The 127,500-nt window shown below is 48.3% G+C and overlaps 1 protein-coding gene across 2 annotated transcripts; it reads left to right on the plus strand.

Moving 5' to 3' along the window:
* Positions 1-3,217: 3,217 nt before the first annotated feature.
* On the plus strand, positions 3,218-78,150 carry IL17RD (interleukin 17 receptor D; the record flags this gene model as incomplete). 2 transcript variants are annotated; one of them, XM_080715196.1, is made up of 13 exons in its annotated part: positions 3,218-3,343; positions 52,758-52,815; positions 58,226-58,351; positions 62,616-62,734; positions 63,253-63,373; positions 67,918-67,962; positions 68,063-68,214; positions 69,338-69,403; positions 71,356-71,410; positions 71,830-71,940; positions 73,873-74,057; positions 76,147-77,068; positions 78,038-78,150. In XM_080715196.1, the coding sequence occupies 13 exons, from the start codon at positions 3,218-3,220 to the stop codon at positions 78,148-78,150; spliced, it is 2,199 nt and encodes a 732-aa protein (XP_080571322.1). The 2 variants fall into 2 exon arrangements, with proteins under 2 accessions (XP_080571322.1, XP_080571323.1); XM_080715197.1 differs by having other exon boundaries at positions 73,894-74,057.
* Between the last annotated feature and the right edge of the window lie 49,350 nt (positions 78,151-127,500).

The raw sequence follows: 127,500 nt of genomic DNA on the forward strand, positions 1-127,500 counted from the left end.
TGTGGTCTTGTGTCAGATTCTTAAGTACCAGGATCATAGGTGTGCACTACTACCCTCGGTTCTGGCAATTTTAAATGTGCACAATTCAGCAATTACAATTTTAAGAATGTATTCTAAAAAAAGTTGAACAAATGTGTTAATATATATATATATATATATATATATATATATATATATATATATATATGGGTTGTTTTAAAATCACTAATTATAACAGGAATCCCTCATCATAGGACTGGTTAATAGGTTAGAGAGCATATCTAAGTAGAAATACATATAGATTCAGGAGCCAGTGGTCTCATGGTTTCCTAGTCTTTCACCAACACCCAAGTAGCCCTGGCCACATGGCAGCCTGTGGCTCCCAGCTCTGGACATCCTCTGCTGTAGCAAATTCAGAATGACCCAAAGAGGGGTGCCAGGTGTGTGGCCCAGAGTGCTGGACCAACCACTGTGCTTCCTGAGGTCTGTTCAGAGAAGGCTACTCCAGAAACAGGCTTCTGTGGACCCTGGGTCCACATAACCAAAGATATTGCAGTACTCACCTTCACTGAGACTGTCTGAATTCCTGAACACCCTGCTAGAGAGGTGAAAAACGGAACATTTCTGCCCAGCAGTGTGCACAGACAGGAAATCCCAGCACTGTGGTGGTTGCTGTGCTTTGGGGGAACTCAGCCCCCATTCTGCCTTTCCCTGGTAATAATGCCAGTTTTCAAGTGGCATCTGGCCTCTGGGGATCGGATGAGGCTGGCTCTACTCCTTGGAGCCAGATCCCCAGAACCTCTGTCAGTATTACCAAGAGTCCCCTTTCTCCCTAAGGGTCACATGCAAAGCTGGGGCCTCTGTAGAGGGTGGTACAGAAGAGTGGTGTCCCGTGCACAACCCCAGAGGAGGCGCCTGAATTCCATGTTGGCAGTGGCTGAGCCTAGGCCAAGCCACACAAGAAGGAGGGAATTCTGGGGTCCTGTGCAGAGGAGGTTGCCTTGTTGTGTGGACAAAGAGGACAGTGTCCAAACGACCATGACTGGGTCAAGGGGGACATCACTGTAATTGGAGCCAGGTGATGACAGCGGAGGTGAGAAGAGGTGATGTAGAAAGGAGCCCAGTATGCATTTTATTCTGAACAGTCTTCGAATAAAAACCACAAGCCGGAGCCAGGTGTGGTGGCTCACGCTTGTAACCCCAGCATTTGGGAGGCTGAGACCAGAGGATCGTGGTTCTCAGACAGCCTCAGCTACTTAGTGAGGCCCTTCGCAACTCAGTGAGACCCTGTTTCAAAATAAAGAATAAAAAAAAAAAATGGGTGTAGCTCGGAGGTCAAATGCCTCCGGGTTCCATCCCCAGACCTGCAAACAAAAACAAAAACCACAAGCTGGTGGTACACGCCTATAAGCCCAGTACTGGGAGCTGAGACAGGAGGATCACAGGTTTGAGGACAGCGATAGCAATTTATGGATAACCATAGCTTAGGGAGACCCTGTTTCAAAATAAAAATAAAAGGGCTGGGGGTGTAGCTTGGAGGTAGCATGTTCCTGGGTTCAACCCCCAGTATCAAATAAATAAATAAATAAATAAGAAAGAAAAACCACAAGACAAAGAGTTTTTGTTTTGAAACAGGGTCTCACTGCGTTGCTGAGAGCAGCCTCTAAGCTGTGATGCTCAGTCTCAGCCTCTCCAGTGCTGGGACTATATACAGGTGTGCGCCACCGTGCTAAGGCAAGTTTAATCAGGAGAAGTTAGTGGTCTGATTTACTTTCTAGAAGATCTCTCTGGATCCAGCATGGAGAACTGTATTGTATATAGGGATAAAAGTGGGAGCAAAGGAAGCCTTCAGAGAGCTAAGGAGGAGGAGGAGAGGGAGGAGGAGGAGGAGGAGGTCTAGATGAGGGAGAGGACAATGGAGAACAGACCAAGGGGTGGGATTTAGGTGCACAGATAATGAGGAGCTGCGGAGGATCATGGTAAAAAGTTGTGTAATGCCGGGAGAGGTGGCGCACGCTTGTAATCCCTGCGCTTGGGAGGTGGAGACAGGAGGATCGCGCTGGTTCGAAGCCAGCCCCTCTGGCTCAAGAGACCCTGTTTCCAAATAAAAAATATAAAATAGGTCTGGGAGTGTAGCCCGGAGGTAGAAGGGCTTCTAGGAACCCCAGTACCACCAAAAAAAAAAAAAAAAAAAAAAAGTTGTGTACTGTTCTCTGAGCCCCAGCTTCCTTTTCCAGACCCAACTTGCAATGGTAAATTTGACAAGCATAGAGACTGAGAGTACTGTTTATAGTCAAGTCTGGTTGGTACCAACTTTGTGACTTGACTCTGCAAGACTCTCCCTCTCTCTCTGGTACCAGGGATGGAACCCAGAGGCTTTCTACCTCCAGACTACACCCCCAGCCCTATTTTTTATTCCATATTTTAAAATACGGCCTAAGTTGCAGATGGCCTCAGTAAGTAGCTGAGGCTGGCCATGCACCTGCGATCCTTCCCGTCTCAGCTTCCCGTGCACTGGAATTACAAGTATGCGCCACCATGCCCGGCTCTCTGCAAGTCTCTTAATGATAGCTGTAGCATTTAGTGAGCTCTAGCTGTATGTTAACCTACAGAATCCTCCCCAGATGAGTATTCCTACTTATTCCAGTTTACAGGGAAGGGAACAGTACCGTGGAGCGCAAGTCACTTGTCCCAGGTCCAGTAGTAAATATAGAGTCAGGATATCTCTTACAGGGACTTTATGCGAACTTTTTTGCACCTAAAATAAGGAAAATAATACTGACACTTCCATATGCGGTTGGAAGGACACAAGAAGGGATCTGGCACATAGTAGATGCTTATTAAAATAAATATAATAGTCTTTGTGTTTCCCCAATTTTTGCATGAACAAATCAGATTTTAAGAAAAAAGATCTCTTAGGTGAGGGACAAAAACCCTGCAGTTGCCAGAGCCGGAGTGTGGGCGGGACCGGAGGGCGGGACCAAGAACGATGGGCGGGACTGGGGGCGTGGCCAGGGCGCCAGAACGGAAACTGGGGGCGGGGCCAGGACGCCAGAACTTAAGCTGGGGGCGGGGCCAGGGCGCCAGAACCGAGGCTGGGGGCGGGGCCGGGGCGGGGCGCGGCCGGAGGCGCATGCTCGCTGCGGCGCGCTCCGCACAGCCTCTGCCGCCGCCCACTGGGGCTGGTCGGCTGCCGGCCGCGGGGCGCAGAGCAGGGCCGGGCTGGCGAGCGCACGCCATGGCCCCGTGGCTGCAGCTCTGCTCCGTCTTCTTCACTGTCAACGCCTGCCTCAACGGCTCGCAGCTGGCCGTGGCCGCGGGCGGCTCGGGCCGCGCCCGGGGCGCCGACACCTGCGGCTGGAGGGTAAGGCGGGCGGGCGGACGGCGCACAGGTGCGCGGGCGCCGGCCCCGCTCGGCGAGCCCCCCCCCCCCCGTCCTCGCCGCTCCCCTCGGGGGCGGATGAAAGGGGCCGCGCGACCCCGGGCTTTGTCTTGCTAATGAGGCGCGGCCGCTGGCCGGGGTCCGAGTCCAGAGGGCGGGCGTGAGGGCGGCGGGGCGGGGGGAGTGCGCCCCGCCCTTTGTTCGGGGCCCTGCGCCCCGGGGCCGCGCGTCCGGGCGGGGGTCCCCGAACTGTCTGGACCAGGGGGCTTCGGAGCGCGCGCGGGGTTCTGCTCCCAGACCTCCGGTGCACAGCTCCGCAGAGACTCAGGGCAGCCGGGGAGGGGCCGGGGGCGCTGGGGGAAGGATGCAGCCCCCCCCCCCCGCTCGAGGTCGCTTTGTTCAATCTGGCGGGGGGCCGTCTCCTCACTCCCATCCTGTTTCGCACTCCTGACTTACTGAGAAACTTTGTTTCCCCACTCAGCCTTTGTCTCCCAAATGGTCTCACAGATGTTACCCGACCCCCCATGGCTCCCACCTGGAGCGGAGGATGTTTTTAACAGCTAAAGGGCAGCAAGAGTCTGTCACTTTAGTCGGGTGCCCCAGACGAGACTGGAGAGGTGCCCAGGCTCCTGCCGGGGCCGGGAGCCCTCCCCTGACGCTGCCTGGGCGGTGGGGCGCGATGTGCGCGGAGACGCGGTCCTCGCCCCGAGGTCCCCACCTGAGCGTGGGCTTGGGCGGCCCAGGGACTGGAGATTCCTGCTGTGGAGTCAGGGCTGACGCCTCTAAACCCGTGGCGAGAACACAGGCTTTGCGCTCAGACAACCGGGGACATGACCTTGGCCCCGCTCCCGGGTGCCAGAAGCCTCAGTTTCCTCATCTGCATAGTGGGAGGAAATGAAGGATTTCCTGGTTTCTCCAGGGTACAGGGATGGGTGTGGGGCAGTTTGCTTAGACCAGGATTGACCCACCTCTTCTGGGAGGCTCTAAAAAGCCTTAGCACAAACAAGACCTAAAACTGACACCTCCGTAGGGACACGGGGTAGTACTCACTCTACATTCAGAGAAACAGTGCAGAAAACCTGGGAGGAGCCAGTCAGCTGGATGTCCCTAGACCCAAAGGGCTGCTGAGCCTGCCTATGCCACTTTAGTGAATATCTTCACCTTAGACTATCACTTCTTCCCATTGGAGGCAAACACATTTTCTTACTGTTTCATTGTAGTGAAACATCACTGATTCAAAAAAAAAATTTAATACATACTAAGTTTCCTGAAGGCTGTTGATTTTTCGATCCTGCTAAGGTTTTGGATGTAGACAGTTTGGGGCTTTTGACTAGCTGTCAGGGCAGGGCAGGCGTCTTACCCCGGGCTGGCTTGTGTGGTGGGTTAGGGGATCAGTCTGGTTTTCTGTTTTTCTGCAGTTGCCTAGGTGGTTTTGTGTGCACATGCTGTGGGTGCCTTTGTGCTCTGCAGATGCTGGTAGGGTTTTTTCCCCCTGCCTCCCCCCCCCCTATGGGAATGCATTCCCCTCCCCAAACCTACAAGCTTATGGAATTCATGGGGGCCCGTCCTCATCACCTCTCACTCAGGCTGACTCCCTTCCCATACTACAAAGTCTAGTTGGAGGTGATGATCTTCTCAACAGCTTCTGCCTGGCCCCACCAGTCCTTTCCTGGGTCATCTTCATCCCGGTTCTGAATGAACACCGGGGCCTCTGGGCCCTAGCCCAGGTCCCAGGCTCTTCCCTCCTGGAATTGCCTGCGGGTGCCTCCAGTGGACTAAGCTTACCTACCTTCTCTGCATACCCACTTTCCCAGCTCAGCCCCTGCTCCCTAACTCCTGAAGCCCTCTCTGCTGCCAGAGCATGCTTTCCCCTCCTCCTGGGATGCTCTTTTGTCCCCAGAGGACCTTGTGCGTGGCCCAAGATACAGCTCAGTGGAGCCTCTTTGGAGAAGCCCTCCCAGAATGCCTTTGCTTTACTTTCCCACACAGTTCCTTACACTGGTTCTCACCAGACTCTGTGGTTGGTATTTTTTTTTTTTTTGCCCCCTTCGGTATTGGGGATGGAACCCAGGGAAATTCTACCTCTGAGTTACACCCCCAGCCCTATTTTTTATTCTTTATTTTGAAACAGGGTCTCGCTGAGTTGCAAGGGGCCTCACTAAGTAGCTGAGGCTGTCCGCGAACAGCGATCCTCCCGTCTCAGCCTGGGATTACAAGCCTGCGCCACCGTGCCCAGCTCCGTTCTGTGTTTTCAGATAAGTTTTTGGTGGTTCAGAGACTGGAGCTTTGGAAATCGTGTCTGAGCTAATTAGACCCTGAAGCCTGTATTAAGTTACAGATTTTAAGAAGTGGGAGGATATATATCAGCCTTTGCACATGCTCTTCCGCTGTTTATACCTTCTCAGCCCCCTCCCCCAGCTCCAGGGTTGCTTCCTGCAGGAAGCCTTCCCTGCCTTCACCTCCCTGGGTAAAATGTCCCAGAGGTTGCTCTGCTGCCAGGTTCCAGTACCTACTGTGTACATGGACTTTGGTATTTGATTCGTGTCTGAGTCCCTGGCCAGACAGAAGGTACTCAATCTGTAGATGTCAGTCTCACCTCTGAGGCTGCTTACAGTTTAGTTGGGTATGTATGAGCATATAAGAATAACAGTCAATTTTATGTAATCCAAACAAGACAGGGCTTTCTATGGGTCTGAGTTTCACTTAGAACCTAGGAGAGGGACAGTAAGGTGCAGAAGTGAGTCCCAAAGGAGGATCAGGATCTGGGTGCCGGAGAGCAGTTGAGCGAAGGGCCCGAATGTTCTCCAGGGAGCATTTGTTTCAGGAATCTTGCCCCTGTAGAAATGGGTATTTTCCCAGGACTTGCAAGGTGTCTGTAGCCAGCCAGCTCTGGACAGCTCTTCTAACAGACACTCAGAGCTGTTCTTGGAGGAGCCAGGAGCTGGCCTGGTTTAAGTGGTCAGGTTTCATAGCCTTCCCATTATTTGTGGGGCAATTAAGAAGCTGATAGCATCTTGAACACAGCTCAGTGTTCTAGAAATGAGTTGTGGGCACACTTCCTGAACTATGAGACAAAAAAAAGAATCTCTTACAGCGCTTACCAGGCGAAGTTGCTATTTGAGTGAGCGTGTTTTCTCAGAGGAGCAACAACCCATAGCACTCAGCCCCAGTGTGAAGGCACCGGCTCTTAGCTTCTGCTTGGTCTTGTTTATGGTGGGTAATTTTAGTTGTAGCAGTCACTTGTGCTGAGGCTCCTGATCTCCTGTCTTGCTGGTTGAGAAGCCCAGTTATGGAACAAGGAGTTAGGAGTCTACTCCTGCAGACTTTTATGGAATGGCTTTTCCTGCCGCTGGGGAGGAAGAAACATTTTTTGCCTCCTTACCTAAATTGAGTACCCACCTTCTCCTGTCTGTTATGCCTGGAACACAGTTTCTTCCCCAGCCCCCCAAGGGCTGCACCTTTAGCAATTTGGGGAACCAGGATGTTGGCATCATCTTTACAATGAAGTGCAAGTTTTCCCATTTAAGGCAAATACTTCATCTCAAAAGGTAGGAAAGAGTAGGGTGGTACTTGGAAGAAAAAAAGAAAAAAAAAAGAAGTTTCAGCTGGTTAAAATTTAGGTCTCTGATAAAAGTCCAATCCAAGAACTCTCCTTGGCCGCGGGCCCAGGCGTGTTTATTTGATTCTGAATTGGATGTGTTTCCATTCACTTGCAGCCTGTTGCTCCGCAGCCCCTATCTGGCCTGCCTCTCCTGTGGCCGTGTCTTCCACTTTACACACTTTACAGATGCGCTCGTGTCCCTTATAGAATTCTTGGTTAAAAATTACTCAAACATATTTTTCAGAGACCTTTTTTTTTTTTTTTAAAGAAGTACAATTTTTTTCCCAGCCTTTTTTTGCCTGTTTAATTGTGAACCATCCTGGCCAGTGTCCATCCTTCCTCAGCAGCCCTCCCTGCTCCCCATCCATCCATCCATCCATCCATCCATCCATCCATCCATCCATCCATCCCACCCCGAGCCCCTGTGGTTCCTGGGGCATTGTGCAAGTTATTAACACAGAGATGCAGCTGGGTGAATGAGAAGAACCCCTTATTATACCTCTTCCTTCCAAGGTGGTTTCTCAAAGTGATGTCCACGGGCTTCCAGTATAAAAATTACCTTGGGAGCTTGTTAGGATGCAGAATGAAGGCTTCTGGGGCCAGAATGTGAGTTAGATTGAGTGCAGGGATTGGCATTTTAGCAAGTTTTTTTGAGGATTCAGATGCTGCCTCAGTGATGGGACTTACTGCCTGAGGAGACGGGCTTCTGCAGTTAGGAGGAGAGAGAAGACACATTCTGAGCATTTAACATTCATCAGAAGGGCTGGAGGTAGAGCTCAGAGATAGAGTACTTACCTAGTATCCTGGAGGCCCTGGGTTTGATTCCCAGATTAAAGAAAACAAAAACAAACAAAAAAACCCCAACAACCCAGTGTTTGGTTTTAAATTATTTTATTGAAATTAGAGAGGATTTTTGGAGACTCAGAGTTCAGACCAGTAAAAGGGGTGAGGCTGGTTGGGGGCCTGAGGGACCCCAGGCTTGGTGGGGGCCTCTGGCGTGAGGCCGTGAAGGGGACTTGACACTTCACTGGTTCCTCCCCAGAACAGCTGGCTTGTCTGGAAAACTGTCTCCGGAAGGAGGAGAGTGGGATCCAGAGCAGAGCCTTGCAGCTGAAGCCTTATACAGCTTCCCTGCAAAGGAAAGAACTACTAATACTTTAAGTCTTTATTTTAAGTTGAGCATATTTTATCCTTCATTTGGTCTAAAATGTACTGGTTTCTTTCTTTAAAAAAAAAAAAAATACCACCTTCAACGCCCCCTTTGCTCCTTTCTCCAACCCCTTATTCCCTGAACTTTTCGCACACTGTGCCCCAGCAGACGTCTGCTGCTGCTGGGGCCATTCCATCAACAATTTTATTGTCCTCTTTCATTCCCCACTGCCTCTTGTGCTGGCCTGTGATGGATGGGTTTTCAGGCTTCTGCGAGCTGGGACCCCCACTCGCCATTTGTAAGTGTGTGAGATGAGGTGGGCTCTGGTCTGTGCAGAAGCTTGACAGGCTGGGTCAGTGCAGTACCCTGGGAACACCCCTCTCTCCCCACCCTGGCAGGCCGACTTCTTCCGTTCAGGGTTTCTCCCACATTGGGAGGGTCTCCTGTCCCTAGCAAGCCTGGGGGTCGGCTGTACTAGTGCAGTGGACCTGTCTCCAGCTGACCAGACTTGCCCAGCCAGTGGGAGGCATTGTGCTCCCGGGCAGTGTTTGTCTTGGCTTCTGGGAAGTTCTGAATGGGCCTGACACACGATTAGGTGACTGATGGCCCCGCAACACATTGTCTCCTCGGGGCCCAGGGCCTTTGAAGCTCTTCCCGGTGGGAAGTAAAGAGACTATTTGCTCTGTTAAAATGCCTTGGTATTTCCTCTGTTTAACCACAGGCCACTTCCCCTCTGCCACTCCAAACCCGGCAGGGCCACCAGCTGATTGAAAAGACACAAGCCCTGGAGTGATCACATCCTATTGAAACAGATAGTCTTACTACAGATTAAAGCCAGGGCAAGTCTCCCAAAGGGACAAATCCAAAGGGGGAAATCTTTGAGGTGGCTTTTTTTTTCTTGCTCAAAAGTTGGCCTGTTGACATAACTCACAATTGAAGTCCTTATTGAGCAAATGGGTACATTTAAACATTTTTTGTGTGAAGAAGGGAAGCCTAAATAATAAATTAAGTTAGTGTGTTTTATCTCCATATGGCAGGTGGAAACAGTTTGATCAGTGGAATTTCTCATTGTATCTCTTGGACACTCTTTGGTGCCTGGGGAAGGCATGGTGTTTGTAGAAAACATACTGGGCTTGTTTATGTCCTTATGCCCACATTTTTTTGTGCTTGGTCTTATGCTTAGAAGTCCATGCAGAAAGTTTGTAGCTTGAATAATATCTCTAGGGAGACTCCCTCATCCTTTCCCAACCAATATATCAAAAGAATGTTTAATTAATAACACCAGACCAGCCAGAAACTAAAACGTGAACGATTAAAAAAAAATTACCTATTAGCAAAGATTGAAAATCAAAACTCTCCAGGCGTGGTGGCGCACGCTTGTAATCCCCGCGCTTGGGAGGCAGAGACAGGAGGATCGCGCAGGTTCGAAGCCAGCTGCGCGCACTGGCTTAAGAGACCCTGTTTCCAAATAAAAATGTAAAAACAGGTCTGGGAGTGTAGTTAAAGTAATAATCTCTACTAGAGAATAACCAAAATTATTCCTTTTGGGGGCCTCTGTACAAAAACAAGGGACAGCCAGAGTTTTGATTTTTTTTTTTTTTTTTTGTGCTACTGGGGTTCCTGGAAGCCCTGCTACCTCTGGGCTACACTCCCAGACCTGTTTTTACATTTTTATTTGGAAACAGGGTCTCTTAAGCCAGTGCGCGCAGCTGGCTTCGAACCTGCGCGATCCTCCTGTCTCTGCCTCCCAAGCGCGGGGATTACAAGCGTGCGCCACCACGCCTGGAGAGTTTTGATTTTCAATCTTTGCTAATAGGTAATTTTTTTTTAATCGTTCACGTTTTAGTTTCTGGCTGGTCTGGTGTTATTAATTAAACATTCTTTTGATATATTGGTTGGGAAAGGATGAGGGAGTCTCCCTAGAGATATTATTCAAGCTACAAACTTTAACCTTTACAACTCTATTGTTCAAAGTATCCATTGATAAAAACAGCTTCTCCTTTCTTTGGTTCTTTGTTTGGAAATGTTGGGGGAAGGTGGATGTAGCTAATTAAAGCTACAACATTTAAAGGGGGGACTTAATAGGTACCAGCTGCCCTCAGCAAATCATGGGGTGGATGACAAAAGAGAGATGTGATGTGAACACACATGTAATTCTCTTCTAAAACGGAAGTTAGCCTATAAATGTTTTGATTTAATAGCGTCTGTGAAAACTACCTCTACTGTGCATATTTACAAAGTGTTTTATAGTGACCCTAATGGTGAAGTGTTCTGTTTATATATGGCGGGCATCCTAAGAGTTGAAGGGACAATAGATGGCAAGAATTGGTGGAAGCTGGATACAGTGTAATTTTATTGTACCTTTATTCCAAATCTGATCTAATAGACATTAATCATGAGATTTTTCATTGAAATTACTACTTTGTATTGAAGCTTGCTTGAATTTACCAGAAAAGCCATAATAACGTTGAAGCATCAGCTTTGAAAAGGGAATGAAAACCTAGGCATGGCAGCACACACTTGTAATCTCAGCACTTGGGAGGCCGAGACTGGAGGATCCTGGTTCGAGGACCGTCTCAGATACTTAGTGAGGCCCTTTGCAACTCAGTGAGACCCTGTTTCAAAATAAAGAATAAGCCGGGCGTGGTGCCGCACGCTTGTAATCCCCGCACTTGGGAGGCGGAGACAGGAGGATCGTGCAGGTTTGAAGCCAGCCGCGCTGGCTTAAGAGACCCTGTTTCCAAATAAAAATATAAAAAATAGGTGTCTGGGAGTGTAGCCTGGAGGTAGAAGGGTTTCCAGGAACCTCAGTACCAAGAAAAGAAAGAAAGAAAGAAAGAAAGAAAGAAAGGAAGGAAGGAAGGAGGAAGGAGAGAGAGAGAGAGAAAGCAAGCAAGCAAGAAAGAAAGAATAAAAAATAGGGCTGGCAGTGTAGCTCGGAGGTAGGATGTCCCTGGGTTTCAGTACCGCAAAATAAATAAATTAATTAATTTAAAAGAAAAAAGAAAAGGGAATGAAAATTGATAGTATGAATTAAAATGTTTAGGTAAATTTTTTCACACATTAAATATTTCAAACAAATCCTTTTGAAATCATGAGGGGTTAAGTTTTAAATTTAACTTTTTTTTCCCAGATTTTAAATGTAGGAGCTGGGTGTGGTGGCATACACTTGTAATCCCAGTACTTGGGAGGCTGAGACAGGAGGATTGCAAGTTCACAGCCAGCCTCAGCTACTTAGTGAGACCCTTTACAACTTAGTAAGACCCTGTTTCAAAATAAAGAATAAAAAAATAGGGCTGAGGGTGTAGGTCAGAGGTAGAATGCCCCTGGGATCAATCCCTAGTACAGCAAGAAAGAAAAAAACAATAGGAAAAAAACATCTAGGTGCAGTAGTTTGCACCTGTAATCCCAGTACTTGGGAGGTTGAGACAGGAAGATCATAAGTTTGAGGCCAGCCTGGGCAACTTAGCAAGACTGTGTCTCAAAATAAAAATAAAAAATAAGTTGAATGTGGTGGTGCACACATGTAACCCCAGTACTTGGGAGGCCGAGACAGGAGGATCAAAGGTTCAAGACCAGCCTCAGCAACTTCATGAGACCTTATTTCAACATAAAAAATAAAAATAAAAAGGTCTGAGGATGTAGCCTGGAGGTACCAGTATCACAAACTAATTAAATAAATAATAAGTAAAATAAAAAGGGGTGAGGGTATAACTCAGAGGTAAAGCACTTCTGGGCTCAATCTCCAGTATCACTACCAAAAATAGAAAAAAATATTTTTTTCCAACTGTTCCGTTTTGTCTGTTTTTATCGATTCCTCCACCCCTAGTGATTAGTGATCCTTGAAAAATTCCGGCTGTGGCCCCAGACTTCTGCTCTGCGATGGACCAGACTCTTCATGCTGGGGAGTGGGGATGGGTGGGATAGGGGGGCTTTCCTTGGAATGAAGAGGTGTATTTTCCCCAGATGGGCCATATGGTTTAGAAACCCTTTTCCTGGGATTTTATTCTGTCCAGGTGATTTCTGGTTTCTTCTTTCCTGAGAAGGCCTCCCTTTTATCTGAGGAAATGCAGTGCAGTGCAGACCAAACGTAGACGCAGTCGGCCTGAGCGCGGTCCTGGTGGAGCGAGGGTATATGGCCTCCTGCCTCTGCAGCGTGCACATTTGCACTGGGTGGGGCGTTGGTTCTCACCTACTTAGGATTTAGTGTAACTGCTCAGTGTCCCCAGCTCGACAGCAAGACTTCTTTGGAGCAAGGAGGCAGGAGGTTTTTTTTTTTTTTTTTTTTTTTTAGCAGCTCTTTGGTGTCAAGTCATAGTAACTTGATCTGGGGACAATCAGTTGGGCCAGGCTCCCGTCCATGTGGCTCCCCATCCAGGTGAAAGAACAGGCTCAGACGCAGGAAGATGCAGGGGGATCCCACACCCCACACCCCAAGCTACAGAGGTCACCTCGTCCTCTCCAGCGTCCTTACCGATCCCAGAGAATCCATGCTTCCTGTCTTCCTCAGGGAATTGCCCCTGGGGAAAGCACTGGGGATCTCTGGCTCAGACCTTTTAGCCCAGATGTGTTTGGTCCCTAGGAGCGCTGGCTGCTGACTGCCTCAGATCCCCTGCCTCCAAGGCCCACCTTTCTCTTTGAGGCATCTCTCTCTGCATGTGAGTTTTACCCATGTCCCAAACACCTGCGTGTAATAAAGTCAGATCAACCCCACCGTCCCTCCACATTTAATGAGAATGGATCCAGCCGGGTTTGCAGTGAGGCAGCGAAGAAGAAACAGATTTGTTTATGGAGGAAAAGTTGAGTTTGAATGGTTCAGGGGCGCCTGGGAGCACGGGGATGGCAGGAAGAAGGCAGGGCTCTCCTGTGTCACCATGCCAGTTCCAGGAAGATGGGGCCTTTTAGTTCCGTTCCCTTCTCCATCACCAAAACTGCCCGTCATATGGGTTCTCCATATGTATTTCTTGAATGACTAAGTGCTCTGCAGGAAATTAAAATAGGTCAGTAAGGGGGGGGGGCTCCTTGCAAGTGGATGATCTCCAAAGGCCTCTTTGAGGAGGTGAATGTAAGCTGAGCCATTGTAATAAAAATTTCCTCTGTGCTGGGTGCAGTGGTGCATGTCTATAATCTCAGCTGTTGGGGAGGCTGAGGGAGGAGGATTGCAAGTTTGAGGCCAGCCTGAGCAATTTAGCGAGAGACCCTTTCTCAAAAAGTCTGAGATGTAGCTCAGTGCTAAAGTACCCTTGGGTTCAGTCCCCTTTATGTGTGCATACACACACACAAATATTTTTGCTCTGAAATTCCTCCCTCTCCCTCCCTCCCTCCCTCTCTTTTTTTCTTTCTTTCTCTTTCTTTTTCAGACAGGGTCTTGCTAACTTGCGCCGGCTTGTCTCAAACTTACCACCCTCCTGCCTCAGCCTCCCAAGTACCTGAGATTACAGGTATGCGACAAGCTTACTTATGTTTTCTTAATGTTGGCGAATGATTTGGCATTAGATACCGAGAGTACCATAAAAATCTCCTCAATTTATTCATTCACGCCTCAGGTTCTCAGGGCTCCTGCTGGTTGCTGGTACTGGCCTGCAGCTGGCTGCAGGCCCAGCCCCCCTCAAGGTCCAGGCCTGTGTGGGGCTGGTACGTAGGAGTGGCACCTTGCAGGGTGTCTGTTGCTTCGGAGAGGGAGCATTTGGATACGTCTCTGTTTCCTTGTACACAGTGGATGAGAAAAATGCAGACGTTATTGCTAAGAGTGTACTGAGCATCCTGGTTTGGGGCTCTCCCTCCTTGGCAGCAGCCCTCACTTTGTATGAAAGCTTCCTTTTTATAAGAGGTACGGGGCTCATTTTTGCCCATCCTCCCCGCATTGTGAAGGCGTTTCATTTTCTGAAGTCCCGTGAAGGTCCACGCAGAATTGGAGGTGCTCGCCGCCGTCTTTCCGGGGCTGTGGATTTGCTGGCCAGCTGTGGTAATGAGTTTTTGCTGGGCTTTGATTTTCCTGCCTTGCCTCCCTGTGGGAGGAACTGGATATTTCTGATCTTACCTCTGCTCATATTCAGGTCCAGCCAAGCAGTCAGTGACTTCCCGGGCTTTTTTGTGGGGGACTGTGGGAAAAGTCCTGGTTGGCTGGCTATGAATTAGTGAAATCCTTAGAAGGCTTCACTAAAGATAGCTCCTGTGGTTTACAAAAAATGGCCATTGCCTTTTTAATTTGAGAAAGAAGTCATGGAGTTTTACCAAAATTAAGCAGAGAAAATGCAACATCTGGTTGTACTGACTGCAGACGCTTGGGGCCTAGGGAGCTGCGGGTTCCCAGTGTTGGAGGTGCCCAAGGTGACTGTCACCCAGAGCCTTCTAAGGCTGCTCTGGACCAGCCCCTCTCGCGCTCATTGTTCCTCTCCCTGGGTTTTGAAGCCTCCCACCTCCTTTTCACTAAAGCACATTTCCAATCTACTGAGCCTTTCCCTTTTACTTAAAGGATCAAACTTTATTTAAAGTACATAGTTTTTAAGTTGGTCAAGACAAGTGTAACTGTTGCTTTTATCTCATTAAAAAGGAGTGGGGCTGGATCATGGGGGAGTGTCTGTGTAGACAGTGGGGGTTTAAAGAGTTCTGAGTTTTTAAATGAGTAGAGATCTGATAAGAGAAGAGGGAGAATGGTGAGTTGCTGGAGAAGAATCTTAGGGGAAGACACACGATTTTAAAGGGCTCCGTGACTCATAGACAGAAGCATGAATGTCTTTATTTTTGTGGTGCCAGGAATTTTTTTTGTGTGTATATGTGTGAATGATATATATATATATATACATATATATATATATATATATGTCTCACACACATCATATATATATATATACACACATATATATGTATGTATATATATATGTGTATATATATATATGTGTATACACACACATACACACAAGATGGAATCCAGAGGCATTCTACCTCTGGGCTACACCCCCAGCCCTATTTTATTTTTTTTATTATTTATTTATTTATTTATTTATTTGTTTATTTTGGTGGTACTGGTGTTCCTGGAAACCCTTCTACCTCTGGGCTACACTCCCAGACCTATTTTATATTTTTATTTGGAAACAGAGTCTCTTAAGCCGGCAAGGCTGGCTTTGAGCCTTTGCGATCCTCCTGTCTCCGCCTCCCAAGCACAGGGATTACAAACGTGCACCTCTGCCACTACTCCCGGCTTTTTATTTTGAAACAAGGTCTCACTAAGTTGCCAACAACCTCACTAAGCTGCAGAGGGTGGCTTCGAAACTGGGATCCTTCTGTCTCAGCCTCCCAAGTACTGAGATTTCAAGCCTGGGCCACCACATCCAGTATGTAATCTTCAGGCCCCAGGGGCCCACGCCCTGGGGATTGAACTCAGGGGCATTATACCTCTAAAGTACATCCCCCAGCCCTATTTTATTTTTTGTTTTGAAACTGTCTCACTAGATTACTAGGAGTCTAAGTTGCTGAGAGTGGCCTCGAACCTGTAATCTTCTGGTCTCAGCCTCCCAAGTACTGGAATTACAGGCTTGTGCCACGATGCCTGGTTGCATGAGTTTTTTTGTTTGTTTATTTATTTATTTAGATACTGGGAATGGAACCCAGGGTCATTCTACCTCTGAGCCACACCCCAGCTCTGTTTTTTATTCTTTATTTTGATACAAGTCTCACTGAGTTGCGTAGGGTCTCACTAAGTAGTAGCTGAGGCTATTTGCAAACTGTGTATAACTGTCTTAAATGCATACTGTGTGCACATCTTTCCCCAGCTAAGTGAATGATCATAACATAGTAAATCATGTTACTGTGTTTTTATTTTATTTCATTTTATTTCACAGTACTGAGGTGGTCTATTACTAAGCTGCATCCCCAGACCTTTGTACTTTGTAATTACTTTTTGGTGGTACTGGGGATGGAACCCAGGGGCATTCTTCTTCCCGGTTACACCCCCCAGCATTATTTTGTATTTTATTTTTGAAGCAGGGTCTCACTGGGTTGCAAAGGGTCTCACTAAGTAGCCGAGGCTGTCTGGGAACCCCGATCCTCCTGTCTCAGCCTCCCAGATGCTAAGATAACAAGCATGCACCACCACGCCCGGCTGTACTTTTTAATTTTGAGTCAGGGTGTTGCCGAGTTGCTCAGGCTGGCCTTGAATCTGCAATCCTCTTGTCTCTGCCTCCTAATCACTGGTATTATAGGTTTGTGCCACCACACCCTGCTAAAATTTAGTTTTAAAAATTATGGATCTGGTCTGTACTAAGGCTACATAATTTTCCTTTTTAACTCTTTGTAATAATATTGCATGTCCATTTTTTCCCCCTATTTTTTGTGGTACTGGGGATAGAACCCAGAGGCATTCTACCTCCAAGACACACCCCCTCAGCTCTATTTTTTATTTTTATTTTTAAAATTTGAAACAGGGTCTCACTGAGTTGTGGAGGGCCTCACTAAGTAGCTGAGGCTGGCCACGAACCTGTGGCCCTCCTGTCTCAGCCTCCCAAGTGCTGGGATTACACGTGTGCTATACCATGCCTAGCTTGGGTGTACATTTTCTGCAACTAAATGGGAAGGTGAAGTTGCCAGCCTTCTCTCCACCAGCCAGGTAGCTAGTCACCAATACCTCCCAGTTGCTGTACTCTTTCTTTCATACTATGCAAAGTCCAAAGCACAGTAAAATAAACACCCATCCTCCTTGGCTAGAGTCACGGGTTTCTTACCATCTTACCACACTCCCTGCAGTTGTTCTTTTCTTGGCCTTGGTGATTTCCTTCTGAATCACATTCCAGGATGCAGACAGGTACCACTCATTCTTTCAGGTGCTCTGCCTCGTCTGTCTGTCTGTCTGTCTGTCTGTCTGTCTGTCTGTCTGTCTCTTTCTCTTTTTGCAGTATTGGGGATGAAACCCAAGGGCATTCTACCTCTGAGCTATACCCCCAGCCTTATTTTTTATTCTTCATTTTGAAATAGGGTCTCACTGAGTTGCAAAGGGCCTCACTAAGTAGCTGAGGCTGGCCACGAACCACGATCCTCCAGTCTCAGCCTCCTTTCTCTCTCTTTTGATGCTGGGGATTGAACCCAGGGGCATTCTACCTCTGAGTTGTACCCCAAGCCCCTTTTTATTTTTTGAGAGTCTCACTAGGTTGCTGAAAGTCTCAGTGCATCGCCGAGCTTGTTCTTGACCCTGTAATCCTCCTGTCTCAAGCTCCCAGGCACTGGGGTTGTAGGTGTGCACCGCTACATCCAGTTCCCTTAGTCTCTTAATCTAGAACAATTTCTCCACCTATTTTTTGGTTCCTTATAACATATACATTTTGAAGAGCCCATGTCACTGTATAGACAGCTCCACAGTTGGTATTTCTAATTGTTCCTTCACATTTCTAACATTTCATTGTTAAATATTTTGGCAAGATGCTCTAAAGGTGATACTGTGGCGACACTGCCTTTGTGTGAGGGGGATACAGGAGGGGATTGCACCTAGGAGCATCCTACCTCCAAGCTACACCCCCAACCCTTTTAAAATTTTTTTTGTTTTGAAACAGGGTCTGAGGTTGCTGCGAGCATTTAAGTTGCTGAGGCTGTCCTCAGACCTGCACTCCTCCTGTCTCCGCCCCTGCAAATCACCGAGTGATAATTAGGGATGCAGTTTTAGCCATAAGCAAAATTGATTTTCTCCTGCTTTCTATTGTTGCACATAGAGACCTTCCTACTGGGGAATGCGGTTTAATCTTACATTTTTGTCTTTAAAAGAAAAATGCAGTGTTTCATGTTAAGGCTTCTCTTTTGCCTTATTAAGGGTGTAAAGAGAGTGCAGGGTGTCATTTGTGCTATCCTGTAATAAACTCCCTAAAGACTATTTGAAATCAACTTGCCCTCTGAAAATTAGAAGTGCTGTTTCTCAAGAACGCTTCGGGCTTTTGCTAATCACACGGGCTTGTTGCAAATAGACGTTGCCCTCAGCGCCTGGGAATGAGTTCCTATTAAAAACCTCTATTTTGGTGGGGGGCAGGTTTACGGTTGAGTGCTTCCTCACACCCAAATTCAGCCATTTCTTTCCTTTGTGCTGAGAAAACATTGAACTTTATTTCCAGCAGAGGCCACTTCACTCAAAACATGTCCTCAAAGTCAGTTTCCAGCCTTTTAGTTCTGTGATTGCATGTTGCTTAAATTATTTTATTAGAGTCCCTTACAGACAGTTTCATTAGTGCAACTTGAATTACTATCTTCTCCCTAATTACATGGCTTTTCTTACTTTTATTTGTCTCCCCCCATCCTCAATTTAAGGGCCAAGACATGTAAAGTTAATATTGGTCATTTTTCAAAGTAAGTTAAAATGTCAAAAAGCAACAAGTTGTTATTCTTATAGGATACCAGGGAAACGACAGAGACAAAACCTCCATCTTTTATTCATAAGTCCAGGGAGACTGGGAGGGCGCAGGCGGGCCTGTGTGCCTGGGGTTTGTTCAGCTTCCAGACCTGGGCCTCCTCCCCTGCTGGCCGTGAAATGTCATGCCGAGATGCAATAGTGGGACATTCAGTACCCAGAGAATGGACTGCAGAGGTTCACCCTCACTTTTCATTTTCTTTTCTGGCACTGAGTCCCAGGTCTCCTCTGTGGCCTGACAGTGAAAGGCCAGAAAGCAGCCGTTTGGATGCTGGCAGGGATGGGGTGCAAGCCAGCCCAGTGGGCTGGGGCTCCCATGCTGGCATGGCCCCCTGCACAAGGGCCAGCGAGGGGCGCCCCAGGGAGGGGGGGGCCCGCTCGCCTTTGCTGAATCTAGTTTGCTGTGGTCACAGGAGAGAGAGTTCTTGTTTCCATGGCTACATTACCCTCACTTTGGGTGGAAGAGGGAGTGAAAGGGTGCTTTTAATTTCAGAAATCACTCAGGAGATAACTGTTCCTCTATAGAGGGAGGCATTGAGGACAGCAGGCGGAGGCTTCCCGATGCCTCTGGGCTCCACATTTTCTTTGGATGAAGAAAAATCAAGCAGCATTTGCTAAACAAGCCTAGAGTTTGATTTAGAACAATGTTCTCTCTCCCTCTCTCTCTCTCCCTCTCTCTCTCTCCCTCCCTCCCTCCCTCTGTACTGGGAATTGAACCCAGGGACATTCTATCTCTTGAGCTACCTCTAGCCCTTTTAATTTTTTATTTTGAAACAGAGTCTTGCTAAGTTGTTAAAGGCTGATCTCAAACCTGTGATCCTCCTGTCTCAGCCTCCCAAGTAATGGAATTGCAGGCGTGTACCACCACGCCCAGCTGAGCAGTGGTTTTTGTTTTTTGTTTTTGCAGTACTGGGGATGGAACCCTGCAGCATTCTACCCCTAAGGTATACCTTCAGCCTATTTTTTATTCTTTATTTGGAAACAGGGTCTCACTGTGTTGCAAAGGGCTTCATTAAGTAGCTGAGGTTGTCCTCGAAGCTTGTGATCCTCTTGTCTCAGCCTCCCAAATGCTGGGATTACAAGCGTGGGCCACTACACCCGGCCGAGCAGTGATTTCTGATTGGTAGAGATTCAGGAACTTCCTGGAGAAATCTTTGGTTATCACTACTGTGACAAGGTGTGACTGCCATTTAGTAGATAGGGCCTAGAGATGCGGCTAAATCCTGAAAATGCACAAGAATTATCTGTCCCAAAATATTAATAACGGCAAGATTGGTTTAGAAGTCCCATCTTACTATCTGAGTGTTTCAGTCGCTGAACCTCGTAGCACTTCCCCACTTCCTTTCTGTTTAGCAGCTGCTAGTCCTTTCAGTCTACACTCAAGATGAATTGCCATGAAACTCTCTAAGGCATAGGATCAGACTGTTGTGGTGTTTTTTAAAGATAGACCCTGAATGCAAGTACTATTTTAAATGCAAAAGACGATTTTTTTTTTGCCATAATTTGATCAAAGTAGTCTAACCTGCACCTTTGTTTTTGTTACTCACGGATGGTCTGTGGATAACATTACATTTTTTCAGCATGAAACCCAACACTTCAAATCCCTAAAGCAGTCTCAAATTTATGGTTAATAAAAGCATTTATTGTACTGGATGTCATCTGTTATATCACTCTGGGGCTAGAAACTGGCAAGCAGTGGACAGGAAATATTTTCATTTCAAATCGCTTCAATCTTATGGTCTAGGGGCAAAAGTGTCTGATTTCAGGAAAGCCGCGGGTGAATAGCATAGTAATGAATGCATTTTAGTTGATTAAGCAGCATTCTCTCCCTTTCAAACAGTCTTCCCTCTTCAGCTTGGTGGGGCTAAATAAACATTCGATATTAAATGATAGCATTTTTTTTTCTGTTGGCCATGTCTTTCGTTTGACCATCTTTAACTTTTCAGTGTTTTCCAGGAATTTTCAACAGAGCAGGCGCAAGCTGAGGGAAGGTAGCTGGGTTCAAGTTTGGTCCCTCTTTGTCCTTGTTTTTTTCAGAGCAGAGATTTCTCTGAGATGATGCCGACTCCTCTGAACACCCCTTTAAAAGTAGAATGTGCTACCTTGCCCTTGGGATCAGGAGTTTAGGAGGAAACGTTTTTCTGTATTTTGATTGTTATTTTTTTTTTCTTCTTTGTGGTACTGAGGATTGAACCCAGGGGCATTCTACCTCTGAGCTACACTCCTAGCCCTATTTTTTTCTTTTTATTTTGAAACAGGGTTTCACTAAGCTGGGGAGAATCTCACTAAGTTTGCCTAGGCTGGCCATGAACCTGCAATCCTCTTGTCTCAGCCTCCCGAGCACTGGGACTATAAGCGGGTACCACCATGCCCAGCTTGTTTCTGTTGTTTTTAATAAGTCTGCGGTTTTATTGTGGTTTGGGTCCTGATCTCCCACGTCCACCAGGTGTTCAGCTGGGGTAAGGAGAGTTGTGCACAGAGAAGTCTGTGTTGGTGATGTGTCTAAGTCGCCCTCCTTTCCTCCTGCCTGCCCAGTGCCTTTGAATGGCGTTATCTTCCATCTCTTCCCAGCAAGCCTCAGAGCTGTGAGATTATTTCTGATGTGGTTTCCTTTCTTTCTTTCTTTCTTTTTTTCCAGATGAAGATTCCATGGCACATAGATCCAGGAAGGGATTAAGATGGGAGGCCATGTGACTTGGGGAGGCCTCTCTGTGCCAGAAACCAGAGCTGTAGAGTTCTTACCCCGCCTGTGCCCCGAGCAGACGGGCTTGCTCTGCCTTCCCAGCACCCAGCCCATGCCACAGAGCAGCAGATGGGGGTGGACATAGAGACAGACAGAGACCAGAGAGCACTTTGCAGATAATTAAATTAAACTCAGACTAGGCATTTACCCCAAAGGATCCCAAACCTGGCAGAGCATCAGCATCACCTGAGGAGCATTCTTGGGGTGGAGGGGAGGTTCCGGGCCTTACCCCAGACCTGCTTAAGTGAGATTTCCAGGGGAAGGCCAGGAATGATTTTTTTTTTTTTTTTTAAAAGCTGCTAGATCAGTGGCTGCCAGGGTTTGAGTGGAATAGAGCAAGAGTTTGACTGCAAAAGGGCAGAACAAGGGAATTTTTCAAAGTGATGGAACTATTGCATAGGCTGATAGTGATGATGAATAAGCAAATTTATATAAGCATATAAACTCATGGAACTGCACATAAAACAATGTCAGTTTTACTGTGTATAAATTAAAAAAAAAAAAGCTACCCAGTTGAAACTGACTGATGTGTCAGGTGAGGTGGCTGTGGTGCCTGGTGGTGACAGGGGGGAGTTGTCCAGCTATGAGAGAATGTCACCTGCAGTTACAGAGGTGCCGAGCTCTAGCCCAGCAGTGTCTACTCTCTGTGATGGTGGACATGATCTTTCTTGCACTCTCCAGTTCAGTCACTTGGGGCTACTGAGAACTGGAGACATGGCTAGTGCGGCTGAGGATCTGAATTTTTAATTCAACTTACATTTAAATTTAAGCAGCCGCATATGGCTTGAGGCCACTTGCCCTTGGAAGCCGCTGTTGTGATGATCTGGAGCTTCCTGTCTAAGCCAGATGCACTCTAAGCCCAGTGGTACTCGATACTTAAGGGACTATACAGTAAGTCGTCCCAAACAGAGGGCGAAATAGGGGCAAAGACAGGACTTGCCAGCATGGGTTGGTAACTACAGAGTAACAGGATCCTTGGAATGAACACTGAGCTGGGCCTGCTTAGGCAGAGCTTAGTCCTGCCAAGTGGAGACACCCGTCTCTTCCCCAGGTAGCACTGTCTTTGGCTTAGCTCTTTTCTCAATTTTCCAGCCTCACTCATCTTAAAAGATGGGGTGGTTTAGTTGGGGTGCTAATTAATTGTGCTTTGTTTTCTCTGAAGTGACAAGATATTCAGGAAGCCACTGTATGGTCCAGGAGAGCCCTTTACAGAGAAGTCCAGGAACTGTGTGGCCTAGCTGGGCTGCACAGGGCCCGCTTCCCCCGGACACACAGTGTGATAGAGAACCGCACCGGCATATCCTGTTCCTTGTTTTGGAGAATGAAGTCATATGACAATGGCAATTGGGCATAACCACTCCCGGCCTAGGTGTTTAGCACGTGATTTCCATCTTGGCTCCTGCTCAACCACCATTATACTCCTTCCCCCGTGGGTTTATGTTATCTTCAGTAGAGTTTTTCCAAATGTGCCATAAAAGAATAAGATACAGTGTAAACTTATTAGTATAAACTGAATTTTGGCAAAAGCAGTGTTGTTATTTGTAAGGTATTCATAAATAAATTTGCTTCATGGCTAACAAGAAATTTCTCAAGCTTGTAGCTAAGGAGGTAGCTAATTTCTGGGCTTGTAGCTAAGGAGATTTTGTTAATCTGATTTAATAATAAGACTTTGTGTGTGGAGAGGTGGGGTTAGTAGGGATTGATCTCAGGGACATTCTACATCTGAATTACACTCCTAGCTCCCCCCCATTTTTAAAAAAAAAATTTTGAAACCGGGTCTTGCTAAGTTTCTGAGGGCCTCACTAATTGCTGAGGCTGGCCTCAAACCTGTGTGATCTTTCTGTCTCAGCCCCCCAAGTACTGGGATTGTGGGGATGTGCCATCCCACCCAACATAGAAAAACTTATTTAAAAGCCCAAAAAGAAGGCTTAAAAATTAGTGGAGTTATTTCTTTACTTTTATTTCCTTATTTAATTTATTTTGTTTTGCGGTGCTGGATGGAACCCAGGCTCTGACATGAATTAGGCTAGTGCTCTGCTGAATTTCACTCCCAGTCTGAGAAAGACAAGTAAATCATAGCATCTTTAAGGAAGTTTCCTTATGCCACTTTTATAAATTAGTAACTTCATCCTAATAAGAAAAAAAGGAGCTTAAATATAAATATGTGTGTGTGTTTGTTACTGAGAATTGAACCCAGAGGCATTCTGTCTCTGAGTTACATCCTCAGCCCCCTTTTACCTTTTGTTTTGAAATAGGATGTCACTGGGTTGCTGAGAGTCTCATAAGTTATTGAAGGCTGGCTTCAAACCTGTGCTCTTCCTGCCTCAGCCTCCCAAGTATTGGGATTACAGAAATGTGCCACCATGCCTGGTTTCTTCCACTCTCGAACACACAAACACAGGCCATTGCAGAGTTACAATCATTGTATCTATTTTATTTATTTATGGCTTTTTAACTTGTTTGTTTTCAAAGATAATTTCCATGTGTTAATGTAATTCACAAACATGCCCCTGTCGGTGGCCATTTGGTATTTTCATGCTGTATGCCTGTACCCCGCTGCCAGCTCGCTCTCCCTCCCATTCATGAGCCATTTATTTGGACTGATCCCAAGTCACCACTGCTGTACTGTTGTTGTGAATAACTTCATACAGATTGGTCTCCTGTACATTCCCCTCACCTTTTTGGTTTATTTCCTAGGCATGTATTTCCTAAAGTGGAATTACTGAGTCATAGGATTTGTAGCCCTTCTTACCTATTTACCAGCTTGCCGCGTATAATGACTGGGCCAGTTCACTGGGAAGAGTTGTGTTTTGAGATGAGGATGGGTTTGACCCACAAATACCATTTCTCCCATTTGCTACCATTTATTGTGACCTTGGGAAAATATTTCTCTGAGGTGTGTGTGTGTGTGTGTGTGTGTGTGTGTGTGTGAGAGAGAGAGAGAGAGAGAGAGAGAGAGAGAGAGAGAGAGAGACATGCACACAAAAAAGAATATAGAGAATTTATTATGTGGGAATATTGGCCTCTGTGAGCCCATTTCATTTGTAAATAACAGTACATCTCCCTGAGTTGTGTTGATGCTAACGCTAGATGCTGTCATTAAAACATTCAGCTTTGCATCTGGCCACATAGCAACAGAGCGGTTTGTGGCCGTCCCTCTTGTCAGCAGAATGTGTGTGCCATTTTTCTACATCCTAAAAATATTGACCTTTATGGTTATTCACTTTTTTGTTATTTTAGGTGTTCCTTGATTTTAGACTTATTAGATAAGGACTGAATCTTTCCACATGACAGTTTACCTTCTGAGTATATTTTACTGCTGTTAAGTCTAATAGTAGTAAGCTTAGATGTGGGTGAAATATTACTTAGTAGAGACTATTAGGGAGGTTAACAGTGAATGAGTAAGGGAGTGTGTGTGTGTGTGTGTGTGTGTGTGTGTGTGTGTACTGGGCATTGAACTCAGGGGCTTTCTACCTCCGAGCTATACCCCCAGCCCTATTTTATTTTTTATTTTGAAAGAGTCTCAATTAAGTTGCTGAGGCTGGCTGCTAACCTGTGATCCACTTGTTTAAGCTTCTCAAGTATTGAGATTACAAATGTGTGCCACCACGCCAATAAGAGCTTTAATTTAATTTGTTGTGAGGGGGCAGTACTGAGGATTGAACCCACAGGTGGGTACTCTACCACTGAGCTATATCCTTGGCCTTTTTCATTTATTATTTTGAGACTGGGCCTTGCTGAATCGTCAAGGCGGGCCTCTAACTTGAAGTCTTTCTACATCAGTCTCCTGAAATACTGGGATTACAGGTATGTGCCCCTGTGCCCAGCTAAAAGAAGAATTGTTAATTGAGCGAATATTCTGACTTAACAGCAAATTATGAAAATAGTTGAATCTAAGTATTATCATTGGGAATTCTATTTGTACCACTCATTTGGCTTCTGCATCTCCCAGTTTTTATCACCTGCACTTTGGTTAAGGACTAATTTAAACCCATTTAGTTTTCCGGGCTAGGAGCTAGTAGGGCTCAATCCATCAATCACTGAATCCAGAAACAAGGATACTGCCTCAGGCTCCCTTGGAGTGCTGGATCACAAGGGGTGTTGACAGTCCTGGAGGCCTGGACCTTTCTGTCAGCAACTGTCAGGGTTGGAGAGGTTTGGAATCTTGTGTAGGTGGTGGAGGGGCAGGGGAAAGGCAACTGTGGATAAAAATTGATCAGAGATAAGTAGTTTGGGGGCAGGGGTATAGCTCAGTGGTAGAGTGGATTTTAGCATCCAGGAGACCCTGGGCTTCATCCCAGCTGTCCTAAAGAGAAATAGTTTGGCAGATAATCAGCTTGTGGTAATTGCAAAACTGGGTAGTTAATTTTTTGTGCTTCTCCTTCCAATTTGTACTAAGCCGTTTTCTTACTGGGAAAGCTACAGAGGTCAGAAGAGTGACACAGACATACAGAGGCACACTACCCCCTCCTTACTGTAAAGAGGGAGTCCTTCTTTGGAGCCTCATATGAAGCAGGTAGAGGACCGCAGCTCAGATGACGGGGTGGGAAGACCCCGGCTGAGCCTTCTCTGTCACTCCTGGCTTCTTGCTCTTGCCCCCCCCCCTTCTTCAGAGATGGCTGTCCAGTGGGTTTCTCTGTGTCACAAACCCTCTTCCTAGTGATTGCCCTGGTTGAACTGGCGTGGTTTTCCCGGTCCTTTGGGAAGGCCCTGGCTATGATATCCTGTCTAGAAGAACCCTGTAACAGCAGCTACTCCCCTACCCCAATAGACTGAGTCTGAGGCTGCCCTTACCAGGGTGAAGATCCTGGACTTACCTACACAGCAAGGTGCCCTTGAAGAGGCCAGGCATCGAGAGACCATACAGTGGAGATGTGCTTGAAGATAAGGCCAAGGCTTGTGCTGGCCTCCTGGGGCAGGAAAGAAGGCCCGATAGACTGTCAGGAAGATGGACACCTCCAGAGGTGTCTGTGTTAGAGGCCAGAAGAGGAAGTGGTGGTGAGTGGCTGGGGAAGAGGTCACCCAGTCCGGAACCAGGAGGGCAGCTGGGCGAGATAACAGGACCAGGAGCTGGGAGGCGCCACCAAGGCTGATTTGAAGAAGAGCCTTATCTCCTGGGGTCATGACCTGTGGGAGCTCTGAGCCTCCAGGAGTGATGACAGGTTGCTCTGGGAAGGAACTAGGTTTTCAGCCAGCACCTCCACCTGCAACAGCAGAGCTAACAGTGTCTTAACCTTTGTGAAAAGGACAGGATGTGTGTGGCCCTGCAGCCTGTACCTCTGAGCACCCTCACCCCAAATGACGCCATCCCTGGCGTTATCATGACCACCGTTCCTGGATTTTTACCCAGCACCCCATGACTTGCTAATCCCTCTTCTGTGGCTATGGTTGTAGTCCTCTGCCAGCAGAGGGCTGGACACACTGCCAGTCATTTATTCTTGCAGGAACTTTGAAGGTCTCCTCAGTGCCAGCGTTGGTCGCTCACTGAATGGACACTCATGTGCGACAGTGGTAAGGGCCACATTGCTGTGAGACTTAGAGGGGTAAAGGGAAGAGGTGGCGGCCTCCTCGGAGCCCACTCTTGTGGGGCCTGCTCCCCGCCCTGCCTGGGAGCTCTGGGCTCTGGGTGAGAACCTCCTGGAAGGGGCATTATATCTGTGAAAATCGGAAAAGGAGATAAATGTTAGCAACCATTTCTCCTGTTCTGATGTGACTTTGCCCCTTTAAGGTACAGGTACAGAAATACTTAACTCCAACCAAGGAGCTTGGGTTTTAAGTCTGGGTTCTAACTTAGAAATGTGAAGCTGGCCACTTCTAGAAGGTGCCCCATTGCCCAGGCATCTCTCTAACACAGGCATGTCTCTTTTTTTTTTTTTTTTTTTTTTTTTTTGCCGTACTGGGGATTGAACCCAGGGGCATTCTACCTCTGAGCTACACCCCCAGCCCTACTTTTTCTTCTTTATTTTGAAACAAGGTCTCACTAAGTTGCAGAGGGCCTCAGTAAGTAGCTGAGGCTGGCCTTGAACCTGTGATCTTCCTCGGCCGAGCGTGTCACTTCTACCTGGATGTCTCTGTTCTGGGCCCATTGTCCCCATCTTAGTCACTCTTAGACTCTTCACTAGGTCCAGCTGTGGACTCTGCACATCCCAGACACTCGATGAACATGAGCTTGGTTACTCCTGAGCACAGATACCCAGCTTACACACTGTTAGGGCTTCTGGTTAAAGAGGATTATGATGAGGTCAGCATTTGGGGGAACTAGTGAAGTCTGGGGGTTATTAGTGACCGCAGATCTGTGCGTAAGTAAAGCCTGCCAGTGCCTCCCCTGCCTCCTCCCGCCCCCCCTTCCTCCTCTTTCTCTTTGTTTTCCCTCCCTCTTCTTCCCCCTCTTCTGGTACTGGGGATTGAACCCAGGGGCATTCTACCTCCGAGCACCCCCAGCCCTGTTTTTATATTCTTTTACTTTTATTTACTTTTTTTCCCCCTGTGGTACTGGGAGTGGAACCCAGGGACATTCTACCTCGAGCGACACCCCCAGACCTAAATTTTTATTCTTTTATTTTTTGGAACAGGGTCTCACTGAGTTGCAGAAGGCCTCACTGAGTAGCCGCAATCCTCCTGTCTCAGCCTCCCAAGTACTGGGATTACAAGTGTGCGACACTACGCCCGGCTTTATAAATTTTATTTTGAAATAGGGTCTCACTAAGTTTCAGAGGGCCTCCCTAAGTAGCTGAGGCTATCCTCGAACCTGTGTCGGCCTCCCAAATACTAGGATTAGGGGTGTGCACCACACATCTGGCTCACTGCCTTCTCATAGGGACTGACCTTGGTCCTGAGCTGTCCTGGGCCTCCTAAAAGGCAGGAGCAGAGCACCCCAGGGCTGACCCTCTGATGGGGCCGGCCATCTTTCTTGCCCCCAGGAGCCTAGTGAGGATGCCTTAGCCTTTATAAAGAGCATCTAGGTGGGTGGAGATAAAGTCCTTCCAATACTCAGTTCCTAAACTTTGCAAACAAATCACTTCAGAAAGGATACCGTCTCTGCCCCTGGAAGGTGGCGGGAGGAAGCAGTGGCTGACAGGGGAGTTAAACAATCGGGAAGGTAGGGCACATTTCTGACATACCATTTCCCTCTGCCTACCAGCAGCTGCTCTTTACTTTGAAAGGGGGCTTAGCTGCTCATATAAACTTTGGTTTGTGATAATGTAAACTATTATTAGGATTATCTTTTTTATTCATAATACATGCCTGACTCTCTGTCTACTTTATTTATACTCTGTTTAAAACACTCATTTACCTTCAGTACTGGAGCCAGCACTAACCCCTCTGAAGAGAAAGGGGAACTTTATAGCAGGCATCTCTCTGTGGTTGAAAGGGACTCTGGGAACATCATTGGCCCGAGGAAGCTTCAAATCTCAGCAAAGCTTCCAGGCTAAAAGGGGTCTTGGTGTTGACAAAACCTTGGTTTATCCCGAGGTAGTTGTTTGAATGCGGAGCTGCCTCCTCTTTCCCACTTCTTTAGCGGCTGGTGGAACCCTTTGCCACTAAGGCCATCCTGGCAGGGGGAGAGGTTCTGAGGTGGTGGCACAGCAGTGGCTGAGCCCTGCCTTTCTGCAGGGGCGGGGAGTGGGTTGGTGTGCTGTGCAAGCCAAGAAAATCTAATAACCTTTTCAATTTTTAATAAAATGTCTCTCCCCACCCTTTGTTTCTCCCTCTACCCCTCCCCAAAAGAAAGAACAGACTGAATTTTTAAGCACATCTGGACACTGTTTTTATAAAACTCTTACCCTGAATTCCCAAAAGGAATGTATTGGCTCCCATTTTTCCAAGCAAAGGCTTGAAGCGATTCCTTTGTTTATAAGTACTGTGCTTGCGTATTTTAATAAAACAGCAAGGAAAGGAACTGCGCTGGTTTGAGAAGCCTTGGCTTGCCCAAGCATCATCCTCGCTGTCTTTCTCCCAGTCTCTGAGCGGTGTGAAGCATTTATGCCTGGTTTCTTCTGTGGGGGGGGACAGGGATTCCATGTGTCCTTCTTCAAAGTACTTTTTTCTGTTTTCTGGCTATGAGAGCGCTCAGTCTGCAGAGTAGGGAAGTCTAAAGTCTTGGCCCATCTGTTCTGCTTTTTCTCCCATGTACTACCCTCTTGAATACCATGTAGATACAATCAGATGATAATGTTCCAGATCTCAAACCCTAGAGGCTTGCAGTAGAAGAGGGAGTCCATTTTTCCTTTATCAGATAGCCTTTGTGTTCTTAGGGGACTCATCTAGAAGCCTGTATTTGATCTCAGACAGTGCCAAGCAAATGAGGTTGCCCTCTCATTAATATCAGTCACCTAGGATGCTGGCTGGGGTCCTGCTACTGTGGGGATAATTGCAAAAAGGATTATCAAGCTTTTGAAGATGAGAATTTAAGACAACATCAAACTGGTGGTTATGGAAGTAGTTTTTTATATTCTCACATTATGTTTATGAATTAAAGTTATACTTTCAGGAAAACATCGGGTAGTGTGGTTATTTTGCTATTACCCAATAAATGCTCACTAGTACTAGTGGACAGTGTGGTAATTACCGCTTCCTATACTGTTATTCCCCCTGGACCACTTCTGGGTGTCTGACAGTAAACCCCAGAGGTATAATATTCCTGTAGGCTCATTTCAGATATGAGTCGAATTTTAGGGATGATCACCCTTCAGCTTCCTCCTCTCTCCTTGGGGGAAGAAGGTTGTTGGTCATGACACCAAGATGGATCCAGTAAGCTTGTCATTGCTGTCCAGGGGCATCTGTCAACATGGTGACAGGTGTAATAGAATAATGTTCCAAACAGGATGATCTGAAAACTAGTACTTGTAGTAGTGCTTGCTTGTAAAAACTCATCATATTCATGAGCTCTGGACATAAGTATTCACCTAAGCTGATATATTTTAATGTCCTTTTATTGGTGTGTTGTAATTATATATCACAGTGAGGTTCAGAGATAGTGATGTGCATGCACACAGCCTTTGGTGTGTTTCTCTCTGGATCCCCCTGACTGACCCCTCCCACTGCACATGTTATTGACATTAGTGTTGATACTAAACTCATATTTAATGTTATAACTTTGAGTCATATTGATAATGTCCCAGGTAATTGTTTTATCTCCCCCCCCCCCAGTACCAGGAATTAAACCCATGGAGAATTTATCACTGAGCTACAATTCCAGTCTATTTTATTTTTTATTTTGAGGTAGGGTCTCACTAAGTTGCAGAGACTGGCCTCAAACTTGCCATCCTCGGCCTCCTGAGTATTTGGGATTACGGGTGTGAGCTACCATGCCCAGCCCATTCTATCTAATCTTTTGAACTAATATTTGTCTTTGGGTTCTGAGAAACAGTAATATTTGTCTTTGGGTTCTGATAAAAAGTTATTTTTTGGTTCAGTTTTTCTGAATGCTAGCTTAAACCAGTTGGTTAGGAATATTGGAATGAAAAGATAACTTTATTTAAACCAGGCATGGTGGTACATACATGTATTTCAAATACTTGGAAAGCTAAGACAGGAGGATCTCAGGCATGAGGTCAGTGTGTGGTAACTTAGCAAGACCCTGTTTCAAAATTGGCACATGCTTGTAACCCCAGTACTTGGGAAGCGGAGACTGGAGGGTCACAGGTTCTCAGCCAGCCTCACTACTTAGTGAGGCCCTCTGCAACTCAGTGAGACCCTGTTTCAAAATAAAGAATAAAAAATAGGGCTGGGGGTATAGCTCGGAGGTAGAATGCCCCTGGGTTCAAACCGCAATAAATAAATAAATAAATAAATAAATAAGTAAGTAAATAAGTAAATAGTGAAAGAGAATATGCCAGCCTCAGCTTTTCAATCTGGTAGAATACCCCTGGGTTCAATTCGTAGTAATACATACACACACACACACACACACAAACACACACACACACATATATGTATATGCTTGTTTTGTGAATATATATTTAATATATATTTCATGAAAATATATGTGCATGTATGTGTGTGTTACTTAGGGACTCTGTCTTCTCCCCAACATGGGAGATGCGAGTGCAGTCCCAGTGGATCGCATGCCCTGCACACAGCTACACGCCAAGCCGCACGGCAGACCAGCCTCTCTGCAGTCCCTTGTCCAGTGGCAGTGGCAGTGGCACCTGTTTGTTTTTTAAAAATTTTTAGACATACAGAAAATGGTACTTAGGTAGTCTTTATAACATTCTTTTCCTTTAAAACTAGGGTGTGAGTCCAAATAGCAACAAAACTTGGGAGCTATTTTTTTTCCTTTGTGTTACTAGGGATTGAACTCAGGGGCATTCTACTGAGAGCTACACCCTTAGCCCTATTATATTTCTTATTTTGAAATAGGGCCTCTTGGTAAGTTGGTGAGGCTGGTCTCAAACTTGTGGTCCTCTTGTCTCAGCCTCCCAAGTACTAGGATTATAGGTGTACGCCACCATGCCCAGCCACTTAGGAGCTCTTTTATTTTATTTATTTTTATTTTATTATTTTTTTATTTTTGGTGGTACTGGGGTTCTTGGAAGCCCTTCTACCTCTGGGCTACACTCCCAGACCTATATTTTTATATGTTTTATTTGGAAACAGGGTCTCTTAAGCCAGGGCAGCTAGCTTCGAACCTGCGCGATCTTCCTGTCTTCGCCTCCCAAGTGTGGGGATTCCAAGCGTGCGCCACCACGCCTGGCAGGAGCTATTTGCTCAGTTTATATAATCACAAATGTGGTTTTCAGGTTGAAATTATCCATCTTCAGAGAAGGGGAAAAGAGGAAGAGGGGAGAAAGTAAAGAAGAGAATACTCATCTTTCCCTTCTTTTATTTGCAGTCTATTTATTATTCTTTTAGTTTTACTTCTACTTTGCCAGCCTCAGCTTTTCAATCTTCTTTTCCTTGTTGCCTGTCCTAACTATGGGTAGTACATAAGTCCCAAGACCTGTTTATGTTTTTTTTGTTTTTTTGTTTTTGTTTTTTACCTGCTGTGAATTAACCCATCTGCAAGGTTCTGTAGCATTGAAACGGGGGTTTCTTGAGAGGAAACCCGGCGTTTCCTCGAGATGAAACGGAGTTACCTCTTGAAGGAACGCGATGTTTCCTTACCGGGTTCTTGTCTACGGTGAGCGAAGAATGACACCCGCAGACCTCAGGAAGGGGAGTAAAAGGTTTATTGGAAGCAGCGGGGAATGGGGGGAAGGGTGGCTGAACACCCCCAAAGGGGCTGGAACTCTGGGTCCAGCAGCTGCCTTCAGGACAATACTTGAGAGTAGCCCAAGCCGAATTGCCTTCAGGTGCAGGCTGCTTTCTTCCGGAGTCCACGTGATCTGCCAGAAGGGAATAGAGAAAAGTGGCCGAACACCCCAAAGGGGTGGTCGGAACTCCGGGGTCCAGTAGCTGCCTTCAGGGTCACTACCCGAGTGTTGCCCGCAAGTGTCAGTTGCAAACTACTTTCTCTCAGAGTCCACGTGATCTGCCAGAAAAGAGGTGCAGGTCACTACTCGAGAGTCGCCTGAGCCACGTGCCCTCAGATGCACTCTGCCTTCTCTCAGGGCCAACACGACCTGTGAGAGAGAGAACAGCTCCCCAAGAGGGGAGGGGATCCCGAGAGGGAAAGCCCCATTTGCGTCTGACTAAGGCAAAGGCCTGACCGTTTTCGACCTCTTTTGGTTAGGGTGACTTTGGGAATTCTGGGAAGCAGCTCTCAGGATTTGCATAGGGTATTTGCGAGTCCTTGAAGAATCTCCTTTCAGCAGTGCCAGACTTGCTCCTGGTGGGTTTGTTGATTAGTAAACAGATGGCTTTGTGAAGCTCTGGCCTTCATATCTCTGAGCCTTTGGAATTTCAGGTATTTGTCGCCCTCAGGAAACTCAGAAAATTAACTTTTTTCTACCGAGGCCTTTTCCCTATCTGCCTATTTCCTTTCTACCTCCTCTGCATGACTTCCTGCTGTGCATGTACATGCACATGCGAATGTGATATGTCCTACTGTCATTTCACTTTCACAAAGGTTTCACAAAAGTTTTCAACATCCTCCTTTAAAAAGATCCTCTGGGCTGGGCTTGGCGGTGTATGCTTGTAATCCCAGCATTTGGGAGGCTGAGAGAGGAGGATTGTGGTTCCAGGACAGCCTCAGCTACTTAAACCCTTTTTCAAAATAAAGAATAAAAAAAAATAAGGGCTGGGAGTATGGCTCAGAGGTAGAATACCCCTGGGTTCAATCCCAGTACTGCTAAAATAAAATAAAATAAAAAGACCCTCTAAACTTGAGTGTGGTGCATGCCTGTAATCCCAGTACTTTGGAGGCTGAGACAGGAGGATTGCGGGTTTGAGGCCAGCCAAAGCAACTTAGCGAGACTCCTCAGTAACTTAGACCCTGTTCCAAAATAAAAAACAAAAAAAGCTGAGGGTATAGCTCGGAAGTAGAATGCCCCTGGGTTCAATCTCCAGTACCACCCCCACAAAGGCCCTCCATTCCCAGCGTTCTCTTTATTGCCGTAAAATCAGTATCTGATTGCTATAAAATCACTATCTTTGGCTCCCACAAATGGCGCCCGTAAGTCACCTTTGACTGTTTTATCACCTCCGGATTGCACGCGGCCCACATCCTGTCATTTGTTTCTCATAGAAGTGCTTCTCAGGTGGCCTCCCATCGGCCCACCACGTCCTTACTCTCCTCTCACCTGAGGCTCCAGGGTGAGGGCGCCTCCTCTCTGGTCGGCCTGGCTCTGACTTCCACCTTCCAAATTTTTCCTGCAAATGCACGACGCTGTTTTGTTATTATTATGTTCCTGCTCTGCTACCCCGCTTCTTTCAATTTTTTTCCTGTCTAAAAAAATTACATAACATAAAATTTACCATTTTTATAAGCATATAGTCCGGTGCCATTAAGTAAATTCACAATGTTGTATAATCCTCACCACCATCCAGCTCTAGAACTTTCTTATCTTCCTAAACCAAATCTCCAAACCCATCAAACAGTAACTCCCCAGTCTCTTCTGCCTCTAGCCACCGGCAGCCACTATTCTAAGTCTGTATGACTTTGACTATGCCAAATACCTCATACACATGGAATCCTACAGTCTGTCCTTTTGTGCCAATGTCAATTTTTTAAAGATTAGACAGAGAGATTCTGAACTTTGGGAATGTGATGAAGGGTTGGTAGAAGCCAACAAAGGGCTTGTGCTTCCAAGTCTTCAACTCCTTAGACGCCGAGTTCTACCTGGGAGCATGATGCTGGTTTACCTGCATAGCACGGGGAAGGCCCAGGTGTGCAGGGGCAAAAGAGGAGGATGAGTGAGATGCCAAGGAGGGCTCCTGCCTTGGGCCTCCATGATACCTACCTCATGCCAAAATGAGTGATGATTTTTGCCATGGATGGAAGATCAGGTGAAAATTAGAAGCAGATGCTGACGAGGACTCTTCTTTCTTCTTAAACACCTTCTGTCTGTGTTAAGTAAGGGCAGAGCATCAGGTCCCTCTTGAAAACACAAGGACATGCGTGAGAAGCCCCGGCTGCATTCTGTGTGCTGTGTCGTGGTCCTCCAGTCTATAGGCCTGGGGTTTCATCCTTTATCCTTTGGGTGCATCCTTTGAGTGGCTACTCCATTGCCTTTTCTCTCCTCGCCATCATTACCCCAGCCCCTTTCCGCCTTGGCTCGCATCAGAGACCCTTCCCTGAGCTCTGTCAAATCCAGGCTAGTGCTCACTTCTGCAATTCTACTTTGTTTGGGTCTTGCCTGACTTCAAGGTGCGCCACCTGCAAAGGTGCACCTGGCTGTCCATCCTAGCCCTATGGTGTCAGCTTCTCAGGCCAGTTGGGGGCATGTTACAAGCAACAGATGAGGATCTGGGTTGGCAGAGGTATCCATTCTGGGTGATGAAAAGTTGTGACATTGACTAAGGGCTTACTGTGTGCTGGGCCCGGGGCTGTGCACTGGTTTAGATATTCATGTGTCTGTATCCTTTTGAAATGGTCTTCCTTCCTATCTATCCACCAAAGCTCCACATGCTTCTAGATACTGCTAGACACCTGCCTCCTCATGAAGATACTTCCCTGGCCAGCTTCTGTTTAAGTTCCCTTCTCTGAACTCTGTGTGTGTCTGTGTGTATGCATGGGGGGTTACTGGGGATTGAACTCAGGGGTATTCTATACCCCCAGCCCTTTTTATGTTTTTGTTTTGAAACAGGGTCTCACTAGGCTGCTAAGAATCTCCTTACATTGTCGAGGCTATCTTTGAACCTGCAATCCTTATATCTCAGCCTCCCAAGTACTGGGGTTGCACACATGCACCGCCATGCCTGGCTTCTTCAAAGTCTATTGCACTGGAGCTTAGCTTCCTAGAATGTGCATAGCTTAGCACATTCTAGAAAGTAACATCATCGACTGTGGTTTCCGTCTTTTAGCTTTGTTTTCCAAAATGCATTGTAAATTCTTGTAAGCTTTGGAGGCAGGGGTCATGTTTACCTTATTTTCACACTTGCTCAGCATGATCTTCCCAGACCAAAGCATAGGTCAAGCTCCTGAGGCTTCTGGCTGATGAAGTCTAGGGCCTCTGCTGGGTTCCCTGGTATACAAGTGAGAAAGGAGGGGAGGACCCAAGGGTTGCCTTTTAGACTGGGCTCCTGTTTTGTGGCACAGGCAGCATGGGCTGACTCCCATCATAATGGAATTCACAGTTTTCACTAGCAGATTGTCTTGTCTCCTTGGCTCGTTCTGCAGAATCCACCCGGCTGGCATTTTCCCAGCCACCTTGACCCTCTGGAAGGAGTGGGAGTGCTCGGCCTCCTCCACAGGGCTGGGCTGTAATGTGATTACCGTGCAGAAGGGAGGATGCTGTCAGTCAGCTTCCTGGATTTGCCAGTTTCCCTTTTAATTTTCCGCAGTTCTGTTATTCACATGAGACCTGCCAGCTAATCATAAAATCCCCTAAATTTATGTAATTTTAAAGAAACATACAGGATAAATTATAGTAATTTGGTTAGCCTTCAGAACAGCGTTTAGGAAACCCACATTTGCAGGCAGCCTACAGAAGTTTCTCAGCGTGTGCACTGCACGCTAAGTAGCACCGTCCCGTCCATCCATCTGCCCCTTGCCTTTTATCACACGTCCAGCCAGGTAAAGCAGGAGAAAGGCCAGCTTTGCTACTTCTTAACATTTCTTTTCATAGAAAATGATGATGCACCCCCATAATCCCCGTACTTGGGGGGCAGAAGCAGGTTCGAGGCTAGTCGCAGCACCTTAGTGAGACACTGTTTCAGACTGAAGAATAAAAGAGAAGCCTGGTGTGGTGGCGCACGCTTGTAACACCAGTACTTGGGAGGCTGATACAGAAGGGTCTGGGTTCACGGCCAGGCTCAGCTACAAGTTAGACCCTGTTTCAAAATAAAGAATAAAAAATAGGGTGGGGGGTGTAGCTTGGAGGTAGAATGCCTCTGGGTTCAACCCCAGTTTGGCAAAAATAATAAATAAATAAATAAATAAATAAATAAATAAAATGGAGCTGAGAGTGTAGTTTGAAGAACTCCTGGCCTCAATTCCTAGTACCGAAAAGAAAAAGAAACGAATCTAATGAATGATTAGGGCTGACTTGGCCCAAGTGGTCCTCTTACCTTGTTAGGCCGTTAGTTATTTTCCTCCTAGGTCCCATATGTCTGTCCCAGAAGGAGCAGCATTTACTGTTCGCAGGTAGAGGTTTACCAGGACAGATGCTCTGGGTATGAGAATCTAGCCTGTGTCGAGCCACAGCCTGTGTGATGTGCCACTGACAGACAGCTGGAGGGGGGTCTTCAGAATGACAAGTTGGGGTTCTGGAGAGGGTTCAGATGCTTCTTTGTGTTTAAATTGCTTCTTTCTTGAATTGGTTATATTTACAGAAGTAATGTTACATTTGAAAAAGGCTTCTGTTTTCCTAGGAACCTACTCTGGTAACCACTGAGCATCTTCTCTCTTCTCGGGCAGTCGGGGAATAGCAGATAGGAGTTGTTCCTGGGAATGCGCCAGCTGTGTGTCTTGAAGAGCTGGCATGCTCACTGGACAGCATGCGCTCACACTGACCCAGCCCCCCTTCTTAGTTTGAGACCATTTCTCCCCAAACCTTTAGACCTTTTTTAAGGGAAGGAAAAAAAAAATCACGTTTTTCAATCTTTTTTGGCAGGCCTCTTTTTCCCACTAACTTTTTGACAAAAATGTCACAGGTTTCTAATTTATTTCCACCATACGCCTTGATTTTGTTAACATTTCTCTGTAGGAGGCCTAATGTATGGGACAAGACACACTGGCTTTTTCTGGAAGGAAGAAGTTTGTGAGTGCCATTTGCCTGCCTTGGCCCTCCAGGAGAGGAACAGGCTGCACCGCCCTTCCTGGGGCTTCTTCACTGGGAGGAATGCACCGACATGCAGCTCTGCGGGCCTGCCTCACTCACAGAGAAATTAGCCTTGCAGTTCACCCCTCTGGACCAATTCATGCCTGAAGTCTTTGGAGCCGGATCACAGGGAGACCTTTGTTCCTAGGAAGGCTGCACTGCCTCCTCCACCCCCAAGGGACATTTATCTAAATCTAACATCTCCATTGGTCTTCACCCTTCTTCTCAGAATGACACTTTAGCTGTTCAGGAGAATTAAAACAAAGCTGATTACTCCTGGGCAAACAGTTATTTCCTGGCCTAGCTCTCACATATAAGTTCACCGGTGTGTCATCGCATGCTTGTGTGTGTGTGTGTGTGTGTGTGTGTGTGTGTGTGTGTGTGTGGCTGCATATGTGTGCTTTAATGGAAATACCGTGTGGTAACATTGGGAAATTAGAAAAGAAGGTCTTCGAGATTGATTGCTTATAGTTTACGGGCCGGCTGCTGGCCTCCATCCAAGAAGTGGGGAGACGTAAAATTAGAAGTTAGAGGGATCATTAGTGTTTGAGTATATATCCTTCCGATTGCCTACTATTTTGAAATTAGTTTTGGCAAAAGGTAAAGAGCAGAACACCCTTTGAAATGTATGACACTAAAATAAACTTGTGGGAGACTTGGTCTCTTGGAAGGGACGGTGGCCTTTGCTGTGTCCCAGAATCTGACCTTTGAGGCAAGAATGAGTTTTGCCATGGCTGAAGTAGAAGCCAAAAATCATACATTGCTCCTTATTTTGGAAAAGTAGAGTTTTAGGGTTTTAGGTTACCTCATTGTGGCTCTGGGGTAATTTTTGGTGGTGGTGGTGCTGGGATTGAACCCAGAGGCATTCTACCTCTGAGCTACACTCTCTGCCAGATTTTATTTCTTATTTGGAAACAGGGTTTTACTAGGTTGCTGAGAACCTCACTAAATTGCTGAGGCTGGCTTTGAACCTGCAATCCTCCTATCTCAACCTCCCAAGTACTATGATTGCCACACCCAGCTTTGGCAAATATTTTAAAATATATCCCAAACCTACAGCCACTTGTAATATCCCAGCATTCGGGAGGCTGAGACTGGAGGACCGCGGTTTGCAGACAGCCTCAGCTACTTAGGCCCTCTGCAACTCAGTGAGACCCTGTTTCAAAGTAAAGAATAAAAATAGGGCAGGGGGTGTAGCTCGGAGGTCGAATGCCCCTGGGTTTGGTTCCATCCCTAGATCATCAGAAAACCCACATATATATCCCAAACCCAAATCAGTTTTATGTGCAGGCAGTGAGCCCATTCTGCAGAGGCTGATAAGCAAGAGTGGGGAAATTGGCTGTTTTCTTCATCTTCTAGATACCATAGTATTTCCCTTCACATCCAGGAATTAAAAAAAAATAAAAAGGAATTAGACACATCATGTCCCCCCCCCGCCCCGCCCCCAACTTGGCTCTGTGAAACTGTTTTGACTGCAGACTGGCTGGCTGGCATCTGAGATGTGGAAGGGGATGAGACACCTAGGGCTCACTATGCTAAACACTGTAAATGTTTGTTGCCTCTGATGCGGCTACTTTGTAAAACTCTTCAGCCCCAATATCTTTGACAGGGCATTTCATTACTGAATTGTAACAAGTACTGTTTACAAAGGCGAACAGTTGGATGGCATTAATCCAAAGTTATTTATTTTTGTGGCACTGTGGATGGAAGTCAGGGGTGTTCTACCTATGAGCCACACCCCAGCACTATATATATATATATATATTTTTTTTTAAACAAGGTCTCACTAAATTGCTGAGGGAAGCCCTGGATAAACTGCTAAGGTTGGACTGCAACCTGCAGTCCTGTCCCAGTCTCCCAAGTACTGGAATTACAGGCATGTACCACCACACCTGACGGCGACGACTTCTTCTTCCTCCTCCTCCTCCTCCTCCTCCTCCTCTTCCTCCTCCTCCTCCTCCTCTTCTTCTTCTTCTTATAATAATAATAACAATAATAAAATAATAATAATCATTATTATTATAGTACTGGTGATTGAGCCCAGGGGAATTCTACCTCCAAGCTATACCTCCAGCCCTTTTTTATTTTTGTTTTGAAGCAAGGTCTCTCTAGGTTGCTGAGAGTCTCACTAAGTAGCTGAGGCTGGTCTTGAACCCAGATTCTCCTGTCTCAGCCTCCTAAGTATTGGCATTACAGGCATATTCACCACTACACCTGTCATGGAGTTCTAGTTAAACTGAGATTTTATCTCCACCCACTTCCCTCCTCCATTTGAATTTTGATTTTTGGTACCGAGGTAAAAAGCCACTCTGTTTCATTCAGCAGACATGGTCAGTGTTGGGCTACAGAGCTACTGAGGACGAGCAGGACTCTTGGAAGTCGGGTGAAGGGCTGGGTGGGTTTTGGGAATCTAGGAGCCTCCAGAAATGCTCTGCAAACGTGCACCACAGGTCTCATCAATTCTCACAGTAAAAGTAAAAAGCTGCAACTCTGTGGGAAGAGTTGTAGTGATTTTTGGTTCTGGTGGGTAGTTACTTAGAGAGGAATGGGTATGATAGGGTTACTGCTAAATAGCAACTCACGTGCACCCCATTTTCAGATCTGACCAGTGTTTGTCTGGAAGCTATCGGGTATTAGCCAAACCTTCAGAGCCCTGACATCTTGAGACCCTCCTGTGGCTGGAGTGTCCCTGTGTGGAGGGGGGGCTCTGGACTGGGTGTGAATGACCTAGGACGCCGTGGCTGAATGCCTTCACCCCTCGTGTCCACTTGTTAATGCAGGGCAAGTGGTACAGCGCTAGCAATCGGGTGCTCAACAAATGAGCTGCGTGCTCTCAGCAGGACGGCTCTGGGAAATCAGGCCCGACACCCGTCCTGCTGGAGGCTTCGCTCCCTCCCCATCGAGACCTGGGATTTCTGTCCAGTAACTCAGAACCCCCAGCTGGAGAAGAACCTAGATTTTCATGAATTGCCCTGAGAGTGGTGGGCTGCGGGGGCCGGAGAGGGGGGGGCGAGGAGAAGCTTGTTCACATGCTTGTTAACATTTGAGGGTCTTTGACAAAGGAAGTCTAATGCCCTGCCCGGGTCAGCCCACGATTGCCCCCCAGGAGGCCCTGTTGTGCACAGGAAGTCAGACACTAATGATGTTAGCCAGGGGACAAAGGCGCCCGGCCCGGGAAGGGCCTAATTGCTGTGTCGGGCTCCCAGGCGGCCAGCTTCCAGCTGGAGGGGGCTGGGCAGGATGCGCTAAGTGTTAACACCTGGACCCCGGCTGCTGGCTTCCTGGTGCTTTTTTCCCCCATGTGGCTGGGTGTGCACTGGCAGGCGTGCTCATATTCTCTCTCTCTCTCTCTCTCTCTCTCTCTCTCTCTCTCTCTCTCTCTCTCTCTCTCTCTCTCTCTCTATCACACACACACACACACACACACACACACACACACACACACACACACACACACACACACACTCCTGAACCCTGGCTGAAGCTCAGACACACATTCCAGGATGTAGCACCCAGAGATAGAAACAGTCTGATTAGGAAGTCCGGCTGTGGTTAAGTATCTTACCCCAGAGCTGGGCAAGGAGGCAAGCCTGGAGGCCTGAGACATTCCCCCTTCTGCCCACTGGGGCCTTGTGACTGTTGCTTCACCCCTGGGCTGGCACAGTTCCTCCCTATCCCCTAGGAAACTGTCTGGGAAAGGCCAGACCTCAAAGAGGCAGATACATATTAGAAGGGTCATTCTGGCTTTAGATGGGAAATGCTAGATAGAAATTGTGGGAGAATGCTCCTGGGGGGAGGAGAGGCGAGGTTTTGAGGCAGCTGGGGTTCTGGGGAGGTGAGAATGTGGCAGGATGAGGAGTGATAGGACACCCAAGGAGGAATCGTGCTATCTGTGTGGATACCGTGTATGTGTGCATAGGGGGTGGTGTCTGATACACACCTGGGGGCTTTTAGAGGGTTTGCATCTCATTCCAAGGAGAGTCTCTGGATTTCTGTTGTCTAATATGGCGTTAGACCTGGGGCCTACGAACTCCTTAGAGGCTCTTGGGTGGCCTTATATGCAGTGCTGAGACCCTTCTGAAATTTTAGTGTTCCTGTGCAAAATTAGGTCAAGAATGGTTTTCACAGTATTTTCCCAAGGTGTTCCAGAATTCCTTCCATCTTAATAACAGTAGGAGCATCAATAATTAAAAGTGAAGACCCAGTCGGGCGTGGTGATGCATGCTTGAATCCCCGCACTTGGGAGGCTGAGACAGGAGGATTGCGCAGGTTCGAAGCCAGCCTCAGCTATTTAGTGAGGCTCTCAGCAACTTATTGAGACCATGTTTCCAAATAAAACAAAATAGGTCTTGGAGTGTAGCCCAGAGGTAGAAAGCCCCTGGGTTCTGCCCCAGGTACTGTGCATGCATGCATGCTTGCACGTGCACGTGCACGTGCGCGCGCGCGCGCACACACACACACACACACACACACACAGTGAAGACCCCTTTGACCAGTGGCCCTGCAGAGGTAGGATTAGAGACTCAGCTCCCCCAAGGCCAGAGCAAGGGGAGTTGGGCCTTCGCCTGGGGTCCTCCCGTGAGTCCGGTGGTGGGCAGCGTGAGCACAGGTGGACTCACTCGTATTTGTGTAGCTCCAGAACAAGAGAGATTGAAAAGGGAGCCTGTCTCCCTCCTAGAAAAAAGGAAGGGGAGCCACACATTTTGGAAAAGGGTCTAATGTTGACTTGCTCCTTCCCAATTTTTTTTTTCTGTCCAAGACCACCATGTGGACAGACTTAATCGTCTGACAGAACGTGTCATCTTGTTTTCTAACACATCCTGTAATATTTCAATTCACACCAACACCTAAAAAAGGGGCAGCCTTCCAGAGTTTCCAAATGTAAGAAGTCCACCTTGGAGGAGCACACGTGCGGGGCATGCTGGGGACCTGCGGGATGCAGAGGGCTGGGTCCCCATGGCAACGTCACAGCCCCCCATTTCTGCAAGCATTTGTGCTGTAGAAGCAGAATTCCAGATGTGACACGCATTTGGAGACTCCGGCCTTCAGAGACGATATTTGAAGTGGGCACGATCCCGTGGCACCACTCCCTGTGTGGTCCCAGGGCTTTTTCTTAGTAGTTGTGTTCCGAGCAGAACGCTTCCTCTCAGCTTAGGCATAACAATCATGTGGATAGCTTTAAGTTTTCCTCTATTGTCTAATCACTGTTTTGCCCTGTAGGAAGAGACTTCCTGGGCCTTCTGGAGGGAGGCCTTTGTTGCTTTCACAGTGAGAGTGAGCCAGTAGCTGATTTGGGAGGGTATTTGGGTGGTTGGTTGTTTTGCTGCTTCTTTGTACCAGTGTTTACAGAAAACCAGTTAATCTCTGTCTGTGTATGTTCTTTAAACTACAGTGAGGCTGTTACCTTAAAGATGCTGGTTCTCCAACATGCGGTTCTCATTTGAGTGGAGGGGTGGTGTGAACAGAGGGAAAGGTCTGGCCCTCCATTCAGATGCATGTTTTATAGCTTGCCTTGAACGTTTTCAGAACTGGAAAAATGGAACAATCCTGTCTATTTGTGAGTATCAGAGCCACGGGAGAACACAATTATTAAAGGAGATACTTGGGCTTTTGCTTTGTGAAAACCAAGGTGGCTGTGAGGTGTGTGTGTGTGTGTGTGTGTGTGTGTGTGTGTGTGTGTGTGTGTTGCTGGAGATTAAACCCAGGGGCATTCTGCCTCTGAGTTACATGGAACAGAGCCTCACTAAATTGCTGAGGTTGGCCTCAAACCTGAATCCTCTAGTCTCAACCTCCCAAGTGCTGGAATTACAGGGGTGCACACCAAGCCTGGAGAGGTTGTAAGCTTTGTTTTGCTTTGCTTTTAAAAACTGGAAGAGAGTCAGCTTGTGTGTGTTTGTGTGCAAATGTGTATGTTGGGCTTTAACTGCACAGGTATGTTCCTGTACAAACAATCCTAAAGTTAGGACATAGTAAGGACACTCTTATTTATTATTTATTTATTTGGTGGTACTGGGGATGGAACCCTTCTACCTCCGGGCTACACTCCCAGACCTATTTTATATTTTTATTTGGAAACAGGGTCTCTTAAGCCAGCAAGGCTGGCTTCGAACCTGCACAATCCTCCTGTCTTCACCTCCCAAGAGCGGGGATTACAAGCGCGCGCCACCACGCCTGGCTGACATTTTTATTTTTTATTTATTCATTTATTTATTTATTTAATTTTTTGTGATACTGGGGATGGAACTCAGAGGCCTTCTGCCACCAAGCCCTATTTTTTAATTTTTTATTTGGAAACAGAGCCTAAGTTGTATCGGGCCTCAATAATTAGTTGAAGCTGTCCATGAACCTGCGGTCCTCCTGTCTCAGTCTCCCAAGTACTGGTATTACAAGCATGGGATACCATGCCCAGCTAGGCAGGACACTTTAAAACACATTAAGCTCCAGATCAGGCATCATCATTTAGAGAAATTGTTATCTGAGAATCATCTCGTATAAATGTCTCTGCACATTTTTATCTTGGGTGGATGGATTGAGAGAGGGGGTGGGCTGAGGAAAAAAAGCCTGGGTGAAAGCTGGAGGCTTCGATTTGATAAGGAGGACACATGGTAACTTGGCATGGGTAGCTCCATGTTAGAGCTCAGAAACAATTGTCCCCCTTCGGCTCCCCTTTGGGGAGCATGAAATTAGGAACATGTGTGTGCTGATTAGCAACATGTCAGAGATGAATCATGATTACGGCTTTGGTCTGGTGCACAGACCACTCTTTGGACTAGTGATTTCCTACCTCCCCAAGCAAATCTCTTTAATTAGCGTAAGATCCCCGGGGGCCTTTGGGGGCCGACGGGGTGATTGCGGGTGGAAACCCTGTGGCACTCCCCCAGAGCTCATGCTCCAGCTAGCCGCCCAGGACCCTCCTCCCCCGCCTGACTGCTGGCATCCTGTTTCTGAGGTGGGTTGCATCTAGAGGGAGGGCCAGAGAGAACAGCTCCCAGGAATGCGGAGGGAATAGATCTTGAATAGATCCAGGCGCGGGCTGGCTTTGTGATTTATTTTCCTTGTGTTTTGGATTCGCCAGCATTCTCCTCGGCTTACATCACCTGGGGCTTCTTTGCCTTTGCTGACTCTTTTTTTTTTTCTTGCTTATTTATTTATTTATTTATTTTTTGTAGTTAAAGGTTTGAACTGAAGTGAGTGGGATCTATTTTTGTTTATGAAACCATCTCAGCCAGCACAGAGTCACATGACCGTGTATTCGGCCTCCTCTTGCCCATCCCAGCTCCACTGGTCAGAGGCAGAGGTGCTGTCCTGCTGCCCATTTTAAGTCCCACAGTGGAAACCTGAGACGGAGGAAGTGTTATGGACAACAAAGAGTACGAGTTGGCTTCAGTTTTAAGCGTAACTATATGTACCTTGTGTGTCTGGATCATGGGGTGGGATACTGGGGATTAAACCCAGGGGCATTCTGCCTCTGAGCCACACCCCAGCCCTATTTTAGTTTCTATTTTGAAACAGTCTCACTAAGTTGTGAAGGGTCTTGCTAAGGGGCTGGGGCTGGCTGTGAACCCGCTGTCCTCCGGTTGGTCCTGGGATCACAGGTGTGCACCATCACACCTGGCTGTGGGTGGATGCCGTTCCTCTAGACCTCACCACTTGGTCTGCCTTCCATTGGGAAAGGGAGCGCCAGGTGTACAGCGTAGACCTTTTCAGAGTACATTTTTCCAGTGTGGCAGTTAAACTGGGATGGAGCTGGGTTGGAAATGTTGCCCTGGGAAGCTGGTGTCTTCAGGGGGCTCGGACTCCTCGGGAGCTGGTGTGCAGCCGCCCCTCCCCTCCATGGCTGCTCTTGGCCTCTCTGTGGGACACTCTGCCCCAGTCCAAGCCTGCCATAGCTTCTCACCATATGGCTGAAGCATGGTATGGGTTTTTACCTTTTGAATTTTAATCCTTTAGAGCACTTAAGAGCTATCCTCCCCCCACCCTTCCTGAGTGAAAGATGTTTTCTCCATTATGTTCCCATTGGCTGCCTCTGTCTCTGCTTACCATACAGCACCGACCAAAGGAATTTCCTAGCGAGTTCCAGCTTCTTAGTTCCCTTTGGAACAAATTAAAAGGTACCGTTAGCAGAGCAAATGGGGGCGGTTAATTAACTAAGAATGTGGCACCCTGAGGCCACGGCACTGGCATTTATAGGTTTCAAGTAACAGGCAACAAACAAGTATTTCTAATTGTCAGCTCATTAAATATCAAAACCGGTGTGGTAGCTAACAGCTGGGGATTGTTTCCTGAAGAACAGAGCTGTTGGCGCTTTGTAACTGGCCTTATCTATTTTCTCTTGGTGTGGGCCCTGATTCCAAGCCCATAAACCACCGAGGAATACCAAAAGGGATACCAAGCACACCGGTCCTTGTGTGTCTTACCTGGCTTAATCATGCGCCCCCCTCCCCCCATACTGGGGATTGAACCCAGGGCCATTCTACCTCTGAGCTATACCCTAGCCCTATTTTATATTCTTTATTTTGAAACAAGATCTCATTAAGTTGTGCAGGGCCTCACTAAGTAGCTGAGGCTGGTCATGGACCTGTAGTCCTCCCTCCTGTCTCAGTCTCCTAAGTCGGATTACACGCGTGTGCCACCATGCCCAGCTATGCATTCACTTACTTAGGCAGAAAACAATTACTTATCAGAGGCTGACCATGCACCAGGACCAAGATGGTGAGGCAGGGGTCTTAGGGGTCTGCTCTTCAGTCCACTGTGTCTTCAACCTCTCCTCCCCACTCCAACCTGCCCATTTTCAAAGGTGTAGTTACTGTACCACCCAGTCCCCCTCACCACCGACAGCCAGACACATTGCTTAGCCTGGTGGTCAGTTCTGCCGCCTTGCAGACTTGCTGCCACCTTCCCTGACCTGTCTGTCACAAGCTGGAGACAGATGCCACTTATTACCTGCCCTGCAGCTCAGCTCTAACCTGTTGACAAGGCAAGAACCTTGTTGGGAAGGATGGCATAAACGTTTTTGAGTCATTACGAGTCAGATGCTATGCTGAGCACTTGATGTCTATCATCTCGTGTAGTCCCCACAGACTCTGTGTAGCTCAAGGAGGTTGATAGATTTGCCCAAGGTCACCCAGTGGGTGATTTAAACATGTGTTGTTTTAACCCTCCAATCAGAATCAGTCAATCAATCCCGCACCCGTTGGGGATTGAGCCCAGGGGCATTCTACCTCTGAGCCACACCTTCTAGACCTTAAATTTTTTTTTTTTTTTTTTTTTTTTTTTTTGTGGTACTGGGGTTCCTGGAAGCCCTTCTAACCTCCGGGATACACTCCCATGGGCTACACTCCCAGACCTATTTTTTAACTTTTTTATGTGAAAACAGGGTCTCTTAAGCCAGCGAGATCCTCCTGTCTCTGCCTCCCAAGCACAGGGATTACAAGCGTGTGCCACCACGCCCGGCTAAAATTTTTTATTTTGAAACAAGGTCTCACTAAGTTGCTGAGGGCCTCATTAGTTTGCAGAGGCTGGTCTCAAACCTGCCATCCCGTCTCAGCCTACCAAGTCCTGGGGTTATGATATATACCACCACACCTGGCCCAGCCTTTCTAACAGATAAATTCCAGGTCAGCTGGTGGAAGCCTGGTTAGGACGGCAGAACCACAAGCAGCAGCTCTGACCTGTGTCTGCCTGAAGCCAGGGCACAGTGGCAAGAGCTCTGTTCTAAGTGTGGGATGGGAATGAAGACCATGTGCCATGGTATAACAGTGGGGGCCCATTCATCAATACTGCAGCTGCAAGATAAGTGTATATAAACTTTCAGTTGCTACTGTAAAAAATTACCATAAGCCTAATGGCTCAAAGTGACAAAGACTTTGTCATCCTTATTTTGGGTCTTGAGCTACTGAAATCAAAGTATCAGCAGGGCTGGTTCCTCTGGACACTACGCAGGAGAATCCTTACGTGCCTTTCCCATCCTCCAGAGGCGTTTGTTACACGCTTTGACTCCAGCTTCTTCCTCTCCTATCTTCAAAATCAGAAGTTTAGTATATTCCAGAAGTATAGTAGATTCCAATCTGGCCGCCTTGCCCAAATCAATCTCTCTTTCTCTCTCCTTTCCCTCTCCTCCTATTCCCCTCTTCCCTTCTCCCTCTCCTCTCCTGTTTCTACTATCAAATCTCCTTCTTTGTCACTGACCCTTCAGTGTGATTCTGTCGGACCCAACTAACTGTAGGTAACCTGGCTCATCCAGAATATTCTCCCATTTCAATATCCTTAAACTTCATCACATTTGTGCAGTCCTGTTGGCTATGCAAAATAACATGGTCATAAGTTCCAGGAATAGGACATGGGCATGTTTGGAAGACTGTCATTTCTCTTGATCGCAAAATCTAAAGGAGGCGGAAGGGTTCTGAGGACCAGCCTGGCATATTGCTTCTGAGATGGCTTCTGGAGGCTCTGCAGCAGCTGAAGCATTATTTAGCAGGAGCTGAGGTCAGCCCTGCCCAGGCCCTGTGATGCACACGCTGAACAGCTGTGCACTGCAGGACTTTGGGAGCAGAGGGCTTTAAAGTGCAGGCGAGAACTGGTACCTGGAATGGCATCTCTTGCTTTTCAGCTCATGACCAGGCTTGGGTGGTCACAGGGTCTTACAGTCTCTGATTTTCTATGGAATTAGAATCACCATTTTGAAACGGGGGTTTCTTGAGAGGAAACCTGGCGTTTCCTCGAGATGAAATGGAGTTCCCTCTTGAAGGAACTCAATGTTTCCTTACCGGGTTCTTGTCTACGGTGAGTGAAGAATGACACCCGCAGACCTCAGGAAGGGGAGTAAAAGGTTTATTGGAAGCAGCGGGGAATGGGGGGAAGGGTGGCTGAACACCCCCAAAGGGGCTGGAACTCTGGGTCCAGCAGCTGCCTTCAGGACAATACTTGAGAGTAGCCCAAGCCGAATTGCCTTCAGGTGCAGGCTGCTTTCTTCCAGAGTCCACGCGATCTGCCAGAAGGGAATAGAGAAAAGTGGCCGAACACCCCATAGGGGCGGTTGGAACTCCGGGGTCCAGTAGCTGCCTTCAGGGTCACTACCCGAGTGTCGCCCGAGCCAAGTGCCCATCAGTTGCAAACTACTTTCTCCCAGAGTCCACGTGATCTGCCAGAAAAGAGGTGCAGGTCACCCTAGGGGCCTGGTCAGCCTTGATGTCCAGCAGAGGCCTTTAGGTCACTACTTGAGAGTCACCCAAGCCACGTGCCTTCAGATGCACTCTGCCTTCTCTCAGGGCCAACACGACCTGCGAGAGAGAGAGAGAGAGAGAGAGAGAGAGAGAGAGAACAGTTCCCCAAACCAAAAGGGGAGGGGGTCCCGAGAGGGAAAGCCCCATTGCTGATCCCTAAAGGTCATTGTCCACCGCTTGCAAGACCGCTTTGGTTAGGGTGACTTTTGGGAATTCTGGGAAGCAGCTCTCAGGATTTGCATAGGGTATTTGCAAGTCCTTTGAAGGGTCTCCTTTCAGGAATGTCAAATTTGCTGGGTGGGTTTGTTGATTAGTAAACAGATGGCTTTGTGAAGCTCTGGCCTTCTTATCTCTGAGCCTTTGGAATTTCAGGTATTTGTCGCCCCTCAGGAAACTCAGGAAATTGGCTTTTCCTACGGAGGCCTTTTCCCTATCTGCCTATTTCCTTTCTATCTCCTCAATTTCACATTTATATCCAAAGAAGTGCCATGCTAGGAATCATGGGATGAATTACTCTGTTCCCCTGAAGCAAATGCAGGTGGACTCAAGTGTCAGGAACACAGTGTGATGGGGGCTAGATGGAGACCAGCAGCCCCCCAGGGGGCAGGACCTGGGTGATGGGAAGGGGTTCCTGGGGAGGTGAGTAGAAGAGCAGGGGCTTCTGGGAATGCAGGAGACCTGAAGATGTGTGCTGAATGGAGCTGCAGGACTTGAGTTTTGAGGATGGGGAAGGCAGTAGCTGGGAAGACAGGCAGGGGCCACATCAGGGATGGTCTAGAGGGCACGGAGCCAGCATGGAGCTGGGAGCAGGGGGTGAGGGTAGACACACATGTTTAGAGCTCACTTTGATGGTCAAAAGCTCCTCGAGGTCACGACCTGGGTCTGATTTGTACTGAATGCCCTGCCCTTGTAGGACTTGGGAGAAGCTGGAATGTGCAGGGAGAAGTGAATGTACGCTACATGCAAGCCTGCTGTCTAAGGTGAGCTCCCTGGGCCTCCACTAACCCACGAGCTCTACATATACCACAGGGACATTATTCAGAGAGATTAAGGTGTTTGCATGCACTTATAGCCCATACCGCTGTGTGGGGCTCCTTCCCACAATGCATTAGCCATCGCAAGTGCCCAGTAAATATCTGTTAAAAACATGCCACCACCAGGTGCAGTAATGCATACCTGTAAGCTACTCAGGAGCCTGAGGCAGGAGGGTTACAGGTTCAAGGCCAGCCTGGGAACTTAGCATGATGAAAAGGGCTAGGGTATAGCTCAGTGGCAGAGCACTTGCCTAGTGTTTGGGAGGCCCTGGGTTCAATTTCCATGAACAAACAGTAGGAAACCATGCTGTAAAAGAAATAGAGGGGAAGCTGGGCGTGGTGGCGCACACTTGCAATCCCAGTGCTTCGGAGGCTGAGACAGGAGGATCGCACAGGTTCAAAGCCAGCCTCAGCTACTTAGGCTCTCAGTAACATAGTGAGACCCTGTTTCCAAATAAAGTATAAAATAGGTCTGGGAGGATAGCCTGGACATAGAAAAGCCCCTGGGTTCCTTCCCAGTATCACACACACACACACACACACACACACACACACACACACAAAAAAAAAAAAAAAAAAAAGAAACAGAGGGGAAGCAGAACAAAAGGAAGAGCGGACTGTGTCCTACTAGAAGGCGACTGGTCACCAGAGTTGCTTTGTACCTTAAAACGCGCTATTTAATAGAATGTGATTTTTGAGATTTGACTCCTCTGTGGCTTCAAATGGTCCTCCTCAAACCCCCTCCCAGAGAAAGCCACATGCATTCTAGAAAGGAAGGAAGGCTGGCCAGACAGTGAGGAGACTCGGACTAAGAAAGTGATTTTTCCTTGTCTCCATCTTAGGGTTAGAGGATTGAGGATTACATTTTTCTTTCTCTCGCATGATGTTGCTGTTTTCCTCGTCATTCTCACGGTTTTCCTTCTGCCTTTTAAGCCTCCAGCACTTATCGTCCTTACGCTTCACTCATGTTTATTCAAGGGCCGCCTTGTGGCATTCCGTGTGTTATTTATTTCTCTATCGCTATTTTTTTTCCCAATATTGGGGCACTCGACCCTTGAGCTACATCCCCACCCCTTTTTATGTTTTGTTTTGAGACAAGTTCTCCCTAAATTGCCCAGGCTGGTCTGGAAATTGCCATCTCCCTGCCTCAGCCTCCTGAGTAGCTGGTGTGTGCCACCATGCCTGGCTGTGGCTGGCTCGTGTACCTCAGCTCTGTACACCTCCTTGCTGTAAGAGGGCCACTGTGTGCTTTGAGGTTTGTCTGCATCCAGTTTCTCTTTTCCTGCTGTTTTGCTTCAAGGAGCAGAGGTGGTGGCCCGTTTTGCTTATCACTACACCTAGCATGTCTGACAGCTTGAAGAGAGTCAGTTTATGTCCTGGGGCTTTGTAGGGAAAAGAAGGCTATGGTTTGGTGGCCTTGAGGCTGGCATTCCCAAAGGGTGGAAGGGATTGGATTATCTCCTGTCTGGTCTGTTGTCTGGTTGTCACACAGGCCCCTGCTGTCTGGCGTTTTGTTTGTTTGTTTTTGTTTTTAACGGCATTTTTCAAAGTTTCAATTTAAGGTGAGGAGTTCTGGAGTATTATATATGTGGGGAAGAAAAGGCGGGAGGAGGAAGCTGGGGAAGAAAGAGATCAGGAAGAAGGGGAGCCTCCAGATTGGGGGCTAGGGCTCCGTGTCCAGTGATGTTCTGTGGTGTTAGCGCTTGTTTCTCGCTTTAGAGGTGCGCGCGCGTGTGTGCGCGCGTGTGTGTGTGTCCCTCCCTCTCTACACAGCTGTGCTTTCTTTCCCAAGGTCTGTGTATATCTGAGCTCGGGGATACAGTTTCAGTGGGCGTGCCTGGCTTCAGGATAAGCAGCGTGAACATGCCTGTCGCATATGCGATGGGCTGTGGCCTGAGAGCCTGGGCCCCTCAGAAGTGTTCTCCACTTTGTGTCTTAGTGTAACAGTTGCCTGTTAAATATCAGGCTGCCAGCATATGGTTTTCCCCCACGTCCTCCTTGTTAAGTGGAAACTTTAGCTGTGTGGTTAGAATATTTTCCCATCGTTTAGCACTTGAGAATTAACGTGTTTTGGAGAATTCTGCCATTAATGCTGAACGGCACATTTGCAGATTATTAGAGAAACAGTTAGACCAGTCGGGAGATCTGTGGCTGCCCTTTCCCATGATGGGCGAACGGTGGGCTGGGAAAAGGCAGGGTCGGCGGGAGGATTCCCGTGCTCCCTCTGCGGCTGCTGTAATTAAAGTGGGAACTCTGGTGGAGTTGTTAGCCCTGCTATTAAGAGTGCAGATGGCTAATGGCCACATCGCCCAGAGTTAAGAGTTAGACCTTTTAAGGTCTTTTTTCTTTTATGACCCACCCTGTGTATTCCAAGCATAGGTATAGATGCAGTGAAGAATTTCCTCATTAAAAGTAACAGCCTATTCCCCTACTTATTCCTGGTTTTGGAATGAGAAGCTGGTTTCCTTAGACTTGAGGAATTGCCTATCTGTCTTGGCTTAATAGAGCTTTCAGATGAGGGTGTCTGGTAGGCGAATTTTACAACCAGTCAGTGCTCAAAGTGGATCCAACTGGAAGAACTCCAGCTGGCAGCCCTGGTCTGTCTCCCAATTTTACTATTAATAAATTATTTAGCCCCTAAAATAGAACAACCTGCTTCTATTGTCTTGAGGGAAATGAGTGCCATGATCCCTGTGGCCCGGCAGTTGGGAATCTCTTGAGCTGGAGTGTGTCTGGCAGCTGGGGTGTCATGGGGCGGGTGGAAAGAGCGGGGCGATGCTTGGGGACTGGCAGGACCCCGAGTCTCTGCAGCGCTGCCTGCGTGTAGACTCCGCGGGGCTCTGTGCTGGGAAAGCACATTGGCTTCACTCTGCTTCATATTCTCTTGTTTACCCACAGGGAGTGGGGCCAGCAAGCAGAAACAGCGGCCTGCACAACATCACCTTCAGATACGACAGTAAGTAAGGGGCTTGACCACCCTTCGGGAGCCCCTCCCTCTGTCATCCACGGGGCATATAGTTGTATTCAGTCTAGGACACTGCAGGTCCTAGGGCTGAGGAAGTCCTGAACCCGGTTAAGTTTGTCAACAGCAAAAACAACTCAGTCCCCATTAGACCACCAAAGCATTTGGGAACATGAACAGGTCGTGTCAAGTTGTGTGTGAAGACCTTCCCCAGTTCCTCCAAGACATAGCCATGCTTTTGAGAACAAGTGCAGATGCCGACAGGACTTAGTAGGGGACAAAGGAGCGAAGCTACCAGGGAAAGGTTGGGACGATGGCAAACAGGGTAGCTGTAACTGGTCCAGAGGGGGCACTGACTTCTTTTTTTGGTAGTGGGGACTGAACCCAGGGGGATTCTACCTCTGAGCTACACTCCTGGTCCTATTTCCTTTTGTATTTTTATTTTGAAACAGGGCCTCACTAAGTTGTGGAGGTCCTTGTTAGGTTGCTGAGACTTGCTATGAACCTGTGATTCTACTGTCTCGACTTCCCAAGTACTGGGATTGCAAGTGTGTACCACCACGCCTGGCTGACACTGACTCTTAATTCCAGTTCATTGTGGTCTTGAGGAATTCCCACTGAGTGTAGCCAGATGTGGTTTGCAAGGATAGTGCGACATCTTTTTTCTTCTTCTTTTTTTTTTTTTTTTTTTTTGGTGAACATGTTTAAATATTGGCATTTATTTTGAAAATGCACAAACATGAAATGGCCGGTCTCAGACTGGCCAGCGGCCTCTAGTTGGCCACCTCTGACCCAGACCTATGGATCAACCTTAGTTTCTTACCTGTCAGCTGTTTGAAGAAGACTTGACTTCACCCACGCTTCAGTGTGCTCATATAAAATAAAGATTAGTGGGCTGGGGATGTAACTCAGAGGCACAGCTTTTGCCTGGCATATGTGAGGCTCTGTTTAGTCTCAATAAAATAAAATAAGATAAAATAAGAGTTTTCTTCTCGGTAAATGCTGTCTGTTAATATTAGAAGTCTGTTCAACAGAGAGTAAATGAAAGCACCATTTCCCTCTTGTTCCTAACAAGGGTGGCTTTTTTTTTCTGGCTAAATTGTTTTCTAAGGGCAGAGTGAGGGCGCCTTTTCTGACTAAGCACATAAGAGCCCCTATATGCAACTGCTTTCATTTATAAGAAGGTGGTTATATATAATTGTGAACTTTATATCCTTATGAACCACAATTCGTGCATAAAAATGAGAGAGCTTGACTCATAATTGGTGACTCTTGACATCTGACTCATCCCTTGGAAGAGGCTGTGAATCAGTGTGTCAGAAAGGAGTTTGGTTCACACAGAGGCCTCTGGAATAATCAGCGCGAAAGCAGAGGATTTGAGGTCATGGATACAATCTAGAAATTTTAAGATATAAATATGTGTGTCAAATTCATGCCCACAGTTACTGGCGTGGGTAATTCGAAGCTAACCCATGAGGACTTTGACTTGGAAGTCAGGCATTTTGTGTTAGTGGTGTGTGCTGCTCTGGTTAAATGTTGTGATGGTAACAAAAGATGTGCAAGTCCAAACTAAGATTTACTTAGTTCAGCTAATTAAAGACATGTGCAACAGATCTTTCTTTGAGTTAGAAAGTTAATTTCTGATATATGCTCTTGGTCCTAGCGGATCTTGTATTACATTCAAAAGTTCAAAATTTTCCGGTCAGCTGCAAACAAGCATTTGCCTCTTTAATTTAATACGGGTTTTGTGAAAAAGGATCTGTACCTGTAAAACTTGAAAGTATCTTATTGTTTTCTTCACTGTACCAAATTTTTGGCCCACATGCATATATGCCTCTTTGTCATTATTTTTTTTTCTTAATTCTTCAGCATTTAATTAGAATTTAATTCACAGCTCACATTGCGTTCTGAGATGTTTGGGGCTTGGTTGCATTTTGGCAAAATGTTATAAATGGCCATAAAGTTTTTTTGTAACCAGAATCCAAAACTTTAGACTTACTAATAATTAGATGCAGGCCATGTTTAAGAAAAACCAAGCAAACCAAAACCAAACAAAAAACAAAACTCAGTGTTTTCTATTAAAAAAGGTACTTTTCTCTTCCATAAGGAAGTTTCTGCTAGCGCTCAGCAGATTGGTTACGAGTTTATGTTTGAAAGAGCCAAGAACCAGTTACCAAGTTTTCACCAAAACTACTACTTTACATAATCTTATTTTTCTAATTTTTTGGGTCAGTGTTACAAAGAATAAAGATATCTATTAAGTCATAACAGGATTTCACCAGTCTCGTTGCCTCTCCTTTATTTCTGCATTCCATGCTTCTTTAGGCTCTGAGATGGTATGCTTGAGTAGGTTGTAATAAGTTTTCTTAATTCTTGGGCTTTCAGCTTGCATAATTGAATTTACAGAAACCCATAGTGTTAATTTCAGCACTAGGAACAAACAAAGAGAAAACCACTATTGGCTCTCGTTTGTGCATCTTTTCAGAGCTGAAGTTCCTGATAGACCTCAGCAAATGAAAATACTGGGAGTGTGATAGGATCTTTTTTTCCTTCTCTATTGGGAAGCTGGTCTCAGTCAAGATGTTTGCAGATTGAACTCCTCAGAGTCAGAGTTTACACCAGTAACCATAGATGGTAGAGTGCCCAGAGCCACGGGGAGTCCTTGGTGGCTGCTTCTCTTGGTCCTGCTCCTGGGCTGGTCTTAAAGTCACCTAGCTGATCTCTCCTGGCTACAGTTTTATCATTTGTATAATGTAGGTATTAAACCAGATGCTCAGAGGTTGAATGCCCCTGGGTTCAATCCCCAGTACCAAAAAAATAAAAACAAAAACCAGGTGATATTTTTTTAGGCTGATGGAGTTTTGAGAAGGAAGTTCACCTAATATAGTTAGAGAAGGAAGGGTTTCCAATGTGTGAGGTGCAGTTCAGTGTATGGGTGTTATACTTCAGTGAAATTTGAGTACTGTCATCTCAGTACTTGGGAGGCTGAAACAGGACTTGAAGCCAGCCTCAGCAATTTAACAAGATCCCCAGCAACACGAGAGCCTGTTTCCAAGTTAAAAAAGCTGAGGGTATGTATAGCTTAGAAGTAGAATGCCCCTGAATTCAATCCTCAGAACAACAACAAAAAAAACAAAACATAAAATTTTGAAAAAGGAAAAGTATTATGTGCATGCTAAAAGGCTTGTGAGGGTATCCATTAGATGAACAAGCAATTCAGCTGGGCACAGTGGTGCAGGCCTGCAATCCCGGTACCTCAGAAGCTGCGACAGGCGGATGACAGGCTTGAGGCCAATCTTGGCAACTTAGACCATGTTTAGATAGATAGATGGATGGATGGATGGATGGATGGATGGATGGATGGATGGATGGATGGATGATAGATAATAGGGCTGGGAATGTAGCTCAGAGGTAGAATGGTCCTAGATTCAATCCCTAGTGTCTGTCTGTCTGTCTGTCTGTCTCTCTCTCTCTCTCTCTCTCTTTCTCTCTCTCTCTCTCTCTTTCTCAAACACACACACACACACACACACACACACACACACACACAACACACACACACTAGCAGTTACCTCCTAGTGGTAAGAATATGGATGACTTGTTCATTCTTCATATTATATTCCTTCATGGCTTTCATGTGTCTCCAGTGAACATTTTTAGTTAAAAATGGGAATGTATAATGCAGTTTACAGAGGGAAAAGGGCAGAGCCTCACTGAGTTTCTTAGAAAATGCTTCAGAATATTTCACTCCAAAGAGAAGCCCCCTGGCTTCAGCAGAGTAACAGGCAGGTTTAGACTTTTGATGAAGCAAAGACCTTTGCAGCAGATACTAAAAATAAGTATCCAAAAGTTGGGTGTGGTGGTCGTGCCTGTAATCCCAGAACTTGGGAGGCTAAGGCAAGAACATTGCAGATTCGAAGCCAGCCTCAGCAACCGAGCAAGACCTTGTTTAAAAAGGAAAAATAAGCCAGGCGTGGAGGCACACGCTTGTAATCCCTGCGCTTGGGAGGCGGAGACGGGAGGATTGCGCAGGTTCAAGGCCAGCCTCGCTGACTTAAGAGACCCTGTTTCCAAATTTAAAAATATAAAATAGGTCTGGGAGTGTAGTCCAGAGGTAGAAGGGTTTCCAGGAACCCCAGTACCACCAAAATAAGCAAATAAATAAATAAATAACAAATAAAAATAAGAAGGGCTGGGAGTATAGTTCAGAGGTAGGTAGAATGCCCCTGGGCTCAAGTCTTACTATAGAAACATAAAAGGTATTCAAGAAGAGTTGGATTGCCGAGAAAGAAAGAGACGGGGCAGCATGAATATGAAGTTTTTCTCTTCTGTTATGGCCAGGGGTTCTCCTGGCAAGAGTGGCCAGAATAGCCCACAGCCACTCTCTGAAGTCCCACCCCAATTTTGCCTGGGAGCTTCTGGCAGCTTTTTCGGAAACTTGCAGACTTCCAAGGTGTGTTTAGCAGTACCCGGCGGCAGCTGCTCGCAGGTTGTGGCAGCCTTGGCAGGCGGCAGTGAGCAGTGTCCTCACACTGAGGTCGGCGATGGAGGTGGGCTTCACCTCAGGGACAGTGTGGGCCTTTTGGACTTAGAGGGGTGTGTGCATTTGATGAAATGTAGCATTTAGAACAAGTTTTGCTTGTGAAGATGCTGGTCACACACTGTGACTTAGCGATGAGTGGTACCTCGGGTGGTTTTGAGGTGTGTGGCATTCTGGCTGTGAATCACTCCCCTAGGGATTCATGGCCGAATGTTAGCTCCTTCCTGCCACTCACTCGGCTTCTAGGTTTTTTTCCTAAAAGCAAACAAGTCCCCAAATTATTTAGCATGCTTTCTTCCCAGTCACATTTTTTTTTTTTTTTTTTTTTTTGCGGGTCTGGGGATGGAACCCAGGGGCATTTGACCTCCAAGCTACACCCCCTACCCTAGTTTTTTTTTTTTTATTCTTTATTTTGAAACTGGGTCTCACTGAGTTGCAGAGGGCCTCACTGAGTAGCTGAGGCTGTCCGCGAACCGCGATCCTCCAGGTCTCAGCCTCCCGAATGCTGGGATTACAAGCGTGTGCCACCACGCCCGGCTCCCAGTCACATTTTAATGCTGAAAATTGGTTGGACCTGATATAAATAATTACTGATTTAGGTAAGATGTTATTATAGTTAGTGCCACATACCACTCTGACCCTCCTAGCACTTCCCAGGAATTTAACTCAGGGCATGTAGCGTTAGTGATGTTATAAATATATCCCTCTACAACATCTTCTAGTTTCCCAAACGAGAGTCAGCCTTGTCATATTTGGGCTTAAAAAATGGATTTGGCCACCTTCTGACATGATCTGTGTAATTCGCTGAGATGAACTTGAAAATAAAAATTTAAAGGTAACTGTTCTCACCTTCCCACTGTCTAGACTGTACCACCTACTTGAATCCTGTGGGGAAGCACGTCATTGCTGATGCCCAGAACATCACGATCAGCCAGTACGCGTGTCACGACCAAGTGGCAGTCACCATTCTTTGGTCCCCAGGTGCCCTTGGTAAGTGTTCAAACACCAAGTCCATAGGGTGAGCTGGGGTGTGGGGCCCTGGGGCAAGGTCCCACATGTGATGTTGCCTACACTTGCTGGCTACACACAGCTCTTCATTTTCTTCCTTGACTTTTTTTTTTTTTTGAGGGGGGGGGGTCTGGGGATGGAACCCAGGGGCATTCGACCTCTGAGCTACAACTCCTGCCCTATTTTTTATTCTTTACTTTGAGGCAGGGTCTCACAAAGTTGCGGAGGACCTCACTAAGTGGCTGAGGCTGTCCGTGAACCTCCATCCTCCAGTCTCAGCCTCCCGAATGCTGGGATTACAAGCGTGCGCCACCACGCCCGGTTCCTTGACTGTTACCGACAGCCATGTGAGTTGAGGAACGGCCCCGTGTGAGTGGTAACTGGCGCCCAGGCCTCAGCCTCTCCGTGGCTCAGCACCAGCTGGAGGGTGGCAGTGCCAGGAGAGCCCGAGGCCCATACAAAGGCATAATGGCTTTGGCATCTAGCACTAGTGGTCTCTGTGGCCACAGGCATGTGGGTCTGCCTTGGCACATTTTGTGACTTTTCAGGAAAAGTCTAGTTTTTCTGAGAAACTATGAGATCATTTATCTCCATAGGCTAGGTTTGAACACAGAATCAAGAGGAATTTAAACCTCAAGGACTCCAGCTTCCCTATCACGTGGAGATGAGAACTGCCTGGAGGTTAGAGGACACAGGGTCAATGCCCAGAGGGAGCTCTCAGGGAAGACCAGTAGCTATTGCCATCAGGACCTAGGCGCAGGCCTCCCCTCTGCGACTGCCACTGGCACCAGACATTCTCTAAAACCTGGCCAGGGAGAAGTAAAATAAAGTGTGGCTTTTTTTTGGGGGGGTGGTACTGGGGTTCCTGGAAACCCTTCTAACTCCGGGCTACACTCCTAGACACCTATTTTTTATATTTTTATTTTGGAAATGGGTCTCTTAAGCCAGCAAGGCTGGCTTTGAACCTGCGTGATCCTCCTGTCTCCACCTCCCAAGCATGGGGATTACAAGCGTGTGCCACCATGCCCGGCTAAGTGTGGCTTTCTTACTCTGAGTGAATCATTTTCAGAAGTATTGGGCTGTAGGAGGGGTGAGTGCAGGGAGAGGAAGTTGGGGCAGACCGTGGGCCTTACCCACCTGTCCACTTAAGTGATTATGAGTTTGAACCCCATGGGTTTTCCAAAAACATTGATTCTGTGTGTGTGTTGTGGGGGGAGAGATATGCGGTGCTTGGAATTGAATCCAGGGGCATTCTACCTCTAAGCTACATCCCCAGCCCTATTTTACTTTTACCTTGAAAGAGGGTCTCACTAGGTTGATGAGAGTCTCACTACTCGCTGAGGCTGTCATCGAACCTGGGATCCTCCTGTTTCAGACTCCCAAGTACTAGGATTATAGCCATGTGCCACCATACCCAGCTTTGCCTTAACATTTAAAGATCAAAGCATTCTCTGTGGATAAAAGGGAAGGGGTCTATCCATGTTCCCAATTGCAGGCTCCCTCATTAGAATGGAAGTAAGAGATGTGAGCTGGTGGTCGGAAACTAATATAGGAACAGACGAGAAAGGGCAGAAGGCCATGGTTTTTTTGAACACTGATATATGGGTGAGGTGAATAGACAGGTTCTATCTAAGACGCTTCTTGGGAAGCCGGAGAGAGAACATGTGGGTAAGAGCACTGGCTGAGAGTCTGACAGTCCCTCAGTTCAAATTCTCCCTCTGCCATTTCATTCACATGTGATCCTTGCAAGGCAGTCAGGTCTTTAAACCTCAGTTTCCCTTACTTGTAAAGAGGGATAACAGTACCTTCTTCCTGTTTTTGTTAGGAGGAGTTAATGAATTTAAATGATATGAAAGAGAGCAGTAAGTTTCTCTGAGAGAAATTACTCTATTCACCTATCATTATATAACTACAAGGTGTTATTAGTATTATGATAAATGTGTTTCTATGATAGAGGAATTGTGTTTGCAGCCTCTGCCCCTAGCCCCAGATTTGCCATAAAGATTTTCAGGCCGTGCGCGCGCGCGCGCGCGCGTGTGTGTGTGTGTGTGTGACTGAAGATTGAACCCAGGGTGCTCTACTGTTGAGCTACACCCAGCCCTTTTTATTTTTTATTTTGAGACAAGATCTTACTAAATTGCTAAGGCTGGTCTTGAATTTGCAATACTCTTGTCTCAGCCTCTCAAATCCTGGTATTATAGGCAAGGGCCATTCAGCCCAGCTTATTGTGAGATGCATGGCCTTTAATCACATCAGTCTCCTGGCTTTTGTTAAGCAATAGTTTTGAGAAACATTACATAAATTAAATTTTTGTATAAATACTAAAGATTTGGTTAAAAATTTTTTTCCCCTTAATCACGAAAGGCAAGTTCTTAGCCAGGCATGGTGGCACACGCTTATAATCCCAGTACTTGGGAGGGTGAGAGAGGAGGATTGCAGATGTGCAGCAAGTCTCAGCTACTTAGTGAGGCACTCTACTTAGTGAGCCCCACTTCAAAAGAAAGAATAAAATATAAAGCGGGGTGTGGTGGCGCACACTTGTAATGTCAGCGCCTGGGAGGCTGAGACAGGAGGATCGCACAGGTTCAAAGCCAGCCTCAGATACTGAGTGAGGCACTCAGCAACTTAGTGAGACCTTGTTTCCAAATAAAGTATAAAAAAAATAGGTATGGGAGTATAGCCCAGAGGTAGAAAAGTCCCTGGGTTCCACCCCCAGTAACACACACACACACACACACACACACAGAGAGAATAAAATATAGGGCTGGAGATGTAGAATACCCCTCAGTTTAATCCTCAGTACTGCAGAAACAAAACAAACAAAAAGCAAGTTCTTGTGAGATCCACTAACAAGTCTTTGGTCCAGAGACCTTGTATCTTGTCATCACGGCTAAATCTGGCTGTGGGACAGCTGACTGCCACCCCACAGGATGCTTTGTGATTAAAACACAAACCACCAGAGTCCTGTGCCCTGAGCACTGTGAACCCCTGAAATGTGAGGCTATAATTGTGGTGTCTCTGGTCTACCCACCATGAAAAATGTGCTCTTCATCAAATAATTACAGGACTGGAGAACCTGTTCGAAAGAGAAAGATTTCCCTGCCCTTTGCCATCAATAATTTTCCCACCTGGTTAATTGCATCCTGTGTAATTACTTTTGCCCTGGGAGGGGAAGGGTGGAAAAATGTCTCCTTGTCTAGTGTTCCAAAAGAATGTGAAATCGATATCTGGCCAATTGAGGCCGGCTTTGGGGACCTCCAGCTGCAGTTGGACCACTCCAGTCTCCATGGGATACGGAGCCCCAGCGCTGGCTCTTGCGGCCCTCAGAGCTTAATCCTTTTGAAAGCATCTAGTGGGACGTGCAGTGGGGGAAGCTCAGGTGTCGGGAGGCTGGGCCGGCGCCTTTCAGCAGCACCGTGGGCGACTCTGGGCCTCAGAGGGCTGTGTGAAGAGCGCACACTGGGCAGCCCTTGGGTGTCTGCTTTACAGGCCTGATTAGAGCAAGGGCTGCTTTGTAAAGCACATCGGCATTCTCCTAAGCTCTTTAATCTCAAATCCAGGAACCCCTGGCGTGCAGACGCACACTTTGTCGGGATTCTGTATGTTGCTTAGTGAAACAAGCCAAAAAATAGAGAGCTAAAACTTAAAGTGGAAACGTGGCTTAGGGCATTCCCTAGTCATTATTGGGAATTATCAACCAAATGCACCTTGTTTAATGATTTAGAAGTTATATATTCTGCTGCAAGCTTATTATTAGTATTACTAATATTATTATTTGGTACTGGGGATTGAGCCCAGGTGCATTCTACCTCTGAGCTATATCACCTGCCCTTTTTTTTATTTTGAAACAGTCTTGCTAAATTGCTGAGGTTGGTCTTGACCCTTCCGTCTTCCTGTATCAGCCTTCCAAGTGTTGGGATTACAGGTGTGTACCACTGAGCGCAGCTAGGCTTTCATGATCAGCGGTGACTTGGGTGATCCCTCATGTGACAGAGGCAATGGATATTTGTGAAATGGCAGGGTGGAATAGAAATTAATCATATTAGTAGTGGTGGGACAGAGATTACCCGGGCTGTGTTAGAGGAATGCAGGGTACCCAGTTTGTCCCTGGTGGACTCAGATTCCTGGGCAGAGTAAGAAGTGCCTTAGGCCCAGTGTGGAGGTGGAGAGGATGGGAGTTTGGAGGAAGGCAGGTGCTCAGGAGCGATTCGGCCAGCTTCTCATGCATGCATCCTGCTTTGCTTAGGCATCGAATTCCTGAAAGGATTTCGGGTAGTACTGGAAGAGCTGAAGTCAGAGGGAAGACAGTGCCAACAACTGATTCTAAAGGACCCAAAGCAGCTCAACAGTAGCTTCAAAAGAACTGTAAGTCACACTTGTGGAATGTGCTCCTGGAGACACGCCATTGTTCTGGGGTTTGAATGGTCTATTCAGAGTCTGAAATTGGAGAAGCGGGAGGGCTGGGGTCCACCCCACCCACCAGCAAGGTGGGCAAGGATCGGGAGGGAACACGCAGCCTGCTCCACCTCGCAGGGAAGCTCCTCAGCACCTCTCCACGGTAAACCACCTCTCAGGTGACACCCGGCAGCCATCCAGAGGATGTCTGTGCTCTGAAGGGGTGTGTGGGCTCCTTCTCCTCTCCCCCAACGCTGAGGCTCAGCAGAAAGGGGCCACAGCATCCTTGCCAAACATTGTCTATTTTCAGAGTCAGAGATGCAGACCAAGACTTGTTCCAGGAAACAGAACGCCTTTCTGCTTCCCTGGGATGTGTCCCCAGCTCTGAATTGCCTCTGACAGTCGAGCGGGTCTCACGCGCGGGTGGAAGGAAGGATGGGTAATTTCTCCACGGTGCCACATGTGGGGTTTCTTCTGTTCCCTTTTAGGGAATGGAATCTCAACCTTTCCTGAATATGAAATTTGAGACGGATTACTTTGTAAAGATCATCCCTTTTCCGTCCATTAAGAATGAAAGCAATTACCACCCTTTCTTCTTCAGGACTCGGGGTGAGTATGGTTTTCCTGTCTCATTCCCCTGAGACATTTCTCCCACTTTTAATGACTTCCCTACAGAGCTGTGTTTCAGACTACTCCAGATCCTGGTGTTAAACAAGCAGCGTGAGGAGAAAAGCTCCCCAAAATGTGCTTTCAAAAACTAAGGTTAGGTGCTGAGCATGGTGGCACATGCTTGTAATCCCAGTACTTGGGAGGCTGAGACGGGAGGAGCCCAGGTTTGAAGCCAGCCTTAGCAACTTCACAAGGCTCTCAGCAACTTAGCGAGACGCTGTTTCAAATAAAAAAATAAATCAGGGAGTATAGTCTAAAAGTAGAATGCCCTGGGTTCTGTCCCAAGTACCATTAAAAAAAAAAAAAAAAAGCCGAGTGTGGTGGCACATGCTTATAATCCCAGTACTTGGGAGGCTGAGGCAGAATCACAGGTTCTTGGCCAGTCTCAGCAACTTAGTGAGACCCTGTTTTTAAATAAATAAAATAGGGCTAGGGGTGTAACCCCAAGGTAAAAGGCCCCTGAGTTCTGTCCCCCCCCACACACAAAAGATTAGGCACAGGCTCTGTCCCCTTTACCAAAGACACCTGCTCCTGGTTTGTTCTACAAGAGGCCTGATGTTTGCTGATGTTTGGCTGTTTTGGAGGATATTTTACCTACCACACACATACACACACGTGCCAAAGTGATTTTTAAAAACTCAGAAATAAAAATTATAAGTTGCTTTTGGGGTGAAGGATAAGACCGTGAAATAATTCCATCTCATACCTGTCATCAGAGGGTGGTCAGGTTTGGGTTAAGAAAATTAAATTTTATCCCTGAAGGCAACTCTTTGGAAAGTTTTATTAACCTATTAGTGTGCCAGGCCCTGTTCTGAATGCTTTCCATCTGTTACTACTATTTATCTCTGTAACAACCATACAAGGAATCCATTCCCCCTTACTAAATGTTTAATCTCCTTCTCTCTCTCTCTCTCTCTCTCTCTCTCTCTCTCTCTCTCTCTCTCTCTCTCTCTCACACACACACACACACACACACACACACACACACTAAAGGACTTGCCTGGAGCTGGGATCTGAACCCCCAAAACTCAGCTCTTGAGTCCATACCCTCAACTAGGAGCCATGACGGGTTCCCGGTTACTCACCTATTCCTATATGGGGTGTCTCTCTAATTATCTCTAACTTGGTGGCTAGTCACCCTAAATTCTACAGTGGCGGCTTCTTCTTCTTCTTCTTCTTCTTCTTCTTCTTCTTCTTCTTCTTCTTCTTCTTCTTCTTCTTCTTTTTCCTTTTTTCTTCTTTCTTCTTTCTTCTTTTTTTTTTTTTTTTTTTGGCAGTCAGTCCTGAGAATTGAACCCAGGTGGATTCTACCTCCAAGCTATACTCCCTGCCCTATTTTATTCTTTATTTTGAAACAGGGTCTCACTAAATTGGGGAGGGCATAAGTAGCTGAGGCTGGCCTCGAACCTGCGATCCGTCTGTCTCAGCCTTCCAAGTACTGGGAATTACAAGCATGCACCTGCTTCTTGATCAGTCTTCCTGTCTGGTGTTCTAGATCTTGGACAGTCACCTGCCAGTCCAGTTCAGTGTCCTCTCCTTTGTGGTCTGCCATCCTCATCCTCTGTGAGATTGTGATCTCAACTCTAGTCTGCATCCATGTTTCCCTGTATAGAATTCCTACTGTGGGTTTCTTCTTTGCTGCACAATTATAACTGTGGGTTTTATTTTCTTAATTAAAATAGGACTCCATAGGGCAATGATCATGTACATATTATATCTCTTGACCTCTAAGCTATAACCCCTGACACATAGTAACCATAGAGTGGATTCAGGGAATTCATTTATAAAACCCTTACCCCAGTAAAAACTAGCACAATTTAAGATGCAGTTCTCCATTGGAATTAACGTGTCTGTCTGGGGGTTAGGCAGAAGCAGGGTATATATTACTGGAATTCAGACATTTATCACCACTTTGGTACATTGTAGCTTTGAGGCTGCCTTCGATTTTCTGGGCATTATGTGGGTGCCTTCAGAAGGCTCTCCTTGGGTTACAGCATGGTATGTTGGGCTAGGTGTTTGGCCTCATTTAAATGTGTTGTTATCATTGAGAGGAAAAATAAAGTAGGCATTCAACAAATATTTTCTAATCTAAATTATGCATTTCATTCATTAAAAAACAAACAGAACTTTGTAATCCCAGTACTTGGTAAGCTGAGATAGGACAATTGCAAGTTCAAGGCCAGCCTGAGCTGTTTATTGAGGCCTTCTGCAACTTAGTGAGACCTGTTTCAAAATAAAGAAAAAAAAAAATATGTTGGGCATGGTGGCTCACGCTTGTAATCCCAGCATTCGGGAGGCTGAGACTGGAGGGTTGTGGTTCGCAGACAGCCTCAGCTACTAAGTGAGGCCCATTGCAACTCAGTGAGATCTGGTTTCAAAATGAATAAAAAATAGGGCAGGGGGTGTAGCTTGGAGGTCAAATGCCCCTGGGTTTCATCTCTCCCCCCAAAATGTCCTATGTCTACATATAAAAACAGCTTGGAGGTAGATGCTCCTGGATTCAATCCCTAATACTACAAACAAACAAACAGATTTGGGGGAGAGTATTTGGAGAGCCTTGATAAGTTATTTGTATGATTATCATCACATGTTGGTGATAATGAAAATAATCTCAGCCAGGAATGGTGGCACTCAGTTGTAATCCTAAATTCTAGGAGGCTGAGACAGGAGAATTGGAGGTTTGAGACCAGTCTCAGCAACTTGAGGCCCTCTGCAATTTAGACCCTGTTTCAAAGTGAAAAGTAATATTGGGCCAGAGATATAGCTTGGAGGTAGAATGTCCTTGGGTTCAATTCCCAGTAGCCCTCCCAGACTATTCATAGGAAATGAAAAACAAATTATGACACATCTAAGCAAAGATATGTAGCCATTAAAAATTGCAATGTAAACAATATAGTTTAATACTTATATATACCTAATGTATTTCTTATATAGAAAGAATAACAATGTTAGATTGTTTTGTTTTGTTTTTTGCAGGTCTGGGGATGAAACCCAGGGGCATTCGACCTCTGAGCTACACCCCCTGCCCAATTTTTTATTCTTTATTCTGAAACAGGGTCTCACTGAGTTGTGGAGGGCCTCACTAAGTAGCTGAGGCTGTCTGCGAACCGCGATCCTCCAGTCTCACTCTCCCAAATGCTGGGATTACAAGCCTGCGCCACCATGCCCAGCTCTGTTACATTGTTAAGTGAAAAATTGTTAAAAGATTTGTGTCGCCGGGCGTGGTGGCGCACGCTTGTAATCCCGGCGCTTGGGAGGCAGAGACAGGAGGATCACGCAGGTTCGAAGCCAGCCGCGCGTGCTGGCTTAGGAGACCCTGTTTCCAAAATGAAAATGTAAAAATAGGTCTGGGAGTGTAGCCCAGAGGTAGAAGGGCTTCCAGGAACCCCAGTACCACAAAAAAAAAAAAAAAAAAAAAAAGATTTGTGTCATTCTACTTTGAAAAATATAAATAAAATGCATGAATGATAATGATTACATTAAAATAAATAAATGTGTTATCACATTTAAATCCTGTTTCAAAGCTACTAGCTTCAGTTCCTGATTTTCAGCACTAATGCTACTACCGAGTAAATGCTTGCATATCATTTTTAGAGTCTATCAAAGGTATCTAAAGGATTTTTTTGTGTGTGTGATACTAGGGGTTGAATCCAGGGCATTCTACCTCCAGGCTACACTCCCAGCCGTATTTAATTTCCTTATTTGGAAACAGGGTCTCCCTAAATTGCTGAAAGCCTCACTAAGTTGCAGGAGCTGGCTTTGAACCTGTAATCCTCCTGTCTGAACCTCCCAAGTACTGAGATTACAAGTGTGTGCCACCACACCCGGCTCTATCAAAAGGATTCTAAGTTAGAACATGGATGAAGGTTAAAAATGCCCTCAATGGTTATCAGAGCCAAGCCAAAGCTCTGTGTTTTGGCACTTCCGCAGTGGGGCAGGGCTGCCATTTCTGTCTACGGCTGAAGCAGAGCTTCCAGGTGAGGCAGCATGCCTAGAGCTCCCTGGATCTTGGCTGCCAGCCTCGGAACTGTGCCATGTTGACTCTACACTGTTTTCAGTTATGTGGAGTACAGCGAACTGCATTAATATTTTTTTTTTGTAGTGCTGGGGATTGAACCCAGGATTATTTTACCTCCGAGCTACACCTCCAATCCGATTTTTTATTCTTTATTTTGAAACAGGGTCTCACTGAGTTGCAAAGGGCCTCACTAAGTAGCTGAGGCTGTCCTTGAACCGTGATCTTCCTGTCTCAGCCTCCCAAGTACTGGGATAACAAGCGTGCTCCACCATGCCCGGCTTTGCATTAATATTTTTATATTGTGCTATTTACATTTTCAGAAGCTAGAACTGCGTTGTAGTGAAAATCATTGTCGATGTATTTTATTCCCTTCCCAGCAGCACCATACACAATATACTTTTTTTGAACCATTGGATAAGGAAAATGTCAAACTGTCCTAAAGATAAAAATGTTTCTCTCTTAATAGCCTGTGACCTGCTGTTACAACCAGACAACCTTGCCTGTAAACCCTGTAAGTAGAGCTGTTCTTATCTGTCAAGCCTCAGAGTGTTGCCACTGTGAGAGTTTGGGGGCAGCCTCTGGATGCTCACGGTGGTGTTTCCTCCTCCCAGTCTGGAAGCCCCGGAACATGAACATCACCCAGCACGGTTCGGACATGCAGGTGTCCTTCGACCACGCGCCACACAACTTTGGCTTCCGTTTTTTCTACCTGCATTATAAGCTCAAGCACGAAGGACCCTTCAAGCGAAAGACCTGTAAGCAGGTGAGCTGCTGGGTGTGCGTGAGGAGCACTGCCTGGTTGAAAGTGACTTGGGTCCCGGCATTGGGGTGGCTCAGCCTGAGCGTTCGGCTTTGTTGGCTTTCAGTGGTCAGTGGCCCTTACTCCTTGCTTATTTATCCCTTGGCTAGAACGTCGTCAGGTGCTCACTGTGGGGGAGGCGCTGAGCTTTCCACTTCTTGAATCCTGACCACTCCACGAAATAGAGGCTGCTGCCACCTTCCCTTTGCACAAGGGGACTCTAGCGCTCAGGGAGGTCACTGGTCTTGCTCAAGGTCACACTGCTAGTATGGAGAAAACCAGGTGGGGCGGCAAGCCATTAGCCAGGCAGCAGCCACTGGTGTTACCCCCAGGCCAAGGTTAAGTAGAAACCCAGTGACCGAGATCTTAAACTAAGGGTGACCGGAGAGGTGGGGGACACCTTGTGGGAGCTCGCAGGCCTGCTGGACCGCCGCCCTCCGAGCACTACACACGAAGGTACTGTGTGTGGGAGGATCTTCTGTCCTGCTGATTGTCACCCCTGACCTTTCACTTCCTGTCCAGGGTAAAACTATGGTGAATAAAATACATAAAAACATAGACTAGTAATGTCTTTTCCACTCTTTTTAAAGTAAAGGGTATTCCAACTAGTTTCTCTGTCTTCAAATGAGATATTCCTGCTGAGGGTGCCACCAGCTAGGTGCAGAATATGACAGCGGTCCTAGGCTCTGGCAGGCCTTTTATCAAGGTGAAGTTTAGCCAGCACATGGCAAGTTAAACTCTGGCCTTTTAAGCTCCTCATCTGGAAACGTGATCGAGGCTGGCAGCAAGTCTTCAGTTCTGGGGGTAAAAGAGACCCCGGTAACCTTTCCCAAGAAGTGAGCTTTTAAAATGTTGGCTGCTGCCGGGTGTGGTGGCACGCACTTGTAATCCCAGTACTTGGGAGGCTGAGACAGGAGGATTGCGGTTGGTGGCCAGCCTCAGCTACTTAGTGAGGTTCTCCACAACTAAGTGAGAATCTGTTTCAAAACAAAAATAAAAAATAAGGCTGGGGGTATAGCTCGGAGGTAGAATACCTTTAGGCTCAATCCTCAGTACTAGGAAAAAAATGTGGGTTGTTTCTTTGCAGGAGCAAAATACAGAGACAACCAGCTGCATCCTTCAAAATGTTTCTCCAGGGGATTATATAATTGAGGTACGTATAACTGCAGAAAGCCCTATTATTAACCCTACAAAATGCAGTTCATATACAATTCTAACTTTATGGCACTAATATTTCAAGCCATTGAAGGTATGCACAGTTACAGTTTTACATGGTTCTTATGCTTTTTAAAAAGTTTATGCATAATTGATATTTGATCTTTTTATTAAAAAGTGCAAATAAATATTTTTATGTAACCACATAGTCCATATAACCAGGATTTTAAATTTCTATATAGTGTTATTTTATACCACAAAGATATGTTCTTAACATTTTTAGCCTTAAAAAAGTTTTGGTTTGAGCTGGGGCTCCATCCAGCTCAATGTAGAGCACTTGCCCAGCCCGTTCAGGCTGTGCATTTGAGGTCCAGCACTAAAAAGGAAAAGAAGAAAAAAAAGGAAAAAGTTTTATGTTATTTGTTTTAGTATTAAAATAGCAAAACAAGCTGGGTACAGTGGCACACACCTCCCCAGTACTTGGGAGGCTGAGATAGGAGAATCACAGGTTTGAGACTGTAACTTAGTAAGACTCTGTTTTAAATAATAAAAAGTGCTGGGGGCATAGCTCAGTGGTAGAACACCCTCGGTTCAATCCCAGCACCCCCCCCCAAAAAAAAGACAAGAAAAACCCAGCAAAGCAAAGTTAAGTTCATTATGTCTTCCTATACTTCTTTTTCTTTCTTTTCTCAACAGACACCACTCACTTCAAAGAGCATGTAAATGACATGTTTCTTTTCTTTAAGATTCCTTTTCTAGTATGAAATTGGTACAATAAAAACAGGAGTAAAAGTAAATTATTTGTTCATCGCCCACTATTCAAAGACAGCCGGCATGTCTTAACATTTTGGTAGAAACACCTAGTTACTGCATTCCTCGGTAGTAGTCTGTGGCTCCGGCCAGACACACCTTCTTAAAGCATCCATGGAGGCCCCGTAAAATCAGTGGTAGGCTGCCAGTTTCATCGGGCATTGTTAGGATATGGGATTCACTAGCTGGATTCCTCCGCCAATAATCAGGCGTTTGATTTGTGAGAGGGAACATGGAGGTTAGAGGTGATAAAGTGGAAATGAACCCAGTGCACCCAATGCCTGGTCGCAGCTGCCCCACCCCCACTGCCCACTGATGGGAAAATGAGTGAAATCACTATTTTTTCACTTACCTGGTAGACACAATTTATTGAGGTGCTATATATATCATTTATTTATTTTTCTAATTTTTTTTGCGGATCTGGGGATGAAACCAAGGGGCATTCGACCTCCAAGCTACACCCCCTGCCCTACTTTCCTTCCTTCCTTCCTTCCTTCCTTCTTTCTTTCTTTCTTTCTTTCTTTCTTTCTTTCTTTCTTTCTTTCTTTCTTTCTTTCTTTCTTTCTTTCTTTCTTGGTACTGGAGTTCCTGGAAGCCCTTTTACCTCTGGGCTACACTCCCAGACCTATTTTTAATTTTTTTTTTTTTTTTTGGAAACAGGGTCTCTCAAGCCAGCAAGCCTGGCTTCGAACCTGCGCTATCCTCCCGTCTCCACCTCCCAAGCGCGGGGATTACAAGCATGCGCCACCATGCCCGGCTTATTCTTTATTTTGAAACAGGGTCTCACTAAGTTGCAGAGGGCCTTAGTAAGTAGTTGAGGTTGTCCATGAACTGCAATCCTCCAGTTTCAGCCTCCCAAATGCTGGGATTACAAATGTGCACCACCATGCCCGGTTGGTGCTATCATTTAAAAAAAAAAAAAGCTGAGCTTGGTGTCACATGCTTATAATCTCAATACTTGGCTGAGGCAGGAAGATCGCATGCTGAGGCCAGCCTCAGGAACGCAAGGCCCTCTGCAACTTAGTGTGACCCTGTTTCAAAATAAAATAGGACTGGAGTTGTAGTTCAGAGGTAGAATGCCCCTGTGTTCCACCCCCAGCACCACAAAAATAAATAAATACTGCATTCTCTGTTTTGCAGCTGGTAGATGATGCTAACACAACAAGAAAAGTAATGCACTATGCTTTAAAGCCAGGTAAGAAATTTTGTTAAAATTCAAACAAAATCCAGTCCTTCTCTCGTAAATGGCCTTCCATCCAATCTGCGTTTCCTTCTGCCTTCCTGTAGATGCTTGGAAGATCAAAGCCCTGTGGTATCTAGGCTGGGACTAAATAGTCAATTGTCTTCAGAAGAAAAGTAGTGGGAGGAGAGGTTTCCTTAGGCAAAACTCTCACTCAGAGGTATTTACTGTCTCAGCAGACTCTGAACTGTTGAATTATTTTCTACAACCCTTCAATCTTCTTATACTCACCATACCTGAGCCAGAGAAAGGTGATTTTGGGGTCTTAGAACCCGTTGAGCAGCTTATGTTTCCAAAGGAAAAAACCAAGTGATTTCTCTTTGAACCTGTCATGCCGCTCAAGTTTGAACAGTCTCCCTTTGCCAACCCTCCAGTGCACTCCCCGTGGGCCGGGCCCATCCGAGCCGTGGCCATCACCGTGCCGCTGGTGGTCATCTCCGCCTTCGCCACGCTCTTCACTGTGATGTGCCGCAAGAAGCAACAAGGTACCGCTTTGTGTTCTGCCTCCCCCACCCCCGCCACACAGAGGGCAGGCAGGGTCACTGCCGGCAGAGGGAGACAGGGACACCGGGGCCCGCTAAGGCATGTATCTGGGGAGTCTCAGAGTTCCCTGTCAGTCGCCGGCTGCCACCGTTCTCACAATTAAGATATCGGACTGTCATCTCAGGAGCTACTCAAAGGACAGACACAATTCACTTCTCAAACTCAGGTTGATAAATTCAAAGGCATGATGGAAGTCTAAAACATGAATAAGGATACAGGGAGGGACTGGTCGTCATAGTACCAAGTATCTGTGAGACCCTCTGGGGAGCCAGACATACTTATCTGGGGCTGGCTGGGGGTTACACAGGTGTATACTTACACAGAAATTTATGGAGATGCACACTTAAGAATCGTGCACTGTTATCTGGGTATGGTGGTATGCACCTGTAGCTCCAGCTGCTTGAGAGGCTGAGGCAGAAGGATCACTCGAGCCCGGGAATTAGAGGCCAACGTGAGCAACATAGCAAGACCTCATCTCAAAATAAAATAAAAATAAAAAGATTTGCATACTTTCTCTCTTTGTAAATTATACCTAGTAAGCATTTTTATTTTTTTAAAGGGTAAGCTTTGCCAGTTGTTAATTTGTCTAGGAGGATTGCATAGGTTCGAAGCCAGCCTCAGCTACTGAGTAAGGCTCTCAGCAACTTAGACCCTGTTTCCAAATAAAATATAAAAAAATAGGTCTGGCTGGGCATGGTGGCACACGCTTGTAAGCCCCACGCTTGGGAGGCAGACAGGAGGATCGCGCAGGTTCGAAGCCAGCCACGCTGTCTTAAGAGACCCTGTTTCTAAATAAAAAAGTATAAAATAGGTCTGGGAGTGTAGCCCAGAGGTAGAAGGGCTTCCAGGAACCCCAGTACCACCAAAAAAAAAAAAAAAAAAAAGGTCTGGAAATATAGCCCGGAAGTAGAAAGCCCCTGGGTTTCACCCCCAGTACTACCCCCCCAAAAAAAAAAAGAAGAAAAAGAAGGTAGATGTCCAGAACACCTCTGAGTAAATTTTTTTCTGACAAGAGTGTGATAAGCCAAATAAGTCTGGGAATCTATGGTCTAGAAAGTACAGGTTGTTACAAGAGTCGGTTTTGGGAACTTCTGACCACAGGTGGCCCCTGTAGCATTTCTTGACTTATCCAAGGTCATTTTCAGATTCAAAGCAGTTTTTTTACTCTTTTTTTTTTTTTCCCATTACTGAGGATTGAATCAAGGGGCATTCTACGTCTGAGATACACCCGCAGCCCTACTTTTTGTTATTTATTTTGAAACGGTCTCACTGAGTTGTGGAGGGCCTCACTAGGCGGCCGAGGTTGGCTTCTAACCTGGGATCCTCTTGTCTCAGCCTCCCAAGTGCTGGGATTAAAAGCGTGTGCCACCACGCCGGGCTTAGTTTTTTGCCTTTTGGTGCTCCAGTTTCCCATTTACAATGATGCTGAGGAGCTAAGAGTCGGAGGACTGGGACTCTCTAGGTGGACATATCAGCCTGTGTGTGTGTGTGTGTGTGTGTGTGTGTGTGTGTGTGTGTAATACTGGAGATCGACTCCAGGGGGCATTCTACCTCTGAGCTACATCCCCAGCCCTATTTTATTATTTTTATTTGATTTGATTTGATACTGGGAAATGAACCCAGGGGCTTTCCACCTCTGAGCTATACCCCCAACCCTATTTTATTATTTTTATTTTGAAACAAGGTCCATGAGATTGCGGAAAGCCTCACTAAATTGCTGAGGCTGGCCTTGGACCTGCAGTCCTGTCTCAGCCTCCCAGGTAGTGGGATTACAGTTGTGATTCTTTCTTGATGATATCATTGAGTTCCAAGTCATATGGAACAAGGTGAAGCTTTGTTGATAGGTATCTACCCTGTCTTCTCTCCCAATTTAGAAAACATATATTCACATTTAGATGAAGAGAGTTCCGAGTCCTCCACACGCACTGCAGCACTCCCCAGGGAGAGGCTCCGGCCCCGGCCAAAGGTCTTCCTGTGCTATTCCAGTAAAGATGGCCAGAACCACATGAACGTCGTCCAGTGTTTTGCCTACTTCCTGCAGGACTTCTGCGGCTGTGAGGTATGAGATCTGAGCCCTTTCTCTTAGGCTTGGCAGGACACAGGCGCTGCACTGCTTCCTCTGCCCTCTCCTCTCCTCTCCTCTCCTCTCCTCTCCTCTCCTCTCCTCTCCTCTCCTCTCCTCTCCTCTCCTCTGGGTCTGCCTCTGTGACACCTGCCTTTGGTTGGCACCACGGTCCCCAAATTGGGGACTGTTTTACACTCATCTTCCAGATCATCTTCCCATCACTGGCACTAGATGTTTTCTAACATTTGGTTCTAACCTCGACACTTATTTTCTAAAAGATCTGAGTGGCACCCACCTGGCAAGAAATTTTGTGAGCAATAAAAAAAACAAACACTACCAAACATTGACTGCCAGGGGAGCAGGCCACCGGGGTGGGGAGGAGGTCACTCGAGGCATCGCACGACGTCTTGCACATGCGCTGGACAGAAGCCCCACTGGAGAGTCAGAGAGAGAGTGGCAAGTAAAGAAACTTCTTTCAGGGAGTTTGGATAATTCATGGAGGAAATTTTGCTAAGAAGGAGAATGGGGTCGCCGTTGGATGGGATCCTGGGGACACAGGAGGAATATTTAACAAAGGGCTCTGTGAGGTTTGACAAACATTTGCTGGTACAGAGTCATGGAAAGAGAGAAACTCCTGATGTAGGAGAGGTCAGTAGCCGAGAGAAGCAGGAGGGAGGAAGGGCAGACTCCGGAAAACAAAAATATGTCGGACACTCGAAGGTCTACTCTAGTTTCTTTGCTGTTCTAGAGTTAACTATGAGCTTGTACCTTTTTTTATAAAGTCATAATGTAAATTTTTGGAGGAAAGTCTAAAGCTGTTGAAGAGACACGCCTTGTTTCTTAAAAATGTAGTCCGCTGGATGTGGTTGTGCACGCTTGTAATCCCAGCACTTGGGAGGATGGGAGGTTCAGGGACAGCCTCAGGAAGTAGTGAGAGTCTCACCAACCTAGTGAGACCCTGCTTCAAAGTAAATATAAAATAGGACTGGGGGTGTAGTAGCTTGGAGGTAGAATACCCCCGGGTTCAATCTCCAGTACCCCCGTCCACAAACATACTCATTTTACAGTAATTATGTAGCTGGAAATTACTTGTAATATTGAAACAGCCCATTGGCCTTTCTCAGACTCTCTCTCCATGCAGAGGCTGCCCTCTGGTGTCAAAAAAATGTATTTGAAGACTGGTCTACCTTCCTCCTGTGCAAAAGCCTTAAGCTTGGCGCATCAGCCTCTGCTGGGAAGCAACTGCAAAGTCTGGCCACTGGCACACACTGTCTTCTGATAAAGCAAACATGGTGTTTCCTCTCAGTCTTCTTCTGCACAGCTGAATGCACAAGTACAGTTTTGCACTTTGGGAAGACTGAAAGGATTTATTTCTGACTTTTTGTGTGACACATGATTTCCATATCTGAATTAGCCCAAATTGTTAACCTTTTCAGTAGTTTAGTACTATCCCATTTCTGATGATTCCCCCAGGATAAGTGCCTAGAGTTGGAATTACTGAGAAAAGATAGATATTTTATTTTATTTTTTGTGTGTGTGCCAAGACCTAGGATCAGAAACATTAGGGGTGATGGGGGGTGCTGGGGATTGAACTCAGCTGTGTTTGACCTTCAAGCTACACCCCTAGTCCTTTTTTAATTTTTTATTTTGAAACGGCATCTTGCAAAATTGCTGAGGCTGGCCTTGAACTTGAAATCCTCCTGTCACAGCCCTCCAAATACTAGGATTCCAGGCACGTGCCACGAAGCTGGCTCCCTTGTGTTCGATGGTCTCTACCGCACTGCTGGCTCCTCTGTGGGGATGTAGACAAGTGGCCTCCTGTCTCCTCACTTGCAGGGAGGCAGTGGTCATGACCTCATGCTGCTAAAATGAGTTGACCGGCCGAGCCCTTGTGGAGGGAGGGCCTTTGTGTATGGCTCTCCCCTCAGATGTTTCTCTGCCCCTGCTGGGTAACCGAAGCCTGTGCAGCTGTGCCGGTAGTGGTTGAGGGGCCCGGCGTGACCTCTGCTGATATGCTCTGGCCTAGTGCTCCATTCCTTTCCGCCTCAGTGTAGAGGAGTGAGCCCCATCGTTGTCTTTCCAGGTGGCTCTGGACCTGTGGGAAGACTTCAATGTCTGCAGAGATGGGCAGAGAGAATGGGTCGCCCAGAAGATCCATGAGTCCCAGTTCATCATCGTGGTGTGCTCCAAAGGCATGAAGTACTTTGTGGACAAGAAGAACTACAAGCACAAGGGGCGCGGCCGAGGCTCCGGGAAAGGGGAGCTCTTCCTGGTGGCCATGGCGGCCATAGCCGAAAAGCTCCGCCAAGCCAAGCAGAGCTCCTCCGCGGCGCTCAGCAAGTTCATCACCGTCTACTTTGATTATTCCTGCGAGGGCGACGTCCCCTGCGTGCTGGACCTGAGCACCAAGTACAAACTCATGGACCACCTGCCCCAGCTGTGTTCCCACCTGCACTCAGGGGACCGTGGCCTCCCGGAGCCCGGGCAGCACCCGGGACACAGCAGCAGGACGAACTACTTTCGGAGCAAGTCGGGCCGGTCCCTGTACGTGGCCATTTGCAACATGCATCAGTTCATCGACGAGGAGCCCGACTGGTTCGAGAAGCAGTTCGTCTCCTGCCACGCTCCCACGCCGCGCTGCCGGGAGCCTGTCCTGCAGAAGTTCGACTCGGGCCTGGTTTTGAACGACGTCATTGGCAGGCCCGGGCCCGAGGGCGAGCTCTGCCTCAAGGCCGAGGCTGCCATTCTCGGGGCCACTGGGCCTGCAGACTCACACCTGTACCCCGAGGGTCAGCTCTCGGGCTTGGACGGAGATGCCGAGGCCCGGCCCGCCCTGCAGCCCCCGCTGCACGCCCTGAAAGCTGGCGACCTGCCTCGGGACTCGGGCATCTATGACTCATCCATGCCCTCATCCGAGCTGTCTCTGCCTCTGATGGAAGGTCTCTCCACGGACCAGACGGAAACGGCCTCGCTGACGGAGAGCGTGTCCTCCTCCTCCGGCCTGGGTAAGGTGTTCTCGTGTCAGCTTCCTGATACCTGCTTTGACCGTGCTGCGGAAATCCGCCAAAGTTTGGTGCTGACTTCTGGGCCAGTTGAAGCCGACAGGAAGCAGTGCAGCGCCTTGGGTGGTCTGCATTTCCCCAGGGAATGGGAATATTTGAGCTGTAGGAATACTGGTGCTAAAGCATGGTGAGCTGCCCAGATGCCACAAGGATGTTATATAATGGACACGATTTGCATTTTGTTGCCTTCCTAAGCTCCCCGAGCACCGGCACACCAAGATACATCAGTCTGTGCTGGATGAGGGTCTGTGTGGCTGAGGCTTTGTTGGGGTCTATGGTGTTCACAGCCATTGTTGCTTTTTTTTCTTTTTTTCTTTTGGTGGTACTGGGGGTAGAACCCAGAGGCTTTCTACCTCCGAGCCATACTCCCAGACGTAGTTTATACTTTATTTGAAAACAGGGTCTCACTAGGTTGCTGAGAGCCTCACTAAGTAGCTGAGGCTGGCTTGGAACCTGTGCGATCCTCCTGTCTCAGCCTCCCAAGCGCTGGGATTACAAGCGTGCACCACCACGCCCAGCCCACAGCCATTGTTTTTAAAGCCCCATACCTGGGGTTCATGGGTGCAATATTCTCTCCATCCTCACCTAGCTCAAGGCCCTAGGTAGGAGGGCTCTGTGGGAGGGTCTGCTCCCCGGGGGTTCCCCAGCAGCAGGCCATCCCAGGCTGCCCCTTACCCCGCTTGCAACCAGTGAGAGTCAAGTACGCAAACCCTTGATCCACAAGGAAGGTGTCTTCCTTCTTCAACTAAGGGAACCAGAACCCATCGAGGGGCTAAGAGCTCCAGTCCAGTCTTGAGCTGCCTCGTGTGTGCAAAGCCCACGGTCCACATACAGATCCAGTCACTTTCTGGCACCACTGCCCAGGGCAGCGCGGGGTGGTGACTGTGGCTCTGTCCGCTCTTCTCTCCACAGGTGAGGAGGATCTTCCTACTCTGCCCTCCAAGCTGCTCGCCTCCGGGGTGTGCAAAGCAGAACTTGGTTGCCGCAGCTACACTGACGAGCTCCACGCGGTCGCCCCTTTGTAATGGAAGGCAGGAGCCTGCGCATCGCCACTTTAGCTGCTGCCGCTCTCTGGGTCTCCGGCTCATCTCTGTGGTCGTGTGGGCTACTTGGAGCTGAGGGTCAAACAATGATATTTGGAGTGAAATTCTGGCCAGTACTTCCCCTCTCCCTGCCTCAGTGTGCTACCAGCTATCTTGGAAAAGTCTCCAATTTCTAGAACCGTCTGGAGCTCTGAAAGGATGTCCATGAGGTCCTTAGATCAGTCCTTAGATCAGAGCCTGTTGTGGAAATTGGGAAGGAAACAGTTAAAGAGAAACAGGGACTACCTGTGCTGCCCATTTGGACTTTATTGTGCTCAACACACTTTGCTATTCTTTACAAAAATCAAATGCCAGCCTGTCTGGAATCCGTGTGGTATTGTAGACCCCAGGCCTGTCCATTTTTGATGTGGAACTTACAATGTCACGGCTATTAAATAATGCTTTGAGTCAAAGATCAAGAAAAGCGAATACCCGCTCACCTCTTAAAAACAAGTCTGTATTTGTTACCAGGTGACCCGGGGGCAAGGTGGGGCGACAGAGCAGGCTGGCACCTTGACCATTCCATCTCAGAGCCCATGGGGAGGCACCTTTGGAGGGGACAGCATGCCTGCCCGCAGGCCTCCCTGGGTTGCAGTTCCTGTGCTGTAGCTAAGATGATGGCACATGGAAATTTAGTTTAAGAGACCGTGTACCCGGCTGGGCCCTATTATTGGAAGGTGCAGTTTGTGCTGTTTGGCTTTTTGATCTAAAGCTATGTCCTGGGTATTAGGGATCAGAATTCCCTGAGGTACAAGAGTGTGTGGAGGTGGTGAACTGGTTTTGACTGATGACAGGCCTCTTTTTAAGAAGGCAGAAAGGAAGGGACTGTCATGAAAAGTAAGTGTTCTGTTTTTAAGAATGACTTCTCCACAGAATTTCTGTTTCCAACGGGAACACACTTGCTCAGGCCATAACTTGCTCAAATCACGCTTGATTAGCACAGACGTAATGATGTCCTGGTCACTGTGGAAACCCTTGTCCTCCCGCGCCTTGGGGCGGTGTGATCTCCTTCCCCTCTTCATGAGCGCTGCTGGATCTCAGCAATTTGTCTTCTCAGCATTCAGCCCAGGGACCATGGTTTCACTAGTTTATCCTATGGAACTGACACAAAGGGGGATGTGGACAAACATCCCAAGTGGAGTGGGAGGTGGGATGGAGCAGGACTTTACCTTCTAAGCATGTGCCGGGCAGGTGGGGACGAGAAGGCTTGCGTTCCTTCTGGAAAGAAGAGGTCGGTGTGTGTGTGGGATGCACACGTCCCGCTTGCTGCTCTGCGAAGGCAGCTGGCAGCGTCTTAGGGGAAGAACGTGCTCATCTGTTCTCTGGCATCAAGTTTCCTGCAGCTGCTCTGAGGGAGAGACAGTGAGCTGCAAGGCTGTCTCCGCATGAAACAGGCATCTCAGCAGCGGGGAGACGCTCCATGTTGTCACGGTGGACTCCAGGAAAAGCACAGAGCTCCCGTGCACACGAGAATGCCTGCTGTTTTCATCCTCGTCACACATTCTCTGGAGGAGATCGATCTGTTCAAACTTGTTAACACAGGAAAACTCACTTGGAAATTACCGGAGAGATTTCTTATTGAGGCCAAGAGATGCTTCCTGCCTCCAGAGCCGCTCTTGGGATAGACATTCAGATTTGCACGTGAAATAAGGCGTCTCTGAGAAAGTGGCCGCAGGGACAGCATGGAGCGCTGGGAGGAGGAGCGTTGACTGGGCTCCAGGGGTGTGGACAGAGAGCTCACCATGCAAACTCACTTGTTATGAAAATGGAAGGCACAGACAATGTGCGTCTAAAAATCAGGGGATGTTTTCGTTTGGATTTAGGATTTAGGTACTTGTTTTGAACTATTAGTGCGTCTGATTCACAGACTCAGACTCTCACATGCCAAAACCATGGCAAGATTGTCTAACCCAGAGTAAGTCTACAAGTCTGACTTCCTAGTTTGTCTCATTCGTTTCACTTTTTGCCTCCATCCTCCCTCTCATGCTGGGAGTGGGGGTAGTTGTCTTGCAGATTAAGACAAGACATCTGTTGTAAGCAGAGCTGCATTTTTTTTTTTTTTTGACTCACAGATTGTCCCAGACGGTGGAAATGATAAGTTGGAATTTTGAAAAAGAAAGTTCTGCCAAGTTACAGGCCTTAGATATTGGGGAAACAAGAGTTAGATTATAATGATGATCTCAGTGAGAGGCCTTGGCCTGAGGGCCAGCGGCTCGCGCGGGTAAGTCAGACAGTGTCCTCTGGGAGGGAGACTGGGCCTGAGCCCAGGATGCCGGCAAACAGGAAGGCAGAGGCGGGAGCGAGGTGGTCACCTTACCTCACCTTGCCTGCAGAAAGGACCCAGCACCTGATCTCGTCAGCTCTGTCAGGAGAGTGGTGGGTGGGGGTTACAGCCCAGACGAAGGTGTGCTCTTCTCTGAGAAGTTGGCTACAAGTAACAGGGACCATCCCGATAGGCCTTGCCCAGCCACACAAGGTGCAGAGCCTCCTCCAGAGGGCTTCGTGCAGGCCTTTGAAGCAAGTGCATATTCAGAAAGAATCAGACGATAGTCCAGTCCGGTCCCGGCGGTGTCGGCGGGGACTCAGCCAGGTTAATGTGGCTGTGAGCCAAAAATGAGATTGGGCCATAAAGTCACGAGATGGGCGTGTGACTTGACTGACGTGCTAGGACTAACTGAAGGCAGTCCCAGACCACAAGTCCAAAACAGCGTCTTTAGCAATGATGACAGCCCTGGAGTCAGTGGGTAGTGAGTTGTGGATATTTACATTCATGTATGTATGTTTGTCAGTATCCACTCTCACCACTCTACAGCCTTAAGATAGTTAATTTTTTTTTTTTTGCCAACCCCTAGTCCAGTCTCAGGTACCCTGACTTAAGTACAGACAGGAAGACTGTTCCTCTATAAATTTAGGGTAACCCGAATTTGAGAGCATTTTTTTTAGAGTTGGACATTTTTTTTTTCCTTTAAAAGAAATAAAACAAGCAGGGCTATTTTACTCCTGGGGAAGAAATAACACATCCTCCACCTAATAGCGAGAACACCTTGCTGTCCCTAGCCACCTCAACACTAATTTGGCTCTTAGAAATCACCCCGTTTTTATTGAAGAGAGATGTGCAGCTCCCTATTTCCTCTTGTTGATAACTGCTGCTCTTAGCAGCCCTGTACCTTCAGGGGGCGCCAGTGTAGCTAGGTATAAACCCCCACGCGCATCTTCTTCTGGGAAGGACAGTAAGGTACGGTGGGGACTGTGGCAAATGGTGAGCTCCCATCCAGTGTACAGGGGCAGCCGCTCCAGTCGCCTGTGCCCATGTAACATTTCCAGATCTTCCCATTTCTCAAGAGGAGCTGAAAAAATTTTTAAATTTTCGTTTGATATTAGCAATTAAATTTCAAAAATGTTTGAAGTGAATTCAGGACCAGCAGAACACAGCAGACCTACTCTGGCCCACTGGCTGCCAGTTTGTGGCCTCTGCTTTACAGTATTTAGAATAAAAGCCATCCACAGGATTTATGAGTGGGATTTATAAGTTGGCACTACTAGGAGATGCTGTTGCATTTGCAACCAGTAACTGGATTGCTACTTCATCTCTCCTACTTAAACATTTTTGTGTGTGTGCGGTACCGAGGATCAAACCCAGGGGCATTCTACCTTCTAGCTGCACCCCCAGCCCTATTTTTTTAATTCTTTATTTTGAAACAGGTTCTCACTGAGTTGCAAAGGGCCTCAATAAGCAGCCGAGAATGTCCACGAACCACGATCCTCCTGTTGCAGCCTCGAAAATGCTGGGATTACAAGCGTGCACCACCACGCCCGGCTCTTCAAAGAAATTTGATGTGATTCTGAATTTATCTGAGATGTTTTGATTGCTTCTTTACATTTCTTAATGTCCTAGAAGAAAAGCAGATCAGCTGTTAATTTCAAATTCAGAGTGATATTCTCCCAATGTAAAAAAAAAAAGAGTACTTGGAATCGTTTCATCTAAACTCCACAACCTTAAGGGCCTTATTTATAGTTTCGCTCTAGGAATAACCATCTTTTAGATGGTGTGCTGTTCTGAGCTTAGGCCAAGACATAATTAGGAAAACAGGCCTTTGTGGGAAATGAGGCAGAGAGAGTCTCCTAGTGTCCTCTGGAGCCAGGTGTTTGCATGGTCCTCTGTTTCCAATGACCTATGAGCTGGCTGTTTTGGCAGTGCAGAACAGAAGACAGAGAAATGCTTTTCCTGATGTTGAGATGGCAGGAGACCCCGCGGGTGCTGGGGCACCCTGGCCGCCTCCTTTGCAGGTGCAGAGTGAAAATAAAAGGAAATCTGACTTTGAGCCAGTGGTCTGACTCTGACTTTGAATCTGGGGGCTCGGAGAAAGTTGAACTGGTCTGGCATGCTCCCTCCGTGGCAGCAGGACAGGGGCTGCACCTGAATTATCCTACACGTGGCTGCAGATGAGATCCTGGATTCTTGTGCTGGAGACTCCACGCCTACCCTGCTGATCCGACACTTCTTTGTATGCCTTCCTTACAGAAATTCAGACCAGCTTTCTTTTGTTCAGAGCATCGCAGGGGAAGAGCAGCTGGTCTCCTTCCGAGCGTTTGAAAACCGTGGTGAAGTCATCCCCCTTGGAGTTTTTATTTCGGCGGTACAAGATCCCCGCCCATTCACACCGCTCTTGACGGCTCTTGTTTTCCAGGAACTTAGTAATTTTCACTGATTTTTGTTTTTCAGCTTCACACTCGGTTTAGTTGTCCAAACCAAACAGTGCCTTGTGACGGCCGAGCTCAGCGTAGGATCACAGGGCTGTCCACGCACGCCCAGTCCGCTCACCATGGAGAAGTGTAAGGGTGCCTTTTAAAAACCGCATACTGCTCATATTCATTCTGAAAACTACTGAGCTGCCAGGCCCTCCGTCACTCTCCCCCTGTGGTGACAGTCCTCTCTCCTATCTTGTAGTTTATTTTCCTTCCAAGGCAAACATTGGTGCTTACTCCCGGCATGTTTATTGCCGTTCTGGAATTTCAGGATGCTCTTGGAGCCCAGCTTTAACCTTCTGAGTGGCTGCTGCCCCTCCCGCCCAGTTTGGGATTCCACTTTTACGTGTCTCAAGTCTTTACCTGTACTGTATGCGGTAACTCACATTATCCGCGGCTAAGCTTTAGTTTGACCATTGGCGAGGTGACAGCAGCCGTTGCCAAGTGGCCACTTCCCCGTTGCTCCTCTGGGGCAGGCTTACAACACATTTGGATTCCCCTGGTGAGGTCCTCTGGGGAATTTTGGCCGATTTTTTTTATGTCTTGCTCTTTGGTTCCTCCTGCAAATTCAGCTGGGGCCACAGACATCTCCAGGGCCTTTTTCTCATTGTGAAAGGCCGGAGCCACAGCTCTCGGTTGACCGGCCACTCTGCTTTGCACAATCAGAAGTCCCACAAAAGCAGACATCCCTGTTGCATATCTGACATTTGTAGCGTATAAAATTTCTGTTGTGAAGGTTCAAAGGAGCAGTCTCCTGTTTTTATGTGATGTAGACAGAAGTGGCTGCTCTGACTTTTAGACAGAAAGCTGCCACTGGAGTAGGTGAACATGCTTATCTCTTATAAAAAGGAAAAAAAAGTTTTGTTTCTCTCTCAAGAAAAAAAGCGTGGTAACTGTGGCTAGCAACAGAGGCATTGGTAATGACTGTATTCATTTAGAGAATAAATAGCTTTGATTTTCACAATTAGTTTACAAAAAATAAAAAGAGACGTTCACTAAGACGTTCACTACGGAAGCTCCCTGTGCCTGGGAGGAAGCCTGGGAACAGTAGTGAATGCTGTCCTTGTTTTGATTGCGTCTCGAGGTTCGTCCTTGGTGGCGTGACCAGCACTGGCAGGCTCTGGCAGTGCACTGCATTTTTACATTGAAGAGGTTAATGATGTGTTCAGTTTGGGCACAAGTCTGTAAATAGGTGAGAACAGACCACAACTGACACTTGTAAAGTGTTTTTGTAACTTAGAATTTCTGTATCAAATAAAATGTTTTGTTTTAAGACTGTCATGGTTCATTATTTAGAATGTCTGCTCTGTTTCCTACCTAGATAAGGCTCCTGGCTGCCTCAGGAGGAGGAGGTGAGGGCCAGGATTTCTTGCACTTTGGGGGAAAGCAGCCCGCTGCCCTGGACCCTCGCCTGCCGTCCAGCAGCAGTGGCCTCTCTCCGTGTGGCATGACACAGGGCCTCCCTGCCACACCTGGTTACTTACTGTACATGCAAGAGAATTCAACTCTCGGAACAAATGACTTTCTTTCCAGAAATCTGAAAAGAGACTGAAATGTGAGAGATATGTAAAAGTTAGAAAAAGAATTACTGCTCCTTTTCCAGGAGACATTCTTATCTCTCATGTTCTCTCTGTGGTCTTTGAGGTAACTTTTTTTTTTCAGTACTGAGAATTGAACCCAGGGGTACTCTACCTCAAAGCTATAGCTCCAGACCTACTGTATTTTATTTATTTCTTATTTATTTATTTTTTGTGTGTGGTACTGGGGATGGAACCCAGGGACTAAGTTGCTGAGAGCCTCATTGAGTTGCAAAGGGCCTCACTAAGTTGCTGAGGTTGACTTTGAACCTGCAATCCTCCAGTCTCAGCCTCCCAACTACTGGGATTACAAGTGTACGTCACCATGACTGGCCTTATTTTTTATTTTGAAACAGGGTTTCACTAGGTTGCTGGGGCTGGCCTCAAACCTGCCATGAATCTGTATCAGCCTCCCAAGTTCTAGGATTACAGTTGTGCCACCTTGCCGGGCTGTGATGTAACATCTTGGTGCCCATCAGCATCAGGGGCGGTTCCCGACTCTGCTGCTGCCACTGCGCCCCTGTGACTATAAAACTCTGGTCCTCAGCTTCCCATCTATAAAATGGCCAAATGCCCTACTTGAGAGGGTGTGAGTTAAACAGTGATGAGTGTAAAGTGTGGCCCGAACAGTACCTGGCACAAGTTAGTGCTCAGAATATGATGGGTCCAGGGAAGGATAGTGGGTGTTAAGAAAGAGTGAAGATAGCTGGGGGTGGTGGCACCTGTCTGTAATTTCAGTACTTGGGAGGCCGAGACAGGAGGCTCGCTGGTTCAAGGACAGCCTCAGCAAGTAGTGAGACTTAAATCAGTCTAGGGAGAGGGTATAGCTCAAAGGTAGAATGCCAGCGGGGCATGGTGGCGCACGCTTGTAATCCCAGCGCTTGGGAGGCTGAGACAGGAGGATCGCACAGGTTCCAAGCCAGCCTCAGCTACTTAGTGAGGCTCTCAGCAACTTAGTGAGACCCTGTTTCCAAATAAAGTACAAAAAAACTCTGGGAGTATATAACCTGGAGGTAGAAAAGCCCCTGGGTTCCACCCCCAGTACCACACACACACACACACAAAGAAAAATAGCGAGGAAACAGAATAATATAAGCCTGAGCTGGGCACTGTAGTACACACCTGTAACCCCAGTACTTGTGAGGCTGAGACAGGAAGATCACAGTTTTGAGACCAGCTTCAGCAATGTAGATTCTCAGCAACCTAGCAAGACCCTGTTTCCAAAGAAAAATAGCTTGGAGGTAGAATGCCCCTGGGTCCAATCCCCAGTACCAAGAAAAAAAAAAAGAAAAAGAAAAGTGATGGAAGCATCCCTGCGCCGTCCTTACTGCGGCTTCTTGAGCTGCCCTTTCCTTTCAAGGGAGAGGAAGCCCTTGAGTAGCAATAAGTGATGTGGCTCCTTAATCCTAGCATTGGGAGTGAATCTAGCTCAGAGCGGAGTGAAAGAACCCCAGTGTGAAGATGCTCACTGAGCAGATGCTGCGTCAAAAGAAAAGTCGCGAGCCGGGCGCGGTGGCACGCGCTTGTGGTCCCAGCACTCGGGAGGCTGAGACAGGAAAAGGATCTTGGTTTGTGGACAGCCTACTACTTAGGCCCTTTGCAACTCAGTGAGACCCTGTTTCAAAATAAAGAATAAGAAATAGGGCTGGGGGTGTCGCTCAGAGGTAGAATGCCCCTGGGTTCCATCCCCAATACTGAAAAGAAAAAAAAAGTTCCAGCTTGTACTTAACTTATCAGTGGGGGAATCCTATTTGGATAGTAGGAGAAACCCTAATTTTTACCAGTGTTAGAAAGTGGAGTTTGCTTTTAAGCTGTTTGGGGTTCTTAGAGCCCCCAACATCTGTGGGGGCTTTCCACTGGCTTGGCTTTGTTTAGAAATGACATCGTTGGCCGGGTGTGGTGGTGCACACTTATAATCCCAGCATTCGAAAGGTGGAGACCAAGGATCGTGGTTCGTGGACAGCCTCAGCTACTTAGTGAGGCCCTTCGCAACTCTGTGAGACCCTATTTCAAAAAATAGCCGGGCGTGGTGGCACACCCTTGTAATCCCCGCGCTTGGGAGGCGGAGACAGGAGGATCGCGCAGGTTCGAAGCCAGCCTCGCTGGCTTAAGAGACCCTGTTTCCAAATAAAAAGTATAAAATAGGTCTGGGAATGTAGCCCGGAGGTAGAAGGGCTTCCAGGAACCCCAGTACCACCAATAAATAAATAAATATTTAAAAAATTGAAAAATGACTGGAGATGACATCTTTGTTTTATTTATACTTTTGTGGTGCTGGGGTTTGAACTCAAGGACTTGTGCAGGCCAAGCACATACTCCACCGCTGAGCTACCTCCCGCCTCAAGAAATGCCAACTTTAGAGGGAGCAAAGACCAGCTTCCCCGCGGGATTTAATTAGGGGGAAAAAAATGTTGCTTTGGTTAAATAAACTCCAGGAGATAAGCTGAGCAGGCGGAGGAGGGATGAGGCGCGTGTCATGTGCTGTCCTGCGCACAATGGCTCCTTCAGAAGCGTCTGGGTCCAACCTCCCTGGACGTACACTGCCCTCACTGCCCACAGGACCGAGGTTGCAAGCTGCCCAGAGGAGCAGGGGCAGAGGATGCCGTTAAGAAGCAGAAGGGCTCCAACAGGGCAAACGGCCTTTGCAATGAGGCTCCATTCAAATGGGGAACCAGACGAGCAGGGAGCGTGGCCCCGCCGCTTTCTGGAGGAGACATTTGCCGCTTTTCACATTTATAGGTGATGGACCTTCATAAGGCCTGAGCCCACAGCGCGTGCTCCGGCTCTGTGTGGGGCTATGGCCAAATTGCCTGGGTGTTCTGGGCCGCAGTTTCATCTGCTGGGTGGAGAATAACTCACCACATGGGTTTATTGTGGGGATTAAATGAAATGGGGCACATAGAGCAGCCCAGGCTGGGCTCGGCAAGGGCTGGGCGCTCGGCGTCTGGAAGCTGTTCATTGTTTTGAGGAAGAGCAGAGCTTGGCCACTTTGGGGGCCACATGGGGCTGGGTTCCATGTCCACACGGAGCTTGAGCCCACGACTGCTAACGCCAAAGGTAGACCCGCTCTACTGCTGCCCGCGGTGCTCCAGGAAGGAGATGAAGGGGACGTGAGGGGAGCAGGGCAGAAGTGCTCTAAAGGAGCGGGAGGGCGCAAACGGGCATATGGCCTTTGCAATGAGGCCATTAGTGAAAGCAAAACATTTGGACAAGAGCTGGGTGTGGTGGCCCATGTCTGTGGGAGGCTGAGATGGGAGGATCGTAGGCGCGAGACCACTCAGCAACGTAGTGAGACCCTGTTTCAAAACAACGACAAAGAAACAAGGGCTGGGGGTGTGCCTTAGAAGTGGAATGCCTCTGGGTTCAATCTCCAATATCACACACACACAAATTTAGACGTGAACTCTGGGTTCTTTATAGTTGACCGCACAGTGCGTGTGACATTCATGCTCCTGGAGACCTTCTACAGTCCTTTTACCAAGTTGCTTTTCTCCTGGTCACCTTTTAGCCCTGGTCACCTTTAGATCCATTATTATTATTATTATTATTATTATTATTATTATCATCATCATTTTTATTATCATTATCATACTGAAGATTGAACCCAGGGACATATTACCTCTGAGCTATATCCCCAGCCAGATTTTATTCTTTATTTTGAAACAGGGTCTCACTAGGCTGCAGAGGGCCTCACTAAGTACCTGAGGCTGTCTGCGAATCCGGATCCTCCTGTCTCAGCCTCCCAAGTACTAGAATTACAAGTGTGCGCCACCATGCCTGGCTAGATCCATTATTATTATTATTATTATTATTATTATTATTATTAATTATTTTCTGGACCTGTTGCTTCAAGGTCCCTGAGCCAGGCAGATGACCACACCCTACTCTGCTTTTGAACAAAGGCAAGGATTGTTTCTCAAACCTACTATTAGTGCTTAGTCAGAGGAACTTTTCACTTCCAAGGGGAGGGAACGTAGTTTTTGTGTGTGCATATGTGTGTTGGGGTGTTACTGGAGATTGAACACAGGGACATTCTACCTCTGAGCTACACCCCCAGCCCTATGTGTTTTTGTTTTTTTGCGGTACTAGGGATGGAACCCAAGGGCATTCTACCTCTGAGCTGTATCCCCCAGTCCTATTTTTGTGTGTGTGTGTGTGGTACTGGAGATGGAACCCTTCTACCTCCGGGCTACACTCCCAGACCTATATTTTATATTTTTATTTGGAAACAGGGTCTCTTAAGCCACCGAGGCTGGCTTCGAACCTGAGCGATCCTCCTGTCTCTGCCTCACAAGTGCAAGGATTACAAGTGTGCGCCACCACGCCCGATCTATTTTTTTATTCTTTATTTTGTTTTGTTTTGTTTTTGCGGGTCTGGGGATGGAGCCCAGGGATATTTGACCTCCGAGCTATGCCCCCTGCCCAATTTTTTTTTTTATTCTTTATTTTGAAACAGGATTTCACTAAGTTGTGGAGGGCCTCACTAAGTAACTGAGGCTGGCCGCGAACTGCAGCCCGAATGCTGGGATTACACGCGTGCGCCACCACGCCCGGCTCGGTCTTTGGTTTATATCACTGCTGTTTGATGCATTTAAAGGCCTTGCACACAAATGTACACTTGTGTACTATTGATAAGAGTTTATTGTTATTAACATTTTTGTATTATGATTAAGACATGGTTTTTGGTGCCCTGATCTCAGGTCTGGGCCACTTTCTGCGAGACCCTGGGCAAGTGGCTTGCCACATTTAGGACTTGAGAGTTTCCTCATCTAGGTAACCTAACAGGGCTGTTGTGGGGTTTGAGTGTGAGGCCTGGCGGCACAGATCCTGGCACACAGTGAGTCCTCATCTCTGGGGTCGTGGTCACCGGGTAGCACTTTAAGGGACACACAGTTCGGTAGGATTTCCTCTGAATGGTGCACCTCTCAGCCCTGAGTAGCCAATGAGCTGCTGTGAAGGGGAGCTCCTGTCTCCCGAGGGTCTCATTCCACCAGGACAGCAAGGACTGGCCTTTGGGGGAGATGCACACCTGCCTAGATAGCTCCCTGCTTGAAACCACCAGTGGCCCTGGAGGAGAGGTCACCCTTGCACAGCTCTCCTCTCTGCCTCCCCTATTCACTCGGACCCTACCACACTGTTTTGAGATTCTGTGCTCCTGAGTCCTGCCCAGGCCCTTTGCATATGCTGTTTCTTCTGCCTGAAGCACCCTCTGTCTCCATCCCCCCTCCCCTTTAAAAAAAAAGAAAACTTTTCCCGACTAGTGTCCACCTCTAGTCTGGGTCTTCAGACCTTGTCTCAGCTGTGTACCTGTGTGATGATTGCCAGAGTGGCCCCTCCCTGAAGGCAGGACGAATTCCTCTCAGGGGCTTCCATCTGGGCCGGACCTGGACTGCTGCTTTAGATGGGACCCCAGCGCTGCCGCTGACAGTCGCTGAGCAAGCCCCGGGCTCTGCCTGGCTTGCGGTGTCCTCATCTTTCTGGTGGGGGTGCCTGACTTGTGTTTGTTGGGGTAGGCCAGGCAGAGGGGAGTCACAGCGCGTGGCAAATGGCAAGTGCTCAAAACCATGGGTATGTGTCTCAGCTGTCGTCATGGTAAGCAATAACACGCTGAATACATGTAATAGTAGAATGCCTCTGGGCTCAATCCCTAGTAGTAAATGCAGAAAAGTTACTGGAGGAGAAAACTTAATCCATGCCGTGTGTGTGTGTGTGTGTGTGTGTGTGTGTGTGTGTGTGTACGTGTGCGTAACTGAGGATTGAACCCAGGAGCATTCTGCCTCTGAGCTACATCCCCAGCCCTTTTTTCTGTTTTGTTTTGTCTTGAAACAGGGTCTCCTGAAGTTGCTGAGAGTCCCACTAAGTTGCTGAGACTGTCCTTGAACCTGTAACCCTCTCTCAGCCTCCCCAATACTGGGATTACAGGGGTGTACCACCACTCCTGGCTGCATTTGTTCCTGACTCTGCACATCAAGATAAACCTCTGGCTGGGTATGGCACATGCTTATAATCCCAGTACTTGGGAGGCTAAGACAGAAGGATCACAGGTTCAAAGCCAGCCTCGGCAACTTCTCGAGGCTCTCAAAAACCTAGTGAAATCCTGTTTCCAGATAATAATAAATTCTGGAGGTATAGCTTGGAAGTAGAATGCCTCTGGGTTCAATCCCTAGTACCAAAAAAAAAAAAAAAAAAGTTCCATCCTCTTGCCAGGATCCCTGGCACTGAGCACCACCGGCTGCCCATGCGCCCGCCCGCATAGCTCCTGCTGTTTCAGGTTTCCCCGCCCATGGTTTGCAGCCTGGACGACAGATGCCTGCAGCGCGGGGTTGGCTGGTGACGAGCGCTGTCCTCATCGCTGCTGCGTGGGGGGGGGGCTGATACTTGCCGCGCCACTGCCCTGCGCACTCACCCTCCTGGGGAGGTTTGGAATTGAGGGTCCGGCCACCTCCAGGATGGGGCTCAGGTTGGGTCTGCACCAGATGTCTCCTCCTCGCGGCCTCTCTGTCCTTCCACGGCCACGCTTCCTGGGGTTTCCTCTGACCTGATGATGGGCACAGAAAAGACTTGTTCTCAGGGAAGCCTTTCAGCGGTGACTTAGGCCTGAATAGTCAAGACAACACCGTGGTCCTTCTCCAGGCATCACTGTCCCCTGGGTGAGGACCACACCAAGCCAGGGTCGCTTCCCTGGGCTGCTCTGCACCTCTCGAAAGCCAAAAGCAAGGGGAGGGCAGCATCGCGCAGGCGCTGCCCCAGGCAGGAGGTCCAGCGCCTCCACCAGGCGTTATCTTTCAAGAAGTAACTAGAAATGTGTGTCAAAGTTTATTGTGCAGCCGGGCGTGGTGGCGCACGCTTGTAATCCCCGCGCTTGGGAGGCGGAGACAGGCCGATCTCGCAGGTTCGAAGCAGCACGCCTGCTTAAGAGACCCTGTTTCCAAAAATAAAAAAGCATAAAATAGGTCTGGGAATGTAGCCCGGAGGTAGAAGGGCTTCCAGGAACCCCAGTACCACCACACACACACACACACAAAAGTTTATTGTGCAAAGATTTTCCTCACCATGCTTTATCTTGATTCTGAGAAATGAGGAAGAAAGCAAGTACCACCGAGGACTGATTATAAGAGGGCACATCCATTCAGTGGCCAAATAGCCTCTAGCGACTGTGCTATAGGGTAGTTTATGGCACAGAAGAGTAGTGTATGTCAGATGAAAAATAAAAGACACAGCTAACGGGCTATCTCTGGGTGGCATGAGCGTGGGTGAGTTTTTATATATTACATATATTTTATATAATATATATTTTGTTTTATATATAACTATACATTTTATATTATATATTATAATATATACATTGTATATATTAGTATTTTCTACAATAAGAGGCATTATATATTCAGAAGGTTTAAAATGTATGGTCAAATAACAACAAATGCTGGCGAGGATGTGGGGAAAGAGGAACTCTTTTACGCTGTTGGTGGGAGTGCAAACTAGGTCAGCCGCTGTGGAGATCAGTGTGGAGATTCCTTAGAAAACTGGGAATAGATCCACCATATGATCCAGCTCTACCACTCCCAGGTATCTTTCCAAAGGGGTTGAAATCAGAGTACTACAGTAACATATGCATACCCATGCTCATAGCAGCACAATTCCTAATAGCCAAAATATGGAACCAACCTAGATCTCCATCAACAGATGAATGGATTGCAAAATTATAGAAAACACACACAATGGGATTATACTCGGCAATAAAGAAGAACAAAATCATGTCATTCGCAAGAAGATGGAAAGACCTGGAGAACATTATGTTAAGTGAGATCAGCCAAGCACAGAAAGAGAAGGGACTTATGTTTTCTCTAATATGCCAAAACTAGGGAGTATTAGGAATACCAGAGGGACTCCAGATGATGGAGGGGAAACCTCAGCAAAGCTGAAATGGAAGGGTAGGGGAGGAAGAAGGCTGAGGTTGATTAATAGAAAAGCTACATTCGAATATGTGTATACATGTGAATATAACATTGTTAACCCGGACACTTTGTTTTTGGGAGGAGGGAAAAGGGGGAAGTGGGGGGGCACCAGGTACTGTGTGAGTATCTGCCATTGTCAACATGATCCACATCATGATGTGAGACGATAGTGCACCAATAAAATAAAACTTAAAAAAATGTACGGACACAGCATGCCCGGCAAGCATTCAATGCTCTACCTCTGAGCTACGCTCCCAGCCCTTTTTATTTTTTATTTTGAGAATGTCTTGCCGAGTTGTCCAGGCTGGCCTTGAACTTGCAATCCTCCTGCCTCCATGTCCTGAGGCACTGGGGTTACAGATGTGCACCAGCTCACCGGCCTGCTGTGCCTTCTCTCACTGGGAGCTTTCCCTAGCTGTGCTGCCCGGCTCCCACGCCCTGGCCCGCCATGCACGGGTCTCCTGCAGATGCCTTGGTTTCCCCAGTTGATGATTTGGTGAAGCAATTGCCCTGTCCCCCCGTCCTGTCTTGCAAAGTGAAGGAAGACAGGTAAATTCAGGAACAGGCCAGCGTGAACTATTTCAAGGAGAAAAGGTGGCTGATTGTTGGCTGTCTTTGGCCTCTTTACCACCTTCCAAACTCTGCGGACACTCACCTGTTTCCTGCCTGTCTATTTCCACATCCCCACCAAGGACCATTTTTCTTCCTCCCACAGACTCCTAACCTGAGTCTAGGGGCCAAGTCCTTGTGTCCTCCCCAGCCAGCTGCAGGACCACCCGTGGCACGTGGGATAAAACCGAGGTGTTGCTGGTCTACGTATCCTACTGGCAGATGTGTTCTGCTTTCTGGAATTAAAACACAGGAAGTCAAGGAGTTTGCCCTTGGTAATAATAAAAAGGTACACTGCCTCTGGCTGTGCACAGGAGACTCACCCACGGCATCCCTTCCTTGCTCAGCAGCCCTGAGATGCCCCGCCTCACATCTCCCCTGCTAACATGCGGGCGAAGCCTGATGTTTCTCCTGGGCCCCTGAGGCCCTTCTGGACTCGTGCACCCCCACCCGCCCCATCTGTGGACTCCCAGCAGGGGGCCTGCGGCTCCTGTCCTTGGGCTTCTGCACACCTGACTTCTGGTGCTTTCCCTGCTGTTGTCTGCCTTATCAGGGCCAGCCCAGGCCCCAGGCCCCAGGAGACCTCTCTCTGCCTGGCCAGCTCTTCTTCAGTCCCCTTGCTACACCCTGCCCTTTAACTGCCCCTCGAAGGACCTGTGTCCCCCGTCAGCTCCATGAGGTCCCAGGCTGTGTCTGCCTTGGGAGCAGTTACCACTGTTCCCCGGCGCCCAGCACAGTGTACAGCATTTACTAGACACTCAAATAAGTGTTAAATGACCTCTTAGGAAGAAAACTCTTCTCTTTGGCAAGGCTGTCTGGGTAGAACCTCAGGTGTCGGCAGGTAGGCCCGCTGAGTTCTGGGTGAAGAAGAGGGGAAGCCCTTTGCTTTGTAATTTTGCAATGACTTAATGAGCAGAGCTGGTTGTGATAGGGATTCCCCACAGCAGGGAGGAGGGAGACTAGCAAAAGTGTCCTTGGGGGAAAGGTCGCAGACTAGAAGACTGGACGCAGACTTTGCCCTGAGAAATGGAGTACTGGGGAGAATGTTTATTCCAACCATCAGGCCACAAGTCTCTGGGCTGCAGCTCTGGAAGCCCCTTGAGGCTGCAGCGGAACGCAGGTGGATTTGCTCAAGATATCAATATCTGGCCCCAAAGATGGCTGAGTCCCAGCTGGTCTGTTCTAGAGCTGCCTCTCAGGCCCTCACTAGCTCCCCTCCTATGCGATGGGGTGCAGGGGTGGCAGCTCACCCCACGAGAGCCAGATCCGCTCAGCCCTGTCCTGCTGCTGGCCTGGGCCTGGGAGGTGCCCGGGCGGCGGCCGGCTGCTGTTCTTTCCTCCCTGGGGAGCAGAGGCGCGCTGCCATCTCAAGGCCTCCTCGGACCCAGGCCTGGCCTCACCCTCCTAAACTTCAGTCTCTTCCTTTGGGGAGTGGCCCACACAGGCCAGCCTGCACCAGGCTGTTGTGAATGTTACGCTTAGTGGACACTTCCCTGCAGAGGAGATGCGTGGAAGGCCAGGCGTGGAAGGCCAGGCGTGGAAGGCCAGGTGTGAGTGCTTGATTTTTAGCAGCAGGGTTTATACTTCTGTGACAGCCCGGTGACTACAGTCTAGAGGTGTGTTTTTTCCCCTCAGTACTAGGGATGTAACCCAGGGGTTTTCTACCTTGGGGCTACACTCCCAGACTTATTTTATATTTTATTTGGAAACAGGGTCTCATTAAGCTGCTGAGAGCCTCACTAAGTAACTGAGGCTTTTTAAAATTTATTTATTTATTTATTTATTTATTTATTGTGGTACTAGAGATTGAACTCAGGAGCATTCTACCTCTGGACTATACCCCCGGAGCTTTTATTTATTTATTTATTTATTTATTTATTTATTTATTTTTGGAACAGGGTTTCGCTAAGTTACTGAGGGCCTCTCTAAGTTGCTGAGGCTGTCAGGAACCTATGATCCTCCTGTCTCAGCCTCCCAAATACTGGAACTGCAAGCATGCATCACTACGCCAAACTTAAGAGCATTTTTTTTTTCTTTTGTGGTACAAGGGATGGAACCTAGAGGCATCCTACCACTGAGCTACAGCCCCAATCCTATTTTATTTTTTAACTCTGAAACAGGGCCTCACTGGTTGCAGAGAGCCTCACTAAGTTGCTGAGGCTGGCCATGAACCTGTGATCCTCCTGATTCAACTACCCAAGTCCTGGGATTACAAGCGCTGCCACCACGTCCACCGTGGAGCATTCTTTCTCTATTCCTGATTTTATGAGCACCTAGGTCGGTGAACGTTTATCTGTTAGGTAAATGAATGCCCCAAATGCCTTTATATAAGTCCTCTTGTTTATTGCTGCGTGGGAGACCCGGGCCGCTCCTAAGCCGCGGTCACAGACCCTGGGCGCCCAGGGTTCACCGAGCTCCTGGCTCATCCTCGTCCTCACCGCCACAGTCCAGGGAAGCGAGCCCTGGGCAGGACTCGGCACGCCCAGGCCCTGCCCAGCGGCGGCCCGGGCTGGGTACCTGAGGCTCCCGCCGCCCCGGGCTTGGCCCTCGCCCCCTGGCGCGGGTGGCGGGGGACGCCCAGGGCCCCCGGGCCCTCCTTAGCCTCCCGGAGGGCCGGGCAGCGCGCGGAGCCGGGTCCAGCTCCAGCCCCGGCCCGGGCCCGCCTCCCGCCCACGTGGCCCCGAGCCCCGCCCGCCGAGCCCCGCCCGGGCCGCCGCTCCCGCCCGACCCGGATCCGCGCAGGTGCCCGCGCCCTGGGCTCGGAGCCCCGCAGCGACCCCGGAGGAGGCGCCGCCTGCCCCGCGCCCCCGGCCCAGGACTTCGGGGGGCGCTGTCGCTGGTGACTCGCCCGGCCGGGGTCCCTGAACCCCCGAGCACCTCGAGATGCGAGGCGAGGGGTTAAGGTGGTCGTCAGAGACGGTGAGCGTTTGCTAAGGGTGGAGAGACGATCGGCTGGGTGGACACGGGCTCCCTGGGGCGCTGCCAGCCTCATCTCCTGGCGGGCTGGAAAGCTGCGGGCCCGGCCGCTCGTTCCTGGAGAACTTGACTGGCGCCGTGTGTAGCCTGGACCCGGCTCGCTGCCAGCAGCGGGCAGGGACGTCAGGACGGCCACACCGCGCTTGTCCTGAATGCTTGGGCAGAAACTTGTCAGTATCTCGGGCACTAGGTAGGGCGTATCTGCTTTCTTGCCTGAATATAAAACCGGGTAAGTTATTTTACATATCTGTGCTTGAGTTTTTTTCTCCGTAAAATGGGCTCGACATGGTGCAGACCTCAAGCTCCTAAAGAAGTGACTGGTACCGAGTAAGTTCTGTGCATGGTCGCTGTTGTGACGGTGACATCTAACAGTCCACGTTCCCAGCGAGGCCGGTCTGGAGGCCCGTCCCCCTTCCCTCGCTCCTGCTGGGGACCCGGGTTAATCCCCAGTCGTGGAATGTCCGCTTCAGCCCTGGGAAGCTTGGGCTTTGCAGGAATACCGCTCACCCTTCACCAGCCGTGTGCAAAGTGTATCTCTGAACGTGGATTCGAGGTGACCTCTGTCAAGGATCCGCTGGGAAACGGGGCTCTTGGACCTTCTGGGAGCTCTGGGGTGTGACTGGATGTCCGCCTCTCAGGAGCAGCAGTGGGGTGGAGTGGATGAGGTTTCACTTAAACCCCTCGGCCCCCTGGCAGGATGACATCCTCTGGTGTTCGAGCGTGGGCGTCTATTTAGGGCCCGGGGGCCTGATCTTGTCTCCAGTGCTTTCATCTCCCACAGATTGTCCCTTGCCACAGTGGAGTCTCCTGGGCTGCACCTGTTTAGTCTCTTCTTGTCAGTTGAGTTCTCAAACTCCACAAACAGGAGTGCTGGACCTGGGGCCCTGGGCTCCTCCTAAAGTTTCCCCGAGGTGCTGGGAGCACAGGCATGTATTTTTCCAGAAGTTCCCCCTTTCATCTCATCCTTCAAGGGACATGGGTGCCACAAGCACAGACTCTGGGGGAGCGGGTGGTGCCGTGTTTATTGAGCTCTACCTCAGAGCACCCCTTCCAGCGAGAAATTCAGATCTGCCTTGGCTTGGGGAAACATGATGGAGGAGAAAGGAGGCCTTGGAATAACGAGGCTGTTGAATGTTTGTGTTCAGGGAGACTTCTCGGGCCTTTGAGCTCGCTGCTCCTCTCCGAGCATACTTCCGCCGCTTCTTATGTCTACGCGCGCTTTCTTACCTTCAGCTCAGCTCAGGTGTCTTCTGGGGAGTTCCCTGGCCTCTCTGTCCAAAGCCGCCCTCCCCATCAGTGTAAGTCATGTTCTCCTACTGCACTTCATCCACGGAGCTTCCCCGAAATGACCTTATTCATGCATTTATTTATGGGTTTCTCGTCCGTATCTACGCAGTAGAATGTACGGCCCGGGAAAGCAGAGGTGCTGCTTTTACCCCTGACCCCTGACCCCTGACCTCTGACCCCTGACACAGAGCAGATGCTCAGCAAGTGCTCCTGAGCGACAGAACAGAGGGCGCGCACTGAGTGAAGTAGAGCGTGCAGCTGGGCACAGCGGCCCAGGCCTATAATCCTAGTACTTGGGAGGCTGAGACACGAGGATGGCAGGTTTGAGGCCAGCTTCAGCAGCTTAACAATACCAACCTCAGCATGTAGTGAGAACCCCACTTCAAAATAAAAGATAAAAGGTGCCAGGAGTATAGCTCAGAGGTAGATCGCTCCTGGGTTCAACCCCTAGTACAAACAACAACAACCAAAGCCAGGCATTGGGGGCACATGCTTGTAATCCCAACATTTGGGAGGCCGAGACAGGAGGATCGTGGTTTGCCAACAGCCTCAGCTACTTTTTTTTCTTAGTGAGGCCCTTTGCAACTCAGTGAGACCTTGTTTCAAAATAAAGAATAAAAGAAGCGAGCCGAGCGTGGTGGCGCACCCTTGTAATCCCAGTACTTGGGAGGCTGAGACAGGAGGATCCTGCAGGTTTGAAGCCAACCTCAGGTACTTAGGCTTTTAGCAACTTAGTGAGACCCTGTTTCCAAACAAAATATAAAATAAATAGGTCTGGGAGTGTAGCACGGAGGTAGAAGCCCCCTGGGTTCCATCCCCAGTCTGTCTGTCTGTCTGTCTCTCTCTCTCTCTCTCTCTCTCTCTCTCTCACACACACACACACACACACACAAACACACATGAATAAAAAAAGCTGGGCATGGTCGCACACGTTTGAAATCCCAGCATTCGGGAGGCTGAGACCTAAGGTTCACAGTTCGCAGACAGCCTCACCTACTTAGCAAGGCCCTTCGCAATTCAGTGAGACCCTGTTTCAAAAATAAAAAAGACTAAAAAAATAGGCCTGGGGGGGTGTAGCTTGGAAGTACAGTGCCCCTGGGTTCCATCCCTATATTAAGGGGGGGGGAGGCAAGCAAGCAAGAAAAAAGAGCAGTGGGTACAAAAGGGAATTGGCCATTAATTGGAGCTCAGGGTTGACAGTTCCCTCTGAGGCCACAGAGCCCCGGCTCAGGTTGTCACCTGCGCAGTCTCCTGGTCACTGCTTGCCATGAGCTTGAAGCCTTCCATAAGCAGAAACTCCTCACCTGCGGGCACAGCTACTCCACTGGAGGAAGGATGGAGGGAGGGACGGCAGAGAACCAGATTTAGCACCATCCCCCTCTGATGAGGACGGGACGTGGCCTCCAGCCTCTGCCCTACACCCTGACTGTCCTGCCCTGAGTGTCCTCCCCCGGCCGCTGGCTCTGCTTCCCTGCTGTCACTCAGGACCCTGGGCCCCTGACCAGAACCCAGGATGGCCCTGAACCCGTGTGGCCTGGGGAGGAAGGAAAAGGCCCTTGCCATACTTCAAGAGACCTTCAAAGCCCGCTTCGGGGTCACTAGAGTCCCAGTAGCTGTGTCAAGGGAGCGCGGTTCCTTCCACTGAATTTTTGTGAGTCATTTCTTAATCAGTTTATTAATTTTGGTCCCCACTATATATTTTGTGTGGTACTGGGGGTGGAACCCAGGGGCTTTCTACCTCCAGGCTACACTCCCAGACCTATTTTTTATATTTTATTTGGAAACAGAGTCTCTCTAAGTTGCTGAGAGCCTCACTTAGTAGCTGAAGCTGGCTTTGAACCTGTATGATCCTTCTGTCTCAGTCTCCAGAAGTACTGGGATTACAAGCGTGCCCTACCATACCTGGCTTGGCCCCCACTATATTTTTAAAAATTAGTTTTGGTCATATATAAAAATATTTTTATACATGTGCGCATGCATGCTCACACACACGTGTGCTGTGCAATGGAAACTGACCCAGCAGTTGATGTGAGCGGCCGCACCTGCGCTGCAGGGCTCTGCGCATGTGTTCTCAGAGTTTCTGTGGCCATCCCGTGGCAAGGGCCTCCGATCGTCCCACCCTCCAGCCTGGACCTCGAGGTGTGGGGCCCTGAATCCCTTCTGCCAGCTCTGCCGGGCCGTGTGAGGAGAGCTGGGGAGCTGGCGCGTTCGCGAAGATGAATTCAGGGCGCAGCGCTGTCGAGAGAGATGGCCGTTTCTAAGCATCTCCGACAGGCCTCCCTCTGGCGCACAGCCCCACGGAATGCAGCTGGGGCGGCCAGGGCTGCTCCTGGTTAAAGATCTGAGCTGGCACAGTGTGGTATAGTGAGGGCCACAGGGTGTTGGTGACTGTCCCGGGGCCTCTGGGTGCTTTGCTCTGGAGGAGGGCACTGCCTTAGGTTCCCAGGTTTCTCCTGACTCTTCCAAGATGGATCCTTAAGTAGAGGCAGAAGTAGACAGCCCAAGTCAAAACCAGAAAGCTCCAGAAAGAGAGGCTGGGCTCTTGGCCAGGGCTGGAGGAGGTCGCAGGGGGCCCATGGGCCCCAGGGGCCACGCACTCTTGCAACCTGGCCGTCTCCGTACATTGTTCTCATTCATCTCCAGCCGTGCCCCACACCTAGTCCCCAGGGGACACTCTCATGGAGCCCAGCGCATGGTCCCCAGGCTCTGCAGGTCCTCTCCCACCTCATGCATCTGCCTCTGGCCTACACTGCAGCCCTTTTGATTTTGAAACAGTCTTGCTAAGTTGCTGAGGCTGACCTTGAACCTGCAGTCCTCCTGTCTCAGCCTCTCAATTACTGGGACTACAGACACCTTTTAGCTCGCCTCTACGTTCACAGCTTCACCTACTGCTCAGCTCCAGAGTTTTCCTCCCTCCTCTGGCTAGAAAACCAAATACCTCTGCACAAAAAAATATTGACCGTGCTTTTATTATACACAAGTAGAAGTTGCAGAATATGAAGTAAAATCTCACCTTTCCTCTCTCAAGCTTGCTGTCAGAAAGAATGTAGATTTTCCTTATTATCCTTTTTTTGGTGTTTTTTTTAAAAAAAAAAACTGGGATTGAACCCAGGAGCATTCTACCTCTGAGCTATAACCCAGCCTTTTTTATTTTTTATTTTTATTTTGAAACAGTCTCGCTAAGTTGCTGAGGGCCTCGTCAATTGCTGATGCCGACCTCAAACTTGTGATTGCCTTTTGCCTCAGCCGCCCAAGTACTGAGACTGCAGTCATACACCACCACTCCCAGCTCATTTTCCTTGTTTTTGTGTGCAGGAGGGTGAACTTATATCTTTAAATAAACAAACAACAATAAAAACCAGGCTCATTTTATATGTATTGGTCACCAACTAACTTTTTCACTCAGCTGTGACTTAAGAACATCTCTCTGTCCATGTATTTCTCCACTCTTTCTACCTGTACCTTAGACAAGGTCATATGGACGTTGTACAGCTTTGTATGAACAACTTCATGTGTTTTAATTTCTCTTTAATTTGTACATAACAGAGGAATTGCAAAATCATATGGTAACTCTATAGTTAACTTTTTTTTGTGGTACTAGGGATGGAACCCAGGGGCACTTTACCTCCGAGCTACACCCCCAGCCCTATTTTTTATTCTTTATTTGAAACAGGGTCTCACCGAGTTGCAAAGGGCCTCACTAAGTAGCTGAGGCTGCCTGCGAACTATGTGCGATCCTCCTGTCTCAGCCTCCCGAATCCCAAATGCTGGGATCCCAAGCGTGTGTCACCATGCCCGGCTTATATTTAACATTTTTTAACTGGCAAACTGTTTTCCAAAATGACTGTACCATTTTACAACCCACCCAGTAGTGTGTGAGGGTTTCAGTCTCTCTATATCTTCAACACTTCTTGTTATCCATCTTTTTGATTATTATTGTCATGCTGGTGAGTATGAGGTAGCATCTCATTTCCTTCCTTCCTTCCTTCCTTCCTTCCTTCCTTCCTTCCTTCCTTCCTCCTTCCTGGGATTGGACACAGGACATTTTCCCCTGGGCTATCTCCCCAGCCCTTTTTATTTTGGCCTCTCTATGTCGCCCAGGCTGGTCTCGAGCCGTGCTTCTCCCTCCTTCGCCTCTTGAGTGTCTGGCTTCCCAGGTGTGCACTGCCGTGTGCAACTCTCATGGTGGTTTTTATTTGTATTTTCCTGATGGCTGAAGATTTTGAGTTTGTGGTGATTATTGATTATTTGTACACTTCCAGAGAAATATGTATTCAGGTCCTTCATTTATTTTAAAACTGGATTATATATATTTATTACTGAGTCTATCAGGGTTATTTTATATTCTGGATTCAGTTCCTTATGATATATGATTTTCAAATGTTTTCTCCCATTTTCTTTCTTGATGATGTTCTTTGAAACATAGGGTTTTAATTTTGGTGAAGTAGTTTGTCGATTTTTCTAGCCTTGCTTGTGCTTTTGGTGTTTGCCTTGCCCAATCCAAGGTCATGGATTTGTCCCTATTTTTTTCTTCTAACAGTTTCCTAGTTTGAGCTCTTCTACTTAGGTCTTCGATCCATTGTTTTAATTTTTGCATGGGGTATGAAGTGGGCATCCGGTTCTGTTCTTTCACATATGAATATCCTGTTGTCTTACACCAGTTGTTGAGAAGACTGTGCTTGCCAGGCACAGTCTCATATACAAGGGTGGTATACACTGTAGCCCCAGATCCTGAGGCAGGAGGGTCACAAATCCCAGGCCGGTGTGAACAACTTAGCAAGATCCTATTTGAGAGGAGAGAGGAGGAGGAGGAGGAGGAGGAGGAGGAGGAGGAGGAGGAGGAGGAGGAGGGACTATCCTTCTTCATTGAGTTATCATTATACCCTTTACGGCATTTCAGTGTTTATGGTCAAATGCTGAAAGCTGTTTGACCCTAAGAACGGGTGTTTCTGCATTCTCAGTTTTACTCCCTTTACTGGTGTCTCTGCTCTGCGCACCTTGTAGCTTTGTAGGACGTTTCAGTTAGGAAGCATTAACTCTGCCCTTGTTTTCCACGGTTCTTTTAGCCATTCTGGGCCCCTATGAACTTAAGGATCAGCTTGTTGATTTCTGCCAAGAGGCAGCTGAGGTACTGATAGGAGTCGTGGCAGCTGTGTCGGTCACTGTGTCGGTCACCGGGGACTTGGGCATCTCAGTGGCATCCAGTCTGGGACCTGGGGTGCTTCGTACTGGGCATCACCCACTCAGCTCCCTTGGCCACTGCGTCCGCAGAGAAGATGGGCCGAGGCCGCACAGACACGATGCAGGATGTAATTGTTTCTTTTTCTTACTGAAGACAGTGACGTAGTTTAGTGTGGGGTCTAATCTAAGTCTGGGGACCTTGGATAAGACACCTGTGCCGTGGGAGGCATCTGGCATCCTGGGCTTGTGGGTGCTCAGGGTCGACTGAAGCTACCGGAGAAACTTCCGTCATCTCTGCCACCACGCCTGGAGGAGGGGGTGAGACCTGGGGCCCCCAGCTGGGGCGTCGAATCTGGCCCCCCTTCTTGAATTTGTTTTGTCTTTTGGGTGAAGAATTCATTGGAGGATTTACCACCAAATCTTTTTGCCCCTCCCCCCAGATCCCTGGCATCAGTTTGAAGAATTAAATACAAACAAGAAAGGAATAAGATCACATATTAAAGGTTTAGTTTACACCCCTGTGTGCGCTTATGTGTTCCAGATGTAATGCTTTGGCACATATCACAGATTTTATTCTCAAGGAAGGAGAAATCAAAAGTGAAGTGACCATGTTTGTGTCATTGCAAACCTTGCTTTCCGAGCTTGAGAAACAGCCCTGGAAAGTAGAGTTGAAACTTCAAAGTCACTTGTACCTCAGCTAGAGGGAGAAGCTGGCCTTTAAAACAAAAACTGAAAAACTGTGTGTGTGTGTGTGTGTGTGTGTGTGTGTGTGTGTGTGTCTGTACGTGTGTTTGTGTTTGGAGTTATCATTGTTTTTGCAAAAAGGTAACAACAACAAAAACAACAACAACAACAAGCTTCAATTGGGTCTGAGTTTTTAGTTTGTTCCTGGAAAGAAAAAAAGTTACATGCACTGGGCGTGGTGGCGCATGCTTGTAATCCCCGCACTTGAGAGGTGGAGACAGGAGGATCGTGCAGGTTTGAAGCTAGCCCCAAGAGACCCTGTTTCCAAATAAAAGTATAAAATAGGTCTGGGAGTGTAGCCCAGAAGTAGAAGGGCTTCCAGGAACCCCAGTACCACACACACACACAAAAGTTACATGCAATAGAAATTGTTCTGAGATCTTCAGCATTTAAGATCCTTTACCTTAGTAGGTTTCTTGACTTACGCTGCTGGAAAAGGCAGGGGTGGGGTTTAATTTCTACCCTTTAGCCACAGTGTGTGTGCACGGAAAGTTAGGGGAAGCACGATGATAACAAGGAAGCCTGGCGTGAGCCGGGGCTGGGCGCTTCCTCCTCCAGTCTCAAGAGGTGCCGCTCAGCCGACCTTGTGTCACCTCTCTCCGTGACACATCTCCCAGGGGGCGGGGTGGGAGGACCATTCCTCTCCCGCATGGCTTTAATTTTACAACAGCCCTGTGTTGTCTTGCAAACTCAAGTGGTTTTCTTCACAAACCATTCACATTTCGTGTGTTCTGGGCTGGGCAGGGCCTCCCTAGATTTTGGCCAACATTGTGAGTCAGAAAATATTGAAATGGCCACCCAAGTCCTTTTGGAGAAGAGAGAGTTGTCATGTTACTGGAAGAAGTGCTGCAATGCTTTTCTTTCTTTCTTTCTTTCTTTCTTTCTTTCCTTCTTTCTTTCTTTCTTTCTTTCTTTTTTTTTTTTTTTTGTAATGGGGGTTGAACCTAGGGGCATTCTATCTCCAAGCTACACCCTCAGTCCTATTTTTTTTTTTTAATTCTTTATTTTGAAACAAGGCCTCACCAAGAAGCTGAGGCTGGCTGCGAACCTGCAATCTTCCTGTCTCAGCCTCCCAAGTACTGGGATTACAGGTGTGCGCTACCACACCTGGCTTGAGGTGCAGCGACCCTTGTGGTGGCGCACGCTTGTAATCCCAGCATTGGGGAGGCTGAGACAGGAGGATCGCAGTTCACGGACAGCCTCAGCTACTTAGTGAGGCCCTTCGCAACTCAGTGAGACCCTGTTTCAAAATAAAGAATAAAAAATAGGAATGGGGGTTGTAGCTCAGAGGTAGAATGCCCCTGGGTTCCATCCCCAGACCCACAAAATAATTAATAATAAAAAAATAATAATATAAAAAACAACCGGGCATGGTGGCACACACTTGTAATCCCCGCACTTGGGAGGCGGAGACAGGAGGATCGCGTAGGTTCGAAGCCAGCTGTGCTGTCTTAAGAGACCCTGTTTCCAAAAAAGAAAAAAAAAAGTATAAAAATAGGTCTGGGCGTGTAGCCCGGAGGTAAAAGGGTTTCCAGGAACCCCAGTATCTATCTATCTATCTATCTCCCTCTCTCTCTCTCTCTCTCTCTCTCTCTCTCTCTCTCTCTCACACACACACACACACACACACACACACACACACACACACACACACAGCACAGTGGTAAGCAAGTGGCCACATTGATGCAACATTAGCAGCCCTCTTCTGTGAGAGTACGGGCTGACAGGGAGGATGAGCATAGTCTCTTTTACAGTGAGATAATGATGATGTTGCTACTAAATTTTATACACATTTATTATGTAGTAGAGTCTGGTGGCTTTCACACATGTTTTTATTGCGACTTGTCATAAGAAATAAATCTAAGCTGTAATTGTGTGTGTGTATGTGTGTGTGTGCATTTGCACACATTTATGAATAAGTAAAAGTTTAGCAGAATAATATTTACTATATGTATATCTAGTGCCTTCTGATAGCTTTTTAACATTTGTCTATTTCTACTTTTTATGGGGGGTAGTTTAAATATTGATTATGCCACCCACTGAATTTATTTTATCAATGGATCCAAACCTACTGTTTAAAAGCCAGTGCGCGAGGCGGTTCACTGCGTGCTTTGTATACCTTATTTCAAGCCTTACAACAGCCTCACGGAGCAGGTATCATCTCCATTTTATGACTGGAGAAACTGAGAGAGAGTTTGCCCCGGGTCACACGGCGGGTAAGCAGCCGAGCTGGGGGTTGAGCCCAGACAGCCCAAGTCCTATGGGGAGTTCATGGTATGAATCCAGGTCACATACCGGACTCCTATAGGAGATCGGGATAGGATATACCTTACTATCCAAAGTGCTGTTACATATTGGAGAAACTAGCCACAAGACCACTACGGCATCAATACCACCTGCTTGCTCTAAGGCTTAAGAACAGATGTATTCACTATGATGGCTTTGCTCAAGAGATATTTGTTATTCTTCCTGGGGTGCTATGTGTGTGGAGTGTGAGGGGATAGTGGGGGTTGAATGCAGGGCATTCTACCTCTGGGCTACATCCCCAGCCCTATTTTATTTTTTAAATTTTGAAACAAGGTCTCACTAAATTGCAGAGGGCCTCGCTAAATTGCTGAGGCTGGCTGTGAACCTGCACTTCTCCTGTCTCGGCTTCCCAAGTACTGGGATTGCAGGTGTGTGCCACCACACCTGGCTGATTTTGTGGAGTTTTGGTTTTATCTTTTTGATTGTCTGTTGACTTGAAATTTTATGCAGATACAGGTGCTTATGGACGGTTTCTGATGGAAAATCACTTGCTTAGGGTGTATATTCGGGTTTGAGAGAAGTAGAACTGAGAAGATGTTTCTATCTATCTTTCATCTATCTATCAGCGATCTATTGAGAGATTCATTTGATGTACTTAGCTTATGTGATTGTAGAGGCCTGGTGGGTCCAAATCTGCAGGGTAGACTTGCAGGCTGGAGACCCTGGGGAAGAAGTGCCGTCGGCAGTGTTGGGTGCGGTTGGTCACGTTCTTCCTGGAGCCCTTTCTCTCTTTGGCTCCAGGATCCCTTGCTCCCCTGGTCCTCTTCCCACATCTCAGGTCATGTAGACTTTTTCCGTTTGGTTTCTTGGACCCAGAGTCATCTTGGACTCCAATACCTCTCATCTTCACACTTACCAGAAAATCCCCCTGTGTCCACTTTCAAAATACACCAGGACTGTGGCCGCTGTTCCCCAGCCATGCTCCTAGCTCCCGGGTGCAAGTCATTCTCCCCATCATGACCTGCTGCCAGGTGGCCTCTGCTGGCCTCTAGCCTCCACCCCAACACCCCTCCATCCGTTCAGTTGTTTTCTCTCCAGAGCCAGAGATTGCCGCAGGGTTGGCTGGATTGCCACGCTCCTGCTCAAAACCTGCAGCGAGCTTTCATTTCACCTACCACAAAAGCCAGAGCCCTTACAGTGCTCTGGCCTGGGCTGATCTGACTTAACTGAGTCGCGCTGCCTTCACCTCTGCAGCCTTGGCCACGGTGCTGGACGCCTCGGGCCTCTGCGCTTGTGTCCTGGCTGAAGACTCTTCTCCCCGAGTCTGCAGAGCGCAGCCCCTCTCTTCCGTCAGCCCCCAGGCCATGGAATAAAAATTGTCCCCACTTCCTCCATCTCTCCCCTCTGCCTTCCTGCTTTATTTTTCTCCTACTTTGCTTACATCTCTTGTTTGTTGTCTGCCTTTCACTAGAAGGAAAGTTGCGGGAGTGCAGGGACTTTTCTTCTGGCTGCTTCCAGCCACGTTCTCAGCATCTCGCCTGGCACAGACATTATATGTTCTATGAATCACAAAAGGAAAGTTTAGAAAATAAATAAAAAAGAACCCAGTTCTTGCCTACATTTTTAAAGCTTGAAAATGATTACATATATGCATTTTTATGTGTATGTACATGTGTGTACGTTGTGTGTATATCCAAGACACACACAGGACCTCAGCAAGGGCTGTCTTCTGAGCCAGATGGTTTGCATAAACCTCTCCCTGCCCCCTTTGAAGTTGCTACAGAGTCTTCCAGATTGTTGCTTGTTAAACAGCTACAGAATGTCTCACTGAGTGGACGTAGCAACATTGTTAAACCGTGTTGTTCTGTTCAGTGTGTGCTTCCAGTTAAGGCCTGTAGACCTCAGGGCAGTTACATGGGGAACAGGGGCCTGGACTCGTGCCCCTCTGCGGCAGGAGCCCAGGGCAGGCCAGGCCGCGGCTTCCTCGAGCTGATGGGGAAGATTCTGAGGCCCACAGGTCCAGGCAGCCAGGGCAGGAGCGTGTGGGGTGGCGATGGCAAGTGCAGGACTGGGAGGTTTCTCCTGGATCCAGTAACTGTGAGCTGGTGCCGTGACCTTCCAGAAAATCCCCTTGGTCACCACGGAGTGTGGCCCCTCACTGCAAGAAGAGAGTCCAGACTAATCCAGCCAATGGCACCTCCCTCCTTGCCCCCTCTGGCTATTTCTGAGCTGTTTCTCATGCAGGGCAAGGGAAGGTGCCCAGCATTCCCGAGGGGGTGCTCAGGGCGCGCACGGGTAGGGCCATGGCGTGCAGAGCTTGCGCCCTGTGCTCAGGTGCTGGCGCTGCCACACTGGGGCTGGTGACCCCTCCAACCGCGGTTTCTTGGTTTTTGAAATGGGGCTGAAAGTAATGCCACTAACCTCAGGGTGTTAATAAGCAGAAGGACGCAGAGCAGTGTAATGCAGCCAGAGTGAGCGCTCCCCGGGCATCAGCCGTGGTGGCTGTCGATGGTGCCAGGATCCTAAAGCCCCAGTATCTGTTCACAATGAATGAACAAGCCACACCATGTGTGCACAGTGGGAGGTTGATCATCCCTAAAGAAAGGGGGTCCTGCCACCTCAAACGTGGGTGCAATATGGGGACATCATGCCAGGTGAAAGAGGCAGACGGAAAGTGACACATGGGCTGATTCACTTAGATGGGGAATTTGGAATTAGGCAAACTAGAAGGAGACAGAACCAGGCGTGGTGGCGCACACCTGTAATCCCAGTACTTGGGAAGCAGAGACAAGAGGATCACAGGTTCAAGGACAGCCTCGGCAATGTAGTGAGACTCTCAGCAACCTAGTGGGACCCTTTTTCCAACAAAAATTAAAATTGGGCTAGGGATAGAGTTTGGAGGTAGGATGCCCTTGGGTCCATCCCCAGAACCACAAAGAAAAATATTTTTTTTTTTGAGACAGAACAATGGCAGAACCAGGGGCTAGGGTATCAGAGGGAACTGCTGCTTAATGAATACAGAGTTTCTTTTGAGGATGATAAGAAAGTTCTAGAAATGGGTAGTGGTGATGGTTGTACAATATTATGAAAGTACTTGATGCCACTGGATTGTATACTTTAGAAAGGTGAAAGTAGCTGGGCATGGTGGCGCTCGCTTATAATCCCAGCAATCGGGAGGCTGAGACAGGAGGGTCGCGGTTCGCGGACAGCCTCAGCTACTTAGTGAGGCCCTTTGCAACTCAGTGAGACCCTGTTTCCAAATAAAGAATAAAAAATAGGGCTGGAGGTGTAGCATGGAGGTAGAATGCCCCTGGGTTCCATCCCCAGACCCATACAAAAAAAAAAAAAAAAAAAAAGGAAGGAAGAAAGAAGAAAGAAAGAAACAGAAGAAAGCCGTATGTTTCATGTATATTTTACTATAGTTTTTTTGTTTGTTTGTTTTGTTTTTGAGGTCCTGGGGATGGAACCCAGGGTCATTCTAACTCTGAGCTACACTCCCAGCCCTATTTTCTATTCTTTTATTTTTAGTTTTTATTTATTTATTTATTTATTTATTTATTTATTTATTTATTTTTGCGAGTCAGGGGATGGAACCCAGGGGCATTTTCCCTCTGAGGCATACCCCCTGCTCTATTTTTATTCTTTATTTTGAAACAGGGTCTCACTAAGTTGTAGAGGGCCTCACTAAGTAGCTGAGGCTGTCCGCGGACCGCGACCCTCCTGTTTTAGCCTCCTGAATGCTGGGATTACAAGCTTGCACCGCCACGCCCGGGTATTCTTTTATTTTGAAACAGGATCTCACTGATTGCAAAGGGCCTCACTAAGTAGCTTTTTAAAAAGTATAAGAGAGAGAGCTGGGCATGGTGGCGCACGCTTATTCCTAGCATTTGGGAGGCTGAGACAGGAGGATCGCAGTTTTGCGGACAGCCTCAGCTACTTAGTGAGGCTCTTTGCAACTCAGTGAGACTATGTTTCAAAATAAAGAAAAAAAATAGGGTTGGAGTGTAGCTTGGAAGTATAATGCCCCTAGGTTCAATCCTCAGTACCAAAAAAAAAAAAAAAAAAAAAAAAAAAAAGAGGAAGAAAGAAAGGGAGTTAGAAGTTAGAGGGTGGCAGTGGTGGATACCGTAGCCCCGCTCCTGGGCTTCTTCCTTATCAGAAGTATCAGAACTGAGCACCCGTGACAGAGCTGCCCAGGCTGAAGGAGGAGCCACGGCAGTGATGGAGGTGTCACCCAGTCCCCGGGGCCCGGGGTGCAGCAGGGTCTGGAGCCCGGGAAGCAGAGTGCACCTTGTGCTGCCTGTGGGCAGGGCAGCTGCGCCCAGGTCACATGGGCACAGTCGAGCCTCGTGAGTCACAGCTCACGGCCCAGGGAACAGAGCGATGTGACTCAGAGGCTCTGCCGAGCTTCCTCCAGGCACCCCCTTCTGATTCCTCCCCCTTCCTCCCATGGCGTGGTGCAGGTATTTATGGCACATGGTGTTCATTTTATTCTTTTTACTTTTATCTAAACTTTTTTTTTTTTTTGGTGGTACTGGGGTTCCTGGAAGCCCTTCTTCCTCCGGACTACACTCCCAGACATTTATTTATTTATTTATTTATTTATTTATTTATTTATTTATTTATTTATTTATTTATTTGGAAACAGGGTCTCTTAAACCAGGGCGGCTGACTACGAACCTGCGCGATCCTCCTGTCTCCGCCTCCCAAGCGCGGGGATTACAAGCGTGCGCCACCACGCCCAGCTATCTAAACTTTAATGTTTAAAAAGTTAACTTTTGCCGGGCGTGGTGGCGCACGCTTGTAATCCCCGTGCTTGGGAGGCGGAGACAGGAGGATCGCACAGGTTCGAAGCCAGCTGTGTGCACTGGCTTAGGAGACCCTGTTTCCAAATAAAAATGTAAAAATAGGTCTGGGAGTATGGCCCAGAGGTAGAAGGGCTTCCAGGAACCCCAGTACCACCAAAAAAAAAAAAAAAAAGTTAACTTTTAAAACACAAAAGTAGGAAGAAATATAATTCTCTATTTTTCTTTAATATACCATTTACCTCGGGCCAGGCCCCCAGTGCTAGGAAGGCTTTGGTGGCCCAGACTGGCTTAGACTCGGCCCTTCTGGAGTGAGTAAGCTCATCCAGGAAACAGCTGTGAACCAAATAGTCACAAGAAGACAAGCGACACTGTAGCAGGTAAGTGCTGAGAAATCAGGAGCAGAGATGCAAACACCTGTGGTGTGGAACCCATTCTCCCTGGAGGAGGACTAAGTCCTTAAGGGGCTTCAGGGGAGCGAGTAGGGTTCAGGCCTCAAGGAAAAGACAGAGGGGCAGGGTGTGTGTATGTGTGTGTGTGTGTGTGTGTGTGTCTGTCTGTCTGTCTGTCTGTCTGCAGAGTCAAGGCTAAGGGGGCTCTGTAGTTGCTTGGTGGGTGTGATAGCACGTTTTCAAGGTAGACTACTTGCCTGCAGTCTCATAAAAGGCTTCTGTCATGCACGTTCAAGATGATAACTGAGCTGAGCTTGGTGTTGGTACACACCTGTAATTCTAGTTCTTGGGAGGCTGAGACAGGAGGATCGCAGGTTCAAAGACAGCTTCAGCAACTTAGTGAGGCTCTTAGCAACTTGGTGAGACCCTGTTTCTAAATGAAAAATGAAATGGATTTGGAGTGTAGCTCAGAGGTAGAGTGCCCCTGGGTTTAATCAATAGCACCATATTAAAATATATATATATATACATATATACATATACATACACATATATACACACACACACACACACACACACACACATATATATATATATATATATATATATATATATATATATATATATATATATATATATATCTGAGCCGGGCATGGTGGTACATGCTGTAATCCCAGAACCTGGAAGGCTGCAATAGGAGCGTATGTGTTAGTCATACACGAGGCCCTGGTTTCAATCTCCAGTATAAAAATGCAAGAAAATAAAAATTAAGAACTGTCAAAAGACATCATGAAGAGAATAAAAAGGCGAGCTGAAGTTTAGGAGAAGATATTAGAAATACATATGTCCTACAAATATGTGTTTATATCTGGAACATACCCACCAGACTGCCTAAAATGAAAAAGAGTGATCAAGTGTGGGTGAAAATATGGAGCCACTGGAACTTTCATATGCTGCTAATGGGAGTGTGAATTGGCGCACCCAGTTTGGAACTTTATATTGACGGTTTCAACCCCAATGAAACATACACCTACCTATACGACAGTATTTCTGTCTTTCAGAATTTCACCTATAGATATAAATCCAAGAAGACCAAGTGCCTATGAGTACCAAAAGACTCGAACACAAATGCTCTTAGCAGCTTTATTCATGATTACCAAAAGAAGAAACAACACAGTTCCCCACGGCCATATGGACAAGCAAATTATGGTGTGCTCACACAGTAGGATATCCCCAGCCATGGGAAAGAAGGCACTGCTACCCATGACACAGATCAAGCACATGGCGCAGCGCTGAGTTCCAGGAGCTAGGGGCAGAACGTATGATTTTGTGTCCACAGGCAAAACTCCTCCATGCCACTGGAAGTCAAGGTAGTAGCTGGGCATGCTGGCACGTACCTATGATCCCAGTACTTGGGAGGCTGAGACAGGAGAATCTCAGGTTCAAAACCAGGCTTAGGAATTTAGCGAGACCCTACCCCCTCCCCCCAAAAAAGTCAAGGTAGTGAATCCTTTGGCTTGGCATTCACTGGGAAGGTGCATGCGGAGGCCTTCATTCTAGGGGCTGAGAATGTTGAAATTTGGTTGTTTACATGAGAGTGTAAATAAGAATGCGGTGGAGTTGAACTCTTAAGATGTGTGCACTTTATATATGTTGTAAATGACTTGATTAATGATAAATGGTGACTTTATTGGTGATACCTTTTTCTAGTGGCATACATTGAAAAAAAGAAAACAGACTTCCTTTGTAAAGCCCCGGCAGGAAGGCTGGGGAGGGGAGGAAGCCCAAGGGCAGGGCAGGGCGGGCTGGAGGGAAGGCAAGGTGAGGCGGAGAGGAGCTGTGTCCCTCCCCAGGTGCCGGGTGGGCCCAGTGACTTGCCTAGCCTCACCCTGGTGTCCTGCAGCCTGCCAGCTCTCGCTGTGGCCCTTCCTAGTTCAGGTGCCATTTACAGAAGAGGCCCTCTGTCTGGTGCAGTTTGCTGTCCTTGGGTTCTCTGTGAAGTTGCCGCCTGATGGGTGGGAGTCGGCTGGGTACCCAGCTTTGCACAAAGCTGAGGATAAGTGGCGGGCAGGAGGTGTCCAGGGCCTGGGAGGAGGGCGGGCCTGCCCTGTCTGCCTGGGTCTCCCTGCCCCCACCCCTGTACTGAGCCCCACAGATCTAAGGCTGTGTGGATGGCCGGGGCAGCCGGGCATCTGCTGGGACAGGTCCCCGCTAGGGAGAGCCTGGTGTCCTAGGAGGTGGCTTGAGCTCCACGTGGCCTCAGGCCGGGCGCGGGCACTCAGTTCCTGCTGCCCTCTGCCTCTCCAGACCCCATGCGCTGGCTGCGTCAGGACAGGTTCCATGCCCCGGTCTGGAACTGCATGCAAGCATGGCATGGCTTATTTATGTCTTTGTGGCCTGTTCTGTTCCACTACAGCTAACCCACTGTATGTAGAGAGGGTGTAGAAGCGTAGGGGCTGAGAGTATAGGCTCTGGCCCCACAGGCCTGGGTTCTCAGGGGCAGTGTTATGTCAAGGCCGGAGCAGCTAGCGAGCTTGTGCAGTGGACTGTGCCAGCAAGGGGCGCGAGAATCAATTGGGTGGCCATCGGGACACACCGGGACGGTACGAGGACAGCAAGGGCACCCTCTGGGTGTGTGTGATTAGCGAGTGCTTATTAGAAAGCACTGTGAAGAGCCCTGGCGCACAGTAGAACTCGGCAGACATTGGTGTTGGTGGTGGGGAAGGACCGAGCAGCACGCAGCTTCCTGGGGTGGCCCAGGGGCCTCTGTGCAGGGGGCACCTACAGTGGAGCCTCCCACCTAGGCGCTCAGGAAGTGTTCATTGGCATTATAATTTTTATTATTCCACCATCTGACCCTTCTCCATAGTTGTGAAACCAAGAAAGCACATTCTTTTTTTTTTTTTTTTTTTGGTGGTACTGGGGTTCCTGGAAGCCCTTCTACCTCCGGGCTACACTCCCAGACCTATTTTTACATTTTTATTTGGAAACAGGGTCTCCTAAGCTAGTGTGCGCGGCTGGCTTCGAACCTGCGCGATTCTCCTGTCTCTGCCTCCCAAGCGCGGGGATTACAAGCGTGCGCCACCACGCCCAGCATAAGAAAGCACTTTTTTTTTTTTTTTTTTTTTTTTTTTTTGCAGGTCTGGAACCCAGGGGCATTCTACCTCTGAGCTACACCCCCAGTCCTACTTTTTAGTCTTTATTTTGAAACAGGGTCTCACTAAGCTACTAAGTAGCTGAGGCTTTCTGCGAACCATGATCCTCCTGTCTTGGCCCCCTGAATGATGGAATTACAAGCATGCGCCACCACACGCGACAGCACATACTTTTTTTTTTTAAGTGTGGTATGAAGTCACAGGATGACAAAACCTGACCTGAGTTAGAGGGGGTCGTTTGTAGTCTGGACACCGCGTCACACCTCCTGTTGCTGCGATGCTTCTGTATTTGATCAAGGGGACTGTGTCTGGCCCTGCTGGGGTTTTAGGGACCTACTGTCCATATTCCTTACCTTTCCAGAATGCAAGAGGTTATGAATTCTGACATGCCTCTGGTTTCCAAGGTTGGAGAGAGGCTGTGGGCTTGGGTATCAGGCTTCATTCTCCAGACCAGTTCTCTGTTTTGCTTCTCTGAGAGAGCGCTGCATGGAGCGTCACTGATGGACGTGGAGCTGCTGGGTTGGAGGGCGGGTGGATTTATAATTTGGGTACCCAGTAGCAGATTGTCTTCCAGAGACGAATGCAGTTGACATTTCCACCAGTCGTGTGTGGCTATGAGTTTGCGGCCATAATTACCAAGAAAGTGGCTTGAGTGACAGTGGCCCTCAATGAGCCCGTGAGGTGTGCACCCCGTCCTGGTGGCTCAGACACACACCTGACAGCCTTGCTCCCAAGAGCCCCCACACTGCCTGCATGGTCCGTGGCCGTCCGTGGCTGTGCGTGGCCGTGGGCTTGCGTCCACGCTTCTTGCTGTGGGCTTCAGAGTGTGGTGCTGCGTCTCCCGGACATCTTCAGCGAGCTGGTCTACTTTGCGGAGCAGCCCTGGGCCGCGCTGGCCGTCTCGGTCACCTGGGAGGGTGGCTCGCAGGCCCAGCCTCGGCAAGTCTGATCCTAAGGTTCCCTGCTGTCATGTCAAGACACCTGTTGGATCTTACGCTGGCCCTGGCGGCCCACGACTCTCATGGAAATGCGAGGCCCTTGGCCTCATGCCATAGCTCTAGCATGTCTCGCCATGCCGGGTGAGGTTTGTTTTCTTGGTGCCAGGTCACCAGGCAAAGTTCCTGGGAGGTAGCAGCTGCCGCGCCCCTTCTGCAGCAGCAGAAGTCAAAATGCCTGGGTCCTTCCTTCTGATTCTCAGTGTCTCTTGGCTGCCATGGGCAATTATATACTGCTAAGTTTTTTTTTTTTTTTATCACAGTTGTTACTTCAACAGCTTGGGGATCTGGGTCCCCAAATTCAATTTGGTTTGTGGTCTCCTGCCTGCCAGTGGGAAGGAGACCGGGGGACAGCTGTTTGTGCCCAGCAGAGAGCAGGACTTTGCCTGTGGAAGCAGACACCTGTTTCCAGGCCCGCCCGTCTTGGATACCAGGAAATGACCATGAAGAAGGGAGGGTCCTCCTTCATCCTGCCTCCCGCCTCCTGTCTCCTGTAAATCTTCGGGTGGGTCTGTGGGAAGTTTGCCTTGCTCTGGGCACGGGCTGCCGAGTGAGGGCCCGTCTGGTGGCAGTGGTGCTCCCACTTGGTTGTCCTCCACCCAAAGCCATGAAGGCTCATGCGAGTGACTGTCCGGCCCAGCTCAGGCTCCTCCTGTCACTCCTGCCTCCTGGGGGATCTTGCTCAGCAGACCCCGCCCCAGAGCCCAGTGGCAGCTGTGCAGGAGGGCTGCGGCCTAGGCAGAGGCTGTGTGTGCTGGGCCAGAGGGAAGGGCTGAAGTGCTCCAGGCTTGTGGAGGGCTGTCACTCAAGTCGCCTTCCAGGCACTGTGGCTGGGGCGCTGGCTCACTGCCTCGGGGGCTCGGGCCTGCACACCTTGCCTTCGGGGAGGGTCTGCCTTGCCTCTCTGCTGTACTTATTTTCTCTGGGGCTCTTCCCTGCCTCATCTCTCCCTCCTGTTTGTGTGGCATCCCGGCTCTGGAGGGCTCAGAGTCCACCTCCCGGCCCTCTGCCAACTGCCCTGAGCCTGTTTTATCCTGCAGAGCGCTTCCCTTACCTCTGCTCCTGAGACCTGTCAGGAACTTCCCGGCCGGCCGGGGCCCTCCCGCGAGGCACGAAGGGTTTTCACTTACACTATTTCCTTGAATCTCCACAAAGCAGACACCATCTCAACTCCCATTTTACAGTTGGGAAGGCACCGAGCAGTCCTTCCCAAGGTCTCCTGGCTGCTTAGTGGCAGAAGTCAAATTAGAACCCAAGACTGCCGCTGGTTGTTTATCTTGGGAATGATTTTGCAATAGAGACGTTTCAAAGGATCGTGTAGGATCCTGTCACTGCGGAATTACGGTGTCATGGAATCATGTCGCTCTTGCAAACTAACTAGACACTCTTAGGGAAAAAAACAGAGGAACGACCACTTAGCCCTCTGCTCCACTTAATGAGCGACGTCCTGGGGAGGGACTAAGGTAGGGGTGGTGAGGGTCCCTCAAGCTGGTCCCTCGTCCCCAGTGTATCCCCAGTGTGGGGCAGCCCTGGATGTGGGTCGGGTTTTATTTTTCCCGGTACTGGGGATTGAACCCAGAGGCATTCTACCTTCAAGCTACACCCCCAGCCCTATTTCTTATTCTTTATTTTGAAACAGGGTCTCACTAAGTTGTGGAGGGCCTCACTATGTAGCTGAGGCCACAGACCTGCAGTCCTCCTGTCTCAGCCTCCCAAGTACTGGGGTTACAGGGATGCACCACATACCCGGCCGGGTCTGGGGGTTTAGGCCTGCATCTGCTTTTTGTTCTGACCACAGACTTTACCTGGAGAGCAGTTGAACTCACAGCCGTCTGCGCCGGCACGGGGAGAAGCTGGCCATGCTGGCGGCTGAGCTGCTGTCTACCATGTTCCTTCCTGGGCTTTCCAGAGGAATTGTGGAATCTGCAGAATTTCCCTGCTAACTTTAGAAGTTCCCCTCCAGTGCCATAAGGCTGCCATTGGTCCTCCCTCTGCAGGAGCTCTCTTAGCCCACACTTGGAGTCAGAGCAGACATGGAGCTAAGATGTAGCGGGGCCAGGGTGGGGGTGGAGGGGAGGTTTATTCTATACCGGAGTCAGGCTGCACCTTTGCTCAGGTGCCAGAACCCCTGGGACACTGGAGGGTGGGGTCAGTCAGTTTCAGCTGTTCCAGCCCTGGCGGCCAGTTCCAACTGCTGGGACTTGGCCACAGCGCTTAGGCTGGAGTTCCGCACCGTCTCTGTACATTATGACAACAGGTAATCACGGGGCACTTGTGTGACTCACATAGAGATCAGGTCCTTCACAGATCAAGTCCTTGCTGCTTAACGAGAGCCCCATAGATTTCGGTGAGTTTTAAATTGTCTCCAAGTGGCTAGCCGGATACAATGTGAAGAAACATTACTTATAAGTGGGTCCGTGCTGGGCGTAGAGGCGCATGCCTGTAATCCCAGTACTTGGGAGGCTGAGAGAGGAGGACCTCAGCAATTTAGTGAGACCCTGTTTCAAAATAAAAACTAAAATAGGGTTGGGAGTATAGCTCAGAGGTAGAATGTCCCTGAGCTTAGCCTCCAGTACAAAAAAAATTATAATTGGGCTCCTGAATGTGTGGCATTTGTGTATGTATGTGGGTCCTGGGGGTTGAATCTAAGGATGTTCTACCTCTGATCCACGTCCCAGCCCCATTTTATTTGAATCAGGATCTCTCTCTGCTACTGTGTACTGGCCTCAAACCCGTGATCCTTCTGTCTCAGCCCCCCAAGTGCTAGGATTACAGGTGTATGCCACGTTGCCCGACCGCGTGTGGCATTTTGAAGCCCTCTTTGGACAGAAGGCATATGGTGCTCACACATTTGTCCTCGCACACAATGATGATGAAGGGGCTGCCATCTTGGGGCTGAGTTACTACCATGCGGATCAGCTGTATGACGTTCTCTTAAACATGCTGGTGGGTGAAGGAGGAGTTCGGAAAACCTTTCCCTACCACGAGATCCAGTTAGAATTCGTTAGAACAAATGGCCCGGGACCTTTTTTAGGGTCATTTTGGTGGCTGCCCCTTCCCCTCAGGACTTGTGTTGCCGGGGACAGGTGTCCTTGGTGTCTTTGCTCGCGCCCTGGGCCTTCCCCTCTCCAGCTCTGGCACATCCGTGCTCTCTGTGTCTCGTGTTGTTTCCACAAGGGCCGAATGGGATGGAGCGTTTGAAGCTTCAGCAGGTGACTCCAGCACCTGGGGTGAGGAAGAGGACCCTTGGGGAGATGTGTGCGTCCCTCAAATGGACTTTGCTGGGCCAGCGTCCACCTGCCAGCGGGCAGTGCAAACTGGGAGGTGAGAGACCCACCTGGCCCCGTGCCTTCCTCCTCCTACCTTTGGTTTCTCCACAACTCCACAAGCACACTTTCTGTCCACTGCAAAGATGGACTGAGAGTCCACTAAGGACATACTAGAGAGGCCTAGGGAATGCCAGGCAGGCGGTCGTGGAGTTATTTATTTATGGTACTGGGGATTTATCAGAAGCGCGTTCCATGTCTACTCTAAACCCTCAGCCCCCTTTTTTATTGTTTGTTTTTAAACAGCGTCTTGCTAGGTTGCTGAGAGTTGCTAAATTGTCGAGGCTGGCCTTGAAACTGCGATTCTCCTGTCTCAGAGTTCCAAGTATTGAGATTATAGGCACGATCCACTGTGCCTGGCTGGTAGTAGTTTTATATAAAGCAAGGCTTTCAAACTTTTATTTTTGTATTGGAACTATTGATTGGTTGATTTTGATGTGGGATTTTGTATGTCACTGATCTTGAATTTTTGGGCTCACATAATCCTTCTACCTTAGCCTCCCCAGTAGCTGGGACTAGAGATGCATGCTGTGTGCCCAACTAATTTTAATTAATTAGTTAATTGTTTTATTTGTTTGGAGAGGGGTGCTGGGAATTGAACCCAAGGCTTTATATATGCTATGCACGTGCTCTACCACCGAGCGGCATTCCTAGCCCTGGAACTATTTTGTATCATGAGAACTTACTCAAGAACCCCAACGTATAAATTATAAATGAAATGAGATATCTTGGTTAAAATTGGAACACTTTAGATGGGGCTTAATGGCACATGCTTGTAATCCCAGTACTTGGGAAGCTGAGACTGGAGGATTGCAGGTTCGTGGCCAGCCTCAGCTACTTAGCAAGGCCCTCTGTAGCTTAGTGAGACCCTGTTTCAAAATAAAGAAGAAAAATAGGGCTGAGGATATAGCTCCGAGGTAGAATATCCCTGGCTTCAATCCCCAGTACTAGAAAAGTTAAAATAAATAAATAAGCCGGGCGTGGTGACGCATGCTTGTAAACCCCGCTCTTGGGAGGCAGAGACAGGAGGATCGCGCAGGTTTGAAGCCAGGCTCGCTGGCTTAAGAGACCCTGTTTCCAAATAAAAGTATAAAATAGGTCTGGGAGTGTAGCCTGGAGGTAGAAGGGTTTCCAGGAACCCCAGTACCACCAATAAATAAATAAATAAATAAATAAATAAATAAATAAATAATTTGGAATACTTTTTGGCCTACGGACAGGGGCCCTGGAGCCAGGCAGGAGGGGATTGCTGGTGACTCCACCACCAGGCCCCTTGCTCTGGGATCTGATCTTCCACTAGAAAGACTGAAGCCTCCACCTGTCCTGACCTCCACCCCACTCCTCCCCGCTGGGCCAAGCTGGAGGCCAGCAAGGTGACCTCCCACATAGACACAGCGAGAGCGGGACTGTCACTCGGCCTCCCAAGGAAGCAGAGCCAAACACCGCACCTGGAGGCTGCCTGGTGGAGCGGGGCTGGACACCTGTCAGAGCAAGCCCGATAGTGGCCTTAGCCCATCGGGGCCATCTTGACACTGTGCCTAGAAACCCCGACCTCAGCTCCTCGTGTCCCTAGCACATCTTCCTTCGGCCAGGGTGACTTATGGGCCTTGGGTGAGCGCCGTGTGGCTTCGCCTCTTGGACCCTTACTGTTCTGTGGCTCTGGGGTGGCCAGGGCCACATGAGAGCGCGTTACATCGTCAGCTGTGCGGTGCGGGCTCCGTGCCGTCCTGACTCGGCTGCAGGTTTGGGGTGGAGACCGGCACAGTTTGCTGGACTTGCTCATTGGTCAGAAGGTACCGTCATCAGTGTGCACAGGGTCTGGTGGGGAGATGTGCTCGTGAGCGGGGATTCAGGAGGGGAGAAGAGGCAGGGCAGGGAGGCCGCCAAAGCCAACTTAGCTCCAACTAGAACAGTTAGCATGAGACCTGGTCTAGGGACGTTTGCCTTTCTGCCCTTTTCCTTGGGATTTCTGTTGCAGAGGACAAATGTCCTTGGTGAGTGGTTGAGCTTATAAAACACCATTACTTATACCCTGCCCTCTCTTCAGAGTGCCCCAAATTGTTGGCCTGGGAGGCTCATCTTCACCCTTCAAAACTCAGCCCAGGCATCACCTCCTCTGAGAGGCCTTCTAGGACTGCAGCAGGCTGACTTGGCCCTCCTGCCCTTGTAAATGTACAGTAGTACCTCACCACTGTGTTATTACGTTGTGCTGTCTTGGTCACGATTTATTTCCATATTTATTTATTTAATGCGGTACCAGGGTTTGAACCCAGGGGCTCTCTACCACTAAGCTATATTCTCAGCCCTTTTTATTTTTTATTTTGAGACAGGGTCTCACTAAGTTGACCAGGCTGGCCTTGAATTCCTGATCCTTCTTCCTCAGCCTCCCAAGTGGCTGGGAGTACAGGCCTGTGCCCCTGCCCCTGGCTAGTGATCAGAAAAGAAAAAAGAGCCGGGCGTGGCGGAGCACGCTTGTAATCCCAGTACCTGGGAGGCTGAGACAGGAGGATCGTGGGTCTGAGGGAAGCCTCAGAAAGTAGTGAGACTCTCATCAACCTAGAAAAATCCTGTTTCCAAATAAAAATGAAAACTAGGACTGGGGGTGTAGCTTGGAGGTAGAATGCCTCTGGGTTCAATCTCTTGTAAATAAAATGAATAAACAAATAAATAAATAAATAAATAAATAAGAAAAAAAGATTTGAAACCATTTTAGAAGATGGTATTGCCTATGTGACTGAGACTGGTTCCACGTTCTACCTCAGAGACAGCCATGTAAAAATAACTCTGGAGTTGTCTCTTCTATATGTTAAAAATCATATTTATAAAAGTGAGGTATTGGGGCACACACCAGTAATCCCAGTCCTCAGGAGGCTGAGATAGGAGGATTATAGTTTTGAGGCTAGCCTCAGCAATTTAGGGAGGTCCTCCACAACTTAGTGAAACCCTGTTTCAAAATAAAAATTTAAAGTGAAATAGGGCTGGAGGGAATGTAGCTCAGAGGTAGCATGCCTCTGGGTTCAATCCTCTGTCTGTCTGTCTGTCTGTCTGTCTGTCTGTCACTCCCACATACACATATCCCACATTTACACACATGCAGTTGCAGTGTTGTGCTGGGAAATATTTAAAAACTAGCTCCTGGAGATGGGTAGAGGAAGGGGAGCCACGATGTATGGTGTTTTCTGATTTCAGTGGTGTGGAAGTCCTACCGTGGCCACTTCCCAAGCACCAGCCTGACTTGACTGAACACCGAGTCACAAGGGGCACGCGCCGCCCGCTCTCGGCTGGTCCGCGCCGGCTTCAGTGCATCGCTGCATCCAGCGGCCGAGGTCTAGGCCTGTGCGGGCGCCTCTGTTGCACACACCATTCTTTAAGCACAGCTCTAATCGCTTGAGCTATTAGGTGGAGCAGTATGTCCGTGATAGTGCAGTGTATTTCTGCCCAGCAGTGTTCTGCTGATGGTCGTGTTAGTTGTCTTTCTCGGACGCGTCTCCTCAGCGGTCCTCCCGCTCCTGTCCCATGAGCACCTTTCGTCTGTATCCATGCAGATGCTCCTGAGGACGTCAGGGATGCTTGGAAGCCACGCATGCTGGTGCAATCCGCCGCTGGGGCTGCCTGCGCACAGCGCTGCTGGCAATGGCGTGGGCCGGGTCTTGGGGGACGGGAATGCCTGGGCTCGAGCTGGCCGCTGGCCATGCGGGCTGTTGCATGCCATCCCTGGGACGACTCAGCCACCGTGTCATCTGTTATCTCTGGTCCAGTGGAGTGGCCGCTCAGCCCTCAGAGGCAGTGGCTTTGTTCTTAGCCCAGGGCTCCCGGTCAGGCTCCGTGGCCTTAGGGGAGGTGAGGTCATCTGGGGCAGGTGGCTTGGGACCTTGTGGTCCCAGCCCAAGTTGTCTGACCAGCCTTTAGCTCTGACCAGCCGTGGCCCTGAAGTTGGCAGACAGCGAGGAAAAAAAAATATGTATCCAGCACTCTCTCTCTGCTCTGATAAAGCCTGGAGGACAAACCCTGACTGTTGTCGCTGATAAATGTTTGTACAGCCCCCTGCACGCCAAGCATAATGCAAGGAGCACGCGGGCTCTGCGGGCCTCCAGAGGGCGTGTCCCCCTGCAGCTCTCAAGATGAAAGGCGGTATTTAGTGAGGAGTATTGGCTTTTTATTTGTGTACTTAGGAATTTGTGTGTGTGTGTGTGTTACTGGGGATTTGAACCCAGGGGCATTCTACCTCTGTGCTATATCTCCAGCCCTATTTTTTTTTTTTATCTTTTTGTGGTACTGAGGATTGAGCCCATGGGCATTCTACCTCGGAGCTATACCCTCAGCCCTATTTTATTTTTTTATTTTGAGATAGGATCTCACTAAGTTGCTAAGAATTTTGCTACTGAGGCTGAGGCTGTCCACAAACCTGTGATCCTCCCGTCTCAGCCTCCCAAGTACTGGGATTATAAGCATGCACTACCATGACCTCTCCAATCCTATTTATATTTTTTACTTTGAAACAGGATCTTGCTAAGTTTCTAAGGCTGGCCTTGAGCCAGAAATGCCTCTCAAGTGTGAGGATTACAGGCATGCGAACCACACCAGACTAGGAATTTGTGTTTTTTTCTTAGTAAGTATTTTGGTGATCAAGCATGTCACAGTGCTTATTAAATACCAGGTGTAAGCCAGCATGGTGGTCCATGCTTGTAAGCTCAGTACTTGGGAGGCTGAGACAGGAGGATCGCAGGTTCAAGGACAGCCTCAGCAAGTAGTAAAACTCTCATCAACCTTGTGAGACCCTGTTTCAAGATAAAAACAAAATAGGGCTGGGGCGTAGCTTAGAGGTAGAATGCCTCTGAGACCAATCCCCAGTAACAAAAAACAAAACAAAACAAAAATTCAAAAAACAAACCACCGGGTGTATGCTTGACCCCACGTTAGGGTGAGGTTGCAGAACGGGCTCCGGATTCACGTTGCACGGGTTCAGCTCCAGTCCTTCCTAGGATGAGCTTTGGAACTGTGAGCAAGTTAATTAGATAGACATTCTGGGCCTCATCTCCTCCTACAAGGGGCTGTGCAGGAGGAGCGTGAATCCCACACACAGTGGGTGCTCCGCAAAGACTAGTGAGCAGGCGTTGTCGTTATTAACAAGTGTCAGAAGGTCATGTGCAGGCGGGTACCAGGAGGAGACAGAATTTGTCATCTTTGACTCAACAAGACCCGGGACGCTCTGCACTCGAGATGTTCGCCATTTGTGTGGAGACGAGACTGGAAGACTGGGGCATTTTATGCTGTTAGCAATTAAATTAAAATGTGACAGCTAGAGTTGAGCCCAGTGGTGTGCTTTGTATTTCACGCCCTATAGGAGTTGGTGGGGAGCGCTGTGCTCTTAGGAGGGGACGGGGATGCAGATGGCTCTCACGGTGGATGAGGGGTATGAAGGAGAGTCGGAGGAGGGCACCGTGTGGCAGGAACAGGGAATGTTCCCGATGGGTCTCGTGGACAGGGTTGGCAGGGTCGGGGGTGTTGAGGCGATCAGCGGGGGTCTGCTTCACCCAGGGGTGAGATGACACGGATCCGTGGAGTGGATACGGGATGGGAGGCAGCGCCGGTTCCTAACACTGAGTATTACTGCACAACGTCCCCCAGAGAAGGGCTCAGATCCTAGCCGCCCAGTGTGGTGGAGCTCCCCACTCTGAAGACCCCCGTGGGAGCAGCGCCCAGGTGATGAAACTGAGCCTTGCCAGCTCTGTCCTCTTCCTGCCACTCCCCTGCCCTCTACAAAGCACTGTACTGACTGCTCGCAACCTTTACCCGCTTCTTTCCTGCAGACAGACATGCGGAGCGCACTGGCGGGCTTCTCGCACTTGGTCAGCACTGTCTCGTGACCGCCATCGCGTTGCTGCGCATGGCTGTGGTTCACCCGTCCTCCTTGCTCTGAAGGAGCACCACTATTCCACTCATCTACCGCTGATGAGCATGTGTGTGGCTTCCAGTGTGCGGCTGTGGTCGGCCACATAAGGAAACCCAAACGCTGTCATGACCTGGCCGCTGGTCACGAGTCCCATGCTTGAGTAATACCTATGGCAAAGGGACTTTGTAGACGTGATGAAGTGAGGGCTCTGCCACGGGGAGAGTATCCTGGATGATTCTGCAAGGACCAAAACAGTCACAAGGGCTTTAAAGGTATGCAGGGGGGGGGGTCAAGTTCAGGGTCCTCTTCAGAGAGGAGAGGGGCCTGGAAGGTGCCGCATCACTGGCTCTCCAGATGGAGGAGGAAGCCACAAGCCAAGAAATGCGGAGTGACTTCTAGAAACTGGAAAATGCAAGAGAACCAAGTTGCTGGGTCTTCCAGGGGGAATGCAGCCCTGCCCCGATTACACAAGCATGAGCCCCATTTTAAACCCATTTCTGACCTCCAGACCACGAGAGGAAACTTCTGTGTTAAGTCACTAAGGTTCTGGCAATTTGTTATAGCAGCAACAGGAAGCTAATTCAGGGCGGTTATGCCTAGTGCTGCAGAGGACATTCTAGAACATGTCAATCAGTGCACAGGTGTGTATATACCTAGGAGCAAATGCAAGTGGAGCAGATATCGCCACAGTCTTCCAAAGTGACTGGACAAATCTGTGTTCTCAGTGGCAGCAGTGTGAGATCTCTAGGGGTTTCACATCCTTACCAACACCTGGTGCTTCCTGGGTTTTTATTTAATTTTTTAATTTTTGGTGGTACTGGGGTTCCTGGAAACCCTTCTACCTCCGGGCTACACTCCCAGACCTATTTTTTTTAAATACTTTTTAATTTGGAAACAGGGTCTCCTAAGCCAGTGCGGCTGGCTTCGAACTTGCGCGATCCTCCTGTCTCTGCCTCCCAAGCACGGGGATTACAAGCGTGCGCCACCACGCCCGGCTAGGGTTTTTTAAATGAAGAATTAGCAGGGCTGGGTGCCCAGTGGACACGGCTGTGCCTTTTCAGAGGTCGATGCCCAGCAAGTGCTGGTCGCCGCTGATCCAGCCAGTCTGGGAGAGGAATGAGGGTGTGGTGGTTTCCAGCTGGGGGAGTTGGAATTCTCCCCTATGGAAGTGCCTGGGATGGGAAATACCAATGAACTTGAGATTAATTCAGAACTTTCCGCCTGAAGAGTTAGAACAACGCTTACTCATCTTTGTAACATCTGATTAAGCAAGACGAGTGGGGCATAGCGTGTAGTGGGGAGAAGCCCGGGCCGTTTGCTCAGCTGCTTGGCGTCTGAAAGCTGCCTGCCTGGTTACAGTGACTATAAGCCAGTCACAGCCTTCTGCAACTCAGGGTTCACCATCTGTACAATGGGAGCAACCCTGGCTTTCTAGGGTGGGGGCCTGGGTGGGTGGGAGCCTCAACTTTGCCGCCAGTAACAGAGTCAGAGGGGCTGTGGTTGTTACCATTGCTGGCATGAAGCAACGATGTGGTGGGTGTGTATTCCTTTTTAGAAGTTGGCACGCTGGGCTCAGAGCCCTTGGGGGTGGGGGTGAGTGGCTGCCTGGACAGGGTCTGACAGTGCTATGGTTTGCATGTGAAATGTCCCCCAAAGGCTCACGTGTTGAAGTTTGGTCTCCGGAGCAGCTGTGTTCAGAGCGTGTGAAATGCTTGGACCGTGAGGGCTGGGACCTTTTCAGTGGATTCATCCGTTCATGCATTCTATTTGGTACTAGAAACTAAAGCCAGGGGTGTTCTACCTTCAGGTTATACCCCAGCCCTTTGTGCTTTTTATTTTGAAACAAGGTCTCGCTTAGTGGCTGAGGCTGTCCTAGAGCCTGTGATCCTCCTGTCTCAGCCTTGCCTCCCAAGTACTGAGATCTCAGGTGTGCATCACCACGCCCCACTGGGTTCCTAATTTGACGGCCTTATTGGGTGGTAGTGGAAACTGGAGGAGGGGTACCTAGTTGGAGGGAGCAGGTCACTGAGGGTGTGCCCTGCAAGGGGAGCACTTACTCCCTCCTCTGTCTCTGCTTCCTGGCCACCAGGAGCTGAGCAGCTTCCCCCACACGAGCCACAGCAAGGAGACAGAAAAACAGACTAAAACCTCTGCAGCCACGAGGCCAAACAAAGCCTTCTTCCTTTATGTTGCTCTTCTTGTTTTTTTTTTTTTTTTTTTTTTTTTGTCACAGCAACAAAAACCAGACAGCACAGAGAGTATTACCCACTTGGCGGCATCCAGGGAGAGCGAGATGGGCTCACAATCCACTTCCAAGGCCTGCAAAGGCACGGCCCCCACCGGACCTGAAACTGCCTTTGAAATGATCAGTTCATTGCACCGGACTGAGCTTTCCCAACCGCCTTACAGTGCAGCCGGTAGGAGCAGACTCCCAGGTTAAAGGCCGGCTCAAGTCCCACTTTACCACTTGCAGTCGGTGTGGACTTTGCCAGGTCTTCTCTGTGCCCGATTTTCTGATTATTTTCTTTTGGATACTGGAGCTTGAATCTAGGGGCATTCTACTTCTGAGGTGCACTTCTCCCGCACTATTTTATTTTTTATTTTGAAGCAGGATCTCACTAAGTTGCTAGAGCCTCATTAAGTTGAGGCCCTTGAACCTGCGATCCACCTTTCTCAGCCTCCCAAATGACATTACAGGTGTGTCACTGCACCTGGCCGTTTTCCTGATTCTTAAGGTGAGGCAGTAACAGTGCCTGCCTCCGAGGATGGCGTGAGAATTACATGATAGTCCGCATTGGTGCCTGGTCCTCAGGTGTGCCTCAGTGCTGGGTACAGACACGGGTGCCCATCCCTGCCCCTAGCCATAGGTCGAAGCATAATGACTTATGGATGACTGCCTGTAGACTATGTCCTCTGGTCCTGAGAAGGAAAACCCAAAGCTTGGGCCTAGAACAAGCCAGTGGTCCCGAGGGCAGCCTCTGCCTTCTCCTGGCTCCTCGGGATGCGTGGCCCTGAGGAGAGTTCTGTTGGGGCATCACTTTGAGATTAGGTATAAAGTCCTCTTGCTACACTTACCAGGCTGCAGAATTGCTTGGGGCACTGAGCTAGCGAGGCTTCCTGGCCCGAATGTGGTGGTGGAGGCTCTGACAGCTGCAGAAGTGACCTAGTGTGCGCTGCTTGGTTTCCCCCATCCTTTGGGACCTCTAGGACTCTGCACTCGAATCCACTGCCCACCTTCTCCTTCTTCCCTGGTCCATGTCTTCACTCTTGCCCCATTCCAGACCCCTCCATAATGTGTGCACCTCGGCTGATGAAGTTAGCTGTGATGGAAGCCAGAGCAGAGGCCCCAGGCGGGGATCCAGATGCTAAAAATATCCCACGGCCTGCTTCTGTGAGGCAGAT

Source organism: Muscardinus avellanarius, assembly GCF_963383645.1.
Source record: "Muscardinus avellanarius genome assembly, chromosome: 18".
NCBI lineage: Eukaryota > Metazoa > Chordata > Mammalia > Rodentia > Gliridae > Muscardinus > Muscardinus avellanarius.